At 43.2% G+C, this 116832-nt stretch overlaps 4 protein-coding genes and 1 pseudogene across 9 annotated transcripts; 2 read left to right on the top strand and 3 right to left on the bottom strand.

Moving 5' to 3' along the window:
* Positions 1–2602: 2602 nt before the first annotated feature.
* Positions 2603–21125, top strand: Slc26a2 (solute carrier family 26 member 2). Its single transcript, XM_046460151.2, has 4 exons — positions 2603–2828; positions 8814–8985; positions 10944–11658; positions 13685–21125. Exons 3-4 carry the CDS (start codon positions 10969–10971, stop codon positions 15203–15205), a joined length of 2211 nt encoding a protein of 736 aa, XP_046316107.1. The 5' UTR covers positions 2603–2828; positions 8814–8985; positions 10944–10968; the 3' UTR covers positions 15206–21125.
* A 2902-nt stretch (positions 21126–24027) lies between these two features.
* Positions 24028–33835, bottom strand: Tigd6 (tigger transposable element derived 6). Of its 2 annotated transcripts, none has more exons than XM_046460475.2 (2): positions 33598–33835; positions 24028–29885 (listed from the first exon to the last, which is right to left on the bottom strand). In XM_046460475.2, exon 2 carries the CDS (start codon positions 29800–29802, stop codon positions 28225–28227), a length of 1578 nt encoding a protein of 525 aa, XP_046316431.1. In that variant the 5' UTR covers positions 29803–29885; positions 33598–33835; the 3' UTR covers positions 24028–28224. The 2 variants fall into 2 exon arrangements, with proteins under 2 accessions (XP_046316431.1, XP_058440208.1); XM_058584225.1 differs by lacking the exon at positions 33598–33835 and adding an exon at positions 33266–33536.
* Positions 33836–33878: 43 nt separating this feature from the next.
* Positions 33879–87774, top strand: Hmgxb3 (HMG-box containing 3). Of its 4 annotated transcripts, none has more exons than XM_046460469.2 (21): positions 33881–34312; positions 36046–36120; positions 37814–37952; positions 38865–39039; positions 42039–42536; positions 43547–43645; positions 53950–54081; positions 58709–59127; positions 61099–61274; positions 61408–61505; positions 64501–64599; positions 66337–66486; positions 70771–71072; positions 71484–71611; positions 75767–75898; positions 76794–76978; positions 80623–80842; positions 81861–81994; positions 82913–83029; positions 84551–84760; positions 86353–87774. In XM_046460469.2, exons 2-21 carry the CDS (start codon positions 36090–36092, stop codon positions 86818–86820), a joined length of 3912 nt encoding a protein of 1303 aa, XP_046316425.1. In that variant the 5' UTR covers positions 33881–34312; positions 36046–36089; the 3' UTR covers positions 86821–87774. The 4 variants fall into 4 exon arrangements, with proteins under 4 accessions (XP_046316428.1, XP_046316425.1, XP_046316427.1 ...); XM_046460471.2 differs by lacking the exon at positions 36046–36120 and adding an exon at positions 35260–35310; XM_046460472.2 differs by lacking the exon at positions 66337–66486 and having other exon boundaries at positions 33879–34312.
* Positions 87775–87918: 144 nt separating this feature from the next.
* On the bottom strand, positions 87919–116521 carry Csf1r (colony stimulating factor 1 receptor). Of its 2 annotated transcripts, none has more exons than XM_046460473.1 (21): positions 116294–116521; positions 111959–112219; positions 111258–111542; positions 110036–110172; positions 109210–109369; positions 106249–106435; positions 103729–103844; positions 103466–103586; positions 103169–103359; positions 101186–101301; positions 95643–95769; positions 95417–95521; positions 94898–95008; positions 93828–93990; positions 91739–91830; positions 91535–91632; positions 90473–90595; positions 90280–90391; positions 89548–89647; positions 88905–89013; positions 87919–88810 (listed from the first exon to the last, which is right to left on the bottom strand). In XM_046460473.1, exons 1-21 carry the CDS (start codon positions 116349–116351, stop codon positions 88673–88675), a joined length of 2910 nt encoding a protein of 969 aa, XP_046316429.1. In that variant the 5' UTR covers positions 116352–116521; the 3' UTR covers positions 87919–88672. The 2 variants fall into 2 exon arrangements, with proteins under 2 accessions (XP_046316429.1, XP_046316430.1); XM_046460474.1 differs by having other exon boundaries at positions 111959–112216.
* On the bottom strand, positions 104777–104876 carry LOC124103792 (U6 spliceosomal RNA; annotated as a pseudogene).
* Positions 116522–116832: the final 311 nt, after the last annotated feature.

Raw genomic sequence — 116832 nt, 5'->3', positions numbered from 1 at the left:
TACATCATTAGTTATTCTTTGGTGAAGCTGTTTGGAACAGAGTAATGGCTATAATATGTAGCCCGTAGGTTGCTGGCCACCCTATAAACCCTGAGACCAACAAGAGGGAAAATGCTTAGGCTTAGGTAGGAGGGGTGAAAACATCTAGGTACTGGCTGGCCAGGCTGGTGACCTGCTGTTATCAAAGAAAAGCAGATTATTAGCCAGCTCTCCATCAGGGGGAGTTGGTTGTCCTTTTTTTTTCCCCTTCAATATGCTGTGGAGCCATTGGAGCATCAGTGAAGGTAATACAGGCATGATAGATCAAAATCCACCTTCATGGGGCCCCTGAGGATTTTGAGGGGGGCACCATATTAAGCAGCAGCTGAGGATGTTAAACTGAGAGAGGTTCCAATGGCTGAACTAAAGCTTCTGTAGCACCTTCCCCAGCACTGAGGCAGAGCTGGGTGTTCTTAGATTTGAACATCTGACAGTTCTCAGAAATTGCCCTTGATATTTACTACCTGCCAGTTGTATGATGTTGGTAACAACATCCCGAGTTTCAATTTCTTCATCTGTAGTGCAGAATAATATATATGGAATAAAAAGAAGAAAATGATAGCCTTTATTAGACCAGTCTTTATTGATGTCTATTATATGTAAGGTTGTGGATAGATTCTTAACACTTGAATAGTATAGTGAATGTAGGGATTAAGAAAATGTGCTTTGCAGTCAGATGTGACTGGGTTAAAGTCATCTGTCACTTATTAACCATACACATTTGGGCAACTCACCCAAAATCTCTAGTCTCATTTCTTCTCATATAAAAGGAGACTCAAGGTATAGGGTCTCCTCTAAAAAGATGGGTTGTGAGAATTAACTAAAATATGAATATGAAGGTCTCTATGAGACACGTGATAAACATCCAGAAATGGGCAATTATGGAGGTTCTGCTTGTTGGGCAATCTATAGGGAGCTGCAAATAATTTACATCCCATTGTCTTATTTGATCCTCTCAAAAACTCGGTGCTAACCCATTAACTACCCTTTGAAAGGTGAGAATACTGACGCGAATTTAGACTATCTGTCCCCAGTCTAAAGGGGCAGCATAAGAATCAGAACCCAGGTATTGGTTGTTGATTACTGTAGTGGTTAATTTGAATCCTCAACTTGATTGGATTAAGAGGTTCCAAGGCTTAAAAGGATTATGGGGGTGTGCCTAGGAATGATTGGCCTGTGGATAGTCAACTGAAATGGAGACCTTCCCCAAGCATGGGCAGCACCAATCAATAGGATGGCTTGTATGAAATAAAAATTGGAAGAACAAAGAAGCAGCAGCAGATTCAAGCTAAATTCTTCTTGAACGGGCTGTTGATTGCTGTTGCCCTCAGGGAGCGGATTCTCTCTCCTGGACTCTTCCAAAGCGGACTCTGACAGTGATTCTCCAAAAGGCTTAGGTCTCAGATTAGGGTAGCAACATCCATCTCTCTTGTTCTGGGGGCTTCAGCCTCTTAAGACTATGCAGCTACTGGTTCTCCCAGCTTTCCAGCCTGCAGCGGCCTTCGTGGACTACCCAGTTAACCTAATAAGTCAACTTTTTATCATTATACTTCCTTTGATTGTGTTCTTCTAGAGAACCCTGATTAATACAATTATCGATGTAGTTTGTGACCTTGGAAACTCTTAATTCGGTGGGCAACAAAACTTGGGGATCAATCATCTGTAGATAAGAAAATTTCTTAAATGATTGTGAAGAGGTTCGTGGCAAAGAAGTTAACCATAATTCATTCTCCATGAAAGCTACAAATGAACGAATGAATGCATACGCCATGTTGTCCAGACCTATGATTAAATCAAGAGGGCGTGATAGGGTGGGACGGGGTGGCTCCTTTACATAAGATTGTCAGGGATGTCCTCCGAGGAGAGGGCAAGAATTTAGAGAGACCCGAGACAACAGGTGGTAGCAACCAGTGTTCAGATCCCACAAGAGATGGCCAGTTCAGAGCAGTGAGGAAAGTGCAGAGGACACAGGGAGAGAGAGCTCTATAAAGGCCATGGGAAGCCACGGAAGGTTTTAAACAAGGGCTGGAATTACATTTCATACTTTTACACTTTTTGTTTTACGTTTTTAAAAAGGGCCTTCTAGTTATTGGGATCTTTGGTGGAGAACAAGTTCAAATGGGGCAAGTGCCTTAACTTTCTGGCCGCCTTTTCCCATTCAGGGCTTCAATTTCCCCTTTGCGGGTGGAGCAAAAGGAGCCCCAAGAAGTCTTGGATGAAGATGAGGCAGCTCGCAATCTCAGAGCTCTCTAAAGCTCCGCGCAGAGCGCTTCCGCTTATCGATTCTGACATTTCATCTTCCCTACACTCTGCGGGTCACGGCTGAGAACCGATAGGTTGCCCACTTGGCGGTTGAATCACCCGTCTCTGTGCCGGAGGAACTGCCGAAGGATTTCGGCCGCGTGGCCCCTTCTGCCAGGACAGCCAATCGAGAGGAGGAAAACAGATAGGGGGCGGAACCCTCGCCGACCCGGGCCCAGTCATTGGCTGACAGCAGCTTCGCTAGCCTCAGAACCACGTGACCACCTTAGTCCCGGGCTTCAGCAACCGGAGTACCTTCCGCACCACCTTTGGCCGGTGCGTCTTCGCTGCGCTCCCTGGGTCTCGCTTGGCTGGTCCTCTGCCTCCTCCGGGGGCCGGGCAATGGGCGGGGAAGGGGACGGGCCGTTTAAAAAGAGGCCAGCGCGGGGCCGGACAGCCTCTGCCGGCGCTGAGGTGTCCGCTCATCCCGGCCACGGCGGAGTAGGCGCCGCGGGGCCTCATTGCGTGCTGCTGTCCGGACCCCAGAGGTGAGCAAAGGGGAGGGGTCGGGGCGGCCGCTACGCGATCTGCGGGCACCTTTTAGGTTCAGACTGGCCTTGGTCCCAAGAGTGGTGGGAGGAAGCCATGACCTAGCTTCTCCGTGAGCGTAGTGGTCGGGCGGGGAGAAGTGGGCGTGAGTCCGGGTTATTCCCTTAATCGGCGGTGGCCGGAGCAGAGCCTCAATCTCATGAGGCGGCTAGCTCCTGCGGCCCATGACTGCCCATTTTTCATCCTACACCCCTCGCACCTCGCAGACGCGGAGCTGCTGTTCCTTGCTGAGGCGATTGGCACCCTGAGACCTGGGGAGCTGCACCGAGGTGGTAGGAGCCGCCCCACCTTGGGCAGATGGGGAAACGGGCCTGAAGAGAATACTTGGTTATCTTGGGTATTAAAATCAGACACCTGGTTAGATACAAAGTTAGGACTTACGCTTCCTTCCTTGACTTCCTTTCCTTTTTTTCTCCCTCAAAGCAATAGATTTATTTATTTTTGTTTCTGAGTCATAGAAGGGTATGGACTTGTACTTCTTTAATACTCATACACTGAAGTTGGAATTCTTTCAGTGGTTAGGTGAGGACACTGAGAAGACTTGTGGTCCAGGGCCTTAACTATAATTGCAGAGCTAGGGCTGGTACTCAGCTTGTAAATATCTGGCAGGGCCCTTTTTCTTGCACAGATTGGGGCCCACCATGAGTTAGAAGCATCCAAAACTTGCACTCCTTTCTGGTACGTATTAGTATTTTCACCCCTATATTCCCCCCCTTTTTTTTCCTGCGGAGGCTGGGGAAGAGAGTGGCTGCAGATTGCACCCAGGGCCTCTTGCCATTGCTCCATACCCACCCCTAGCTTCACATCATGGCTTTATGTGAAATCTAGAGCTAATGTGATTTATAGGATTGGGTTAAGCAGAAATTCTTGTTTTTGAAAGTTGGATCAATAGGAAATGGAGGATCAGCGCTGTTGGAAAGAAATGAGTCCGGCCTGGAGCTGTAGCTTAGTGGTAGAGCACCTGCCTTGTACGTGTGAGGCCCTGGGTTCAGTCCTCAGCACCCATAAAAATGAATAAATAAAGATATTGTGTCCACCTACAACTAGATAAATATTTAAAAAAAAGAAATGAGTCCAATTTTTTTTTTCCTGAAGGAATCTCAAAGATTGTGAGAGAGACTTATAGCTGTTGTTTATTAAATAATTGTTATATGCTTAGGTAGTTTACTTGTGTTACCTAATCCTGCAAGTTAGGTAATATTATCTCCATTTTGTAGGTCACAAATTGATGCTAAGTAGAAGGTTTCACCCAGCCCTGAACAACTTTGAACAGTGTAGCTAGGATCTAAATAGAGATTTGGTCTGACTTCTAGAATACAACTAGTGATTCTCCATATGTGGCCCTAAAGCTCATTATTATCCACAGTGCAGAGACTTAGATTCCATACTTGGATTTTTAGGGGCAGGCCTAAGAATCTGCATTTTGATCTCTATTTGAAAATCATTGTACAGTACTTCAGTGTGCTGCCTCCTAGGGGAGGATCTAGAAATGAACAAATTCAGAGTTTGGGGGATCTCCAGAGGTATTTACTAGAGGTAGACTTTGAGAATCAACACAACATGTTTAGTGAGCATAAACCCCAGGCAGATGTTTGCCAAACTATAATTTCTTGATAAAAGTTTGGTTTTGGGGGGGCTGGGGTTGTGGCTCAGTGGTTGAGTACTTGCCTATCATGTGTGGGGCACTTGGTTAGATTGCCAACACTACATAAATAACCTTAATAAACAAAATAAAGGTATTGTGTCCATCTACAACTAAAAAAATATTTTAAAAAGTTTTGTTTTGGTATGTGGGGGTGGAAGGGTCAGAGTTGGTGAGTTAGTAAGAATGGGGAAAATAACTTCCTTTTTCTTCCTGAATAGCTGTTAAACTATCAACCATCAACAAGCACTTATTAGATGCCACATAACAGAGCACTCAGGATACAACTTCAAACAAAATAGAGTAAGTCACTGCCTTCATGGGAAAGAAACACAATTATTTATTTAATGGTGCTGTGGATTTTACCCTGAGCCTTTGGATGCTATGCAAGCCCCCTGCCCCTGAACTACCCCTACCTGCCCCCGCCTGAAAGACAGTTTAAAAACTGACAGGGCCATAGACTTAAAAAAAAAAAAAATTAGGCAAAGGGGATGAGAGTACAAAGCAGAGATAGACCCAGATGGCAGTGGTGCCATTTTCTATTGTGTCTAAGAAGGAACTAATTGATAAGGTATCCTTTGAGAAAACAGGCAGCAAGCCATGAATATAACTGGAGAAGGGCACTTCCATTAGAGAAGAAAAAAGGTATGGAGGAGGCAAGGGCTTATTTGCTTTGTTTGACTTTTGTCTTGGATGACAGTTATTCTGGCCAAAATGTAATACTGGAGTAAATTTATGTTTTCTTCTAATAGGGGAAAAAAAGAAAATGTTACCAAGTATGAATGTAGTATGAAACATAAAAGTAATTTTAGTCTTGGACTTTTTTTTTTTTTTAACCAAACCTGCTTAAGTAGTGTGTTATCTTCACTTATTAAAATTACTAATATACTCAGAAATCCTGAGTTGAGTACTTGTCTACAGACTAATAGTTTGAACTAAAACCTTTTAACAAGGAAACAAATTGGGGGAGACAGTGTTGTTTTATAGAAAAAGCTAAACTTGGAAATTGGAGGATGAGATTTGAGAATCTGATGTTACTAATAGAGCAAGTGACTAAACTTGATTTGTCTCATACTGGAAAATGGGAATTCCTGTTGTGTCCTTAAGTTTATTGAGGAGGCAAGTAGAAGATGTGTATGTAATCTTGAAAGCTGTGAATTACTGCACAAGGAACTATTTATGTGATGGTGGTTTTATATTATTTTCCTCTTGGATATTTTATTATTTTGTCTTCGATTGTGCTTAATATCAGATATAATATGTCATGATGTTTACACTACTGATAAATGCTTCATATTGATTATTTTGTATCATAGACATAAATGAACATTGGTAACTGTGATACCTGGAAAACAAGTTTTATTGTCTTCATTGTATTTACTTAATACTTAGTTGTATTGGCTGCATTCAGCTGTTTCACATAGGTGTAATTCTAGCTATTTGGGGAGACTGAGACAAGAGAATCACAAGTTTGAGGTCACCTTAGGAAACTTAGCAAGACCCTGTCTCAAAATCAAATAAAAAGGGCAGGGGTATGCAGCTCAGTGGTAGAATACTTGCCTAGTATGCAGAAAGCCCTGGGTTCAATCCTCAGTAAACAAAAGTTGTTTCAAGTAAAGAAACATAAATGTTTATTTCCGTTAACGTGAATGCAAGTGTGAGGCGTTAAGTGCTGGGTTCTAAGAGACAAGGATGACTTGATGCCTGCCTATCAATGTGCTGTAATTTGAGAGACATGTTTGCTTAAGTGCTAAATCATTTTATGTAATGTGTCAAGGAAGATTAGCCTAAGAAGTTTAAGTCTCCCTGTGAGGTGGGCCTTCTAGGATTAGAAAAAGAACCAAGATAGAAAGGGGCTGAGAGTGTAGTTCAGCATGAGCATAGCATGTATGAGGGCCTATGTTCATTCCCCAGCACCACCACCACAAAAAAAAAAAAAAAAAAAAGAAAGAAAGAAAGAAAAAAAGAAAAAGGCGTCCCAGACTGAAGGCATAGCATGAGCAAAGGAGCAGACTGCCTAATAGTTTTATGGATTGGTGATTGGAACACTAGTGAATGGAAGAAAGCAAGAGAGGCAGTTGCAGTCTTGTTCTACTTAGGAGACTGTACTAAGGTTTTATTAGACTGTTAAGAGGCAGGGAGCCCTTGCAGATTTTTGAAGAGTATATCCAAGAGGTAGACATCTTATGTTAATGATTTCTTCTTTTGAAGAAGAGGCAGATAGCATAGGGTTACAAAATGTAGGGTCAATGAAGTGTTTAAGGCAAAGTATGTCTGCAGCTTTCAAGTTGTTCAGAAGAACAAGACTCTGTAAGGACAAAGGGTGCAAAAGAACAATTGTCAGTTAAGTAGGTGAATTGTGAGTATACAGGTGTTTCATGTCTTGTTCTTTCAACTTTTCTTAAGATTTTTAAGAAGCTTCAAAATAAGCAGTCAGAAGGCAGAATGTACCTACAGAGTGTGTCCAAATCAGAGAGGCTAGTATTAGGGCTATCATCCTGCTGCTTGTAAGTGCTGGGAGTACTGGAAACTTATTTCCAAATTATACATTACCTATTCCAAGCTATTTTAGATTTTTCCATCTAAGAAGCGATGCTTATTTTGGTAGATGACTTGTTTACCTTAGTATTGAGTTAAGATTTAACAATTTTCAATAAACTTTAGATCTCTAGATTACTTTGGAGTTGACACTAGTTTTCTTGTAATATTTGATGATTTGTACACATATAAGGAGACTGATAATCTATTAGAGGAAAAAGGTTAAGGGGTCAGGATACTTGAGTTGTAGTTCCAGCTCTGCTTTAAATGATTTCACTATTCTGAACCCCTTATTATTATCTACAGAATATGAGGATTGCATTTCATGGTCTTTTATCTTTTCATATATGGCATAAGAGTCTTAGAATTTTGTCCCTTTTGGCTTTTGCGTATGTGTGTATGGTAAAGTATATGTAACATAAAATTGGCCTTTTTAATCATTTTACTATTATATTACTTTACAGATAGACCTTGTAATTCCCCATTCCAAGTCCCATTCTTTTTGCTATTATTGTCACACATTTATTTTTTATATGCATAAATAAGACATTCAAGCGTTTGGCTTAGACAGTTATCTTTTAGAGAAATTGAAGATTTTTTAAACTGAAAAAGTTAAGTATATTTTATCTTCATTTGTGCCATTTCCTGAACCTTTATTTCTTTGATGTGTTGACCTAAATTTGTCTGGTATATTCTTTTGCCTAAAGAATCTCTCTGTAACTTATGAGGGAGGATGGGTGCAGGGGCAACATAGTGCACAAACGCAAACTAACTGACCTGCTGGTAATAAATTCAGTGTTTATCTGAGAGAGTTTTTATTTCTTCTTCATCTTTTAAAAGATTTTTTTTCTGCGTGTAGACTTCACTGGTGAAGATATAACTCCATTGTCTTGTGGCCTCCATAATTTCTAAAAAGAAAGATGCTGTAATTCTTACCTTTGTCCCTGTGTAAAGAGTGTGGCTTTTTCTTTCTTTTGTTTATTTTCTCTTTATATTTTGTTTTTAGCAGCTTGAATGTGATATGTATAGGTACAGGGTTTTGTTTTAATTTTATGTGTATCCTTCCTGGCATTCTCTCAGATTCTTGGATCTGTAGTTGTGTCTCATTAATTTTGGAAAACTCTTGGCCATTATGTCTTCACACATTTCTTCTCCCATTCTCTCCTCCTTTATAGATTTTAATTATGCACATGTTAGTTAGCTTGATGTCTCACATATCTTGGATGTTCTGTTATTTTGGTATTAGGTTTCTGGTTTTGTTACTGTTTGAATACCAAACAGCAAAACAGCATTTAGCTGATTTGCATTAGTTAATTTCTGTTGACCTGAGTTCATTGATTCTTTGCCTCTATTATAGTTTTTACAGCATTTCTATTTGATTCTTTTTTTATTTGATTCTTTCTTAATTTACAATTCTCTCATAATTTTTGTTGTTGTTGCTTTTTTGTGGTACTGGGGATTGAACCCGGGGGCGCTTAACCACTGAGCCACATCTCCAATCCTTTTTATTTTTTATTTTGAGGTGGTCTCACTAAGGTGCTTAGGGCCTTGCTGAGGTGGGCTTTGAACTTGTGATTCCTCTGCCTCAGCTTCCTGAGTCACTGGAATTATAAGCATGTGCCACTGTACCCAGCCTTCTCTTATACTTTTCAAGTATTTTTTCTTTTATTCTTTTCAACAGCTCCATAGAAGGCAAAGACCCAGATTTGTTTAGTTTTGCTTTATGTTTCTTTTTGTTTTTTAGGTTTGTCAAAGACTTTTGACCCAGAAATCAACAAGAGCTGCTCCAAACTAGGAGGTAAGAAGTGCATTCAAGCTGCTCAAGAAAGCTGGAAGTGAGAAGATAATTACAGACTGTTTACACTGAGGAACGAAGAGCTACTGTGTCTATCCATCAACCTGATTATCTGCTTAGGGTCAGTAGCCATTTGCATCTATCCTTTTTTTCCTTTTCTGCTTCACAAGACCATCAAAATAACTGTTATTTTACTCTTCAACCTAAATAAAATAAAATTTTATATATCTTGTATTGGTGAATAGGCCATGGGATCTTGGAATGTGGCACTTAGGTTTATACCTCACAAAGATTTGTTTTTCTGTCAGTTATAAAACAGAAAATTGGCCAATTGTAGTGGTACATACCTATGATCCCAGTGATTTGGGAGGCTTGAGGCAGGAGAATCAACAAGTTCCAGGCCAGCTTCAGCAATTAAGAGAGGCCCTCAGCAACTTAGTGAGAACCTGTCTCAAAATAAAAAAAAAATAAAAAGGGCTGGGGATGTAGCTCAATGGTAAAGTGTCCCTGGGTTTAATCCCCAGGACTGGGGGGAAAAAAGAAAATAGAAAATTTCCTGAGTCGTCCATCTGTCTTGACTCTATATATTCATAGTCACAAATTTGTTTGCTTATTTGTTCTTAAATTTATTCAAATATTCTGTGAACCTGCTATCTCAGAGTTATTATATTGTGTTTAGTGATGACTGTACTGATGAACAAGATGTCTTTTCTCCAGGAGACACTCTTACTTAACTAATACAGAGTGTGGTTACTACTATAATGCAGATGCAAAGTGTCGTGGAACACAGAAGACACAGTGATTCATTTGGGTTAGGGGAAATTGGGTAGTGCTTTGTAGCAAAGGTAGCATTTTAACTGGGTTTTCAAAAATGATTAAGGTCTTGACAAGCAGAGAGATGGATGGATATTCTAAGCTAAGCACATAGCTTATGGAAAGTCACTAATTTGTGAAGTATTTGCTAAAAAGTGTTCACTGGACTCCTTTGAGAGCATGATTCTTGTTCCTCCTCTTTTACTCCTAAGATTTTTGTTGTCCCTTCTCTTTTTTGTTATTTTTATCTCCTTTATTTTCCTGTAGTTCCTAGTAGTAGATTTATGGCACTAGTTCTATAGTTTTGGTAGGACCTAGAGATGTGGAAGTTCAAGGCAACATTTTCCTCTCTAGATATCCTATGTTTTATTGTGTGTACTCATAGTAGTCAAGTGGGTCTCTCTTTGCATGAATATGGGCTCTGCCATAAGGCAGATAACTCCAAACTAGAACTCAGTAGAATGGACCAAAACCTTCTATAGCATATATTAGTCACGTGCCCTATCAACCCTCCCCATGCACTTGATATTTGTTAAGTTTCAACATTCTCTTATCAGCTTCTCTTCCCTATCTAAGTAAAGGAGTGCTATTTGAAGATTCAGATGCATTCTGCTCTAGTTTCTTTTTATTGCCCAAAACACTTATCTATACTCCGTCACATACTTTATCTTCTATTCTCAACAATTAGTGGGTCGTTTAAAAATGAACATATACATACACAAAGAGCCATCTTTTTTATTTTTATTTTTTGTTTAGTTTTAGATGGACACAATACCTTTATTTTATTTATTTATATGTGGTGCTGAGAATTGAACCCACTGCCTCACACATGCTAGGCAAGTGCTCCACCACTTTTTCAAGGATGGGTAGAGAAGAGTGAAGATTTGAGACTAGATCCTATTTTGTGGTATGCCTGGGAAGCAGACCATTATTGTATATAGAAAGAAGACAGAGTGCCCCAGTAACTTGTCTGAAGAAAAAACTGCAGGGGTAGACAGGCAAATATGGAAAATAATCCTTAGTGCTTTATACTCTTGGGGTGTCCTGTATCAACCAATTGTTTGCTTTGACCTAGCTGTTTGTGGTCTGGTGCTTGTCTTTTTTCCTCTAAGATAAACAAGGCTTGATGAAGAAAAGAAGGCATAAGATATGTATCCCCAAACTGAAGTCCTCTTAACTTCCATGTGTGTGACAAGTAGGATTGTTAATATACCTGAATACTGAGAACTACTTTATCGGTTAACACTGATATTTTCTCTGGGGTAGGAAGCGGAACCATTTGTCTCCGGAAATGTCTTTGGAAAGTAAAGAGCAACATGACCTTTCACCCAGGGACTCAGCTGAAGGAAATGACAGTCTTCCATCTGGTGTCCTTCTGAAGCCTCAAAAGGAATCAAGTACTGACTTGAAGCAATTTGAGACCAATGATCGACGCAGTTCTTATCCTAGGATCCATATGGAGCCTCAGGAGAAATCACATACTAACATCAAGCAGTTTGTCATCAAAAAGCTACAGAAGAGTTGCCAGTGTAGCCCAACCAAAGTTAAAAATATGATTTTTGATTTCCTTCCTGTTTTGCGATGGCTCCCAAAATATGATCTAAAGAAGAACATTCTAGGAGATGTGATGTCTGGCTTGATTGTGGGCATCTTATTGGTGCCCCAGTCCATTGCTTATTCCCTTTTGGCTGGCCAAGAACCTATTTATGGACTGTATACATCTTTTTTTGCCAGCATCATTTATTTCATATTTGGTACCTCCCATCACATCTCTGTGGGCATTTTTGGTGTACTGTGCCTTATGATTGGTGAGGTAGTTGACCGAGAAGTACACAAAGCTGGCTCTGATATTGCTCCTTCTTTAGAAATTATTTTAAATAGGAGCACACTAGTAAACCAGACATTAGACAGGGTATGTGATAAAAGTTGCTATGCAATTAAAGTTGGCAGCACTGTAACCTTTATGGCTGGAGTTTATCAGGTAAGAAACAGTGGAAGAATGGGTCATTTCTGGCAAAAGTAATCACTACATGAAATCTCAGATAGTGAGCATAATATAACAAAATGCTGGGCGTGGTGGTGGACATCTGTAATCCCAGTGGCTTGGAAGGCTGAGGCAGGAGGATTTTGAGGTCAAAGTCAGCCTCGGCAAGAGCAAGGTGCTAAGCAACTCAGTGAGACCCTGTCAATACAAAATAGGGCTGGGGATGTGGCTCAGTGGCCAAGTGCCCCTGGGTTCAATTCTTAGAACCAAAAAAAAAAAAAAAAATTGATAAAAAGAATGGGGATAGGGAGAAGTGTGGATTAGGAATATTTCAAATTATAGGTTCTTCTACCTTCCTTTAGAGTTGCTGCTCTGGTGAGTGGACTCTGAATAAAAACAGTTTGCTGGGTATGGTAGTGCATGCTTATAATACCAGCAACTCAGGGAGGTTGGGACAAGAGGATCATAAGTTTAAGACCAGTCTTGGCAATTTAGCAGTACCCTCAACAACTAAGCAAGATCTTGTCTCAAAAAATAAAAAGGGCTGGTGCCGCAGTCTGGCTGGGCACAAATGCCGCAGTCTGGCTGGGCACACAATCACGAGCCACCACACAGCTTGTAGATTCAAACAGCAACTCTTTATTCCCGAACTCACACCAGCCGTCTACAATCACGTTCTGGGGAAATCCACGTTCTCTTCCCAAATCCCCCTCCACTGGGCTTCTATCTCCAAAATATACTGTCTGAATCCCGTGAGAACTCAAGGGGAACTCAGGCAGCAGGATACGCCCTATTCCCAGCAGGAATAATCTTAAACCTTAAACCTGGAACCTAAACTGGGAACGCCCTAAACACGATTATCTTAAAACCGGGAACACCCTAATCTGCCTTGGTCCTTGAGCAAGGTCACCTACATTCAATGTCACTGCAACATGTCAGCAACATGGGGTACGCTGGCAAGGAAATTGTCATACCTACTTGGCTAATGGCTCCCAGCAGGCTGGGAATGTAGCTCAGTGGTAAAGTACCCCTGAGTTCAGTCATCAGTGCCAAAAAAATATAAAATTTTAAAATGCAGTAGTTCTCCATGGTTATTGGGGAAGGAAGGGATAAATTGAGGGCTACTATATAGCAGCCAGGAGAAAGGATTAAAAATTAAATTATTCTTGGGTCTCCCATAGTAGCCACTAATTTGCTGTTATCATTATGCCCTGCCTGTTAGCATCCATAAGTCAGCACTGACATTAAACCTCTTCTCTAATGCAGGTGTTTGGAACCAGTGGGCAAAGGGGAAGATTGGCTCACTTAATTTGGTGTTTGGATGAGATAGGGAAAGGAAGGTGAGGTACAGATGAGTAATACTCTTTAGAGTCTGCTTTTTCTTTGATTTTAGTATGTCTCACCAAGAATTAGAAAGTTGTGATAGAATTCTGAGGAGCTGGGAAGAGGAAGAAATAAAAAGGTGTTAACTGTGAAAATACAAGATTATTATTAATATGGGTGGCAGTGTGGTATAAGTATATACATACTGAATGGAGAACAAGTTTTACAGAAGTTAGATTAAAGAGTTCTACGGTAATTTTTAAAGTGTGATTCTATTTTGATGTGATTTTTTTTAACCAGTTATAGCTCCACTTTTAAAGTAATGATTATGACTTAATGAAAAATAAGTGGTTTCTTAAATTGGAGGAATTTTTCCAATTTGAGTGTGTATGTTTTCTTGTGGACCCTTGAGAATGTCCTTTTGAAAAGAAGTATGAACCTTATTCAAGTTTAAGAAACATTGTATGGGAAGATAGATATCCAAAGTTGCTCCTTCACTTGGACTAATGAGTGACAGTGTGACCTTGGGCAAGTTCCCTCTCCTTGTAATATGAAAAGATTGATGCATGATTGCCTTCATTCAATTTCTGACCTTCTGTGATGCTCTGATGGTTTGTTTCCATTCTAGAAATGTAGTGTAATAGAAAATTGAGAAGCACTTTTCTGTTTCCATTTAACACTTACATATCATCTATTCCAGGTTGCAATGGGCTTCTTTCAAGTGGGCTTCGTTTCTGTCTACCTCTCCGATGCCTTGCTGAGTGGATTTGTCACTGGTGCCTCCTTCACTATTCTTACATCTCAGGCCAAATATCTTCTTGGGCTCAGCCTTCCTCGGAGTAGTGGCGTGGGCTCATTTATCACTACCTGGATTCATATCTTCAGAAACATCCATAAGACCAATCTCTGTGATCTCATCACCAGCCTTTTGTGCCTTTTGGTCCTTCTGCCAACCAAAGAACTCAATGAGCGCTTCAAGTCCAAACTCAAGGCACCAATTCCTACCGAACTAATTGTTGTCGTGGCGGCCACTTTAGCCTCTCATTATGGAAAACTAAATGAGAATTACAATTCTAGTATAGCTGGACATATTCCCACTGGGTTTATGCCACCGCAAGCACCAGATTGGAGCCTAATTCCTAGTGTGGCAGTAGATGCAATAGCTATTTCTATCATTGGTTTTGCTATAACTGTATCACTTTCTGAGATGTTTGCCAAGAAACATGGTTACACGGTCAGAGCAAATCAGGAAATGTATGCCATTGGCTTTTGCAATATTATCCCTTCCTTCTTCCACTGCATTACTACTAGCGCTGCTCTTGCAAAGACATTGGTTAAAGAATCAACAGGTTGCCAAACTCAGCTTTCTGCTGTGGTGACAGCCCTTGTTCTTTTGTTGGTTTTACTGATAATTGCACCTTTATTCTATTCCCTTCAGAAATGTGTCCTTGGTGTGATCACTATTGTAAATCTTCGGGGAGCCCTTTGTAAATTTAGAGATGTTCCCAAGATGTGGAGGGTTAGCAGAATGGATACAGTTATATGGTTTGTTACTATGCTGTCCTCTGCATTGATAAGCACTGAAATAGGCCTGCTTGTTGGAGTTTGTTTTTCTATGTTTTGTGTCATCCTCCGCACCCAGAAGCCAAAGATTTCATTGCTTGGTTTGGTGGAAGAGACTGAAATCTTTGAATCCATATCTGCTTACAAGAACCTTCAGACTAAGCCAGGCATTAAGATTTTCCGCTTTGTAGCTCCGCTGTACTACATAAACAAAGAATGCTTCAGATCTGCTTTATACAAAAAAACTCTAAACCCAGTCTTGGTAAAGGCAGCTCAGAAGAAGGCAGCAAAGATAAAGCTCAAAGAGGAAACGGTGACTCTCGGTGGAATCCAGGATGAAGTTTCAATGCAACTTTCCCATGATCCTTTGGAGCTGCATACTATAGTGATTGACTGCAGTACAATACAATTTTTAGATACAGCAGGGATCCATACACTGAAGGAAGTTCGCAGAGATTATGAAGCCATTGGTATCCAAGTTCTGCTGGCTCAGTGCAATCCTTCTGTGAGGGATTCTTTGGCCAGAGGAGAATATTCCAAAAAGGAAGAAGAAAACCTTCTTTTCTATAGTGTGTACGAAGCAGTGGCTTTTGCAGTAGAATCTCAAAAGCAGAAAGGAATATGTGTTCTCAATGGTCTGAGTCTGTCCGGTGATTGAGAAAGTAGTTGAAAGGAAGAATGTCAAGCCAATAGGTTAAGATTTTAAGTGTGCAACATTTTCCAATAATTTCAAGTTGCACACTTGAAATTATTCTTCCTTTGAAGTTTATGGCCTTTGTATATTCTCAAATGCAGCAGAGCTTATTGTTGGGCAAAGTTAAAAAGAAGAAAATGTTGTAGTTTCAAGCTTTCATACAGATATGAAGTATTTGGGGGATGCAATAAATATCTACTGAATTAAAGAGTACAGTAGTCCCAAGACTATTACCACCTTGTTTTAGGGGCTATACATTTGGACTCTTTCTCCTCCAGGCAGAAAAGGAGTGAAGTTGGGATTTGCATTAGAAATATTTGTGCCTTTGTATGGCTCTGTAGACAGAAAGGAGAAGAAGTCAGGGAGAGTGTTGAACCTGCCCTTGAACGAGCAGCATAAGGGGCTTGTGAAGCATGAGGTCCTAACTAGACAAGCTCGTTCTTGTGCTTCTCTATTCCCAGTCTTTGTTCCCCAGATAGCAGTAGGATCTCTGGATTTCAGTAGGAGAGAACCAGTCCTATCCTTAAGGCAGGGAACTGTAGGCACAGTCTCATTAGGAGTCTGATGGCCAGCAGGTTTGTGACATACTAACATTTTACAGAATAACCTTGGTAATATATTTAATGTTTTAGTCATAGCTTTTTGTTTAAGGTCAGTAGTTCAGCAAAGAGTTTGTCAAAATTAGAAATGTTCTGCATTGGGAATTCTCTTTTCTGTGGTCTTTATCTGACCATTTATCTACCATTAAGCTCTGTTTCAGCATTAAGTTATCCTAGTGTGTTTTCCCATGGAATCTGTCCTAAGCTGGCATTTCTGAATATCAGTTTCAGTCATGTCAGATAAAGCAGGAGCTGATTTTGCCTTTTCTAAAGTATTTTAATTTGCTACTGGCGACTGAATCTAAGAGTTCTTAATGACTGAGCCACATTCCCAGCTCTTTTTTTTTTTTTTTTTCTCTTTTTGGATACAGGGTCTCACTGTGTTGCTAAGGCTGGCCTGGAACTTGTGATCTTTCTGCCTCAGCCTCCTGAGTCACTGGGATTATAGGCATACACCACCATTCCTGGCCTTACAGTATTTTAAATGAGCTTTGGGCAGACCGTCAAGGACAGATGGCAAAAAAGAATGGCTGACAGTTTCCCTTAAGAATTAGTTTATTTGGCAGTAAATTTTATATCCCTCCCCCCTCATATCATTTTAGCAAGGGTCTGCTGGGGACTAGATAGTCTTTCTTAAATATAAGCTGCTGCTCTGGAAAAGAATGCACAAGAGTGGCAAGAGTGCTTCCAAAAGGACATCAATAATTAATTTGTATATGTTTTAGTGAAAACAGTGCTGGTGCTTACTGCCATAGATGTCTGTTGATGTACAGTAAATATTGATGACAGTGACAGCTTTTAACTCAAGTCGCCTAAAACTATTACACAAAATAATTTAGAAGCACATTTGTAAAAACCCAAGTATGGATGTATTGTTTCTGATCATTGGCCACAAGTTGCGAGTTGAGAAATGGTTTCTTTAGAAAATCAAGAATATCTGACATTGAAAGCTTATAATTCTATATCTGGACCTTCAAAGGCAAGAAAAAAGCAGGTTCTCCAAAGTTAGGAATAGGGGATTAATTTATGTGAGATTTAAACATTTAGCCAAGTCTTTTAAAAGAAGTGCAAAATAATTTTTTTAGCCTGCTTCTATGTTCTAAATAATTTTAGATATTATAATCAAGCCTTATATACAGGGCTCCTATTGAGGTGGGATGCTTTTAAACATACTATATTTGTACTTACTTGACACATACATATATATATTTTCTTTCTTTTTTTTTTTTTTTTTTTGGTATTTCTGTTTGCTCCATAAACTGCCAGTGTTGCTTGTCTATTATAGGACTCTCCCATTTGTTTACATGGAAAAATACCTTTCCATTATCTTGACAGAGCAGTTTCTGAGTACAAAGTCTAGATTTCTATCTTCTAGGTGATTAATGTTATGATTAGATGTAATGTTCTGAATTTTGACATCCTTTTAGAACTTTTGCTCCCTGATGTTTGCCCTTTCTATCCAGCCTTATGAATAATAATTGTCAAAACCCGTGTCTTGGTCAATTGCTTTTTGTCCCTTCTTGTCCCTTCCCCAAGCCAGGTTTGAATTGAGAATATTATAGATGTCAAACACTCTGACAGAGTAATGAGTACATGTTTACAACAACTCTATAATCCAGTACCAGCATAGCCAAAGAATTTCATTTTGGTCAGAATCTGGAAAATTTCTTAGGATGAATGACATTGTTTGTGCATTGCCTAAACTTTTACCAATGTGGATATGAACAGTTTGGGATCTTTAAATAAGCAGTGAGCATTATTCTTGAATAATGTTCTGATTTGCACCTGTCCTACCAAGATAAATAAGAGTAAACAAGAGATTCTGCTTTTAGTAGGCAATTATAAGGATATTTTAAGATTTCACTGGAGTTGTTTCATTCTTTACTTGGACTTGAGGTCTATGTAAACTTAAAAATTTTTAACATCTCTTTGGAACCAAAGGCTAATTTGCCATCGTCACTACAACCAAAAACTAGTGTGTGTGTGTGTGTGTATTTTTTGTTTTGTTTTGTACTGGGGATTGAACCCGGGGGTTCTATCGCTGACCTACATCCCCAGCCCTTTTTATTTTAAAGACAGTTTTTACTACCATCCTGGCTGCTTTTTGATATTTTTAAAATTGCTTTGATACAAAATTATTTTGCTTATTCTAAATGTGAGAGTCTAAGTGAAGCATTTTCTTGTTACTTATTGATAAATATATAAACTCTATCTAAATGGTTATCATTTCATTGAACTATAGACTGTGCATACAATTTGGATAGTTAAAACTCTTATAACCTGATTTTTAAAATTTGTTACAACAGAAGGGTAGAGTCTGTCAATGCAGGAATAGACATATGTGCAAGGAAAACAATGCAGGGAATAATCACTGAAGAGACTGACCTATAAAGGGAGACAAGGAAGGGACCCAATTGAACAGAATCCAATTCCTGGTAAACTCCACACAATAGTGGATTAGGATTAGGTAGCACACCTCTGAGAGCAAGGTCAGAACTGGTTTCTGTTTTCAGAAGGGAATAGTCAGATTCACCAAAGCTGAAAGAGCTGGTTTGAACTATTCTAGAGCACTGTCTTCCCTCTAAACTATGTGACTCCAGTATTCTATGTGATTCTGATATGGTAATAAGATTGACATGTCTAATTGATCTTTTTAAAGTAGAACAAAAAGAAAAGGAGGGTTTTGTTTGTTTGTTTGTTTGTACTGGGAATTGAACCTATGGATGCTTAACTACTGAGCCACATCCCCAGCCCTTTTTTTGAGAGGGTTTCTCAAAAAAGAAAAGAAAAAAAAAAAAAGTTGCTTAGGGCCTCACTAAGTTGCTGAGGCTGGCTTTAAACTTGCAGTCTTCCTGCTTCAGGCTGCTGACTTGCTGGGATTACAGATGTGTCCCATTATGCCTGGCAAGGTGTTTTTGATTGACAGTTGGCTTAGCTTTTAAATGATAGAGACATTGATTATAAAAATTTATTGTTAGATTTATAATATGGTAAACAGTGAACTTTAAAAATGTATGGAATTGTTGTGCATTATTAGACTTATAATATTAATGGCTACATTTTAATAAGAAAAATAATTCTGTGCAGGGGTATTCTCTTAGTAATTTGTTATTGAAGAACACACTGTCAACTGGGTGGGTGGCACATCTAGTAATCCCAGGTTAGGAGGCTTTGGCAGGAGGATCTCAAATTTAAGGCGAGCCTTGAAAACTTAGACCCTGTCTCAAAAATACAAAGGACTAGGGATATGGCTCAGTGGTAAAATACTCCAAGATTCAATCCTCCATACCAAATAAGAAAACTACCATATTGTCAGGCTTAGCCCTGATCTTAAAAGTAAGAAAAGGGATGAAGTGCATTTCTTGGGAACTTAAATTCAGTCTCCAAGTTACAGTGATAAACTCACGTTCTGTGACCCTTCTTAATGAATTGTTTTCCTCTATGTGTTGTTAGAGTTGGACTGTGGGTTCTCTTTACCTTAATGTAGACATTACCTTGTATATTTGAGGACCTACCCAGGAGTCAGGGACCCTGGGCCAGGTACTGGTACTATGGTACTCAATAAATAACACACTGGGGGGCTGGGAATGTGGCTCAAGCGGTAGCGCGCTCCTGGCATATGTGCGGCCTGGGTTCGATCCTCAGCACCACATACAAACAAAGATGTTGTGTCCGCCGAAAACTAAAAAAATAAATAAATAATAAAATTCTCTCTCAATCAATCAATCACTAACTGGGACCCTTAGGGGATGTGCTTTGTAGAAGAGTGTTGAGTTGAAGCTTGACTGAGAGTTGAGCAGGAGCCAGTGATACCCCTGGTTTATTCAAAGGAAGATTCCACAGGGAAATGGTAAAAATCCAGTTGATAGGAATTAGATTTTGCTCAATTTTTCTGTTCTTTAGTGGGCCCCCCCCCCTTGTTTTTTATTCTAGTGATGCCTTATTTAAAACTGGGCTTAAAAACTGAAAAAAAGGATGAAATGGGAACTAGAACACTTAAGCTTTGAACTAATTTGCCCCCCACCCCTTTTTGGTGGTGGTGGGGAGAGAAGGTAACCAGGGATTGAACCTAGTGGCACTTAAACACTAAGCCACACATCCCTATCCCTTTTTATTTGTTTTGAGACAGGGTCTTGCTGAGTTGCTTAGGGCCTCACTAAATTGCTGAGGCTGGCTTTGAACTTGGGATCTTCCTGCTTTAGCCTCCCTAGCTGTTAAGATTACAGGTTTGTGCCACCACACCCCTCCCCCACTTTTGCAGAAAGATTTTAGATTGCCATGAATTACAATAATAAAAGGTAGATGGAATAGGACAAAATAACAAACCAGCTGGTTTGTTGTTATAGCCTATATATCTGTAGATGGACACAATACCTTTTTATTTTACTTATATGGTGCTAAGGATCGAACCCAGGGCCTCAGACATGAGAGAGGAGTGCCGTAACGCTCAGCCCCAGCCACCCAGCCCAATTTTCAAGGTTAAAAAAAGAAAATAAGTAACTTAGAAATGGAGAATTTAGATGTAGGAGTGAGGAAGATTTATTTTTATAAATATTTTTATCCTAATAAACAATTTTTAATTTGCAACTCAGTTTTAAAGGAAACATGTTAAGTATTGTTAAGAAAGTAAACATTACACTAAACATTCTTCAGTGTGTATGTCTTTATTTTTTTTTAAACTTTGTGTAAAATAGAAGAATATTGAATTATGAAGACTGAATCACGAAGAACACCACCAAATGTCTTTTTAAAATTAGAGATGCTGTTTGTAAGTCTGTGCTAGAATGGGTTTTTACCTTAAGTTTTAATGAACTTATTTGGGGAATTCTCTCTTCCTTATCCAATACCCCATCCCTCAAATGAGATACCTGGAATCAAATAGCTCTTGCCTTTTCAATGCAAATCAATTGGAAAATTATGATTTGAGTCCTGATGTTGCCATGGCTTCTGTTTCTCAGAAATGTGTATGTGAAAATACCAAAATGGGCTACCTTTGCAACTTTTGTATGCAAATCAAGACAATATCAATTTAACAGGTGAATGAACTCCATCTTGTCTATTCTCCAAAAAAAGTATACTGTCTTTTCCCCCTTTAATTATATTAAGACTGATGACTTTTAGGAATATGTTTATACTACATATTTTTAATTGAAGTGAGTGCCTTGATGTTATTCCTCATAAGTCATTGTTTAATCCCCTTATGGGACAAGGATGAGTCAATAATGTATTATAGCCTATTGGAAAGGAGGGGAGTTGGTTAATAGAAAGGTCTTTTTCTGCTGGAAGGATGTTTGCCTTTTTTTTTTTTTAATGTAAGATTATGTGTATTGAGGTCCAGAGGTGTTATTTCTTTTGTATACTAATAAATTGTTACTATAATAAATATTACTCTAGTTACTTTTGTGTGGGGTTGGGAATCTGCCAAGAAATATTTAGGCACCAGTGGATTTTATAATACAGTCTGTTTATATTTGGAAAATGATTTACTCAGTAATTTTTCCCGACTATAACGATAGTATCTGTCATTATAGAAGGACATAAAACATAAAGAAACCAAATTCTTTTCCTTTGGGGACTCTGTTTTCCATAAGTGAAGAGGAAGGAGGACTAGATTTGCTTGAGGACACTTGGAGTTCTCATATTTCTTGACTCCTATTCCGTATCATGCTAGAATCAGAAAACCCAAATCTGACTAATATTTTACTATTGTTCTTTCTGAACTTGAAAAGGTGATCTTTGGTCCACATTTTCCCTATCAGCAAACTGAGGCTAACACATGATGATTAAGTGAGAGAACTGAGAGTGGCACTCCTAACTGGAACGTGCATTGTGAAGGAGACTGTACCACCACCCTCCCCGGTACCTGCCATGAGGCCTCTTCTGGGTGATACTCACCATTGTTTTTTTTTTTTCTTTTTCATCTCTCTGAAGTGGGGTTGTGGGGACAGGGCTAAGGATGGTTTTTAGTCCTCCTTTTGCAGGAGGCATTCTGATCTTGACCTTATTCCCATCTCACAGAGTGAAGGAATTGGACTCTACATTTTGTGTACTCTCCGTGTCTGCAGACAGCACTGGCATTCTGAGACCTGTCAAATGCACTCACAGTCATTCTCTAGCATCTTCTTTGGCTACCCTGGAGAGCTCTGCTTCCCCCATCTGCCCTTTCAACGTTTGTATCCATGGCCTCTTCATTTAGAACCATTGCTTAAATTTGTTCTTTTCAGATCCAGTTGAGACTGATGAAAGTGTGACTCTTGGAGAAATATTCACATGTGCAGGTATGCACACATAACTATAAAAAGGATGGCTTATAAACTTCCACATCTATGGCTCCACTCATCTTACTTTCTGAGCTAGTAGCAGCTGAAAAAAGATTTCTAGCCTGATCTTTCTAGAATGCCAACCAGCTTATCTATATATAAATCTTGTTATCGGACAGCTCAGCTGGGATGCCTAGAGCTATCTCACATGCAACATGTCTTCCAAACAAACTTGTCTTCCCTTCTGTTAACCTACCTTTTTTTTTTCTCCTTGGTGCTGGGACCCAAACCTAGGACTTTACACATGCTAAGTAAGTGCTATACCACTGAGCTATACCTCTAACCCTGTTAACCTATTGTAATCATGGCATGACCCAGCTACTTAAGCTAGAAACCTGGGAATTTCTCTATTTAACTCCCACACCAAATCCACCTACCTTGTAAGTGTCTATCAAATCTAACATCTTGTTCTTGCTCTCAATTTTCATTATTTCTCAAGACAGTGCCACAGCCTAAATAACTATCTGCTTCTCTGCAATCCAGCCTCTAATTACTATATTAAAAACAAACACCTGACCCTTGCTATTTGTGTTTTCAGGATAAATAAAAGATTAATATTCTAGCTGACAAGACCTTTAAAACTGCCCTTACTTACACCTCTAGCCTCTTGTCCTATCACACATTCTTTGGTTGACATACCAACTACTGACCTTAGGTTTCCCCAACAGGCCATTTACTAAATAATACCTGTCTTTTACGCTGTTCTGCCAGGAGATGCCTCCTGGCTTCATCAACCTAACTCCCTAGTCCTCCTCCTAGATATTTTTTAACAAGTATCCTTTGCTCTTGGCAACATTTCTACAGAACTCCTCTCCTTTAGGGGCTCCTTTGGACTCCATCTCTGTACTTCTCTATTTAGTCTATGCTTATTCACTAAGAATGACATTTACTACTCATTTTTTCCCTCTTCTATCTTTTGTTGTTGTTTGTTTTGTAAACAGGGCTTAAAATGAAAGCCTCACACATGCAGTGCAAATGCTCCAATGCTGAGCTACATCCTCAGACCTTTCCTTTTATTTTGAGACAGGGTTCTCCTAAGTTGCCCAGACCATCCTTGAAATCCTGAAGCCTCCCAAGTAGCTGGGACTATAGGCAAGTGCCACTGTGCCCCGCTGAAATTCTTGAGGGTAGAATTCTTAGAGCTCCTATGGCCAGTGATGGCTACATTATAAGGTCCAATAAATTATTATTTCAAACATGGATATGCTTGGTGGATAATTATTCCTATAACACTGGCTCATTTCTAGAGTATATCTAGCTGTCCAGAGTCAACATGGTCTGTGGTATCAATAGGTTGGAAAAAGTCTCTAGTGAAAAGATGTGTGATGAGGTAGATTTTGTGGTCCTAGGCAGTTCGTTCCTGGTTGGTTGCTTGAACAAGTCTCACATCCTATGTCTCTTCCCCTTTTCCTTGTCTTCCCTCTCAATCTCTATCACATCACAGAATTTACAAGTGGCTGCTCTTAGGGTTTCTTCAGTTGACTGTTTCCTTTATGTCACCCACCTGTGCCCTCTGGTGGTTGAAATTCCAAGAAATAAGGCCTCAGCATGAACAGTTAACATGAACAGGTCTGTAACCTTGGAACTAAATTATCTGAGCCTATTTGTGCTTTTGTACTCTCTCTCTCTCTCTCTCTCTCTCTCTCTCTCTCTCTCTATATATATATATATATATATATTTTTTTTTTTTTAGAAAAATTAAATGATAAGTGAAAAAATGCATGATCGGAAAGCAATCTTAAATTTTCTTCCTTTTGAATGAAAGTGCCCTTCTTGAGTTACAAAGAAAACTCTTGGGAGTTATCATCTGGAACACTGAACCCAAGAACTGCTAATGGAAGAAAGGATTGATTAAACCAATCTCTGATTCTATATGATGGTTAAGTTCCAAATAGGAATAGATAGTAATGACTATAGGTAGCATTTAAAGAACACTTAGTCTTTAACACTTTTTTTGTTGTTATTTATTTTTTAGTTCTAGGTGGACACAATATCTTTATTTTGTTTTTATGTGGTGCTGAGAAACTAACACAGTGCCTCACGCATGCTAGGCCAGCACGCTACCATTTGAGCCACATCCTCAGCCCCCTGACACATCTTTTAATCCTCATGACAACACAATTGAGGTAGGTACTGAGTTCTTGCATACTGGCTTATGGAGAGGGTTAATCAACCGGGGCAGAAATGTAATTGTTACTCAAATGGAGCTAGCTTGACCAGAGATTCAGGGAGAAGCCACAGAGGGTCTAATGAGAACAGGCCAAGAAGGGATACTATCAACCACTTTTAATCTAAAAAACAAAGTACCAAGCCAAAAACCCTAATATCCACTAGAATCAAAACCTTAGCCAATGTAAATTAGACTGCAAAGGACTCTGGGATATGATTTTCATCTCCTAGATCTATATCATGATGTTAAGTAAATCAAGAATGCTAGATTTCCTTTTTGTGAAAAAAGTTTAAGCACATATGTCCTGAACATCTATTCTATCTAAGGCCTTTTTAAATAAGTTCTAATCAGTTAAACATGACTGTAGAAAGCTCTTTGATTCATTGTACACAAATCGAGCACAATTTTTCGCTTCTCTGTTTGTACATGAAGTAGAGCCACACCATTCATACAATCATATGTGTACTTAGGATAATGATGTCCATCTCATTCCACCATCTTTTCTACTCCCTTGTCCCCTCCTTTGCCACACCCAAAGTTCCTCCACTCATCCCATGCCCCCCATCATTATGGATTAGCATCCACTTAGATAAGGCCTTTCTAAAGAAAGTTCTCTGTGTACAAATAGAGGGGAGAGAAAATAAAATAAAATCCTGCAGTGGTTTTTTTTTTTTTTTTTTGGTGGAAAGACACAGGTTTAACTCCATATAAGAGACTTCTTCATTATCAAAAACCAGATTATGACTTGGATTGGAATTGTATTTGAGGTGATGATACAGAAAAATTTTGTAAATCCTTTCATATAGAATACATCACTCCCTTTTCCCAAGCCATTTTCTTATATAATCAATGCTGCTTTAAAAAACAAGGTAGCTTTGACATATTACATGTGTATTGATTTCTACTTCAAGGTTTATTGATATGCCTAAGATGTACCTAGCACCGTGTTAGGCACCATTATAAAGGCTAACTGGTCTCTGCTCTCATGGGACTTACAGTCTAATCAAAGAGTCACAGAACATTGAGAAAACATTTAAGTGCTTAACTGAGTGGTAGAGACAATGAATCTCTACCACTATGGGATGAGGGAAAAGCATAGAATATGTGCTGGTGTCTTCAAGAAAAAGGATTCTACTTTTTTTCCTTTTCCCCTGTGGCACAGCAGATTGAACCCAAGGTACTTTGAGACAGTCTTTTTTTGGGGGAGGGGTAGTTCTGGAAATTGAACCGAGGGGTACTTTACTACTGAGTTACATCCCCAGCTTTTTTAGTTGCAGATGGACAAAATACCTTTATTTCATTTTATGTGGTGCTGAGGATCAAACCCAGTGCTTCATATGTGCAAGGCAAGCACTCTACTGCTGAGCCACAAACCCAGCCCCCTTCTCAGCTTTTTATTTTTTGAGATAGGGTCTCACTAAACTGCTGAGGCTACCCTCAAACTTATGATCCCACCTCAGCCTCCTGAGTCACTGGGATTACAGGCGTGCACCATGCGTGGCTAGACACAGGGTCTTGCTAAATTGCTTAGGTTGGTCTTGAATTTGGAATCCTCTTGGCTTAGCCTTCTGGGTAGCTGGCATTATAGGCCTACACCACCACGCTAGGCTCAAGTTAGTTCTTGGAGAATGTGTATGGCCTAGCTTGATAGAGAGCAGGGCAAGGCATTCTAGTAAAGGCATAGAAGCAGCAATGTGTATGAAATGAATGATGACAAGGCCTGTTTAGGCAGCAAGGTGCACATTGTGCTGCACAACCAAGTTGGAAATTGCAGTCAACTACCTAGGGAAATAACACTCAGCTGAAAAATCTGGTCTTTCATTTTTGTAGACATTTTAGAGCCAACACAAACACTTAGGCAAAGTAAATGGCTTGATGCCAACAGACCTAACAATATGTGCAGAAAGGGACTGCAGGAGGTGAGGGAAAGGATTAGGAAACGTGTCTGTAATCCTGATACAAGAAGATGATGAGGGCAATTAAGGAGCTAAGGATGAGATATAACCACAGGATTTGGCTAGAAGACATTGTTTCCCTTTTCTAAGTGTTAATTTAAAACATGTACAATACTTTTAAATTCTCATACTAATTTGTTGAAAGGAAAAATATCCAAAATAAGCTTTAAAAATCTATATAAACAAATATTTTTTCATGATTGTTGTTTTGTTCACTGTAGAAGCAATACTTTCTATGATTAATCTGCTTTATGTGTTTCAATTAACTGCAGAAAGAAAAATGAATTCCTGTGGGTTTCTGAAATATCTACAAAATCATTCAGGGTGGGGGCAGGTTTAAAAAAAACCCACCACCACAACATTAACAGGTTCTGTGTGTACCCTCTAGAAATGAAATTTTATTTGTCTGGTTTACCAGGAGTATATTCTAGAATTATAAAGAATATTAAGAATGCCTTCTCTAGGGCTGGGGATGTGGCTCAGTGGTAGAGCACTTGCCTGACAAGCCCTAGGTTTGATCCCTAGTCCTGCAAAGAAGAAAAAAGAATGCCTTCTCTATAGGGAAGAAACTTTAATATAAATCTGATTATAAATTCATGTAATTTTAAATAACTCAGAATAAACTTTGATTTCTCTGAAGAACAAGCACAAATGGAAAAAGGCAATTTATGGAACAATTTTAGTAGAGGGAAAACGTAATGTGCCTTCATTTTGATTATACGGTACAGACTGGATTGAGAAGAGTGAGGGACTGGGGCTGTAGCTCAGTGGTAGAGGGCTTGCCTAGCATGCATGAGGCACTAGGTTTGATCCTCAGTACCACATAAAAATAAACAAACAAAATAAAGGCATTCTGCCCATCTACAACTACAAAAAAAAAAAAAAAAGAACAGTGAAAAAAATCCAAATCAGGGTGTGATCCAAACACCCCCATAGGAGTTATCTAACAAACTCCCCTTTCATCCTGTCTAGAAAGTGAGAGGCACATGATCCTGATTAACAGGATTCTCTTTATTATACCTTCTGTCTCAGAGCATATCCATGTCCCTTTTATGCTCTTTATTTCCCTATACTCCAGCTTCCTAATAATTATATGTTTAAAGCACTATGGATATTTTAATGAGCTAGATGGCTCCTGTTAATTCCTTGGGCACAAACATATGTACCTCTACTGAAAACCTGGATAACTTTTGGGGCATCAAGAGGATAGCTAAGAAAGTTCTAGAGTTAACAAATCAGCAGAAAAGAAGGAGCTAAACAGCCTTGGAGTAAGAACAGCTGACACTTTTCTTTTTATACAGCAATGGAGAGTATTGAGAAGGCCATCTGAAGAGGAGGTACTAGAATCCAGCTATGTCAGTGGTTCTTTAAGTATGGACCTTGGATCATCAGGTGAGGACTTACTAGAAATGCAAGTTCTTGGGTTCCCTCTGAGACCTACTGAATCCAAAATTTTGAGAGTAGAAGTGATTCTGATGTGAGCTAAACTCTAGAAACCACTGATCTAGACTTGTTGGGAAGTAGTTGACTCTGTGTCCATAATGCACTTGATTTTCCTGTGGTTATTTCAGTAGTTCCAAACTTGTCTGTACATTGGAATCATCTGGGGAAATTCAAAACTACTAAATGCCTGTGACCCATCAACAGAGACTGTGATTTAACTCCTCTGGGATATGGCTTGGGCTTTGGAATTATTAGAAGATCCTCAAGTGCTCCTAAGGTGCAGCAAAATTTGAAAACCAATGTATTAACCAAAAGGGAACACACATATTAGTCAAATTTCATTCCCAAATTCTGTTCAAGTTTCCTTATTATCTCTGAGTACTGAAAAATTATCATAATAATATTGCTTTACTTAAATTAGTTCAATATTCTATCTAAAGAAATCTTTATTCTTGAAAAATATTTTCCAAAGTAAAAGAGGCAGTTAATTCCTACATTATTTTGCTTGGAGAAAATCTGTAATTTGGGAATCAGTAAGACTTTGTGTCACTTTTTTCATTAAATATTCATCTATTCCATTTAGTTGCCCAAAAATAGCATCAGGAACCCCTGCACAAGTGGAAAGGAACTGTCTAAGTTTCTGTACACTTGAGATGGCTTCTGTGATAGTGATTTTTGGCTGCTCTGGTAAAGAAACATCCTCTTCCTCATCTTCACTTCCAGCTTCAGCAGTATTTTTGCCAGTCACCATACCCTGGATGATCTCTGTGTCCACTAGCTCTTGAGAGATGATGAGATTATCATCAGCAGTGACAAAGTCCTGGAAATTTACTTCATTTGGGACACATGTGGCAACAGCCACTGAGTGCCACAACTTTTCAATAGCAATGTCTGGTTCTTTGGCTACCATTTCTGCATCAGAATCTGTAAATTCCATAGGGATGATGCCCGCTTTCTGCCAACATTTCACCACTGTGGGCTGCTTGACTGACCACCATGCTGCAGCAATCATGTCAATGGCCTGCTTGATGTCCACTTTTTCTTGATCTTTATTGCCACTGAGCTTGAAGAGGATCTGTTTTAGAAGATGACTCCTATATAGCATTTTCATGGTGTGAATTATGCCAAGATTCAGTGGCTGCAGGACAGCAGTACAATTTGAGGGCAGATATCCCACCTGAATCCTTTCTAAGCGTGGAAGCATGTTGTGAGCAGAACAGTTGTCAATAAGCAGGAGGATCCGGCGTTCTGCCCTCTTCATCCTGGCATCCACTTGCATCAGCCACTCATTAAACAGGTCCTGCGTCATCAATGCCCACTGGTTGGCTCGGTAATCACAAGGCAGGGAATGGACATTCTTGAAGCAGTGTGGGCTGGGTGACCTACCAACAATCAATGGTCTCATTTTTTCAGTCCCTGAGGCATTGCAACAAAAGAGTGCTGTCAACCGCTGCTTTGCTTTCTTGCCCCCTCTACAATGGTCCCCTTTAGCAGCAAGTGTGTGCTGGGGAAGCAACTGGAAAAACACTCCTGCCTCATCAGCATTGAATATATCATCTGGGCTGTAGTCAGCAATTAGCTTTATAATTTCCCCTGCATGCCACTCGTTAACTTTATCTATTCCTAGACCATTCATTAACCTGTCACCATCCTCTCTACAGACAGCGTTCAAAGCAATTCCATGGCGATCTCTAAATCTGTTCAGCCAACCCACACTTGCTTGAAAATTGTCATAGCCAAGCATGTTGGCCAAGTTTAGTGCTTTTTTCCGAATCACAGAACCAGTCACGAGAATGTTTTTGGCATGGATTTCTTGAAACCAAGCAAAAACAGCCTTATCGATGTCATCATAGAGAGCATTTCTCATCCTTTTCCTTTGGGGCCCCACAGATGCTTTTCGCACTTTTTCTTCAAATTTGGCTCTATCCTTTAAGAATGTAGATAATGTAGAAGGAGTGATACCAAATTCTTTTGCCACATCACCTTTTCTTTTGCCTGAGTCAACAGCTTGTACAACTTTCATTTTCTCCTCCAGGGAGAACTGCCGACGCTTCTTGTTCCCCTTGTTTGCCATTTCCAGGTGATGAGGACTGGGCCACAACTAACAGGAATGCCAATGTTCTTTCTTGAAGCTTGTTTTGCCACAAGTGTGGAAAACTGAGAAGACAAAAATGGAGTATCTATCAGGACCTAAAGATAATGAACTTCCCCTTTAAAGATGGGTTCAGATTTTTAAAAATCCTATGAGGAAATTACGATGTTAAAGTGAAAAGAAGATAGGATTCATGCTACTGACTTTTTGTCAGTAGTAGACTACTTCCACAGACTCATAGAATGTTTGAAGCAGAAGGGATTTTACAGATAATCTGGTTTACTTAAACTTTCCAGCCTCAGTAAAAATGGGAATAACAAGATCTATTTTACCTGCTATGATAATAGATTAAGATAGGTGATGAAAGAGCTTTGCAAGTAACAATGAAGTATAAAAATTCAAGGAATTATTTATCCAGATTGTTTTATGGATAGAGAAAATGAGCCCTGCGGAAGGGGATGACTCAGATTAGTGCTGTATCCACCACTCCACAGTCCTGCTTAAAATTCCACCAAAATGAGCTCTTCAAAGCTTTTGTGCCATCTGGCTTAGTTAAGATTCATTTAATAAATGTTTACAGGTGCCAAGCAGCAAGATGAACAGAGTGAAGGTCTCTACCCTTAGGAAATATAAAACATGATGGGAGACAAACAATAAGTAAACAGATAAATAAGAAAATTATAGTGTGGTTAAGTGCTATGAAGGAAACAAACTATGACAGGGAATAAAAGGGGAAGATAATATTTACAAAGGGTGGTTAGGCATGGCCTCACTGAGAAGATGGCATTTAAACTGAGATTTCCATGAAAAACAGGGGGAAAGGAGAGTCTAGCAAAGGACATAGCATCATTAAAATCTCAAAATCAGGAAAGAGCTTGAGGTATTCAGGAACTGAAGATTTGTATGATTCCTAGTCTATGACAAAGGTGGAGAACCAGACCATTCAAATATGCTGTAGTAAGGAGTTGATATTTTATTCTGAATGCAATAGAAATCCACTGAATAGGCAAGGGAAGGTCATTATCTCTTTTGCATTTAAAAAGACTCACTCTAGCTCCTTTTGTAGAAAATGTACCGAAGGGGCAAAGAGACCAACTAGGATACTGAGATGCTATTGCTGACAACTAGGGCAAGAGACGATGGCAGAAATGATGGGCAGGTTATAATTTAGACCCTTTCTGGGCCTCTTTTCCCATTTTAAAATGAGGAGATTAGACTCAACCAGGTAGGGCATATCAGAATCTGATGTCCAGGCCTGACCTAGGATCTACTGAATGAGAATTTCTATGAGGAAGTACAAAATTTTGAAATGCTCTAAGTGTAATTCTTATATGTCCCATGTTTGTAAACCATGGGACCAGATGACCTCTAAAGTTCCTTCCAAATTGAAGTACTGGACTCTAGTTAGGTGATCCAAAGAAAAATGCCTTTAGAAACCAGAATGGTGGGTGGCAAAGTGAGTAGAATTATTGAGATATATTAAGTGAGATATTTGGAGAATGTTGTCGACTGTGTGCCCTGTCCAGAGCTCTTAAGAATTTAAAACAAACACTTTCTCTGCCAAGTCTGGTCAAATAAAATATCATCCAGGAATAGCAGTTTTGATAATTGCCTGCTTAATTTTATCATGAGTCCTCACAGACAGAAGATGCTGTGCCTCTATGTAGTGACTGTCCCTTCCCAAAGAGAGATTTTACACCATCTCCACAAATCTATCCTTCCATTCATGGCATCCTGTATGTTTTCAATGCCAGCCATATAGAGAGGGAGCACAGCGAAGATATGCCCTGAGTGTGTGAAATACTGTAACAGAGGTTATAGAGTGCCATGTGAACACAGAAGTGGGGATAATCAACTGGAATGGGGCACGGACGGGGGCACTTCAAAGAGAAAGCAATGTGCTGGGCCTTAAGAAATAAACAAACTAGAATTACGAGATGTAAGGAAATATGAGTTAAGGCAATGAATTACTATAGAAAATAAAATGTCATGGTCAGGCATGGTTGGGTTGGGGGGAAGCAGAACCAAATCACAAAGGCCTAGTTAGGACTCTAGCTTGATCCTGGGTGCAGTAAGAAGACTTTGGTTAGCTGGGCACGGTGGCACACACGTATATTCCCAGCAACTCAAGAGGTTAAGGCTGGAGCCTAAGTTTGAGGGCAGCCTCAGCAATTTAGTGAGACCCTGTAAAAAATAAAGAGGTCTGGGGATGTAGCTCAGTCATAGAGTTCCACTGGGTTCAATCCCCAGTACCACAGACACACACACTCACACGGACAAAAAATAAATATAAAGCAGCCTTTGGAGGGTTTTTATAGAATGGCAAATCAGATTTGTACTTTAGAAAAGTCCTGTTGCAGGGTGGAGAACCTAATAGGTAAAATCCATTTTCCTAAGAGGTGCTCCTAAATCTGAAGATAAAAGCAAGCTAGCTTAGTGGACTGTATGCAGCTTGAATGTTAATTTGAATGCAACAGGAAACTACTGTAGGACTTAAAAAAAAAAAAAGAAAAAGCTTATTGCTGTGTGAAGAATGGAATTAAAAGGTGTTGGGGGAAAAGCAGGCATGTAGCTCAATGATAGAGTGCATAAACAAGGCCCTGGGCTAGACCCCAGCACAAAATTTAAAAAAAACAAAACAGTCCAGACAACAGATGAGGTGGCTTGGATTAGAGTAGTAATATAGGAAATAGTGAGAAGTAATCAGCTGAGGGTTGTTTTTGCAGGCCTTGTGGTGGTGAGGATATGAGGTCAAAGAGGAGTCAATGACAACTCTCAGATTTCTGGTTTGAGCCTGAACAATCCAGTGGATTGTGATGCTATTTACTGAGATGGGAACCAAATATTGAGCATCTACTGCTTAAACAATTTGTGAAGCACTTTACATACTTAATACTGCTTACTTGTGGCAGGGCTAGGATTCAAATACAGAAAGGCTCATGACAAAATTAATGCTCTGAACACTAAAAAAAAATGTTATATCGTTTGTTCTGAATATTATTGATACTGAAAAGAGACATGTAAAGAGAATGAGGTGGAAGCCAAACCAAAGTTTTGATCAACCTAAGAAGTTTGGTTAATTTTTCTTTTGTGGGGAGATCTCTCCCATGCTAGGCAATGGTCTACCACTAAGTCAAACGCCCAGATCCAGAAGTTTGAATTTTATTCTAAGTGAAAGACAAGATATTGAAGAATGTTAAGCATTTAACATGACAAGACTTACAATGCAAAATGATCAATCTGATTGCTGTGTGAATAGACTGTAGAGAGACAGCAGAAGTGGGATAGACTGTAAAGAGACAAGGGTGGAAGTTCAGGCAGGAAATGATGTTGGCTGGGAGGTTGGTGATAGACGTAGACAAAAAGAAGAAAGCAGATTGTAATTACATGTGCAAAATAGTGAGGGTCGTGCATGAACTTGTTCAAATATAGCACAATATGTGACCCGGGAGACAATCCAGTCCAATCCCTGATTCCCGGAGCCTCTCCACACTCCAGGAACTTGGCTTGAGTCATTCCAGGAACTCACTGTCGTTACTGTCCGTAGGACAGTGGAGACGGATTGTGGACACATCACCGAAGTGAGAGAGGGGATTAATGTGGCCTCAAGTATCAACCTATCCTGAATGAGGACGGGCCGACTGAGGAGGGCTGGGGCACCTCGGATGCTGCTCTGCAGAGGGTGGTGCGGTAGGCTCCCCAGTGCCCGACGTGGCTCTGAGACGTGAGGCGGGGCTCTATCCCTCACGCGTAGCACAGCCCCGCCCCTGTAGTTACCTGAACGCCCCACTGCAGTGCCCCGGGGCTAAACGGCCGGGCACTTCCACAGCCGGCAGCCACACCTTCCTCCTTTGCCCGGGACCTTTGGCCGGAAGCAGTCCTTCAGTCTTAACAGCCCCACTCAAAACCTCTAAACGATTCCTTTGGATCCACTTCCCAGCTAGGGCTAGACTGTTGCGCTTGCGCGAGCGATTTCACGCAGTCACGCGCCGCCGGCCACTTCCGGTGCGCCGCGAGGGCCGCCGGGACGGGTCTCCCTGGCGATCCATGGTGTGCTGCTGCTGCCGCCGCTGCTGCTGCTGCCACCTCTAGACTAGTGCCGCGGCGATACTTGCGTCCTTGCGCTCTTCCTCGGGCTCCCCGGGGCTCGACCCCCGGGGTCCTCGGCAGGCGTCGGTGAGAAGCCTGCAAAGTGAACTTGAACTCCTGCACTTGCCCTTCCCGACCCCGTATCGCGACTCCGAGGAGGGGAGCAGGAGGGGTGGTCGCGACTCTGCGCCGTGTGTCTCCGGGGGGCCCCGGGGCCGGGGCTCCTCCAGTACCCGGGATGCGCGCGCGAGCCCTCGCCTCCACTTCCTTGTTGCCGCTGTCACGACTGGAGCCGCCTCTCTCCGACAGCGGGGAGCGCGAGTGCGCGGGCAAGCCTCCTAGTCTAGCCCTTGGGCCAGGCGCCTCCGGGAATGTGAGCCGCGCGGCTAGCACGCTCCTCCTGGTAAGTCTGGTTCACGAGGGTCACGCCGCCCTGTCTACCTGCTGGGCGACCTCGAACTAAGTGCCGTCGCTCTCTTAGCTTCGGTTGCCTCTTCGACAAAGTAGGACCAGTGAGCTTTAGTTTCCTCTTCCCTCAGCCCATGCCTTTGAGACATCTGAGACCCAGGGAGGGAACTAAGGTATCCCAGAGTCAAACCTGGCCGATAGTCGAGCCATCAGAAGGTCATCTTACGAGATTCCCAGGATCTGATGGGACAGTGAAAGTGTCTCTAGTTAAAGTGTTTTGCAAATGAGAAAACTAAGGTTTGGAGAGGGTAAAAAGGTTTCTTAAGGCCGTAGGGGTCTGTGCTTCTGCTATTAAACAGTGGAAACAACATTAGTACCCAGGTCTTCTGTAGAGCCCTTGGCTTTAACCTCATTTTATCCTGCCTCTTTTTGCCCTGATGCACTAGGCCTAGCCGCGGAAAACATTCTTCCCAGACAGAACAGGAGAGTAAAACAAAAGCTTAGGGTAGTCTCTTCCTGCTCCAAATGTGGTTGTATTGATGTTGGTTCTTAACTTGTTTTGCCCTGGTTGCTAAAATCTTACATGTCATCCTTTACAGATGTTCTCTTGGAGATACTGATCCTCTCTACAAGGATTTTAAGGGCCAGGAAATCAATTATAAAGGACAAAAAACACAGTCCCCACATAACCTTGCTTTGAACTCCAGCTTCCCTTACCCTTTTGCCTTTTGTTTATCCAACCAAGTTGTGAACTATATTTTTTTCCTGGGTTGCAAGTTTTTGTTTTTGTTTTCTTTGTTTAGAGGTTTTTGGGGGAGAGGGGCAGAAGAGGAATCATTTAGAGATAACATAACTATAAAAGACCTTAGGAATAATATGCTTATAACCTGGGATATATATCTTTAAAATATAGGTGAAATATTATTTGTCTTCATTTTCTAGGGGAGGTTTTTAGCTTTCACATTTGTCAAAAGGATTCTTGACTCCTCAAAGGTAGGAGCTACTAATTTCATCCTCTTTGTCCATAGAAAAAACAACGGAAATTTAGGTTGTGGATTGCCTTTGTTTGAGATAATTAAGTAAGAATTTAGAGTTGGATTCAGGTCCCCTGACTCCATGTATAGACTTCTTTTGCTCATTATAGTTGTAAGATGCCTTATCATTTGTGGAGTGAGGTCTAAATGAGATGCAGATGGGCTTTGTAGTACATACAGTCATGTGTTTCCTACCTCTTTCCAGAATCCCGCAAATTCCTTTTTTCCAGAATTCCAAATTTTCTTCTGATAGATTTTCATTAACAACTATTATTCCTCTCAGGATATTCAAGTGTTTTCTGAGAATCTTGCTTCTTCAAGGATTTAATTGATAAAATTCCAACCTAGAACTTGATCACAAATAAACAATCTCTTCTTGACCTAAGCATTCAGTGTTTTTTAAAACCCAGAGGGGCTTTATCCCTAAGTCACATCCCACTTTTTTTTTTTTTTAACCACTGAACTGAGCTAAGTCACCAGCCCTTTTTATGTTTTATTTTGAGGCAGAGTCTCACTAATTTCTTAGGGCCTCACTAAGTTGCTAAGGCTGGTCTTGAGCTTAGGATTCTCCTGTCTCAGCCTTCTGATTTGCTGGGATTACAGGTGTACGCCACCATGCCTGGCTAGGCATTAAGTTTTTTTGTTTTTTTTTTTTAAACAATCTTGCCATATTACAAGCAATTTTTTTTTTAAGAGGGGGAGAGAGAGAGAGAGAGAACATCTTTTTTGTATGTGGTGATGAGGATCGAACCGGCCGCATGCATGCCAGGTGAGTGCGCTACCACTTGAGCCACATCCCCAGCCCCAGGCATTCAGTTTTTTATCCCTCCTTTTTCCTAGACATAAAAGCTCTCAGTAGATTTTCTGTGTTTTTAAGCCAGCTTCAGAGAGCTAATGTTGATCTATCAGGTTACCATTTAGATCTGTGCTGAATAGTATTTTGCCACTGTACTCGTATCGGCCATATACAGCTATTTTAAATTAATTACAGTTCAATAAAGCAAAATTAGTCTGGTTCTACATCTAAATAACCTTATGTGACTAGTGGATACTATACTAGACAGCATAGAGTAGATCATTTCCATTGGGGTTTATTGGACAGTTCTGGTAGGGAGAGTTGCCAGTAGCAGTGTAGCATTATGTAAAAAGGACTAGGGAGTTGAATTTTTTAATAAAAAATTAAAAAGGAGCCTGGCACACTGGCACATACCTGTAATCCCAGCGACTAGGGAGGCTGAGGCAGGAGGATTTGCTAGTTCAAAGCCAGCTTCAGCACCTTGGCAAGGCACTTAGCAACTCAACCTGTCTCTAAATAAAATACAAAAAGGGCTGAGTGCTAAGAGCCATAGCCAGTAGGAATGATGCATGGCATTTTTGGTTGAAAGGTGATGCCAGCAAGCCATTGAGATGATAATGATTATGTTAAGATGTGCATTCAATTGGATATTAGACCCCTGCTGTCCTCCTCGGCCTGCTACTTTGGAGCTCTTGCCGGGACTCCCGGAGAGTTCCCATTGGTTGGGGAAGTGCGGTAGGAGGGATTTCCAGAGGAGGAATTTCCTGTTGGTGTGTGTCCTGGGAGAAGGCCGCGTGCGTGGCGTTAGTGGGAATTTTGGAAATAGTTTGTTCCTGCTTGAGTGGCTTGTGATTTTGTGCCCAGCCAGACTGCGGCACTGAGGATGTGACCCAGTGGTTAAGCACCTCTGGGTTCAATATCCAGTACCAAAAAAATAAGATAAAATAAAAAGGTCTGGTGGCCTTAGGCAAGTTGTTAAGCATCTTAGTTACAAATAATAGTCTTTAATAATGAGTGCTTTCATTTGTATAATACTTATCTGTTCTCAAATAATAGTTATGTCTGTTAGTTCTTTTGAGACTTATCACTGTAAATCTGTGGGGAGGTGAGACATCTCTTTTTATACATGAGAGAACTGAACCTAAATCAGTTAAAAATCACACAAACAGTTGAAATCACACAAGCTGACAGAGTGTAAAGAAATCTTTTGTACATAGGTCCTTATTGCTGTTTGAATTACTTCAATGAATTGAAGCTGTTTAAGTTGATGAATAACCCCTTAAGGGAGAGGGTGAGAACTTCTGACTCCTGGCCAGGTTGTCTTTTTACCTGTTTCCATGTGGAATTCTTATAACGTGGGGCTAAAAAGTCTTTGAGTTGAAGAATTGCAGTGTTCCATGAGTGAATATGAGTATGTCAAAGGAATCACCTAAGATATTTGTGAAGTATACAAGTTTATATACCTTCTAGAGATTCTGATTCAGAAGAAGTAGAGCCTTGATATTTGTATATTTAACAAGTACCCATGTTTCTTAGTATCTGCTGAGTTTGGGAAATGACTAAGCCTTTAGACCATGATAGAAGTAAGGTATTATTGCATCTGGAGGCAGTTGCTCCTTTTAGGATAGACTTTTAAAATTTTGTGTTTGATTTTCCTTGCCTATAGCCATGGATGCATCATATGATGGTACTGAGGTAACTGTCGTGATGGAGGAAATTGAGGAAGCCTACTGTTATACCTCCTCTGGGCCACCTAAGAAGAAGAAAAAGTATAAAATACATGGAGAAAAGGCCAAGAAACCCAGGTTAGCCAACATGTTTTGGTTGCTGCTGAAATTTATAAACCTACTGCTTTGAGAGCCATGTTGAAGAATACTTTAAAATTCTTTTAAGAGTACAGTTGTTGAAGTCTTTGAATGGGCTTTGGGATGTGGGGAGAGGAAGATGGAAAGTGGAAAGTGGCTGGATACATGCCAACATTTGCTGTTCCTGGCCAGACTTTGCTTATGTTTTCAGGCTGTCATTAAAAAAAAAAAAAAAAAAAAATTTGCACCAGACAGATGGTAGAAGCTATGTACAAAAAGAGCTACATTATTTTTTATTATACCATTGTTTAAATATTAAAACAAGTCATTAATAAAATTATAGAATTATAAATAGTACCAGTGACATCTATAGAGAATATCCAGATTGTAGCTCTAATATCCCTCTTAAATGTGAACACTGCATACATCTTGCTGAGGCTTTCTTAGCCTTCAGGAGGTATTTTTGTTCAGTTAAATGACCAGAGGCCGTGTAAAGGAGTAAAAAGTTTGTGTGATAACCAGCCTGGGCAATCAGCCCCCTGATAGCCTTTCCCTGAGTGGTGCAACAGGACACCTGTGTCTTTCTTTGGCTACATTTGATTTTAAGCCAGTTGGTCCTGCAGGAAAAAGTGGTCCATGGAAAAGTACATCGCCTTTCTTCCAGGTTTCTGAAGGGAGAATAACCACTGACTTGTCTTTACTATTCATTTTGTCCCACCTCTCAAATACCATCTGGGTGTGTTATAAGTGTTTTTTTTTTTTTTTTTTTTTTTTGCTTGATTTTCAGTCTTATTAAGTGCTTTGAATGGAGATGCTGGGTTTTTATATTAATCTCTTAATTATGCAGCCTCTAATGTTGTGGTACACATGGGTTTAATAAGGGAAGGTCTGAAGAAGTGGTTGCTTCCTCAGGTCTGCTTACCTTCTGTACTACTATGACATCTACCTGAAAGTGCAACAAGAGCTCCCCCACCTCCCACAGTCTGAAATCAATAAGAAGATTAGTGAGAGTTGGAGACTTCTCAGCGTGGCCGAGAGGAGTTACTACTTGGAGAAAGCCAAACTAGAGAAAGAAGGTTTGGATCCTGTAAGTAATTTTTTTCCAGCTAATTTCTCCATTGGTTCAAATGAGAAAGCCTTGGGGAGACTAACCACCTTGTTTTCTTGTTTCCTTTTCTTTGCTTGGGAAAATTTTTATCATTTTATCTTTCTTGAATCTCATATTGTTTCCATTTTGATGATTCTCTGTACTGTCTTTTCCTCTTTGGTTATGACAGTACTAAAGCTGACATTTTCTGGAGTGAGCCTTAGGCTCCTTTTCTGAATTTTAGTAGAACTTGGAGCCCTTATCTCTTGGGTAGTTAGTGGTATTTTTCCTTTAATAAAATAGCTTACAAAGGCATTTCTCTTATATGTTTTCATATTGCAAATTGATTATGGTATAATTAATTTTACTGACTATTATCAACTATAATCAAGAATTAAGCATGGTTAGAGGTAAGATGCCATTGCTTGTGTAGCATGGGGTTCTTTTGTTACTACTGGTGATTATGAAATATACTAGAAGCAAAACTGCAAGATTAAAGCCAAAGATGATGGAGGAAACTGAAGCTTTGAATGCCTGGATTAAAGAACTATCATGAAAGCATTTTGGTTTATATTTGTCAACCATTTTGTTATTTCTCCTTCACAGTGTGACCAAATACATTGGCAGCGATTTAAACAGCAGTTTGGTTTTTTTTTTTTAATTGAAGTTCCTGCAGGAAAAATAACCTTTCTCTTACAAGCTGAAATCTTTATACTTGAGCTCCAATTAAACAATTGTCTCTATCTTCTTTTTTGATGATATAAAGCAGAGGTTTCTTTTGAAGTCAACAAGTATGTAACAGAACAGGTTATATTAAGTTCATCTGCCACTGCCATTTAGATTTTGTTCTTATTTACTTGACAACTTATAGTCTTAAAGATACTACTTTCTACCTCTTTTAGATTTGTTTATAAGGTGTGAGTCTGGGAAATAATCCCTGGGGGTGGGGGTGGGGGTGGGAGGTAGAATCTAAGAAAAGAAAACCTATTCCTTTGGCTTCCCTATTATATAATTCGCAATCTAAGAGCTGGGAGTGTAGCTCAGTGGCAGACAATGTGCTTAGCATATGTGAGACCATGGGTTCAGCCACCAGCATCCCCCCAACCAATGCAATATTTTTGTCCATGATGAAGAAAATTTCATGTAATCCTGGAATGATTTGGTTTTACTAGACACTGAGGATGTAGATCCTTATAAAGACTGAAAATTGTGAGTCATCGGTCATGATTCTTCCTTATCCATATGCATATTTAAATTTATCCTATCTTCACCACTACCACCAAGATCATGAATGGCTTAGCTCTGATACTGAGTGACCCTAGAAGAATTATTTAACTTTTGAGTCTTGGTTTACTCATCTGCAAATAGATCTAGTACCTACTCATATAATGTTTAAAAAGAGAATAAAATCACCTACCTAAATCCTTGCACATTCTGACTTTGTCAATAATTGTCACCCTTGAGTAGATTAAATGTCCAATAAACATATAAGTAAAGGTGTTGTTTATTGAGCAACTAAAATGTGCCAAGGCTGGGTGAAACTTTAGGTGCTGTTCATCTTCTCATATTGCCTGGTGTGAGGCTGAGAATCTCCCTGCCTGAATGTAGTAGCTTGTCAGAGTCTTTGTGGCAGGATGCCTCCTCAGCATCCCTTTTGGTCTCCTGCCAAGGGCAGGTCCAGTGTTCCAGTGTTATTCCTTCCAGCCTGTAAAATTAATGTCATCCAGACCATTTTGTTTTCTCTATGCTTGAATTTAAGTGTATTTGCCACCATTTAATCTTGTTCTTTTAATCAGCCAGCTTCAGAGGCTGACTAGAGAATGTTTCCTCATCACCTTCTCCTAAAGGCTCCATAAAGGATTGAGTCTGTCTTCTTTCATGTTTCATCTGAATGTTTCTTTTATTTCTTAGTGTTTCCTCTGTGCTTTAAGTAGTCTTATTAACTTTTTGTTTTTGATTCAAGGATTCATTTGTAATTGGTTTTAGTGTTTCTTCTAAAATATGCTTCTGAAATTATTTTTTTGTTGTTGTTGTTGCATTTAGTTTTAGTTCTCCCTATTTACTTTGAACTCCTACTTCCTTATTAGATGACTTTCAGTTTAAGTTGAAAAAAATGAAACAAAATGCCCCTTTTTTGGTGCCAGTTAACCATACAGGGTTATGTTTTTAGTCCCAGGTCTTCTTGATCTTGAGGAGACTTTGCCTTGAGTCAGGTCTTTACTACTTAATAAATTTGTGTTTTGGAAGTTTAATCTTCTTCAGCCTGAATTTCCTCCTGTGTTAAATGCAATTAGTAATACTATCACCTAACTTGATAGTATTGTTTTTAAGGAGAAATTAGAGAATAGGTTTGAAAACATTTTCTAACTTTAATGTATTAGATCACTTTTTTTTTTCTCTTTAATATATTCAGGACACTTCATGGAGCCCCTGCTATGTATATTTTTTCTCACAGTGCTTTCTCAACTTTTGACCTCTTAATCCTTTTTTTGTAAATCTGGGAGAACCAGTGAGGTCAGAAAACCTGACTTGCTGTGTTGAGTTCCATCTTGACCTATTGGGTTGTTTTTTTATGCTTTTAGGGTTTTTATTAAGCATGATACATTCTGGTAAAGCTTATAGACTACTTTATATACTTAGGAATCCTGAAGTATCAAAGCTCAAAAGGAACTCATATTGCCAGATTGCACTCCCTCATTGTATAGATGGGGAAACTGAGACCTCAAAAGAAGAAAGTATTTTCTCAAGACCATGCTAGGCCAGTAGTACAAGCTCATAGTTTTAGATGCCTACATTTTCTATGTGAGTCACCAAGAAGTAAGATTGATTCAAGTGAAGATGACATTACTGTTGACAGAGGCTGACCCTAACTAATTTAAATCAAGAGAGTAGAGTCTTTTTTGGTCCTTTTGCAGAAAAAAATGAGCTAATAAATATGTATCTATTTACTTTATCATTGTCTTTGCTTATCCCTCTTTCCCTGGCTTTCTCATCTTCAGAACTCTAAACTGTCTGCACTGACTGCTGTGGTTCCGGACATTCCAGGTTTCCGCAAGATCCTCCCCCGCTCAGATTACATCATTATCCCCAAGAGCAGCCTACAGGAGGACCGGAGCTGCCCTCAGTTAGAGCTGTGTGTAGCTCAGAACCAGATCTCCCCTAAAGGACCTCCTCTTGTGTCCAGCACTACCCCAGAGACAGTGTCCAGCCATGCTGGCATGGCAGAGCAATGCCTGGCTGTGGAGGCCTTGGCTGAGGAGGTGGGAACCCTTGCTCATCCAGGTGCTGTACAAGAGATTGCCACCTCAGAGATGCTCGGCCAGGATGTGCTTTTGGAGGAGGCTTCCTTGGAGGTAGGAGAGAGCCACCAGCCTTATCAGACAAGCCTGGTAATTGAAGAGACCTTAGTGAATGGTTCATCAGACCTCCCCACTGGAAGCCTGGCTGTGTCCCACCCCCAGGTTGGGGAGAGTGTATCAGTGGTGACAGTCATGAGGGTAAGTGGCTTTGGTACTCATGTTTTTCTTTATCTAGGAGTTAATAAAAAGGCAGCCAGCGCCATGCAGTGTGATTTTGGAGCAGTGATATGGTAAGAGTTCTTATATGGAACTTCTGGTGGGACTAGTTCTCTTGAGTATTTCTGACCTCTGTGCTTGCTCCAAAGTTCTCAGTTTCTCAGGCACTCCTATTAATAATTCTGGCCCAGCTTAATGAGAATTTTCTTCACATAATATGGCACATGAGATTCATTAGCAGGAAAGCTGGAAATTGTCAAAACCAGGACAAAACTGTTAGGCTATTAATACCAGTCAGGATTTTGTATTCTTAATGACTATTTCAACAAACAGTGGCACCTTGATCTGTATATGAGAATTATTAAAATTTATTCCTGGGTACAGATGGGGTAGGAAGAAAGACACTTTCTTCAAGGCCAGGTTGATGGGATTAAGTAACTTAGCCTAAGACCTATGTTCATTTGAAGGAAAAGTAGCAGTTTCATTGATTGTTTAGCTGGTTCCCAAAAGTGGGGGGATTGGCTACCATGCCCCAGTGTATGGCTTCTGCTCTTTTCCCTGGATAGGATAGCATTCTCAGACAGGTGGGAATCCTAGTAAGTCTAAGAAGGCTTAGTGGTAGAACACTTACCTAGCACGTACAGGACCCTCAGTTCAATCCCCAGTACTGGAAAGATAATATTGACAGGGTTAGAAGAATTGGATTCTCTCACTGCTTATGTGATCTTAGGAGTCCCAAGACTCTTGGAACCTCCGTTTTTCTCATACGTAAAACTAGGATAGCAAATATTTTGTGGTAGTAGTTTTCTCTTTCTTTCCTCCTAATTAAACTTGTCTTCATTTTGAGGTGACTATATATTTGTTTCTACATGTGTACATTGATAAGCACACTGTTTATGAGTATTGGATTTATAGTCTTCAAGTGTTATGAGTGGTCCTGGGTGTTCTGCACTGTACTTCAATGAAACTGTCCTTCTCTCCATTACCTGCAGGACTCCTGTGAGAGTAGCTCCTCTGCACCAGCCACACAGTACATCATGTTGCCTCTGCCTGCCTACTCAGTTGTGGAGAACCCCACCTCCATCAAACTGGTCAGTATGTGGAGAGGTGATAGCATTTAGGGTTCTTCTTTTCTAAAGCAGTTTTTCTCTTTTGAGGGGGACGATGGGTACCAGGGATTGAACTCAGGGGCACTTGACCACTGAGCCACATTCCCAGCCCTATTTTGTATTATTTAGAGATAGGGTCTTACTGAGTTGCTTTACACCTCACTTTTGCTGAGGCTGATTTTGAACTCCCGATCCTCCTGCCTCAGCCTCCTGGGATTATAGGCATGCACCACCATGCCCGGCCTAAATTAGTTTTTCCTAAAAAGGCTCTGACCCTTTGACTGGGGAATGAAATTGACCAAATGATGTTGTATGCATATACGAATATATAACAGTGCTATATGTTATATATAATTATAACACACTTAAAAAAAAAAAGGGAGAGAGAGAGAGACACTTAGACTGCTAGACAGTTGGGACTGGCAGAGGTCTCAGGGATTATCCAGGCCATGTGTTCTTAAATGGGAGTTTTATAGAACTCCACTGGATCCATGAATTCCCTCAAGTTATATACAAACTGCTGGAGAGCATTTTCCTGGGATAGGTTCCATGGCTATCAAATTTTCAGAATCATGCATGCTCTCAAAAAAGGAGCCACTGATATAATTAAATATTGTTATTGTATAGATTAGGGAACAGACCCAGAGAAGAGAAAGGCCCCTAGACTACAAGAGAGCCAGAACCAGGATTCTAGTTTTTCTGATTCTCAGTTGATATTTATTTCATCACACACTATAGCATCTGGGCTGAGATTTATCCCTAAATATTTTCATGTTTTCGATGCTATCATATTAATATTTAAAAAAAAATTATCAATATCTGGTTGTTCCCTGCTAGTATTTAGTAATACAATTGATTTTTTTTTCTTACCTTATTACATTGTCTAGGTCCTCTAGTACAATGTTAAATAAAAGTCCTAAGGGCAGATAAGATCTTAGGGGAAATATTCAGTCTTTCACTATTAAGTATGATATTAGCTATAGGTTTTTCATAGATCCTGTTTATCAAGTTTAGGATGTTTCCTTCTATTTCTGATTTGCTAGGAGGGTTTTGTTGTTCTTATTTTTTGTTTGTTTTCTGCATTACTGGGATTGAACCTAGGGGGCCTCTACCCTTGAACTACATCACCAGCCTTTTTTATTTTGCAGTGTGGTCTCGTAAAGTTGCTGAAACCACAAATTTACTGGCCTCAAACTTGTAGTTATTTATTCTGCCTTATCCTCCCAAATTGCTGGGATTATAGATGTGTACCACCTCACCCAGCTTTCTAGGAGTTTTTATTAGGAACTAATATTGGATTTTTGTCAAATGCTTTTTCTGTGTCTATTGAGATGATTGTGTGGATTTTCTTTTTCTAGTTGGTTAATGTGATAAACTTCATTGTTTTTCCATATGTTAAACCAACACAGCATTCCTGGGATAAACCCTACTTGGCAGTAATCTATTATTATTTTTATATATTGTCAGATTTGATCTACTAAAATTTTGTTCAGAATTTTTCTATCTGTATTCTTGAGGGATGTTGATCTCTAATGTGTGTAGTGTGGTTTTTGTATAATGGTTTTGTGTGCTTGCTTCATAAAATGAGTTGAAAACTATTTTCTCCTCTTCTGTTTTCTGGGTAGTTATAAGTGGAATTGCTGGGTCACATGGTAATTCTGTGATGTTGTGTTCATATTATTTCTTACAGTGTTTGGTAGAATTACCAGTGAAGTTGTAAAGTCATCTAGGCCTGGAGTTTTCTTGCTGAGAGGTTTTTAACTGCAAGTCCAACTTTTTAAAATATACATGGGGCTATTTTTTTTAAGAGACAATCTTGCTTTATTCCCCTGGCTGGCCTTGAATTTATGATCCTCCTGCCTCAGCCTCTAGAGTAGCTGGGACTACTGTTGCATATCTCGTGCCCAGCTATATAGGGCTGTTTGGAGTACCTATTTTTGAGTGAGCTCTTTGTATATTGTCTTGTCAGGGAATTTGTTATTTCATTTAGGTTGTCAATTGTATTGACATAAAGTTCCTAATAAACATTCCCTTATTACCCTTTAAAGAAATTGTGGTAAGATATGTATAATAATATAAAATTGACTATTTTAAACTTTTTTTTTTTCTTTTGATACTGGGGATTGAACCCAGGGGTTCTACTACCAAGGAACATCCTCATCCTTTTCTATTTTTTTAAATTTTGAGACAGGGTCTTGCTAAATTTCCCAGGCTGGGCTTGAACTTGTGGTCCTTTTTCCTTAGCATCCTAAGTAACTAGGATTATGTGCATGTGCCACGATACCCAGTCATTTTAACCATTTTTGAGTATACAGTTCAGTGTCATTTAGTACATTCATAGTATTATAGAGTCATTACCAATATCCACTTCTAGCACCTTTTCTTTGTTCCCAGTTGAAACTCTATATCCATTAAATAGTAACTTTCCATTCCCACCTCTCTTCTACTTTTTATCTATGAATTTACACGTTCTAAGTGCCTGTTATAGGTGAAATTATACAAATATTGTATAATACTTTTTCACTTAATGTAATGTTTTCAGGGTTCATTTATCTCAGACCTTGTATTAGAATGTTATGTCTAAATATTCCATTGTGTGTATATACCATATTTTGTTTATCCATTCATCTTTTTTGTTGTTATTTTTTAAAATATTTTTTATTTTTTTCATTTATTATCCATTCATCTTTTCATGGACATTTGGATTGTTTCTGTATTTTGTCTAGTTGTAAAAATTGCTGCTATGAACTTTGGTGTGCAAGTATTATTTTGAGTCTCTGTATCCTATTCTTTTGGGTACATAGTTATGAGTGGAGTTGCTAGGTCACATGGTAATTCTGTGCTTAAATTTTTGAGGAATTTTTATCCTTTCCAATCTGTAGAATCTGTAGTGATTTCATGTCTCTCATTCCTGTTTCTGACAATTTGGGTCTTCCATATTTTTTTTTTTTCCTGATAAGCATAGCTATAAGTTTATAAATTTTATTGATCTCCAAGAAACAGCTTTTGGTATTGTTTTCTCTGTTTTTGTTTCTATTTCACTTATTGTTCACTCTTTTTTTTTCTAGTGTCTTAAGGTGGAAGCTGATGTCATTGATTTGAGACCTTTCTTTTTTAATATAGGTGCTTAGTGTTATAAATTTCCCTTTAAGCACTACTTTACTGGCATCCCACAAATTCTGATAGTATATTTTTATTTTCACTTGGTTTAAAATCCTTTTTTGGATTTATTTATTTGACTCATAAGTTACATAGAAGTGTGTTACCTTTTTTGGAATATTTAGTGATTTTCCATATATTTTTCTGTTACTGATTTATAATTTAATTTCATTGTAGTCAGAACTTTATGGTTTATAAAATCTGAGTCCTTTTAAATTTAGTTAGTTTTATTTTATCGCTCAGAATATGGTCTATCTTGATAAATATCCTGTGTGCATTTTAAGAGAATGTATATTCTGCTGTTGAATGGAGTGTTGTATACATGTCAGATTAGGTCAGGTTGATTGATAATGTACTTTAACTCTTTTATATCCTTACTGTCTATTTTTTCTATCAGTTATTTATGAAAAAAATTGCAGATTTGTCTCTTCTTACAATTCTATTTTTCTGTCTATATTTGGACTCTTCCTAAGTACATAAACATATAAGATTGTTATGTCCTCTTGATAAATTGACCCCTTCATTATTATGAAAAGATCTTTATCTCTAGTAATTTTAGCTTTGTAATTGACTTTGTCTGTGTCGGACCTGGTTTTTAAATTATAATTATTACATTAAGATCTATCTTTTTCTGTCGTTTTAACCTTTCACAAATTATATCTTGGTATTTAAAGTGTTTTCTTTTTCTTTTTTTTTTTTTTTTTGCAGTGTTTAGGATTAAACCCAATGCCTCCTGCATGGTAAGCAAGTGCTATACCATGGGCTACAACCCCATCTCACAATCTATCTTAATTGGAGAGTTTAAGGCATTTTTATTTAATATAATTATTAAAATGGTTAAGTTTAGATCTCTTATCTTACTATTTGTTCCATCCATTTTTTTCTGCTTTCTTTTGATTTAATTGTATTTTTATGAATTCATTTTTTCCATTTTAATGGCTTATACACTATTAAGTTTATTTTGGTTCTGTTTGTGAGTTTCTTTAGTGTTAATATATTATCTTTAACTCCTGTTGCAGATAAATGATACATACTTTAATTTTTTTTTTTTTTTTTGGTTGTTGTTTTGAGACTCCTGGGCTCTTGGGCTGAAGCATTCTTCCTTCCTGAACCTCCTAAGTGTCATGGGCTATAGGCATGTGCCACCATACCCAAATAAATAGTATGTTCTTAGATGAAAAAGTTTCAGGATATTAAAACAGGAATAGCTGCTGCAACTTGAAGAAACTGCTTATTTTTTCTTAGTCCCGTGCTCCTGGAAATGACTATCATGTTCTAAAAAGTGTCTGCCAAACTCTTCTAGAACAGTATTTTTTTTGACAGTACTTGGGCCTGAAAATCAGCCTTGAACACTAGCATCTTTTCTTTTTTGCAGTACTGGGGATTGCATCCATGCCCACTATACCACTGAACTATATCCCTAGTCCCCCACCCGCTTTTCTTTTTTTAAAAAAAAATTTGGAATAGTCTTGATAAGATGTTGAGGCTGACCTAGAACTTGGATCCTCTTGCCTCAGCCTCCCAAGTGTCTGAGATTACAGGTGTGATCTATATTCACACCGCTCTGAAGTCAGTTCTGTTTAAGAGTATTTCCAAGTTCATGGTAATTTTTTTTCCCCTCTTCTTTTTCCTTTTCTCTTTTTATTTTTAATATTTTAATTTTTTTCATAGCTTTATTAAGGTAAAATTGAAGTAAAATAAAATGTACATATTTGAAGTATGCAGTTTGATCAGTTTTGACATGTATGTAACCAATACAATCAATAGAAAAAGGATTTCCATTACTTTTTTCAAATTTGAAATCATACAGACATTGTTTTCTGCATGATTTATTACATTAGAAATCAATCACCTTAAAATAAATAGAACCCCATCCCCACATCTCAACTACTTCAAAATTAAAAAGCACACTTTTAAACCAGCAAAGGGAGGAACTACACTCGAAGAATAGTCAATCAAAGGAGAAACCAATTCAAAGTAAAAACCAGAAACAAATCAAAATGATATCTCACATGTCAAAGAAGAAAGCACAAAAAAGAAGTAAATAAAAAGTACTTTGAACTAAGAAATAATTTATTAAAATATTCCAAATCTCTGGGATGAAACAGTACTCAGATGAACACTTATAAACTTGAAGTACTACTATCAGAAAGAAGCTAGATTAACAGTCAAATTATTTTCATATTAGGTAGTAGGAAGGAAAAAATAACGAGTGGGAACAGAAATATATGAAATAGAAAAATAATACAGCTAAAAGTTGATAAAAAAAATCTAACAAGTGTAATAAAAAAAAAGTAAGAACACAAAAATTAATGAAAGGGGAGCTATCAAAACAACTCTATAGATGCTAAAAATATATTAAAGTAATATTACAGTTATATGCCAACATATGTGATAAGCTTACATTACATGGGGGAGGAGAGCTGGGTGGGTTTCCATGATCAGTTGTCCCCTGTGTAAGCCTTCTATGTTAGAGAAGGATCTGTGTGTTGCTGAGAAGAAAGTGTATTCTGTCATTGATGGATGAAATATCCCATATATGTCTGTTAAGTATAAGTTACCAATTGTGTTTTTTAGTTTTATAGCTTTGTTTAGTTTTTGTGTGGAAGATCTATCCAGTGGTGAGAGAGGTACATTAAAGTCACCTGGTATTGAAATTGAGAAGGATTTGTTTGATGTATGTATATGCTCCATTGTTTGGGGCATGAATATAATTGTTATGTCTTATTGATGTATAGTTCCCTAAAGCAGTTTGAAATGGCTTCCTTTGTCCTTTCTGATTAACTTTGGCTTGAAGTCTACTTTAATATCAGGATAGAAACAAACCCCTGATTGTTTACAAGATCCATGTGATTGATATATGTTGTTTCCCATCCTTTTACCTTCAGTTTGAGGATGTCTTTGCCTATGAAGTGAGTCTCTTAAAGGCACCATATTGTTGGGTTTTGTTTTTTAGTCCAGTCTGCTAGTCTGTTTTTTGATTGATTGTAGGCCATTGGCATTCAGTGTTATTTTTTTTTAATTTTTAATTATAGATGGACACAATACCTTTATTTTACTTATTTATTTTTATGTGGTGCTGAGGATCGAACCCAGTGCCCTCACCCATGTGAGGCAAGCACTCTACCACTGAGCTACAACCCCAGCCCCTTGATGCTGTTATTGAGAAATGGTTTTTATTCCCTGTCATTTTAATTTGTTTCTGGTTTTTACTTTGAATTGGTTTCTCCTTTGATTGACTATTCTTCGAATGTAGTTCCTCCGTTTGCTGGTTTTCACTTTTATTTTTCATTTTTTCTTTATGAAATTTTTATTGAGAATGTTTTGTAGTACAAGTTTTCTAGTTGTGGAAGTTTTTTTTTTTTTTTTAATTTCATTGTCACTTCTGTTTAATTTTGCTGGGTATAGCATTCTTGTCTGGCATCCAGTTTCTTTCAGAGCTTAGTATATATTATTCCAAGACCTCCTAGCTTTGAGGATCTAAGTTGAAAAATCAGCCGAGATCTGTATTGATTTCCCTCTAAATGTAATTTGTTGTTTTTTCTCTCAGCCTTTAAAATTCTATTCTTATTCTGGATGCCTAATATACTTATTCTGTATGTTAGGCATTTTCACAATAATGTGCCTAAGTGGGTCTATTCTAATTTTGTATATTTGGGGTCCTATTGTTACCTCTGTTGACCTTGCTTCCCCAGTGTTGAAGAATAACACCAGAGAAGCATGCAGAGGCAAGGTCAGAGTAGAAATTAGAAGTTTATTAAAGGACAACAGGAAAGACTTCTCCTGGAGGAAGAAGGGGACTAAAGAGGTGGAATCCATGGAAGTGCGGTTGTTTCCCCTTTTTATAGTTCTTTCAGTGATGAAATGTAGGTTGGAAGGCCCAAGGGGTGGGACACAGGTGGGCCAAAGAAGTAATCTGGGCAGGAAGGACTTCATTAACACTTCTTTGGGATGGGCTATCTTCAAATCTGCTGGGGCTGTTCATTAACATTTCTTTGGGATGGACTTTGGGCCTAGAGCTTTTCTTGGGACTTCATTAACATTTCAAGAGTTGCTCAACTTTTCCGCAAATTCATTCTCAACATGGCCTCCATTTTAGATTTCATTCGATATTAGACCGGATTTACCTAACTACACTGACTGCCTAATTTTAAATCTGGCTTCACTATAAGCCTCCTGTATCTGATTTTTCATTTCATTCTTTAGGTCTGGGAAATTTTCTTACATTGTTTCATTGAAAAGATTGTGCATTCTGTTGGTTTGTATCTGCGTGCCTTCATCTATCCTAATAAATCTTAAATTTGGTCTTTGGAGGTTATCCCATATTTCTTGCAAATTCTGTTCATGGTCTCCTAACATCTTTTCTTCATGGTCAAGTTTATTTTCAAGATTATATAATTTGTCTTCATTGCCTGAAACTCTTATCTTCTGAGTGCTCTGGTCTGTTGGTGATGTTTTCAGTTGAATTTTTAATTTAGTTTATTGATTTCTTCATTTTGAGAATTTCTGCTTGATTTTTTTTCAGAATCTCTTACCTCTTTATTGAAGTTATCTTTCACTTCCTGTATTTTCTATCTGATTTTACTCCTTATGTCATCCTTTACATCGCAGATCAATTTGACTATGTACATTCTAAATGCCTTCTGACAATTCTTCTACTGTGGTATTGTGGGATTCTGTCATTGAAGTATCTTGGTTTGTTTGGGGTGATTTGTTCCTTTGCTTTTTCATGTTATTTGTGTGTCTACCCATCTAGCAGTCCAAACTAGCAGTCTGAGGGAGTAGAGTTTCTACCCTGTGGACTTGTAGTGTTCCTGAAGGTTTCCAGTACCTCATTCTTTTATGGGGAGACAAAAATAACAAAAAATGCGAAACCAAATAGTTCTTGCTGTGACATCTACAATGTTAATTGTAATAATAAACAGAAATGATATGATCAGTTATTGCCCACAGTAAAAACAGTTAATTTGGAAAAGCATGTACAATTTTGAATGGTGGAATGGGAGAGAACAGAAGTGATAAGGATGTGATGATTATGAGGGAGGATGAGAGAAGATATTAAAAAATGAAGAGTGAAAGAACAATAGAGATTGGCTGTTGGTAGAAAAAAAGAAAAAGAGAATTAAGGGAAACAGATAAAGGAAAGGAAAAACATACATATATGGTAAACTTTTTAAAAAATGAATAAAATAATACAAAACAAAATGAAATATACTGATCAGATATCCTAGTCCTCAGAATATTGATCAATGAAAAATAACTGGCTTCAAAAATGGTAGAAATGAGGAAAAAAACAAATATGAATATGGAAAAATGTCCGTGAACCATTAAAGTCACAAACAGAGAAAAGGAAAAAAACAAACAAACAAAAAAAACCAAAGATCTAGATGAAAAGTTAAAGAATTGTGTTCATTGGAGTTCAGGCCAAACTTGGGTTTGCCAGAAATCTGCTCTCTTAGCTACCAGCTCCCAACACCATGGCTGCAGAATGGTTCCTTCCTCTCTCCTCTGCATGCAGCCTTGAGGGATGGTGGCTTCTTTCCTGAACAAGGATATTATTCAGCACGCCTTTCAGTTTAGTTGGTGTGTTTTTGATCCATAGACTCTCCATACCCAGACACACTCAGACCTCCTAAAAATACAGTTTCCTTTAATTCCCTTGTCCCTCCACTTTGCTTGTGGAGGGATTGCTCTAGCTGGTGACTCCAGCTGTGGCAGCAGCTGTGGTGTTAGAGATTTCTTATTTTATTATATCCAACCTCAGTCCCCAGTCTGCTTTGAATGTCCAGTATTAAATTCCAGTAAAGTTCCCTCCACCCTTTTTTTTTTTACCCACTTTCTGAGAAGCTGCCTGTCTGCTTTCTTGTTTCACACCACAGAGCAGCCAGAAAAGTAACCTCCTCTATTCTGCCATCTTGAAATTCCCATGGTAATTCACTTATAGAACTAACTTAAATTTTTATTCTGCTTCCTGGGAGTGTTCACTATGAAGATTATGTATGGGGTCACAGTCTAAAAAAAGATGAGAGATGTTTTACAGCTCAGTAATTTAGCTCTCACAAACCTATAGAATCTTACAATTTACTAAGTGAATGTTTCTTCATTCTCTGCTTCATTTCTTCCTCAAGAAACCAGTAAAATAGGAAGAGCATATGATTTTTACAGACATTAAACCCAAGGCCCAAGAGTTATGATGACTTACTTCCAGGTCATCCAGTGTGTTAATGGCAAAGTTGGAACCCAGAGCTTGGTCTCTTTTCCTTGGTGCCTGGCCACTTTGTACTCATGCTTTATTTGGTATTGCTTTGATAATCAGCTTTTCTTAAGGCTCCTTGGCAGAGGTAAAAGCTAGTGGCAATTTATTGTTTCCCAAGGAAGGTTTTTGCTTTTTGGCCAGACTAGGGAAGCTGGAATTAATAGTTGAGTAAACATTATAAGTGACAAAACAAATCTGATAAGGAAATTATTTTTTCAGCTTTAATCTAGAAATGGAACATGGCTAATGAGTGAATAATTCCCATTTGTAGCTGAAATGTAATAACCCATTGTAATACATTTTGCTCAAAGGTTGGTTAGTAGAGATGCTGAGAGCCAATGGCTGACTATATTCATACGCAAACAACTAAATTCGGGTGAATATCAAAGGACTTGATTTCTACTCCTGCATTACCTTATCATTATTTTTTTCTGGTAATCATGGTTCTATTTTTATATCTCTGAATTCTAGGTCTTAGGTTCTCTGATTCTTAACTAGTAAGAAGGAAGAAGAAGCAAATTTTTTGAAGTATTGAATCAGAGGGTATACCTAGGTGCACAGAAGGAATCTTGGACCAAGAATCAGAGACATTTGAGTTCTAGTCCAGCTTTGCCTTTGAGTCACTATGTGATTTGAGATAGCATTTAACTACTATGAACCTAAGTAGTGATAATACTTATCTACTCAGTAGCATTGCTGAGAGTATTAAATGAGATATTACTAAAACGTTTAGCGCTGTGTGTTACCTTGCTCAATTAATAGCAGTTACCACTGTCTAATAATTGTTGTGGTTATAATGGTCAGCAGGGTCTGAGAGGGGTTGGATTGTGATCTTGATTCTGATACTTTATTATTATTATTTTTTTAACAGACCACTACATACACTCGCCGGGGCCATGGGACGTGCACCAGCCCAGGTTGCTCCTTCACATATGTCACTAGGCACAAACCACCTAAGTGCCCTACCTGTGGTAACTTCCTAGGAGGGAAGTGGATCCCAAAGGTAAGGTTCGTTGACCATTGTTGCTTTGGAAACACAACAGAGTAAGCTTCCTGTTGCCATTAAGAGCAGATAACTTTTTAAAAATTGATACTTTTAATTTTGACCATCATTTTCATTATAAACAGTTTATAAAATTAAAAAATAATAACAGAAAACAAAATTTTGTGTGTAATTTTTTGTGTATGATGATGGAGATTGGGTCCAGGGCCTCATGCTTGTGAAGCAAATGTTCTACCACTGAGCTACACCTTCAGCCTTTATCCACAATCATATCATCCAAAGAAAAGCCTTATTACTTAACATTTTGGTATGTTTTCTTTTAGTCCATTTTTCTGCGAACATGTTATGTATATTTTTTCATTTAACTTAATATCTATTAAATATTCTTTAACAATATTATCTTTAATTCTTAATTTCCCATGAATGACTACAGTATGCTAATTTACTCACTTCCTGTTAAGGCTAACTTTTTTTTTTTTTTTTTTTAAAGAGAGAGTGAGAGAGAGGTAGAGAGAGAGAGAGAGAATTTTTAATATTTATTTTTAAGTATTTGGCGGACACAGCATCTTTGTTTGTATGTGGTGCTGAGGATCGAACCCAGGCCGCACGCATGCCAGGCTAGCGCGCTACCGCTTGAGCCACATCCCCAGCCCCTGTTAAGGCTAACTTAACAATCCATCCCCCACACTGCTTAATTATTATTATTATTTTTGGTAATGGGGATTGAACTCAGGAGCACTCAAGCACTGAGCCACATTCCCAGCCCTATTTTCTGTTTTATTTAGAGATAGGGTGTCATGAATTGCTTAGCGCCTCACCCTTGCTGAGGTTGGCTTTGAACTTGCAATCCTCCTGCCTCAGCCTCCCAAGTCACTGGGTTTACAGGCATGCGCCACCGCACCTGGCTTTCACTGCATAGCTCTCATCTTTTCACTGCTTAGCTCAAAACCTTTACTTCTCCTGTAGAAGTGGAAGTCCTTAACTTGGTATTCAAGTCTTCCATCATCTAACTCTAATGCATCCCCTTCCTCCTTCCCACCCTTCCTTCTTTTCTGTTTCTCCATTTCTCTCCTGTAGACAAACAAGTTGGTTATTTTTTCTGAAATGAATGTATAATGATAGATCATGACTCAGTGTAAATGTTATTTTGTTTTCTGTGAAACATACCTAGGTTTCCTTAGGGAAGAATGAATGACTTTCTCTGTATGTATGCCTTTGACACTTTTAAGTAGCAGTTATCACCATTTAACAGTGTTTCTGTTTGTGTCATGTCATAAGCTTCTCCATGATTTTTGTGTCCCCTATAGCTTTTATCCCTAGAAGATGCTCTTATGGTGTTTTAGTTCAGCATGTTTGTTAACTTGTTGTACAGTTGGCATTGACTGGATAAAACATACATGCTTGTCATGTTTTTTTATATGATACTAAATTTTTAGGGTCAAAATGAATGGAATAGCCAGGCATGGTGGCACATTCCTGTAATCCCACCAACTGGGGAGGCTGAGGCAGGAGCATGGCAAGTTCAAGGCCCTAAGTAACATAGTGAAACCCTGTCCCCCAAAAAAAGGGGTTGAGGGTGTGGCTTAGTGATAAAATGTCCCCAGGTTCAATCCCCAGAACCAAAAAGAAAAAAGAATGGTATACTTAATTCTCAATTAATTCTAAGAGAGATGCTTACCAGGACTGGAATGGATGGGGAAAGTTTTATAAGAGAAGATCTTGAAGGATCAATAGCACGTGACATAAGTAGAAAAGGAAAGAGAGGGGTACTGTTTTTATGAACCTTACTTAGGCTAGAATTTTAATAGTCATGTGTTTAACTTGGCATGGTCCACTGAGTTATAAGTTATAATCAACTTATAAACAAAAAAGCTTCATTTGTCCCACAGTTTTGGAGGTTTCAGCCCATAGTCCATTAGCCCCATTGTTTGGGGGCCTGTGGCAAGGTGGTGGCACATCCTGGTAGGAGTGTTTGGTGACAGAAAACTTCTTACCTCATGGCCAGTAAGTACAAGGTAGAGAAAAGAGACCATGATCCCACAATCTCCTTCAAGGATGCTCTCCCAGTATCTATAAAACCTCTACTAGGTCACACCTTCTAAAGATTGTATGTCCCCTAACAGTACCATCCTGGGGAACAAGCCTTTAACACCTGGATATTTGGGGGATACCTTAAGATTCAAACAACAGCAATTATAATACAATTTTGGAGTTACCATCCTTAGATCAAACCTAAGCTTCTCAAGTTTTTAGCTGTGCAACCTTAGACAAGTTGTCATATCTGTATTCCTTAGTTAAGGTTTTTTCTCATCTACCAAATAGAGGTTAATAATAAGGGTCACTGGAAGGGTCCATGAGTGGATGGCACATTTTTCATATATAGTGAACCTTAGTAAATGTTCCTTGTTGGGGCAGCGGTTGGGGCTCAGCGGTAGAGCGCTTGCCTAACATGTGTGAGGCCCCTGGGTTCGATCCTCAGCACCACATAAAAATAAATAAATAAAGTTATTTTGTTTAAAAAAGAAAGTTCCTTGTTGTCATGATTGACATTTATGTAACTATTATTGCTATGCATGCTGTCACTTCTGAAGTTTTGTTGAGTTTCTTGTTTTTGCTTTTTTTTTAATATTTATTTATTTATTTTAGTTTTCGGCGGACACAACATCTTTGTTTGTATGCGGTGCTGAGGATTGAGCCCGGGCCGCACGCATGCCAGGCGAGCGCGCTACCGCTTGAGCCACGTCCCCAGCCCCTGTTGAGTTTCTTGTATGGCACGAAAACAAGTTTTTTCTTAGCTACTTGCCCTGCCCCCACCCCCCCAATCTTGATTTGCTAAGTCAGAATTTTTTTCTCCAGCGTTAGAATGAATTTGAAAAGAAAAAATAAAAAGGTAACACTTCAGCATCAATAAACTTTAGAATTTTAGAGAAATAGTGACTGGTTTATCAAGTAATTCAACTCTTTTTAGCTGAGAGAAAAATTGAAGTGACTTGCTAAGTTCATATAGTTAATTATGCCAGCACCTTTTCCACTAAACATTTCTTGGACACTACTATGTCATTTAGCTGCAACATCTAAGATTTCTTGAGTTCTCATGTTTGAGGCAGCAAATATAAATTGTTTCTGTAGGCTCCATATGTTTTTATACCAGTCAGGAAATGACTTATCTTTTCTTGTATTGTTCTAGAGTTTATACTGGCTAAAGTTCACCCAAGGAATGTGTGTTATAGTTCCCAATTAATTGGGTGAGACAAAAGATAGCATATGAGGCTGTTTAACTCAAGGCTTCATTCATATAGAGTCTGATAGTGGTAATTGAGTTCTCTCTTAATGGACCGCTGGTTGCATTTACCTTCCATCTTGAAAGAAAAGCAACATCTAAAAGGGTAGATTAAGTTAAGGAAATGTGGGATCACTGTAGAGTTGTTGCTCAGATTGCTTATAATATCATTCCTGCAAACGATTTTTGTCTGAAATAGCCTACTTATTAAGCAGTGATTTTGCTCAAAAATCACATCTCTAAAGATGGATATAGTCTGCTGTTTTTCTGCTCTTCCATCCTGTGCTAAAAAACTCTGCAGTTTACTTGGAACTTTCACCCATGCTTATTCATCCTTGGGCTAGTGTGTGTTTGAATTTGAGAATGCTTTACTGGAGAGCTCTTAAATGTCATTGGTTATTGGTGTATACCCAGAAACAGTACACTACCCAGGTAGCTTTGTGAATACGAGGGGTTTTTGGTAGTCAGTAGGTGAGTTTTAATAACATTAGCTTCGGATGCTAAACTTCCTGGAACATGCAGGAGGTTCCTGCACAATAAACTGAGCTATCCAAAATGCTGGCTTGCTCCTGCTGACAAACACTGAGAGTCCAACCCTCTGTTATTTCATAGTGGGAACATGAGGATTCAGAAGAAGCTTGTCTTAGATCATGTAACTCATTAGGAGTGAAGCTGAGCACAGATGGAACCCAGCTTTCATGTTTTGTGTGTGTGTGTGTGTGTGTGTGTGTGTGTAAATGCTATTGTCTGTAGAGGTGCTTCTTGGATAAAAGATAAGGGACCAAGGACTTTACTATAAAAAAGTAGATTTGAGATAGCAGATGAAGTTTTTAATGAATTGGAATATTTTCTAGCACATAATTAATATGGATGAATTAATTTGTCCCAGTATGAAACATGTGACATATATGCAAGTCATTCTAAAGACTCATCTGAAGGAATCTGGTGAAGGCAAGGTTTTCCACTAGGGAGTAGAAACATGATGTGACCATATTGGTACCACCAAGGTAAATAGCTTTGGACTTAGAAGCCCAATATGACATATGTCATTCTCTTCTCTAGGAGCTTTGAAAATTAAGACTAAAAAATTGCCAACGTTTATTTGATGAAAAAGCTGTATGCCAAAAAGAAATTTGTTAGAAGGAGAATAGATTTATCCTGAGTATTTAACTATAGTGAAGGTACCTTGGGATCAGAAGACTTAGATTCATTTTGTACTTGTAAGTTAGCCCCTTCTTTGTGGACTTCAGTTTTCTATGTTATTATTAAGAGAATCATCTGAGAGAATATTTGTGTGTGGTGTTGTCACTTGTAAAATGCATACAATATAGTCTTTCTTTTTTCTAGGAAAAGCCAGCCAAAGTCAAAGTAGAATTGGCTTCAGGTGTCTCTTCCAGAAGTTCTATGGTTAAAAGAAACCAGCAGCCTGTCACCACTGAGCAAAACTCTTCTAAAGAAAATGCCTCCAAACTGACTCTGGAAAACTCAGAAGCTGTAAGCCAGCTCTTAAATGTAGCTCCTCCAAGAGAAGTGGGTGAGGAGAATGAGTGGGAGGAAGTGATCATCTCCGATGCCCATGTTTGGGTTAAGGAAGCTCCTGAGAGTCGTGGTACAGCAGTCCCTAAGACGCCAGTTGTCAAGAGTGGTGTGCAGTCCGAAGTCATTTTGGGGACAACTGAGAATGACATTCCTGGACCAGACATACCACCACCAGCTGAGGGGACCAGCACCTCTAGTCTGCTCTCTGCTCCTAAGAAATCTGCAGGGTAAGTCAATATGGTTATAGATTATTGAGAATGTGTCTGTAGCAGCTTTGGAAATGCCCCACATTTGCTTTGTCCCGTGTCCTTAACAGCATTCTTGTAAGAGGTAGCAGAGCCATGATAAAGGTTCCTCTTTTAGAGATACAGAAACCAAGGCCTAGAGACATGTAATGATTTGCCTTTCCCCCTATGCTTTGCTGTCCATGCTCTGCTTTCAGATTCCTGTGTACTTTTTCTTGTCAATTCCTAAAGCATTTGTGAGAATCTCTCTGGTACAAGCTCTGGGCAGTATTAAAAACTATGAGTTACCAATCCTGGGTATCATATCTGGAAAGTGAAGCCTTATAAAAATCTTGAGTTGGATATTTAAAAATATCCTCTTTAGGCTAAGGTTGTAGCTCAGTGGTAGAGCGCATGCCTTGCATGTGTGAGGCACTGGGTTTGATCCTTACCATCACATAAAAATAAAGAAGTACAGTAAAAGTATTGCTGGGCGCAGTGGCACATGCCTGTAATCCCAGTGGCTTGGGAGGCTGAGACAGGAGGATATCCAGTTCAAAGCCAGTCTCAGCAACTTAGGCACCTAACAATTCAGCAAGACCCTGACTCTAAATAAAATGTTTAAAAAGAACTTAGGATGTGGCTTAGTGGTTAAACCCCTGCATTCAATCCCTGATAGCCAAAACAAATAAACAAAAAAGGTATTGTGTTCATCTACAACTGTGTGACTGTGTAAAACATGCAACTCAGCACCTTACAAAAGAGGCAGATGTCAGTAAGTTTGGGCCTTTTTTTCACTTGTTTCTTCTTTATTAAAGGCTTAACTGGATTCTCCGTGTTGCCCTTGTAGCAGGCTATTGTGTTCTTACAACTGAAGGTTTTTGTTTGTTTATATCAGTGGCTCTAAAGTGGGATCAGCTTTGCCCCCAGGGACATTTTGGCAGTGTTTAAAGATATTTTTAGTTGCCACAACTGGGAAGGGGTTTTTCTGCTAGAATCTAGAGGGATGCTAAACATCCTTCAATGTGTAGAATAGCCTTCCACAACAAAGAATATATCTGTCTCAAAATGTTAATAATACCAAGTTTGAAATTCTGGTTTATATTAATGATTTTTAATATTTATTTTTGAATAGAAAATATTCATGCGATCAAAACTCAAAAAGTACAAGGAATAAACATTAAAAAAAACTCACTCCTATCCCATTATTTAGTCATTCATTTTTTAGAGACAGTTTTTCCAACAAAAAAGGTATTGTGTCCATCTACATCTGATGCTTCTAGAGATAGTTTTAAGCATATACAAATATGTATATATATGTGTGTTTGTTTTCCTATGTGTGTTCTTTAACACAAATGGTAGCATAGCATACTTCTATGTCTTGCTTTTTTTTTTTTTTTTTTTTTAATCTGTATACTTTGGAGATAGTTTAATATCCTTTAAGAATGAAGTTGTGATCTTTAAGTCAACTTTTGTTTGTGGCATGTTAATCACGTTAGCAACTGAGGAGGCCTTCTGTGATACAAGCCTTGTGCTTAGTATTGGTGCTTCTAAGATGAAGAAAACATGTAGTTGGTTCTCCAGCCTCTGAGCTGCCTTTATGTGGGAGGCTTGTACCCTTTAAGCACTTGCTTTAATTAGAGGCAGTGAAATATCATAACTATAATACCTATTGGTAGTATACACTGTTGACATTGTTGTATACTTTTGAATCTTTGTAATAATCCCATAAATATATAAGTAATTACTACCCCATTCTACATATTAGAAATTTGAGATTAACAGAAGAGTGAAATCACTTGCCCAGAGCCGAGATACATAATGATTGAATCTGAACTCAGTCTGTCTGATCTGATAGTTTAACTTCTGAACTATCTTCTAATAAAATGCTGTTTGGAAATACCATTTTGGTTTTCTTCCCCTTGGTCCAGAATTTCTAGGAGATTCCCTTCTTGTTTCTTTTTTTTCCCCTAGATTTGACCTGCTCACCACTGGACCCAGAGCCCCAGAGCTTAAAGGCAGAGCACGGGGAAAGCCCTCATTACTGGCTGCAGCCAGACCCATGAGAGCAATTCTGCCAGCCCCAGCTAATATAGGGCGAGGCAGCAGCATAGGACTGCCCAGGGCCAGGCAGGCCTTTCCCCTGAGTGGTAAGAGCTGAGACAGACCTTGGAGGAGGGGCTGTCTGATGGGAGGGGAGCAGAAGTAGGGTGGAGAGTGGAGAAAAGAGACTTGGGAAACTGAATGCATATAAGTCACCAGTTTGACTCCTGGGTTTCTCAGATAAGACTCCTTCTGTGAGGACTTGTGGCCTGAAGCCAAGCACACTGAAGCAGCTGGGCCAGCCCATCCAGCAGCCATCTAGCACCTGTGAAGTGAAGGTAAGACCTATCCCCCAAAAAGGGAGTTTGGAGCTATGGCTGCTTCTATATAATTTATCAAATCCCCTAGGCAAAAGGCAGTTCTTAAACTGGTAGGTCTCTGGGAGGAGGTTAATGTGAATGATTTAAGTCATGTCTTTTTATAAAAGAATATATGTTTTTAAATCTTCTATTTAGAAATAATGTACAATTTAGGGGAAAATTGCCCCCCCAAAAAAGTACAGAGACCACCCATATACTTTTTATTACATCACTTATTAGTGTATTAGCCCATTTTACTTTATCATTAATGTTTCTGCACAACCCTCCCCTGTATGTGTACACATACATGTGTATATATAAGATATTCATAATTTAAGAGTAAGTTATATGGCTTTTTACTCCTTAATACTTTGTGTATTTCCAGAGAATAGGGATAGTCTTTTACTGATACATTGATGCACTGTTTAAATAAATTAACTCATGTATTTTGATAGTGGGGATTGAACCCTATCCCCAATCCTTTTTATTTTGAGAGGTCTCACTAAATTGCTTGTTAAGTGCTAAGGCTCTCCTCAAATTTGCAGTCCTCCTCCTTTAGCTTCCTCAGTTGCTAGGATTGCAGGCATGCACCATCAAGCCTAGCTTGATGCATATTAATTTCATATTCATGTTCTAGTTTTGTCAGTTTTACAAATTACATAAACATTTCCCCCTTCAGTATAGGATCCAGTCTAGGATTAGACATTGCATTTAGTTTTAATAATCTGTTTAGTCTCCCCACCCCCTTTAAAAAGCCACAAGCTGTTTTGCTAGTCTTAAGTCATTTAACAGGTACATGAAATTGTATATTCTAAAATTCAACTTAAATTCACCTTATAGAATAATTAATTTAGAATGCCTTTGTTTTTATTTATATGAATGCATGGTTATTATAGAAGATACAGAAAATTCAGGTAAAGAAAGAAGAAAATAAATCCTTTATGATCTGCCATGTAGAATTAACCTGCTGTTTCAGTTTTCAGGTCTTTTCCTGAATTTGTGTTTATTTTTTTAATATAATTTAAAACCTAAAACATGACTCTTATTCCATGTACTAGTTTGTATCATATCTTTCATTCTATTTAGTAATAATTGCTATTAAAGATTTTCCTAGGTATCAAAATTCCATGTATCCAAGCATATTCTTAGATTTTTAAAATTTATTTTTTAATTTTTTTATGTAAATATGGTTAGCATAGTTATTCTCAAAAATTCTCTAGGTCAGCATTGTTTAGACTATACTGTGACTTCAGTGACACATCTTTTTGTGTTTTTCTCTTTTGTTTTTTGCTTAGAATTGAAGCAGGGCCTCCTACATGCTAGCCAAGAAATCTACTACTGAGGCACAGTGATAAACCCAGCAGCCCAGTAATAAACAAATTTTTACAGTATAGCCCAGTAAATAGACATATTAAGTATTTTAATGAAACAGTTCCCTTGTTATGTGTTTCCTATTCCTGTTGGTAAAATGGGTTTACCCTTTAAATTTATTTCATGACCTCTTGGGGTGGATTGTAGCCTGTGGTTTTTGAGTGGTCATGGACCAGGTTAGAATAGGAGAATCAATCTGCCATCTCCCTTGCTATGTGCTTCCTTTTTTTTTTTCCCTGATACTTGGGTGCTTTACCACTGAGCTTTTTTTTTTTTTTTTTTTTTTTTTTAAATCCCCACCCTTTTTATTTTTTATTTTGAGACAGGATCTTGCAAAGTTGATGAATGCTTCACTAAGTTGGCTAAGGCTGGCCTCAAGTGTGTAATTCTCCCGCCTCAGCCTCCTGAGTTGCTGGGATTACAGGTGTGCACCACTGTGCCCAGCTGCTATATGGTCTTTGTAGGTTGACTTTCTTTGTTTTCTTTTTTTTTAATATTGATTTTTTTAGTTCTCGGCGGACACAACATCTTTGTTTGTATGTGGTGCTGAGGATCGAACCCGGGCCGCACGCATGCCAGGAGAGCGCGCTACCGCTTGAGCCACATCTCCAGCCCTGACTTTCTTTGTTTAACATTCTAAATTTGCCTTGACAAATAGCAACTAGCTTTTACTTGGAGGGTTGTTCTGTTTCTCACCCAGATGTGGTGGCAGCTCTGAGTGAATGTATATATTAGTTTGCTTTTCATTGCTGAGATACCTGAGAAAATCAAAAGAGGAAAGATTTTAGAGGTTTCAGTCCATAGTCACTTGGGGTTTTTGTTTTGGGGCTGTGGTAAGGCAGAACATTTTGCATTGGTGTACAAGCCATCAGCAAATGAAGCTTTGGGGAACATTCCAGATCCAGATTATAACAGTGTATGATTTGGTGGTGCAGATGGAACGTATTAGTCAACTTCCAGCCCCTAGAATCCCTTCATGTATACTCTGTCACTTGAATAAACACTCAGTCTTCTCTGTAGTTTCCTTTTGACCAGCAACTCAGGGTGTTTGTTAAAAAGCCACAAGCTGTTTTGCTAGTCTTAAGTCATTTAACAGGTACATGAAATTATATATTCTAAAATTCAACTTAAATTCACCTGATAGAATAATTAATTTAGAATGCCTTAGTTTTTATTTATATAAATACTTAAAGAGCCTTTGAAGATTTTATAGGTAGTAGTAAAGGAGGAAAACAACCATGATCTTCCTCTTACCTTGTGACATTTAGTGACAAGTCTTCCACACTCCTTCTATACTAACATTTGTCAATTATATATTTGTGTATAGAGTTATTATATGTTTTTATCATGTGATAATTATCAGTCTGATTCATGGTGTTCTTGGTACACAGTGTTAGTAGCTATATGGAGAAGTCTGGCAACCCCTGGACATGCCACTTAGCCTTTGGTGGGCTGGTGACTGCTGGTTGGCAGTCCAGAGGACTTATTTGGAGGAGAGCTCAACAAATTCCCCAGGAAGCCATTTCCTTAAGTTGTTTGAGGACACAGACCTCAGGAGTTTGAGGTTTAAAAGTAGCACTAAATAACTTATTCTGATCCACAGATACCAGGTGGCCCGAACAACAGGACTTCTCAGGTGAAAGTTGTAGAGGTCAAGCCTGACATGTTTCCTCCGTATAAGTACAGCTGCACTGTCACACTGGTAAGCCACATGGTGGTATTGCTTTGGTACTTTAGGAAGCATACGAAGCTGGGGAAGAAGGTGGTGGTAGCTTAGAGTGAGAGCAGGGTCAGATAAAAGTTGTTAATGTCAAAGATCCTGCCACCCGTACAGATGATCATTTCTGGGTGAGTATGCTAGGCTGTCTAGGGTTTTTTCCTGATGTCTATAATGCATAAACCAGCTGAGATCAGGATATTTATGTTGAGAGTAGTCAGAGATGAGAATGTAGTCCAGATTTAGCATTCAGCAGTCTTTGAACTTTTTGGCCTAGAAAGTGTGATTCACAAATAAGTTTTAAGCATTTTTCTCCCTAAAACAGATATTCAACACTAGTATCTTAAAGGGTTTGAGAAGGAATTTAGTAAAACAACTTGTTTTGTTTAGCCTAGCATTTCCAATGAGTTTCCTTCCCCTTTTTCCTTTTATTTTTACCCTAACACATATTAACATCTTGATAAATGAATGTATGACTTTTGCAAGGTAAGCAGCATGGAACAGCGGAACAAACACTGTAGACAGTTGGAAGACTGTTCAAAAGTAGTTCTGGCTGTGTTCCTGGCCTACCATACGGTCCTAGATGAGACTCTGTATCTTGTCCTCAGTTTTGCCACCTATAAAATGCTGCATTAGTTTAGGTATCTTTGAGGCTCCTATCACTCAACATTCTGTAGTTCTGTTGGTCCTTAAGGTTACAACCAGTCAGATTGTTTATGGCAGTCTCTCTGGCTGATTTAAGTAAGTTAAACAGATTTTGAAAGCAAAAAAAAAAAAAATCCCACTTTATAATGACAGGTTTTGAAAGTGTCTTTTTTTTTCATTCGAAAAGTATTTTTTAAAAAATATTTCTTTAGTTATAGATGGACACAATACCTTTATTTTATTTGTTTTATTATTTTGATGTGGTGCCAGGTCCCAGTGCCTCATGCATGCTAGGCAAGCGCTCTACTATTGAGCTTACCCAGGTGTGATGGGGCATGCTTGTAGTCCCAGCTACTTGGGAGGCTGAAGCAGAAGGATTACTTGAGTCCAGGAGTTCCAGGCCAGCTCTGTATATATATATAATTTAGCATTTTTGTGCCTAGCTCTATATTGAGTATTTAGTAGAGAACAAGATATCACAGTGTAGAGGATTAATGCCTGCTCTGGTCTTATCTCTAAGAAGATTATCACTTATCATGGAGATCTGCTTATGATTTCTTTTTCTAATGACCTAATTACTGCCTTTCCTATACCTTCCATATCCTCATTTGTTTTGGCAACAGGAAGCTAGTAGTTTTACCATCTACCCAGCTCTCTTCTTGGGTTGATTAGACAGTATGGTCATAGGAGCCCAGATGCTAAAGTTGTCAAGTTTTTCATAGCTTTGAGTCCAGAAGTCACAGTTTATTCGTAGGAGGGCTTGAAATCTTAGATTTGCCATAGAGTAGCACTCCTCATTCAAGTAGATTGCTTACTCTGCCACTGCATGGACCCTGAGGTATTTAGGTTTCTTACCCTTGAAATTCGACTCACTAATTTCATAGATAGTGAAGGATTAAATTATATAGACTGTTAAAATTGAAAAGCATCTTGCTTCAGGACTTTTTGGAAACTAAGCTAAATCTGGTTTGTAATTGCCATTTTCTTCTCTGACTTACAGCTAGTCATCCTGGTTTGAGGCTCTGCCCAGGTTCAACCTAACATTAGTAGAATTAAATGTTGATCTTACTTTTTTAGGATTTGGGCCTGGCTACATCAAGAGGCCGGGGAAAGTGCAAGAATCCCTCTTGTAGCTATGTCTACACCAACCGGCACAAACCTAGGATTTGTCCCAGCTGTGGTTTTAACCTTACCAAAGACCGGACTGAGAAAACTACCAAGGCCATTGTGAGTTCTATTCTCAGATAAGTCCCTTAGCCTTGTGATGGGCTCTGTTAGTAAACCTGCTTTAATAGAAATAAAAGTACATTGAATAGTAGCTAGAGCATCAGAACTAGACCTAGGTTGTATGTTCTATACCTCAGCAAATGCTTTCCTCCTGGACCTTGTCTTTGTTGCTGAGGTGAGGGAATTGCCCAGTGTTATAATCTGTTTTTCTGTTGTCCAACAGACTACTTGAGACCAAATAATTTGTAAAGAACAGAGTTTTATTTAGTTCACAGTTCTGGAGGCTGGGAAGTATAAGAACATGGTATCAGCATCTGGGTCATAGAGCAAAGAGCCAGAGAGCTCACTTTATAACAAAGCCACTTCTGTAGTAACTCTTTAATCCATTAGTCTGCTCCTGGATTAATTATTCATGAGGGCTCCCAGTCACCTCCCAAAGGTCTCGTCTCAAATTCCTTAATAAATGGAAAAAAAAAAGTCTTGAGGATTTAAGTTTCAACCACCAAAGTTTGGGAGATGCATTCAAACCATACATTGATATCTGAGAACCAAGTGTTCATCCACTGAAAAGAATGGAAGCACAGACCTTAAATAGGAAAGGGCTGCGTCCTCTTAGCTCTGAGGCCTGGTACATGACCTGTCAGTTGATTTATTCTTTCAGTAAACAATAAATTCCAACCTTAAGACTTTTGTTGGTTAAATTGTCATTTCTCACCAGGTTCCTTGGAAAGCATTTTGCTAGTCACAAAGCTCTTGTTATAGCAGTCTTAACAAACCTGTTCGCTGAAGCTGGACCAAAGTACTTGAATAGTAACATGCATTCCACTTGGCTCCTTAGGGCTATTTTTTAAAATTGTTAGAACCAGGAAAAATAGGCATTTTCAAAGGTCCTTAGAATTTCCACAAGTGCCTTTAAGAAAATTCTGGTTGTGGGTGGACAGAATGCCTTTATTTAGTTTATTTATTTTTATGTGGTGCTGAGGATCAAACCCAGTGCCTCACAGATGCTAGGCAAGTGCTTTGCCACTGAGCTACAGCCCCAGCCCCAGCCCCTCCTTAGAGACATTTTTTTTTTTTTTTTTTTACAAAGCTTTTTTGTTGTACAGAAAGTAAAAATGCTTTTACAATCTCAGTGTAACTGGTAGTCACGGACAGTTGACTCACCAATCACAGCTCTCCATGTTACAGCAAGAGTCTTACACAAAAAAACCTAACAATGCTTACAATTTTCTGGGGTAAAATCCCCAAGCTTGGTGGTGGATTACCAAGAGGGACTAAAAGGAGGAAGGCGGAATATCACAGGAGCTATTCTTTGGCTTATTGGGTGGGTGGGCGTCCTTGGGTTTGTATCACAGCTCCCTTTTTTTAAAAAAAAAAAACAGCTATCAAATCTATGAGCAGTCCAACCAATACTGAACAGTTCTGTTTTTGCAGTTTGTCTGGGGTCTTAATCATCTTCTCCTTCATCATCTGTTTCTCTCTTCCTCTTTTCACCTTTCCCTTACGGGCATTTTTTAAAGTGGAAAAAAAGAGAGAGAGAGAATATGAATCTGAGAGGCATAAGATGAGGGTAAGCAGATCTGCCCTGCGGGGAGTTGGGAAGGGAGGGTACAAGGTCTAGGGTGGAGTCTGGCCATTCAGCGTATAAACTGAACCTCAAAAGATAAAAGCAGGATTTGGATAGAAGGGGAAGGCATATTCAAGGATGGGCATGAGCAAAAGTAAAGAGTGTGTGGGAAGTTTGGCGTGGGAAGTAAGGAAAACAAGACCTAAAAACATTGGGACCGCATCATGGAAGGTTTTGAATGCCAGGTTAGAGAGTCTGTTCTTTAGGCAGTGGGTCCCACTGAAGGTCCATGAGCCAGGGAGAGGCTTAGAGGAAGGTTGTTTCAGGAGAGAGGCTTATGGGAGTTTGGGAATAGACAGGACTAGAGATGGGGAGAACTACTTCAAGCTGAAAGTTTCTGCATGTGGCCTTTCTGGTGATGAACACACCACCACCACCTTTCCAGTCTGTTTCTGGCCTTGAGGAAGTATTCTGAGGTCACTGACCTTGTGATGAGGGGAAGTGAAACTAAAGTATATAGGTAGTAGTGGCTCCATGGGAAAAGTACTGGGACTAGGAATGGAGAGACCTGGCTGGGAGTGACTCCGAGTTGGAAGCTTCCCTCTCCTGAGCTTTTGTTTTCCATTTGGTAAAACAAAGCAAGTGAGCTGGGCATTTTACTCCAAGCCAGGAGCCCTAGGAAAGACCCAAAATAGAGCTTCAAGGGGTCTGTAAACCCCTGCACTTGTGTGCAAAATTGGTCTATAGCCTTTACCAGTTTTTCTTGGTCCACTGAAGTGCCCTCTGCTGGAGGTGAGCTTTCTTCCTGGATTTTCCGTGAATTCTGTATGTTCTTCCCATAGCGTTAATCACATCCTGTATCAACTTTTCTTAACTGGAGACCATAATCCCTTCTAGGTAGTGTATCTGTTTTCCCCACCTCTGACTCTAGAGCTCATATACACATGTGTGGCTCTGTAAATTTGGGGATGGAATTGAGTCTGTGTAGGTAGGTGTTTTGAGCATTCCTTTCTCTTTCCATTTATTTCCTTTTGGCTCTTTATGTGATTTGCAGTATAGAAATGGATGTTGCTCTGTAGGTCTAGGATGGTGAAATAATTTAACTTTTCAGGCCAAGCAGGAACTGTTTAAGGACCTCTATTAAGTGGTAGCTGCCCATGCTCAGGACCCTCATCTTCAGGCTTTCCCTCAACATATTTTCCTTCATTCTTCAATCTCCTGAAGATTGGAGAAATGAAATGTAATTATTGTTTCCTAAAAAGTAAAACTGAGGTCAGAAACCAGGGCCTTTGTGTCTGTTGCCCTTAGGAGCCACCTGGTGGCCATATATATCCAGGCAGTTTGCCTTCAGCTACTGTAATTAAGATGTCTCTGGGCTGGAATAGCCTTCAGTTCTTTTTCTTTTTCTTTTTTATAATGTTTTTGTTGTTGTTGTTGTAAGACATTTACTTATTTATTTTTATGTGGTGCTAAGGATTAAACCCATTGCCTTGCATGTGCTAGCTCTACTCAACCTCAACCCCAGCTCCTAGCCTTCAATTCTTTATCCTTCATTACTAGGTTGGAGTCAAAGGATAGTATTCCTTTCATGTAGTCTTCCAGTTCATAGTTCAACAGGTCATGTTTGGGAACATACACGATCTCCCAGCTTGTCATTCAGCTCTTCTGAAGCCATTACTTCTTTCTTCCTTTCAACTATCTTGCCTGCCATGGGCCAGGCCTTCAGAGGTGAATTGGATGGCTTCTTCTCCTGAGGAACTTAGAATCTAGCATAAAGAAAGATCTGTAATCAAATTGTTACAGATAAAAGTTGTTGTAGGTATACAGAGTTAATTAAACTCCTTATTAAGCAATTAACATTATAAAGCCATGTAAGATGTGTCTGGCAGTTTGTATGCCTTGGGCTTTGTAGATTATCTGGGAACTTAATTTATGAAAGGGTGGGGTATGGGGGAGTGTTGATTTAGCAACTATGAGAGGCTGAATCCTCTAGTAGAAGGATGCTCTTGGGGAGCACAAAGGAGTCAGTGATTCAGGTTGTATTGGCAAAAAGGATCAGGAAGGAGCCTCTATTCAAAAGCGATCCACCTGAGAAGGATCTGTTTCTCATGGGTAATTCAGAACCTTGTTCCTAGAAGCCTCTGTATAGTGTGTAAAATTCCCTTATACCCAGAAGCCATAAAGAATTAAAGACAAATACTTCAAGCAATACAAACTCTTGAGTATTAGAACTACCATAGTCTTCATTGTATCATAGGCACTATGCTAAATTGTTTACTTGTTTTATCTCACTTAATCCATGCAATAACTCTAGATTTCTAGTATTTTTCATCCATCATTTCACAGATGAGGAAATTGAGGCTCATAAATTGCCTTCTACAGGTACAGCCCTTAACTGGTATCACCGGAACTAAAACCCAGGTCTACTGCTATCCTCCTGATGAATGGGAGCTTACAGTTAAATCCATTACCAAAAGATGTGTATAATCTCATTTTCCTGAAAGAAAAATAGTCCCAGAGAGAGAGAAAGAGAGAGAGAGACAGACATACAGACAGCCTTTAGCTACACAATGAGTTATTTGCTGAGCTTTTCAGGAATGTAGCTAGGTTTAACACCTCTTAGTCATGGGCCCAGCCCTCTGTTGCCTGCCAGCTTTCATGGTTTTAGCTGGAACCTAGCTCATTTTTCCCTGATAATTATTTCATTCTGTTCCCAGGAGGCAAGCTCATCACTTTCAGATGGGCTGAGTGCCACAGAGCCCCTGAGTGCAGCCCAGAGGGAGATCCAGCGCCAGTCCACACTGCAGCTACTGCGAAAAGTCCTGCAGATTCCTGAGAATGAGTCAGAGCTGGCTGAGGTCTTTGCCTTGATTCATGAACTCAATAGCTCTCGACTTATCTTGTCCAACGTGAGTGAGGAGACAGTCACCATTGAGCAGACCTCTTGGTCGAATTATTATGAGTCTCCATCCACGCAGTGCCTTCTCTGTAGCAGCCCATTATTCAAAGGGGAACAGAAGTAAGTACCCTTTTACTCTGCCCCTAGCTCCCAGTGCACTTGACATATTTCCCCTTTCTTCAGACAGCTTTAAAGCTGTAATCTTTAAAGATGTTATTCTTTGCTTTCCTTAGACTTCCAAATCTTTCCAGTTGCTAAATGTAATTAGTAATTGTTATTTCTATTATTATGATCACTTTAGGATTTAGATTACATCTGGACTACCCAGCATAATATGTGGGTTTGGAAGTTCAACAGATAGAAACATCCACCTAGAAAAAATTAGATCCCAAACTCCAGCACCTTCCTTTGCCCATTGAATTAAAGTGTTGAGAATTTTGCCACTGGTCACTGACAAGTCAGTCTTATGCCCAAGACCTGCATGAAGAGATTAATTTCCCTGTTTTTTGTTGATGATGTTTTTTGTACCAGTTCCCTGGCCGGGCCCCAAGAGTGCTGGCTGCTGACAGCTAGCCGACTGCAGGTGGTGACCGCCCAGGTGAAGATGTGTCTGAACCCTCATTGTCTGGCTCTGCACAGCTTCATGGACATCTACACAGGTGAGTACCAACCTTTTATTCTCCTCAGGCATTTCTAAAGCAGGCTTAAGAACTGCTGTCTGGGTCAAAGCTCTGGTCCTGTGTGCCCTGAATCTACTCAATGGGGCTTCTGAGGAAAAGGGGTCTTCCTTCTTTCTGACTGGCTCATCTCCAGAAGATGACCTTTACCTCTCAAATGTTAGGGCTCTGTTGTGAAGAGTTTACAACAAAGTTAGCTTAAAAATTATGGATTTTGAGGGTGGATACATCAAAGTACATTACATGCATGTATGTGAATGTCACACAGAAACCTATTATTGTGTACAATGAATACATGATAATAATAATAAATCAGAAAAAAAATAGATCTTAGCCAGGCATGATGGTAGTGCCTATAATTCCATCTACTTGGGAGACTGAGGTAGGAAGATGGCAAGTTTGAGGACAGCCTAGGCAACTTAGTGAGACCCTGTTTCAAGATAAAAATTTTAAAGGGCCAGAATGTAGCTCAGTGGTAGAGGATTTGCCTAGCATGTATGAAGTGCTGGGTTCAATTCCTGCTATTACCAAAAAAAAAGAAAAGAGATTTTTCACTGTGAAAAAGCTGGAGAATGTACACAAATAATAAGAAGAACCTGAAAATTAATAGTGATCCTATTGCCATGAGATGAACACTTGTATTCTCTAGCCGACCAGTTATGTCCCTTCATCTATGCAAAATATAAGAAATTATGGAAAGGTTTTTAAGTTTTTCTTTGAACAAAAGGGTATTATGGAACAAAAGGGTACTATGGTAGCCTATTTTTGGAAACATACTTTTAAAATTTATCCATATATCATGTGCCAGCAAATAGAGAAATGACCTTTTTTTTTTTTTGGTGTTTGAGGTGCTAGGGATCAAACCTAGGGCCTTGAACATGCTAGTCAAGACTCTATCACTGAGCTATATCCCCAGACCTACATGAAAGTTTTTTCAAGAGGTGTGTGGAGCTCCATTTTACAGTCTTGCTTATAATTAGATATTTGTGTAGATCCTTAATTATTTCTCTGGACAAATTCTCACAAGTAGTATTGCTGCATGTTTATGCCCTTGCTTCCCATTATTCATCAGTGTCATGGATTATTGAACACCTGTCATCTACTAACCATTGTAGAGAGTTTGGTTGAATCCTGAGTTTTATATGTGAAATTGAGTACTACTAACCATTCAAAATACTTATTTCTTCTCTTGGTCTTAAGAACCTTATGTTCCCTTATTTTGAATTCATGTTTTTAATTAGTCTTGTGTTGAGTTTGTATTATTTTATTCTCTTGCCAGCAGTCAATGAGAGTACTCATTTCCTTGTACTCGATTATAATAGAGTACCTATTTCTGTATAGACCAATACTTAGGATTATATAGTTTTTAAATTAAAATTCTTTTTCAAATTTACATGTAGTAAAATTTGCTTTGTTGTTGTACAGTTCTGAGAGTTCTGATATATGCAGAGTTGTGTACCTGCCACCTGTCAACATATAGAACAGGTCTGTCACTCCTAAACATATTTTGTTCTTTTATTGCCAAACCCACCCACAGCCTGCTAACCTTTGGCAGCTGATTGATCTTTCTCATCCCTGTAGTGTTGGCCAGAATGTCATATAAACGTAGCAATAGTATGTAGCCTTTTGAATGTGGCATCTTTGAATAAGCATAATCCTGTGAGATTTGTCCATATTGTGTGCATCACTGGTTTGATCTGTTTAACTGTTGAGTAATTTGAATATGCCATAGTACCTAGGATGTTTGGGTTAGTAGAGCTGCTACAAACATTCATCTGCAGGCTTATTAAGTTCTCATTTCTCTTGAGTAAATACCTAGGAGTCAGATTGCTGTTTCATGGTAAGTTTATGTTCAGTTTTACAAGAAACTACCAAACCATTTATGAAAAGTACCATTTTGTATTCTCTCCGACACCATGTGAGAGTTGCATTTATCTTTGCATGCTAGCATTTGGTAATGTCTTTGTTGTTGTTTTATAGCCACACTACTATTGGTGTGTATAGTGATACCTCATTGCTATTTTAATATTTATTTCCCCAGTTACTAATAATGTATGTATGAATATATGTAGTCTTTGGTAAAAGATCTGTGTTAACATCTTTGGTCTGCTGTATTAATGTTGAGTTTTTGAGAATTCTTTGTATATTCTGGACACAGGTTTTTGTAAAAGTTTTATAATTCTATTCACATTTAGATCTATGATCCATTTCTAATTTTTATATAAAATATGAGGTCCAGATTGAATTCAATGTTTGTATGTGTATGTCCAGTTATATCACCATGCGTTGAAAAGACAGTCTTTTCTCCATTGACTTGTTTTTGCTCTTTTATTAAAAATTAGCTGACCACATATGTGACTCTATATGTCTCTCCTTTGGCTAGTACCACAGTGTTGACTATTATAACTGTATGGTGAATCTTACGATCAAGTAGAATGAGCCCTCCAATCTTTTTTTACAGAATTGTTTTTGGTTAGTTTACTTCTTTGGTGTTTCCGTATAAATTTAAGAGTTGTGAATAGCTGCAAAATCCCACTAGAATTTTAATTGAGATTGTGTTGAATTTATAGATGGAAAATATAATATGCTTAAAAATATTAGATCTTCCAGCTCACAAACATGGTTTTTTCTTCATTTTATTAAGTTTTTGTTTTTAACTGTTAACAGTTTTTTTTTTTTTTTTTTTTTTAAAGAAAGAGTGAGAGACAGAGAGAGAGAGAGAGAATTTTTTAATATTTATTTATTTAGTTTTTTTTAGTTTTCGGCAGGCACAACATCTTTGTTTGTATGTGGTGCTGAGGATCGAACCCGGGCCGCACGCATGCCAGGCAAGTGTGCTACCGCTTGAGCCACATCCCCAGCCCTAACAGTTTTCATCTTTAAAAATTCCATCAGTTTTTGTAGTTTTCAGCACATAGGTCCTACGTGTATTTTGTAAAATTTATGCCTGTGTCTGTCTTTTTCTTAAAGTAAAGGACATGGTTCTGTTTTTAACTATTCATTGCTAGTATAGAGATAGGGTTGAATTTTGTTGACTTTGTATCCAGTGACCTGGATAAACTCATTTATTAGGAGCTTTTTATAGATTAGCATTGGAATGTTTTAAAGTTTGTCAGTTTGATAGTTAAGAACTGGTATATCATTTATTAATGTGTTTCTTTGGTTACTAGGAAGAGAATATGTGTTTTTTATGCCCTTTGTGGGTTTCTTCCTATGTTGTAAATTTCTTTTGTGAATGTTTCCATTCTTCTTTTGGGCTTTGTTTTTCTTTTCTTACTTTTTTTTTATACTTGGCATTGAGCCACATCCCCAGTCATTTGTTTTCTTTTGAGACAGGGTCTCCACTAAGTTGATTAAGGCCTTGCTAAGTTGCTGAGGCTGGCCTTGAACTTGCAATCCTCCTGCCTCAGCCTCTCGAGTCACTGGGATTATAGGTGTGCACCACCATGCCCAGCTTTGTTTTGTTTATTTTGTGTATTGTGATTTTGGGGGCACCAAGGGTTTCTTTTAGTTTTGATTTTTGGGTAACTAGAACTTTGACCTTATTGTTTCAGCCTTTGCTATCATACTTAGAAAGTCCTTTCCCTCTCCTCTATACCCCTTTTCACTGGGAACATATATGTCAGAATTTGCTTTTGTGCAAATTTGTGTGTTATATTTCATACAAATGTAAAATCACCTTCCTTTATTTGTCTTAAATTGACTGCGTTTAAATTCCTCTGGTTGTTTTATTCCAGGATTTGGTTTAGGGGTGATTTTATAGCCTTGGATATATCCCCTACACACCCCTGGGCTAAAGGATGCCCCTGATTCTTCCCCATGGTGCACTTGTGTGAGGTATAGAGGAAGAGTGATTCCTTCGGTCCTGAGGACTGAGCTGGGGGGTAGGGAAATGTTTCTTTCTTTTTTAATTGGAAAAAATACAAATATACTATACATATTATTTCATTACTTTTTTTATTTAATAGTACATTGTAGGCAACTTCTTGTCAGAGCAGTTAGGTTTCCTTTGTTTTAAAGATGCATAGTTTCCTATTTTTTGAATGTACCATAAGTATTCTTCTATTGATGGGCATTTGGCTAGTTTCCATTATGTATGATGTTACAGTCAACTCCTTGTTGCCTTTTTACCTGCAGGTCTCTTTAATGTGGGAAACAAGCTGCTAGTAAGCTTGGATTTACTTTTTGCAATCCGAAACCAGATCAAGCTGGGAGAGGACCCCAGAGTGTCTGTCAGTGTTGTGCTGAAGTCAGTGCAGGAACAGACAGGTAAGGTCATCTTCTTCCCTTTTCCAAGGTTATTCTAAGCATCCTGAAAATTTTCAGTGATAGGCCTTTGTTATGTCCCAGAAGAGTCTGGTATTTTGAAAAGAAGATATTCTTGACTTCCTAATATACTCTTCCTTTTGAGTTTTATAAATGCCAGACTAACTTTGGAGAGCATGAGTCTCTCAATGCACCCAGGAATCTTCAGCAAGGGATCACAGTTGACTTTTAGAATCATATCCTTTGGTCATAAGTAGTGTGGCCTCACAGCATGTCATACTCATTGTGGACACACAGCTCCTGGATGTCTGCTAATAGTCCCAACCTTGTGCTGAGACCTGAGAGTGAGGATCATCCTCTTACTATCTAGAGGCTTGGCCCCTTTGCTATTCTGCTTCTGTTTGTGCTTTCCTCATCCCATTCCCACAGGCTCCAGTCCTTACTTTTTCCTGCTGTGAGTGGAGTGGAGCAAGATGCTAGCACCACACAGACCTGTGTTTGAGACTTAGCTCTGCTACTTAGTGGCAGTATGAGTTTTGCACAAGTTATTCTGTGCTTCTGTTTCTTCTGTGATTAAATGAGGATAATAATAGCTCCTGGTTTATAGAGAATTAAACTCATGTGAGAATTAAATTAGGTATCATTTTCAAGGCCTTCAGAACAGCATCTCGTACCTAGGAGATGCCTCATACAAGGCAACTGCCATTTCAATTGGAATAGTCCCTTAGGTTGCCTCTGAGCACTGGAAGGCCAAGTGTCTACCTTCCAAATCATTAGTATGCTTGGGTGTTTCTAGGGGAGAATCAGTGTTATAGGTTTCTGTTCTTGCTGGGCACTGCTAATCTCTAGTGCCTTCAGGTCTTCTTTGAACTTCTGAGTGTTCTTGCTGTCCTTCCAGAGAAGACTCTGACCTCAGAGGAAATGAGCCAGCTGCAGGAGTTGCTGTGCAATGGTTATTGGGCTTTCGAGTGCCTCACTGTGCGAGACTACAACGATATGATCTGTGGTATCTGTGGCGTGGCCCCCAAAGTGGAAATGGCTCAGAGGAGTGAAGAGAATGTGCTGGCCCTGAAGAGTGTGGAGGTAAGTGTCTCTCAGTCACCATGGGTGACCCTAAGAACTGTCCTCCCACTTTGGCAGCCACCTTCCAGCATGATGTCCCCAGGGATAGATGGCTCCAGTCCTGTCTAGGGGAAGCCAGTGTCTTTTTTCCTTGCACAGCCCAGGGTTTCATCTGAGGAAAGCCAGAAGGAAATAGGCATTTGTTAACTCATGTATACATGTAACTAGAGGCCCTTTTTAAACCTTTTAGTTATTTATTTTTTGGTGCTGGGGATTGGACCCAGGGCCTCATGCATGCTAAGTACACGTTCTACCATTGAGCTACAACCCCAACCCTTAGATATACTGTTTAGACCCTTGAAAAATAGTAGTAAAAGATGCAAAGTTTCTTTTCTCATGGATCTCACATTCTGATTTTGGGGAGATGGATAGGAAATTAATATTTGTCAGATAGTGATGGGTGCTGTGGAACACAGTAAAGCAGAGCAAGGGGAAGGAAAGGGTGGAAAAGGGCATTTTTTTGTTGTGTTTTAAATAGTTGGGAATATCTCTGAGACGATGGCTTTTGAGTAGAGATCTGAAACCATGTACCTTTGGGAAAAAACATTCCAGACAGAGGAGCAGCAAGAACAGGCTCTGAATCGTGCTCTGCTGGGCACAGTTGAGGAGCAACAAGGCTGTTGTGGCCAGAGTGAGTGGTAGAGGGAGTGTAAGAATGAATGAGGTTCAGAGGCTTCAGGAAGCAGGGCCCTACCTAGGGTCTCGTTAAGTAAGGATTTCCACAGTGAAATGGTCAAAGATATTGGAGAAAAAGAACAACCTAAGCTGATGTGGGTTCTAAACTGAAAATTTCCCCAAAAAATTAACGCCAAATTCGGATGTTATTATGGACTCATTGTAACAAATATCCAAGAAATGTATTACTCCAATCATAGGAGAAGAATACAGCAAAAGCAGATAATGTTTCCCCAATTTATTGTGTAAGACAATATTACTATTTAATTTAATAAAAAGAAGAAACTGGGACTGATTGTAGTCATGAATACGGATGTCAAAGTCCTGAATAAAATATAGCAATCATATCTAATAATGTATCAAGTAATGCATCATGACCAAGTTTATCACCAGAAGGCAAGATTGTTTTATCATTAGAAAATATATCAATGCAATTCACTATTTAGCATATTAAAGGAGAAAACTCATGCATAAGTAGTTGGGTATTTTAAAAGCTTTCAGTATGATTCAACACCCTTTTATGACAAAGTCTTAGCAAATTAAAAAGAATAAGAAAAGCTTGTACAGAATTTTTAAAAATCCCATAGATGATGCTTTCCTGTAATAAATCACATGGAGAAGTTAGGCATGGAGTGCCTCTTGGATATGCTAATAGTTGAGCTGAGGTTCGAGGTTTCTACCTCTGACTTCTGTCATAGTGAACTAGAGGACTGGGAGGAGATTAGGCACCAGACCTGCAACTCATGTGTTTACTTCCAGGGAAGATTCAGGAGCTCTGCAGAACAGTTTGGTATCTTTTGTCAAGGCCAGCTAAGCATATTAGGAACTTTCATGCATTTTCCTATCTCTTTCCTCCTAATTAGAAAAACAAAGCACATATACTGATCAAATGCTAATTTCTAATTGAAGGATGGTATGCATAACATGATATGTGTGTCAAAACAAGCATAATACCTCCTGAAGCCTATCTATCTATCTGTCTGTCTGTCTGTTTATGCCGAGGATGGAACCTAGGGCGGAAACTAGGGCCTTTGGCATGCCAGGCAGTGCTCTACCACTGAGTTGTATCCCCAGCCTTCCTGTAGCTTTTTAGGTGTTCCTTGTAGATAAAATGAACTAGATAAAAAACTTTATGTGAACCATTGCTTTTGTGCATTTTCTCACCAAATGGCTGTTTCCCCTCTCATTCAAATTGGCTTTCTAATGGTAATAGTAATAATAATGCCACTAAGAATTATTAAGCATTTTATTAAATATGCCTAAGTCTAATATTTGCTAAGTGCTTTACTGAATGACTTAATTCTTACAACTCTATGAGAATTTTATAGATACAGGCACTGAAGCCCATGGGGATTGGCCTAAGCCCACTCAGCCTGGTAGTATGGGTCTGAGATGTGCACTTGGATCTGGCCTGCTGACTCGAGCCTGTGCTGTTTAAGCACTGCTGGGATCACCAAGTAGGGTTTTGGAGCTCTGGTGTTTCTCATTTCATCTGACCATCACGGGACTTTTGTTTCCAAAATAGATAGAGGCCTTCCTCTTTGCAAAGCCTGCACATCTCCTAGTCATACCTGGCACCTCCCCTGTCCCAATCAGGGCTCCTCCATCTCGGCATGGAGTAGTATTCCTTCCCTCTCAGTTTGTAGCGTCTCTTCCCTTCTCTGGTATCAGTTACTTCTTTCTCGAAAACCAGGACTTTATTCTGCTTCTTTTGCATGTGAACAGTGGTGTGACTTGGAGGGGGGAGATGTTATGAAGTCTATGAGATAAAACAGGAAGTTATTGAAGGAAAATTAACAATGCAGTTAGTCACTGAGGAGACTGCTTCAGGGACTAATGATAATAGCCATTCCAGTTGGTATACTCAGTTGGTATTTCATGTCCCTAGCTGCTTGTGGAGAGGGTGGGCTCATTTGGCTCCCTTCCTAGGCAGGTGTGAAATGGTGGTGGTACACAAGTTTGCCCTTTACTCACAGCTTGCACTAAGCATCCTGTGAAGTGGTGAACAAAGAGGAATAAAATGGGGGAGATGCCTTTGTTGTAGAGCAGTCTCCCAGATTTTAGCACAGTGATTCTTAAACTTTTCAGTGTGGAGGGCTTGCTGGACCCCTCCCACAGGGTTTATGATTCAGTAGGTCTGGAGTAAGGGCAAAGACTTCTAACGAGTTTGCAGGTGATGCTCATGCTGCTAGTCCAGACCACTCACCTAGGGGAATTTTTTCAAATGCAAAACAAGGGGTAGAGTTCATACAGATTAAGACCCAGGTATTTATTTGCTTTTCATGGTCAGTGCTGGGGATTGAACCCACGGCCTCACACATGCAGATGCTAGATGCCTATAATAGATGAGTAATGCTGCCTAGAAGAGGAAATAGCTGTGTACTACACAAGGAGCCTGGGAGAGCCTTCTGAAGGAGGGGAGGAATCCACAGGGCTTTGACCAGTAGAATTTAATTAAATAGTGTTCTAATTATTCTTGCATCCAGGTATTGGGATTGAGGGTTGTGTTTTAGAATAAAACATACATTCACATTCTTGTTTCATCCCTAGCTCTAGTATCTCACCTCATAGATTCCCCCAGACTCATTTATTAGGACTTAACTAAAAAAATGTCTGGTATTATAGGCACTTAAACAGTAGCTCCCCTTCCCTTGCAGACTGTAAATGACATGAATAAAAGAATAGAAACAAAGGGACTTGGGGACTGTTTCAGTCTGGAAGAGTACTATGGCATGGAAGAAAGAAAACGCAATTGGGTACTGAATTGTCAAGTTCAAATTCAGAAGTAGGCCCACAGTGCATGGCTGTCAGACCCCATCCTTCACTGAGCCTTGGTTTCCCGTGTACATAACAAAAGGGAGAAGACTGTTGTGTTACTAAAATTCTGTGGCTCCTACAGCTTGCTTTTTTATTTTATCTTGGCCCTTTAGTTCACCTGGCCTGAATTCTTGGCCTCCAGTGAGGTGAATGTGGAGGACTTCTGGGCCACAATGGAGACAGAGGTGATTGAGCAGGTGGCGTTCCCTGCCAGCATCCCTATCACCAAGTTCGATGCCTCTGTTATTGCCCCTTTCTTCCCACCACTCATGAGAGGAGCTGTGGTCGTCAACACTGAGAAAGACAAAAGCCTGGATGTGCAGCCAGTACCTGGTAAGGCTACCTGGTGGCTGACAGGGGTCAGGGAATGAATGACTCACTCAGAGTCCAAGACATTGTCTGTGGCAAGACAGCATAGTGGTAGAGAGAAAGCCAGGCCCACCTAGAGGACTCCTTCTAGAAAGGTGATAGCCCATGACAAAAAGCCCCTAGAGTTTAAAGTCATGTTTGAGAGTTTTGAAGAGTTATCAGACTATGCCATAGAACACACACAGCTCCCTGTCAGCCCTCTAGGGTGTACTGCACTAAGTAGTGGAAATCTTACCAAAAAAAAGAAAAAAACTGATGATAAATCTCCAGTCCCAAAGATTTTCATTGAGAAAGTGTAGGGGAGGCCATGGAATCTGCCTTCAAAACTCATTTTTCAGGTGTTTTTGCAGATGGTTTGAAGAGCCCTCGACTAACTATACAGAGCATAATTTTCTGACAACGTGAGTTTGATTCCTTATTATCCCATTTAGCAGCTCTGTGACCTCTGGCAAGTTCATGGTCTTGAGCTTTTAACTGCAGCTCATAGTCAGAAGTGTTTTGCATCATGACATGAAATGATATCCACATATATGCATATGTGTATATATATATAACTGAAACAAAACTTTCACAAAACAGTACCTTTCTTTACCAAGTGCAATATGCTTTGTTTTTTATTTTATGTTTAAAATTCTGGATATGGCCTATTGGGTTGATTTCCTTAAGATACTGTGATCTACTGGTTCTCAAACATTGTTTCCAAACATTAGTTATTGAAGTTCTGTCTAATAGTTGCTGCTTCAAGACCCAGGAATTTTTTGTAAGACTACTGCACAGTTTCCTTGATAAGGCAGTTGGAGCATAGTATATAGAGAGCATTTTTAAAGAGACAGCTACTACTTCTCATTGCTGTAGGTGTAGTAAGTATCTGTCCTCTTGGTTCTAAAAAACAGAAGGATCTCATCCTTAAGCATGGGGGTAGGGACTGCCCATGACCTCTGCTGGTGGCACTGTCTCCCATTAGCACTGTTGTCTCTTGCAGGCAATGGCAGTGCCTTGGTGAGGTTGCTCCAGGAGGGCACCTGCAAGATTGAGGAGATTGGCTCCTACAGTGAGGAGGAGCTGCGGTACCTGCTGGGTCAATGTGGAATCCCCTTCGGAGCAGAAGACACCAGAGTGAGTGTCTGGGGCAGTGGTGGACTCAAGGCTTTGGGAATAGACTGGTTGGTTTGTGTTTCTAAGAAGCATATGAACATTTGTTAGTAGGCACCTGTGTTGGGCAGAGGGTGCTTGCTGGTAGTCAGGGAACCTGGGAGATAGCAGCAGCCAGATCGTGACTTCATGTAAGGTGTTGACCTCCAGTAGGTTTCCATCTGTTGAAAGTTGTGGGCCCAGGAGTTTTTTGTAAGGCTGCTGTGCAGTATCCTTCATTAGCCAATTTCATCAGCATAGTGTAGAGATACCATTTTTAAAATGACAGTTGCTACTTTTCTTGTTGCTGCAGGTGTAGTAAGCATCAGTAAGTAAGTAGTAAGACTCTGGGATCAAGAATCCTGACTCTAATTACTGTGTGTGACCTTGGATAAGTTGTCTTATATTTTAAACGTCATTTTTATCACTCATAAAATTGAAATAACTAAAATACCGGCCTCATGAAGTTGTTATAAGAAATGCACATTACATAGTGTCTGGTTTTCAAACTCTTAGAAAGTGGATGCTATTACATACACATGTATGTATGGGTTATATCAACCCATTTACTTTCCTTCATATTTCTGTAGTGTTAAAAATGTTATTTTTCCTTCAAATTCAGATTCATGTGTTAGCTCCTCATTGAAGGTTTCTCTGACCTTTAAAAAGCAGAAAAACCTAGGCCCCAGAGTCTGTCAGTCTTGCTGGCTTTGTTTGTGACCCATTCTTTTGAGCCTCCTGTTGCCTGACTGGAAGAGGTTGGGCTGGGTGGGGCTCCAAGGCCCTCTCTGGCCAGGCAGTTGATCCTTTTGCTTTTGGTATGGAGTAGGCATTTGGTGCTGAGCACCAGGACTGGTCCTTTAGCATTCACTCCTGCATTTTTATTTTGTCTTCCTTCTCCAGGACCAACTCTGCTTCTCCTTATTGGCCCTCTATGAATCTGTACAGAATGGAGCCAGAGCTAGACAGCCCCCACCTCATCTCACTGGGGGTAAGATCTATAAAGTGTGCCCCCATCAGGTAAGAAGATAACAAAGAGCAACTTGGGGTGAACTAACTAATTGTGAACTGCCCACACAGAATTGGAGCCAACTCATTCTTTGGGGGTGGGACTTTAGTCACCCTGCAGCCTGTGGAGTAGCTGGTGCCATCCTGTGGGCTGGTAATGGAGCTTGGGTCACCTCAGTGTGTGTTTATTAAGCACCCTACGATGTGCTGGACCCTGAGTCACCTATTAAGGGTAGAGGGGTAATAACAAGATGTTATTCCTTTCTAGTTGACCTCATTTGGGGGGGGGGGGAGTAAAGTCACCACAGCTTATGATGATAGCTCTAAAGAAACAAAATATGGGCCAGAGATACAACGGAACAGACCTTCTACCTACAAGACAGCCAGAGAAGGCTGAGACCTTAAAGGATAGGGAAGAATCCCAGTGTCAAGCAAGAGGAAGAAGTGTTTCCCAGCAAAGGGACCATTAGAGGCCAGATATCACAGAGCTTTAGAGGCCAGAGTAACTATTGGGATTTTTATTCTGAGTCATGGGGGACCTTTTGACTGGTGTTGAGTGGAAAATGGCAGTGGTGACATGGTCTGATTTTGGTTTGGGGAAGATATAACTCCATATCTATGTTTTAAAAGGGTGGACAAGGTAGGCACCAGGGTATCTCTGGGACAAGTTGTATACCTGAATATAGCCCCAGAGGATACCAAAACCAAGAGCCAAGTACTGAATATGGTGGTTGAGGCATGTTTCAGCAGAGCCTCAGTTCACTGAGATGTTGGGGTCAGCAGGATGATCTGGCTCTAAAAAGAGAATAAGGTTCTCAGCTACTTGAATAGAAGCTGTATCTTGAGGGAGATGCTTGATACGCTCCCGACCCCTCCTTAGCAGATCAGAGCCTGGGGTCATCTCATGAAAAGCACCTGTCAGCAGAAGGACTGTGGCGGATTGTCAGGGGAAGCATATCACTTGGAAGCAACAATTGGTTGGATGTGAAGGCAGAACTCTCCAGTATACCCAGAACTGTCCCACAGTGGAATGGTGGTGTGGAGGTGTTCACTAGACTCCACTAGACGTCCTACCTGCACAGCACATTGGGTTTTAGGGGTGGGAGGTCTTGCTCAAAATACAAATACTTTAGACTCAAGAGATTCTAATTTCTTAGGTTTGGGCTAGGGCCCAAGAATCTCCATCTTTACCAGCTCTCAGCTATGGGTGCTGTGTAGCTAGTATTGGGAACCACTAGATGACGCTTGATGGGGTGATGTGGAGGAAATGGGGTTTGGAGGAAATGTCCTGAAGCACCTTTCCGCCTAAATGGAGGGTAGAATGTCCTAATTCTTCTCTCAAGAGAGGATGAGCTGGTGAATTCATTCAGGAATGGAAATAGGAGGAGAGCAGAATGTCATGGATCCCACTGAATGACTCTGACTTTAGTCTTTAGTCATGAAATCTTCCTGGGAAGAGGTGAGTGAGGATCCTTTTCAGATTGCCTGCAAATTGGTTCCTTAATCCTGGCTGGGCCCTCCATCTCCCTACAGGTGGTCTGCGGCTCCAAGTATCTTGTTCGAGGTGAGAGTGCTCGTGACCACGTGGATCTGCTTGCCTCTTCCCGCCACTGGCCACCTATCTATGTGGTAGATATGGCCACACCAGTGGCCCTGTGTGCTGACCTCTGCTACCCAGAGCTGACCAGCCAGATGTGGGGGAAGAACCAGGGCTGTTTCTCTAGCCCCACAGAGCCACCTGTGGTGAGTCACTTTGCGCGGAACTAGAAAAATCCTTCAGGCTGACCTTGTCTCAGCCCCCAGTTCTTCAGGGGTCCCATCTGGGAGCCATCGCTTTTATCATTTTTCTTCACAAATGTTTTGTCTTCATACGTGGGAACCAGCATTGATTGCACAAAATTTTATTAACCTGTGTGTGTGAGGCCATGGAATGTCATGTATTGCATCTGAGGTATCTCATACATGGGTATCTTGTGTTAAAAGAAGTTGCCTTCCAGATAAGATAGAGAATTGGCATCTTTGAGTCATTGTGCATACTGACCAGCCCTGGGGCACGTTGTTTCATTCTGTATCTTAGATTTGTCCATGAGTACACTACATGGTATGCCTTTTCATCATGGGTTCTATTATTATAGTGTCCTGGTTTGTTTGGGGCACTTTCCTCCCTTGTTTTTTCATGTTGTCTAAGTGTCTTCCTTTCTTACAGTGTGGATCTGAGATATTACAGTTTCTTCCCTATATTCTAGTAGTACCTGTGCAGATTGTCTGTACCTCACCTTGATGTTGGGCTTCCAGACGCTGCTGGTGTCCCTCAATGAATGCTACTGCATCCTGGGTCTGGGTCCTGCGCAAGTTGGCATGGGTAGATCTGGGTGGCTGGCTTGACTTCCCGTGGTAGTCTGCTGGTGGGAAGGGGTGGTCCTGCGCCAGAGGCTAGGCTCTAGCGGGTGTCTGCCCTGCCAGGGGAGGGGTGGACCAGGCCTACTGTGAGCCTGGGTCCCGTGCAGGCTGGTATGGGCCCATGGTACACCTTTTGTGACATAAAGACACAGCGATTTTAGAAAACAGTGATTTTGCCTACAGAATGATGAGCTAAATAAACCACTATTCTTTGTAATTTAAAAAAAGAGGAGGATTGGGGTGTAGCCACAGTGAGGCCTTGGGTTCAGTCCCCCAGTACCAATCTGACCTGACCCTCTCCTTTTAAAGGGGGAAATTAAGACCTGGAGGAGACAATGGACTTAACCAGGACCACATAATAGATCAGTGGCAGAGTGCTTATCTCTGTGTCTTGGTATATCATACCAGGCAGTAGTTCTTACCAGAGGCACACACCTTCCAAGGCCCTCCTTTGGCCTTTGCTGGAAGAGATATTAGGAGGTACCAGGAAGAAGAAAAAATAGTGAGAGATGATTGTCCCTGCCAGAGTGCATTATGAGAGGCGAAAGCCTCTGGCTTTGCATTGGAGTTGACATTGTCATCACTCCCTGGGGCTCCTAAGCTCTAAAAATTTGTATAGGGGACTCCAGAAAGGTATCTTAGTCTCCCTCAGAGCCAGTGTCTCCAACTCCCTGCAGCCTGAATTAAGTAGGCACAGTGAAAAGAGCAGCTCAAGCATTCCAGTATCTATTGTGGAGGGTCCTATCCCCAATCTCACCTGAGGAAATGGGGACACAGAGGGAGAAGGGAGCAAGCTGGCCCAGGAGAAGGAGTGAGCAGTGATGCTGGGATTTAACCAGGACTAGCCAGCCTCACAGTCTGCTCTCACCTCCCACACAGGTTCTCCCTTAGTCATTGCATTCCCTCATGACTAAGTGACTTCTCATCTCTTCCAGAGTGTGTCCTGCCCTGAGCTCTTGGACCAGCATTATTCTGTGGATATGACAGAGGCTGAGCACTCCGTCCAGCACCCAGTGACTAAGACTGCCACGCGGCGCATCGTCCATGCAGGCACACAGCCCAGTCCTGGTGACCCCAGCTCTGGGCACCACTCCTTGTCCCTGTGCCCTGAGTTGGCACCCTACGCAAACGTCCTGGCCTCCATCGTGAACAGCAAACCGAACAATATCCGCCAGCGGCCCATTGCCTTTGACAATGCCACCCACTATTACCTCTACAACCGCCTCATGGACTTCCTCACCAGCCGTGACATTGTCAACCGGCAGATCCATGACATTGTGCAGAGCTGTCAGCCTGGCGAGGTGGTCATTCGAGACACCCTCTACCGCCTTGGGGTTGCTCAGATCAAGACAGAGACAGAGGAGGAGGGTGAGGAAGAAGAGGTGGCCGCAGTGGCAGAATAAGCCAGGCTGCTGTACAGGGATTGCACCATCTCTCTCAAGCCATAGTACGGCCCTTGCCCAATGCAGATCTCTCCAGGGGACCTGTAGAAGCAGTCACTTGTGGGAAGGGCCTCTGACTGCTGGGACTGACCAAAGAGCTTCCATCTCCTGAGCATGGTGGGGCCCAGGGTTCTTGCTTCTTAATCCTTTTGGGCTGAAGAGAGTTGCCAAGAAACCTCTCATTGGCCCTGAGAGAGCTTGGGGGACATGGTGTGTTTAAGCTGAAGGAGTGGGGCTGAGGGATAGGCTCGCAGTGGCTTCCTGGGGCTTGCTGCTGGTTGGGGTAGAAGCCTGGGTGGGCTGAGGCAGGAGCCCTTGCACTAGGTGGGGCAGCTGCTGAGGTATCTTCCCCCACCCCCATCTCCCCTGGGATGAGCCCTGGTTCTAGTCCTCTGGCCACATGAGCTCCTTAGCCTATTGCCTTGACTAGGGGCCTTGGTGCCCTCATTCACACTAGGGTTCTTGATTCTCCCCAAAGGAGGGATGCATTTTTCTCTGACTCTTCCTGTACCCACCTCTGGGGGAAGCTGGGGAGGGAGGGACAGTCAGCCACAGCTCTCTTCCAGGACTGTTCTCTGCCCTGAGTTTTGGGGAACAGAGTCCCCTTCCTGCTTTCCCTGGCCACTGCTGCTGCACCCTACATCCTCTCTGGGCCCTGGAACCCACACCACATAGGGGATGTGGCCCATGGTTGTGACATAACCTGGCAGCAGTAGGAAAACTCCCTTCTGTGAAGGGGAAGCAGACTGGGCCATATGGAAACAGCGGGACTGGCTCAAGTGCCCACAGTTTGCTTAGGGCCCGAGAATTGGCCAAGTACTTAATTTATTGAGAGGAGTGGAGTAGGTGGCTTTTCCCCCCTCTCTTCCCCAACAAGAATAAAGTTTATTAAATTATCTGGTTTTGATGACGCAAGAGCCAGTTCTATGGTCATTGTGTGTGGTACATTGTGGTGGAGTTCATGAGGTGTTAAGCTTATCACTTCATGTGAACAAGGGATAGAAGGAGGGCCCAGGGAATTTGCAGGCACTTGGGTGGCGCAAAGAACCAGAGACCAGCTGTGTTAATGCTGTTAGTTTAATGTTGACAGGGATGTCCACAGTATGATTGTTAGTTATGGTGAGTCAGCTTGGGGAGTGCATGCTTCTTGCTTGGTGCGGCCTGCCACACGCAAAGGTCCCCTGCCTTCCAGCCCGCGATGGGCAAAACACCCCTCATATAGCTGCCACTTGGCTCATTGTAGCAGTACCAGATCCAGGGTGGGGCGCACTGTGGAGTGAGAAGGCTGCGCGGGATAGAAGGCCTGGTCACACTGTTGCAAAGGAGCCGCTCTGCGGTCTGCAAGCACCTTCCACTCCTGCTCCACATGGTCAGAGCTGTCCTGCCACTTGCAGGGCTGCCTAACCCCGGGGAGCCTTATTTCTTCAATATCAGGGTAATTCCTAAGGACTTCATAGACACAAAATCAGTTCATTTCCATAGAGATTAGGAGGTCAGGCAAGTAGAGCGGTTCTTAGAGATGGGAACAGATTAAGAGAAGGAGCTGGGATTCCACTAGTTGGCATAGCAAATGTGAGGCCAACAATGTGAGAACGGTAGCTGGTGGGTGAGGGGCAGGGTTCAGCCCCAGCCCCTTCCTGGCAGTGGTAGCCCAGGCTCTAGAGTGGGGTCCTCAGTCCTCAGGATCCCTCACATCCCCAAGTTTCAGAGCTGGGCCGAGCTGTTGAGTGAAGTGATCGTGGGTAGAGTGTGTACATTCTCCCCACATCACCCTGTCCTGGAGAAGAGGAGAGGCAGGGCTCAGTCGGCTGCCTCAGCAGAACTGGTAGTTATTGGGCTGCAGCAGAGGCTGGGTGCTCTCTCCTGACTCACAGCAGGCCAAGTGCTCGCTAGAGCTCTCCTCCTCTGGCTCACTGCTGCTGCTGCTGCTGCTTGGCAGGTTGGCATAATCCTGAGAGTGGAGACGCCGGAGACAATCAGATTGGCTTCATCAGGCCCAGTCTTTGCTAGCCAACCACCAACACCCTGAGCACTTCCCCACTCACCTGCTCTCTCCTGTCCACTTGGGCCTGTTCTTGGAGGAGGGAGCAAATCTGCTGGAAGGTGGGTCTGCGAGTGGGCTCCAGGTCCCAGCAGGCCTGCATTATGCTGTATCTGGAGACAGGTTGCCCACATGAAGCTCCCAGTCACCCTGGGAACCATTATATACCCAGAAGTCCCGAGAACTAGTCAAAAGTGTGTTAGGAGCTGAGGTGTAGCTTTTTTCTGTAGTGCTGGAGAAGCCCTGGGTCCAGTCTCCAGCACTGCAAAACAAAGTTCAGTGTAAAACCTGTGCTAAATCCTTTGCATGCCTTCTCAGTCCTCATGGTGACCCTTGAAGATGGGTACTTTCATCACATCCATTTTGACAGATGAGGCCATCGGGATCCTTAGGATCAAGGTAACTAACCGTCTGAGTTAAAAGCCCACCATCTGAGGTTAGGACCAGCCCCAGTTCAGAGTCCTCTCGGTAACAGCCCCATGCTAATAGGAAACCCTGAACTCCCTCAGAGGGGCTTGTTTCAGAGTCCACTGTGGAGGAGGAAAAGCCTAGAGCATTCTGGACAGAAACCAGGGCTACATGCCCTCTCATCCCCTTCCAACCAAAACCTAGGTGTCGTCCTCCCTCCCTGGGACCCCTTCACGTACATGTTCTTCGGGGCAAATGCAGGCTGGGCCATCTGGTATCCATCCTTCACCAGCTTGTAGAACTTGCTGTTCACCAAGATGCCTGGGTAGGGGTTCAGCCCTGCAAGGGCCAGTATCATGCCATGGCCATATTGTCGCTTGCCTTTCTCTTCACCACTCACATCTCAGGCAGAATGTGAGAGGTCCCACCTGGACTGTGGCTCTAAAGCAGCAGCTGCTCCTACCCAGGACTGGCTGCCATGCCCTGAGCAGCTGGCTTATACTTGGGAGGTGAAAGAAAGCCTCTGCCAGGCCTTTCTATACCACGTGGATAATTTTAGCACAGGCTTTGGAATTGGGTGGACAGGTTGGATTTCAGTAAAGTAGGGGCAATCCCAGGTAGTTATCAAGTTGGTAGAGCACTGTATTTGAGGACAGCATGAGTCCCTGTGGCTAGTCCCAAGGAGCTAGCAGGTAATGCTGCTGCTTCAAGGTTTTGCACAAAGGGATGCAGCACCTGGGCATCCCCAACTGCAAGAGCAGAGATGAAGGAAGAGGCCAGAGGGTGTGGGTGTCTGAGGGGGAGGGTCTGCCAAGCCCACACAAAAGCTGCCATCCTGGGTTTCAGAGTCCTTGCCCAGCCCTTGCTCTGCTCTGGGCACCAGGCATCCTTGGCTAGATTCCTTGAGGTACAAGTGGGGGTAACAGAGGAGTGGGCCCCAGCCTAGGCCCACAGTGGGCTCAGTGGCTCACCGAGTGAGAAGATCTCCCAGAGGAGGATACCGTAGGACCAGACGTCACTCTGAACTGTATAGACACAGTCGAAAATGCTCTCTGGGGCCATCCACTTCACAGGCAGGCGGGCCTGGCACAACAGTCCCCATTACTCAGGGTTCTGGCACTCTGTCCCCCTCCTCAGCCTGGCACACCTTCCCCCAGCACTCACGTTGCCCTTGACAATGTAGTTGGAGTCATTCATGATGTCCCTGGCCAGCCCAAAGTCCCCAATCTTGGCCACGTGCCCATTGGTCAATAGCACGTTTCGAGCTGCCACGTCTCGGTGGATGCACTGAGGGAAAGCACTGCAGGATTAGTACGGCTCTCCACCCGGCCCAAGGTGAGGGGTTACAGAGGCCTGGGTGGAGAGCAAGGCCTGTCCCTGGGAGGAAGTGGACGTGTTCTGGTCCTCTACCCTGAATGCCTGTCCAAACATACCAGGACCCAGGACTGGAGAAAATGTAATACGGTCAATTTGATGTTTAGAAGCCACTGTCACCTGCTTCCTTGCCCTTCTACACCTTTGTCTGTGAGCCATAGAAGCTGTCTTCAAGCTAGGCTCTCGGCCATGGGCCCAGATGTAGTGAGCCTGCCCATTACAAGCAAGGGCAGTTGCTATCTTCTGGGCCCGACTGTTCCAAGTCCTCCGCGAGCATTTGCACATATTCCTAGTTTACCCTTGAATACCTAGTTTACCCTGGGACTGTGCCTATTTTTATAGGTATAGACACTGAAGATCAGAGAATTTAATTAGTTGCTCAAAATCACAGCAAGTGGCAGGGCCGGCCACTAGACCATTGACTCCCAATCCTGTCCCAAGGATGATGGCATGAGCTCTGTTCCTAGGCACTGTTCCTGGTCTAAGTGTCTTCTATATGTCATCTCATCCTCATAACTGAGAAAAGTTCTGTTTTCTTCCCTGAAATGATGTGCTTTGTAAGGGGACATAAATGCTATCTCCTTCACACTATTAAGTAAAAATGAGTGAGTGAAACAGCCTGTCCAGGCTGGGTACCCCATATTCTGCTAAAGTATGAGCATCCCTGGGCACAGCTCCTCCCACTCACTCCTGAGGCCTTTGGGGCCACTGCCCTCCTGCTCTCCTGGACTCCCACTCCTCCCTTGCCCCTCACAATCTCTCCTTTCCTCCCCTACATCCCGCCCTCAGGAGTTCTGCCCCCTTCCCCAAAAGGGACCTGGGCCACCACAGGCCCAACTGGTTCTGACTCACATTCTTAGAAGCAAGGAAGGCCATGCCCTGTGCCACTTGGCTGGAGAAGTGGAGCAGGTCCCGGAGCTCCAGAGGCCGGCAGTCCTCCTTGTTCAAGTCTGAGAGGGGAAGAGACATCAGGGCAGCCTCACCACAACCCTACCCCATCCCCCGTTCCTTCCCCAGTAGCCCTTCCTTTCTCCCCTGGCCATGTTACCTCCTCACCTTGCTCAGAGAAGGAGTCATTGGAAGAAGAAGTGGAAACAGGCCTCATCTCCACATAGGTGTCCACACCCTGACTGGAGAAGCCACTGTCCCTACATAAGAGAGAGGGTTGAAGGCTGGTCAGTCCCCATCACTGCACTTCTAGCTCAGGCTTGGCCTCCAGCCATCCTTTGAACATTCCTGGCTACTCAAGGGAAGGAACCTCAAGGACGACTTGAGCACCCCTTTCTGATAAGAAGCCCTCCTGCTACATTCTGTCTGTGCGGATCATTGAGCTGGGCCTGGCAATCCCCAGTGCCAGCTACAACCCATTCTATATTTAGATAGATAGATGTGGGCTTTGCCTTAGAAAGTTCTTCACTGCACCTAATGCCAACATGCTCCTTGGATTTTCCTCTTTCTGATCCTTGCTCTATCCTCAAGGGACACCAAGAAGTTGGAGCATAGTTCCCCATAACAATCCTGCTGGAATTTGAGCACATTCTATGGCCACTTCTTTGAATCCTTTCTTCTCTAGATGATACCCTCATCCTTGGCTTCACATTAAAATCACCTGGGGAGCTTTTAACTCTCCCCAGGCCCAGACCACCCTCAGAAACTCTAGGGGCAAGACATTCACAGTTTTCAGTCTTTCCAGGTACAGGAGAGCTCCTTAAACTAACTCATGCAGATGAACCATCTGAGGAAGCTTCTTAAAATGAGAATTCTGACTCAGCAGATATGGGCAGGTGGCCTGAGATATACATTCTAACAATCCCATAGCAGAGGAGCCTGAGTTTGAGAAGTGCTATTCCAGACTGGCCAGCCACTTCTGTTGCTAAAAGTCCAACAAGACACGATCTCTGAACTCCTTACATCCTGTCCTTCTGCACTGAAGATAGGCAGCCTGACCCTACCCACACTCCAGTGTTCCTAGAAAGGGAACTTAGTGTTTTATTTATGACCTGATTATGGCAAAAACTACACTCTCCTTTGTTTTAGAACTATGCTTCTTATTAACATAGCCTGGATCCCATTGGCAGGACTGGTTCATGTGCCATTTGCCCTTGAAATTTCTCCACTCTGGAAATACTTTCCCTCTGCAGATTTGAAGGTTAAAGTCAATACTTTTCTTTTGACACTCATTTGGATTTGGTTTGGCTTTTGAAGAGGCCTAGCGTGTGCCACCTGTGAAGGGGTGTCGGGGAATCAGAAGAGGAAGCAGACCATGCTAGCTCTCATTTCTGAGAAGACTAGGCAAAAACAGATGATCTCCTTCTCCTTTTGCCTCCCTGTGCTTGGCAGTAGCTAGTACCTAAATAAGGGCACAACACACACCCTTCTTGTTTTGCTCTTCTCCTAGCCCCAGCAGCCTGGCTCTGGAGCCCCACTGAGCTCCCAAGACAGAGCTTCAGGGTAACAGCATGGCTCCGGTGAAACCTGGACCCAGAGTCAGAAGAGCAGAATTCTAGCCCAGGTTCCACCTCGGCCCACTCATGTGGATGAAACTCGCCACTTCCTCTCTCCAGTTCCCCATGTGGCTCTGTCCATCTGTCTCTGAGTGGCCTCCAGGAATCACAGCACCACAAAACAACAGCAAGAAAGACCCTGAAAGACTCTGATGGCTAACCTGTGGACACGGAGGCCCAGGTGAGCCGGGGACCTGGCTGTGGTCCTGCTGCTTTGGCCTCCTCTCTCCCTACAACTAACAGACCCTTGTCAGTGGTGATATGGGGACTGAGGCTGACTCCTCCTGAGTGGAATGACACAGGGGTGATGGGCAAAATGGACAATGATCCCCCAAGTCTTCCCATCTCTGCTCAGGGCTCAGACATGGACCTCAGTGGTCCTTTCCACACACTGGCAGTGACTTAACATTTTTCTCTGCCATCTTTGGTGACCTCCCATCTTTGCCGTCCACATTTCCAGAAGGTGGTAGGTGCTCAAATATTTGCTCAATGATGGGAATATGTGGTGGAAGAGCAGAGTTGCCCTAAAATTTGGGGTGGCACAGATGGGAATGTGCAGGAATCCCAAGGCAGAGCTGACCCTTCACATAGACCCCGGCCCCCACTCCCTGTCCACTTCCCATCCTTTGCCAGGGTACTACCTGCGGACATATTTCTTCTCCAGGTGAATGTTTTTGTAGCCAGTGTCTCCCTCAGGGTCCTGACCTGAATCCAGGATGGGTCCCAGCATAGCCTCAGCCTTCCTTCGCAGGAAGTTGAGCAGGTCGCCATAGCAGCAGTACTCGGTGATGACCAGAACGGGCCCTGCAGCGGCCAAGGGTGCAGGGTGAGGGGGTCGCCCTGTATCTCTGCTCCCCAGAGTAAATAGCAGCATGGGGGCTGAGGGCTACAGGGCCCCTGGCTTGGGACCCCACACCCCTGAGTTCTAATCCTGGCTCTGTGGTCAGGTTTTTCTGTGCCTAGGGTAACCCTGGCTGTCTAATGTGGAGGAATTCAAAAAGAACTTCAGCTCAAGGACTTTTTCTTCAAAGGAACTCTATGGTCATTCAGTAGAGGGCAAAGCTGTCTTTGTGAAGACAATGGAAGTGGTTTTGGAGTCCTGGGGCACCTCTGTGGTACCTGGGGTGAGTGTACAAGCATCCTTGGGTGGGGCTCTAATCTTTTGTGTGTGTGTATGTTGTGGTACTGGGGATGGAACCCAGGAGTGCTCTACCACTGAGCTACATCCCCAGCCCTTTTTATTTTATTTTGAGACGGGGTCTTGCTAAGTTGATAAGCCCGGGTTGATCTCCAACTTGGGATCCTCCTGCCTCACCCTCTCAAGTCTCTGGGATTATAGATGTGTGTCACCATGTCTGACTGGGTAGCAACTCTTAAAAGGTAGATTTGGGGCCTTCACTCCAGACCTACAAAATCAGATGCCCTTGAAACAGAGTCCAAAAGTTTGTACTTCCACCCTCTCCCCTAGGGCTGTGGTGCTCAAGGAAGTCCAGGAGCCACAGAGCAGCTCCACAGAGCTGGTGTGTCACCCTAAGTAGTTTCTCCCTAACCTAGGACTGTGGCCTAGTGGTTTCAGGAAGGCTGAGGCAGGGATCCTACTGGCACTTGGAGAAGATGAGAAGGGGAGCATGGAGCTAGGTGGCCCTGGGACCCTCAGATGCCCCGAAAGTTCCCAAGACCATGGGCCCCCATTCTTGCAAAGGCCCCTCACCTCCATGGGTGCAGGCCCCCAGAAGGTTCACTATGTTCTCGTGCTGGCCCAGGTGACTCATGATCTTCAGTTCCGACATCAGAGCCTCCTTTTCATCTGCATGAGCCGTGGCTGGGAGATGGGCCACAGGTCAGAGCAAGCAGGAGTTTCCCGAGGCCCAGACACATCAGAGGTCAAAGTGGGAGAAAGAAAGCAGACATGCAGATGGAAGAAAGAGGGGGATGGGCATGTCACTGAGCTGCTCTTGGGGGGGTTGGAATACAAGCTGTGACCAGGCCACGGTCCTGGCCTCTATGCATCCCAACCTCCCTTGGGCTTACTCAGAAGTCCCCGCCCACCCAAAGGTTGACCAAGAGCTCCTCGGAGACAGGAGTCACTGTCTGGAGCGTCCATAAAAAGCCAAGTTCTCAGTCCCCAATTTTGGGCTCTATCCTGCAGACTCCAATAGGCTGAAAATGTAGGTGTTGCAGGTGTGACCACAGGGCCAGCCCAGTCCCCAATTCCCCTCTCCTCACTCACACTTCAGCATCTTCACAGCCACCTTCAGGACAGCATCTTCCTTGCCCAGACCAAAGGCTGTGGCCTCTACCACCTTCCCAAAGGCTCCGGCTCCGAGGGTCTTACCTGTCGTACACATAGTCTCCTTAGGTCCCTGGGTCCAGCCTCCCTCTCAGGGCCCACAGGCTTCTGCAGCGCCCCTGGGTTTCCACAATGGAAGGTATGGGGTGCTGAGACCCCCTCTCACCAAACTGCAGGTTGTTTCTTGGGAACTCCCACTTCTCATTGTAGGGCAGCTGGGTGGGGTCGATGAAGGTGTAGCTGTTGCCCTCGTAGCTCTCGATGATCTTCCAGCGCACCTGGTATTTGGGCTTCTGCAGGTGCGAGAGGAGGCATGAGGTAACTGGGGCTGGCGGGACAGACCTTGATCTCACCTCCCAAGAGCAGGGGGTACAGGGGGTCCTAAAGCACTATGCTGGAGAAGTCAGGGTGGGGCCCGCCATGGGAGGGGGTCATGGCAGCTCGTGGACAGTCAACGCTCAACTCTGCCTTCCCTTGCCTTCAAGCCCCAGTTTCCCTTTCTGCATATTAAAGGACTTGGACAAGATAACCTCTAAGGGCCTTGATATCTCTGATAATTTGGTGATTCCTGGGCCAGGAGGGAGGGTAGAACTCAAGATCTATCCATGGTCATTCACCCACTTGCCCAGCCTCTCACCCAGATTTCTTGTTTTTTCTCTGCTGAGGATTGACCCCACGGCCACATGCATGCTAAATGGGCACTCCTCCACTGAGTACTCACCAGCCTTTTTTTTTTTTTTAATTATGGTAAAATATACATAACATCATATTCACCATTGCAACCATTTTTAAGTGTGTGGTTCAGTGGTATTAAGTACATTCACACTGTTGTGCAACCAATTTCCAGAACTCTTTTCATCCTGCAAAACGGAAACTCTTGTACCTATTGAAGAACCACTCCCCTGTCCTCCTGCCTCCCACCACTGACAACCATGATCCTACTTTGTCTGTATGAATTTTATTGTCCTAGGTTCTTCGTTTAAGTGGGATTAGACATTATTTTCCTTCTGTGGCTGGCTTATTTCACCAAGTATAATATCCTCAAGGTTCATCCATGTCCTAGCATGTGTCAGAACTTCCCTCCTTTTTAAGGCTGAATTATAGTCCCATCTAAATATCTTACTGAGCATCTACTTCTATCAGGCACTGCTGATTCAGCATCGTACAACACAAACTCTAGACTCCGGTGTTATTTGCACTTTAGTGGCTCAGAGAGGCATTTAATGCAAGCAATGTATATGCAGGAAATTCTGCAAATAGTGTTAGTGTTGTGAAGGAAGTGAACAGGGTCACGGTATAGAGAGCAATGTCAGGGAGAACACCTGAGGGGCAGCCATAAGGGTTTTCCAGGCAAAGTACACACAAATGCTATGGCTTGAGATGGGAAAGACCCTGGCAAGTTGGAGGGACAAGGAAGTGGCTGGTGTGGAGGGAAGGTGAGGAGGAGGTCCAAGAGGCAGGAAGGTCTCGAGGGCTATGACAGATGCAGTAAGAAGCCCGCAGGGTCTGGCACAGGTCTGCTGATACAGCCTGGGGGGGGGGGGGGTTCCCTGGTGAGCTTCTGGCTCACGGAGCTGGGTGTGGGATCTGGAGAGGAAAAGCAGCTGCCTCTCCCTTCCCTGCCCCAGGCAGCTGCAAGGGGCAATGTGCCAAGGACTGCCCGGGAGAAGTGCTGAGGAGGACTGGGGCAGTGGAGGACACTGAGGACACAACTCTCTTTCCCAGCAGGCCTTGGGATTGGGGATCGACTTGGCCGTGTTTAGTAGATTCTTCCCCAGATACCCCAGCTGGGTGTGTGAACAGATGGTGGCTGCCAGTCTTGCCAGGTTAAAAGACTCTAGATAGCCATAGGGAGCAACTTCTAGTGGGTAAGTTGGGAAAAAAAAAGACTGCAGTTAGTCATAAGGAAGAACTTCCAGGCTCTATTCAAGAGGGTAGGCTACGGGCAAACTTGGGAACATCCATGTTATAGCTTGGAAGGAGAGTCTGAAATGAGGCAGAGAGAGAAGCTTCCTGAGTCTCTGGGGATGCAGGCCCTGCCTGTAGGGGCCTAACCCAAGAGACAAGATACCAAGAGTGGGGAGGGCACTCTGACCTCTCCGGCCACTTCCATCGCCAGGAGCCCCTGTGGCCACGGCTGTTTTTTCTCCTTGCCACTTCTCCTTCCTGTGTCCCCCTGCAGCTGGGCTGAGTCAGCCCATCCCTGCCCCCCACTGGGCAGGGGTGAGATGAGGAGGGTCAAAGGGAGAAGAGGTGGAATTTCACATCTGGATCCTAACTCCAGTGCTGAGTTCTGCATCCACCTCGGGAATCCCTACCGTCCTCCAGCTCAGCACAGACCCTTCCCAAGGCACTCGCGGCGCCATCCCTAGGAGGACCTGTCCTGTCCTGCAGCCCTGGATGGGCTCCCACGTGGCTCCAGAGCTTCTGCCCAGAAGAGCCTCTCACCACCAGTGAGACTTGAGGTCAGGGCGTTGTCCTGGCCAGATCTCCAGGAAGGGGACTAATGGGGCAGTGGGTGCTTCCCGAGCCCCTCCTGTGAGCTGGCCCTGGGTAGATACTCGCTGTACATAGCTCATCTGCTCCTGGGCCTGCGCCCCATGACCACCCCTGGCTTCCCTTCTGGGGTCCAAGTGGGCATGGAGACTTCAGGAACCATCTAGGCCCGGGGGGTGCCGTGGGCAGATGTCCTGCCTCAGGAAGGTGGAGGCCAGAGCAACTCCCATGGGAAGCTCAGGGGGACCTCCTGGCCCCACGCCCAGTCCCGGCCCCAGGATCCTAGTCTCTCCAGCGGCCTTCCATGCTGTCCCTCTTTGGCTCCCTCCCTGTGTCCTCTTCTTGCTGCTGGCTGACTCCTGCCCTTTCCTCTTCCCCTGCAACCACACCCAGGTTTCTTTGGGGACAGAAGGCAATGACTCAGCCCTGAGGCAGAAACAGCCCTTCTTCAGGCCGGGCTACTCCTCATGCCAGGCCTGGCCATGAGGGACAGGTCAGGCTGAATACCTAGCAAAGGGTAAGGTACAGGAAGACTGGATGGCAGACCCTGAGGCAGAGGGATGACTGACTTGACTCTTCTAAGTCTTGTCCCATGGGCACCTCAGCTTGGGGGAGCTTAAGGGTGTGTGAGGGGGTGTGGGGAGGAGGACCTCCTGAGGCTGCAGGTCTACTCTTGACCTTGGTGGTCCTCGTTCAAGTTCTAGATGGGAGCAAGGAGGTGACGGTGAGTACATGTTCCAAAAACAGCCCCTTGGGTGAGAGGATATGCTGTCCCTAAACCACAGCCAACGGAGGCAGCTCAGCCCAGGCAGGCAGAAGGGCTGCCGCGGGGGTAGAGTGGGGAGGTACTAGTCCCTTCTCAGGGAGGTGGCGGCTCTTTGGGACACTGGGAGGGAGTTTTCAATTCCACATAAGGAGGAACTTTGCACCAGTCGGAGCTGCTCTGAGAGGGAACCGGCAGCCACGAGAGTGAGTAAGGTCCAGTGTGGAGGTGGCAACAGGGCCCAACCACCACTCTGGGTGCCTAGCCAAGGAGCCCAGCCTTAGGCCTCGTCCAGTCCCAGATGCATGAGCTCACTTGGGTTCCCCAGCTGACTTCCTCCTGGGCCAGGGTGTGAGCTTCTGCCCTGGAGCACTGTCTGCACCTCATACTCTGCCCAGTCCCTCCCATGTGGCAGGTACAGACCAGAGAACCCCTGAGACATCTCGCCACTGTAACCCCACTTCACAAATGGAGAAACAGAAACTTTGAGACACAGACTCCCCATGATCTGACCAGCAGAGCCAGACCAGGATCACTAACTCCCTGTCCCTGACTACTAAAGCAGACATGCAGATTTTTTTTTTTTTTTTTGTACCAGGGATTGAACCCAGAGGTGTTTAGCCACTGAGTCACATCCCTAGCCCTTTTTTACGTTTTATTAGAGACGGTCTTGATGAGTTGCATAGGACCTTGCCAAGTTGCTGAGGCTGGCTTTGAACTTGTGATCCTCCTGCCTCAGCCTCCTGAGCCGCTGGGATTACAGGGGTGCACCAGAGCACCCAGCCCAGAAACATCTTAATATTGGAGGAGGAGGAGCTGGTAAAGGTCACCAGTCTCTTCATACAGGAGGGGAAACTGAGGCCAAAGAAGATAGTGAGTCAGCCAAGGTCACCTGGCAAAACAGTCAGAGGTGGGCCCAGACCCCTGAGTGTTCATCTTGGGCCCTGTTTCCTTGGGGCTGCATTCAGAGCACCTTCTCCTGTTGTATGCTGGCATGAGCCCAGGGAGCCTGACCCTGTGATCCCCGACACCTCCCATCCTGCCCACTCCAGGTCCCCTTCTCACAAGATCCAAGCACAGATGGCCATGAAAAGGCAGCCAAGGGACCATCCGCCCCCTCATCACTCCCTTGTTCAAACCCACCCACAGCCCTAGATCTACAGGCTGGAGTCCAACCAACCCTGCAAGCCCCCAGCCCCAGCCCTGCTGCCTCCTCTTCCAGGTCTCGTTTCCAGAAATTACCTTGGCCTTCTCTTCATGTGCCTCTCACACACGGCCCTCTTGCCCAGAGCAACTTTTCTCCCAAGCCTCATCTCTCCTTTCTCATCCCCACCCCAAACCTGTTCCATCAAAGCCAAGCCACCTCCCCCAAGCAGCCTCCAGGACCCCCTTGCAGAGGGGACCTCTGCCTCTGACCTCCACAGCCCTCTGGCCTGGGCCCTTCAATGGCTGGTCATGCTGGGCATCATCTTTTGTGTGAGGAGGAGGCCAGCCAGGTGGCAGAGGCTGTGGGCTCTGATGTGGAGGCACCTGGTCTCCCAGAGGACCCAGCCCTCCATACCACGAGCACATTCTGCACTTGCTGAGCTCAGTGTCCTAACGTGCAGAATGCTGACTTGTACCCGACTCTGCACTCCAGGTTGTCGTGAGGATAAAAGGAGATGATCTGATATTTCACATAATGGCTAAAGATGGCTTTGGGGGTCAGTCGTTTCTGGACTAAAAGCTAAACTCTGCCATCCACTGGTCACTGAGCAGGGAAACCATCTCCAAATCTTAAGACTCAGCTTCCAACTCTGTACAATGGGATCAGTGCCAGTGCCTATGTCCCACAGCTGCGGAGGGTGCTCACTGAGGTGACATCAGTAGCGCACTTCACAAAATGCCCCTAACTAAACTTGCCATCGCATTGGTTAAGCAGCCAGCCAGGTGGCACACTGAATGTGCAGCAGCAACAGGTGGCAGCTCTGGTCCATGTGGATACGAAACACGGAGGAGGAGGACAAAGCCCAGAGGTCTCTGTCCTCTGTGAATCCGCATGCTACCTGGGGCGACACTCAGGCCCAGCCCAGGGATGCCCTCTGTGTGTCCATCTTGTCCGCTGGAGTGTGGTCTGGAAGCCCTAGCCTGGGACAGGATCCCATGCCATCCTCTCCCGGGATCCCATTGCTGGCCTGATGGCACCTTTGGCTCCACAGACATACCGTCACTTCTGTGGCTATTGGACTAGTGGCCATTCCCTGTCCTGGAGAGTGAAGCCTGTAGGGCTGAGCACCAGGCGCCTCCAGGACCTAACCCATGTTGGGACCCATCAGACGCATGCTGAGAAGCTGCCATCTGCATGACTGACTGACAGTGGGTGAGAGGGCGCTGCAGGGTGGACTGTGCAGCTGTGGCACGTCCTGTCTGGCTCCTCAGGACAGGGCGCCCCTCCCGCTGCCCCAGCTCACCTGCTTGTACTTGTACAAGAGCAGCAGCAGCAGCAGCAGCAGCAAGGCCATGGTGGACATGCAGGCGACCACCACCGGTGTGAAGAGGAACTCATCCGGGTCCTGCCTATAGGCCTCTGAGGGGACAGGGCAGAGGAGTGAGCAGCTGCAGGACCTCTGTGCCCCCTCTCCCCCCCCAGGACCAGGCAGCACACTGCCAGGAACACAGTGGGTCTCACTAAGTGCTTGTTGACTGAATGAAGTGACCCTGTGCTGAGAAGCCCTCAGAGTCTCAGTGGCCTCTCCTGCAGAACCCCCTGCAGGTACGCCCTCCTCTCCACTCTGTCATGCCCATCCCCAAATCCTGTCCAGAATCATAGCCTCCTATAGCTAGGGCACAGAGGGAGGGGGAGGGTGCTCTGGGGTCATTCAGTCTCACCCCTCTGCACAGCCTAGCTCAGGGCCCAGCAACAGCTTGCCAACACCACCTGTGCCCCCAGTGATACAGGAGTCACCAGCTCCACCTCTGGGCAGCTGAGCAGGGCTGGGGTATCTCTCAGTGGCACAGTGCTTGTCTAGCATGCCTGGGGCCCTGGGTTCAGGCCCCAGTGCTCAAAAAAAAAAAAAAAAAAACAAGCCAAAGAAGGCCTGGTGGTTGCTGAGTGTGGTGGTGCATGCCTGTAATCCCAGAAGATCTGGAGGCTGAGACAGGAAGATTGCAAGTTCAAAGCCAGCCTCCGCAAAAGTGAGGCACTAGGCAATTCAGTGAGACCCTGTCTCTAAATAAAATACAAAATATGGCTGGGGATGTGGCTCAGTGAGTGCCCCTGAGTTCCAACCTCCAGTATCCCCCTCACTCCCCGCCTCAAAATGCTGGAGGTCACACTGAATTTGCCTCCCCTGCATTTCCCTTGAAGCCTCTCCATGTGTCCTAAACAGCCCCTGGAGGGTATGCGAGCCAGGCTCATGGGTCTGGTGTCTTTTCTTCCCTGGATCTAGAACCCTCATTCTCTTGATGTGTTTTGAATGACATAATTTCTTTCCCTTTTGGAGCAGGTAGGGGGTCCATTTGAGTATGAGGTCAAATCCCACCTCTGCCACCCAAGATGGGCGACACTGAACCTATGACCTCAAACTCAGGTTTACCATGCCCCAAACAGGAAGGAAGACAGGCCTTCCCTCCTTAAGGTTATGAGAACTAATTGAGGTAACACCTGCAAAGAGTTCAGCACAATGTCTGTCAACAATGCCAACAACCCAATGTCAGGCTCATTACTTAAAATGCACAGCCACAGTGAGCAGAGAGCAGAGAGGCCCTGAGAGCCATGCTGTAGGCCAGCAGCCTGGGGCACATGAATGATGGATCCCTAAGCCAGGCAGAGGCCAGGGGCCCGCTCTGTTCCCTCTGGGCCCAGAACCTCACCAGGATTTGGCCACAGGAGGGGATGAAGCCTGGTTCTTATGGGCCTGAGGGTGCTGAGGGTGCAGAGAGCCAGAGACCTAGCCCAGGGACCCTTTGTGAAAAACAGAAAGGCCACCTACGCCAGTGCACAGCCCAACAGCAGCCCTGGGTGGCTCACGTACAGTGGCCCTGAATGGCCATGTCTCAGGGTAGGAGAGGAGTCATGAGGAGATGGAGAAGGCTGTCTTGGCTGTCCCTGTATAGGCTGTGTTTCCAGACTCTGATGTCCATGGGGGCACCGGTCCCCTGCACCAAGCGAGTGTATATGCCACTACTTGCTTGTATGAATGAGTGAGTTACAGTGCAGGGACTGAAAGGCCAGCTTCTGCTCCTCCTGCTCTTCCCCCTCAGCTTCTGTCTCACAGGGGTCAAGACGTCCCCATCTCCCTGCCTTGGCAGTCCTGTAGGTCAGGAGGAGCCCAAGGTTGACCCAGAGCGGTGGAACTCAGTACTGCTGGGATCTGCTCCAAATAGCCCTGGTTTCCTGGGGATGGCATTTCTAGGAGCAGCTCGGCCAGGATGGGGTGGGGAGGAAGGCTCACCTAATGAGATGGCCCTGAAGGACTGAGAGCTGTTCCCCACGCTGTTGTGGGCCCTGCACTCATAGGTGGTGTTGTGTTCCAAGGTCCCAATGGTCAGTCGGCTCTGGATGGTCACTTTGTGGAAGGGCTCCTGGCTCAGGACTTTGGGCTGGGAGTCTACCCAGACCTTCAGCACCTGGGCTTCATCACATCTGGGAAGAGCAGAATGGACCTCAGGGTGGGAAGGTCCCCAGTATGGGCATGTCACCCTGCCCAGCTCCTTGGCCCAGGTGAGGGAGATGGGAGGAACCAACTTACTTATCAGTGTGGCCCCTGCACTGCAACCATGTCACATTGGGCTGGGGGTATCCAGAGATATCACAGAACAGGGTGTCAGAGCCATTGATGGGGATCCACATGACACTGACTTCGGGGGCATCTGAGGAGGAAAGAAGAAGTGGAAGAGGGAAAGATGAGCCCTGACCAGCCATCCCGACAGAAGGCCACCTTCCTCACCCCTTCCTGTACACCTTCACCCCCAGCAGCCCAGGAAACCACACCCAAACCTGCCCATCACTCACAGCACAAGGTGAGTTCAAAGGTCAGCGAACTGGAACCCCCTGCATTCATAGCCAGGAAGGAGTAGCGGCCGGCTTCAGAGGGCTTCAGGCGGGGCAGGGAGAGGCTGGAGGTGTACCTGCAGGACAGGGGCAGGCATCCATGAGCCCAGGACAGTGGGGCTCATAGTTTTTGTTTTCTTTTTGTCACAGTGTCTAGAGCACAAAGTCTGGCTGAACCAGGTACTTGAGCAGGGGTGCCATTAGGAAAACCAGATAGAGGAAAATCAGTCATGCCATTTCCTTTACTGGTCTTCTCATTAAAAAAAAAAAAAATTTGAGGTTTAGAAGAGGTGATTCTATAGGTACTGGAAGTCACAGCCCAGGCCCCCTGATCTTATCACCTTCTCTGGACTAGACAGCCCTGCCAAAAAGGACTGTGGTTAGGACAAAGGACAGGATGTAGGGCCTTTGTTCTGAACTGGGTTGCTATAGACTGGGGGTCAAGTCCTGGTGCTGGCATTTCTTGGCTGTGTGACCATAGGCAGGTACTTCACCTCTGTAATCCTCCACTTCTTTTGGTGCAAAGGTGATACTGATGGCATGAAGATTAAAGTGACCTGTACTTGGGGTGCTTGATCAGACTCATTGTAGACACACCATTGAGTGGTACCCTTTATTATAGAAAAATCCTGCAATCAAATACTAGTGACAAAAGTCATTCTAAACTGGTTCCAGGTAAAATTTTGTTGTTGTTGTTGTTATTTTCTTAATCACATTTTATAATGTGCCCGAAATAAAGGCATTGTTTAGGTAATAAATACGTTTGTTCAAAATAAATGACAGCAGGGCTGGGGGTGTAGCTCAGTGGTAGAGTGCTTGCCTAGCAAGTGCAAGGTCCTGGGTTCGATCCCCAGGACCAAAAGAAAAAAAATAACAATACAAAAAATTTAAAAACTATATCACATTATCAATTCTTGCTCAGAAAATGTCTTCAGCCACTACTAGACTAAAATCCATGATATTCAAAAGACAGTCTCATTTTGCCAGACCTTCTACACAAGTCAATCTTTTTTGAATGGAACATTCCATGAATTTTCATGTCATCCTTGGGCACGGGCCCTGCTGATCTCTGTATCATTCCACTTTTCATATATACGCTATTGAAGTGAGCCCACGAGATAACTTGAGATAACTAACATCTACCTCTCCAGCTGGAAATAACTGAACTTTCTAGGGTGACTCATAAGCATCACGAGCTAAAATTCAGTGGCTGTTTTGTGTCCAGCCTTGTCTGCCCTGTGCCAAATGGTCCCAGACCACTGCATCTTAGGAGATCTCATGGTTTCTTTCCACAATGTCTCTGTTTCTTTATAAGAAAACCCCAAACCTGTCCATGGAGCAGCCTCAGACCAGAGATCTACAGACACCAGTTCCAACACTTCTGCTTTAGGCCAGAGACAGATAGAAGCCCAGGTTAGAAGGACCAGAGGGGAACTGAGAGGAGGAAGATGAAGACAAGGGGAATCTTGTGCTTCTGCCAGTTGACAAGCAAGGTTCTAGGAGTCAGTGAGGTTGGGGCTTCAGGAAATAGAATGAGCTCCCCAGAGCGTTTTGAAGACTGAGGATGGCTAAGAGATTATCTGGCCTAGGCATGGCAGATGGTTTCCACCAACTGTGCTGGAAATTGTGTCTGGGGACTGTGTCAAGAAGAGCTCTGAGGCTGCATCTAGACTCTGCAGGAACGGGTTGTAGAAAAAAGCTCAGGGGCATCTGTCATGAGTGTGAGACGTATTAGCTGTCCTTGGCCAAGCTGCACTGTCTCATCCTGATAGAACAGGCTAAGAAATTTATTTTAATACCCAGCACTGGTGTCCACTTGGGGAGGAAACTTTCTTGTTTAGACTCAACTTGGTTAGGCCATTTTGGATGGCAAGGGAAAATCCTGACACAGGCCATAGGAGATAGGAAAAAAGATGTCTAAGATGCTGGATGTGTGGAAAAAACAGAATTCTTGGAGTGGAAAAATAGCAGAAAAGAAGACATGGAGTGAGACTGTGCTCAGAGGTGAGTTCTGAGCCTGTGGAGAAGGTCAGCCAGGGAGAATTTCTCGTGTGTGTGTGTGTGTGTGTGTGTGTGTGTGTGTGGAGAGAGAGAGAGAGAGAGAGAGAGAGAGAGAGAGAGAGAGAGAGAGACACCACAGGACCTTCAAGAACTTCTGATGCATCTGTGATTGTTTGACACTGAGTCCTTCTCACGGTAAACCTATATGTGTGGCAGAGACTTTGTGCACTCAACATTGGAGTGTGTTTCTGGGTGACAGTCTTGGGGGCACAGGTTGTTTTCCACATCTGCACTGGTCATGGAAGAGGAGAAGGAATGCTGACACTGAAGTTCCATAGTCATGGAAATTGAGACCCAGAAAGAGGAGGAGACTCAAGGTCACACAGCAAGGTTGGGATGTGACCCAAGCATACTGATTCCTGGCTAAAACATCATCCATCTGGCTGACAGACTGTGCAGACAGGAACTGACAGATAGTACCTGTAGGTTTCCTTGTTGGTGACAAAATCAAGCTTGTGCTGGTAGTCAGAGAAGGGTCCCAAATATGTCCAGTTGAAACCCTGTAGGCCAGGGTAGGCCTCCACCTTGACATTGAGGTTGAGGTTCTCACCCACAGTCACCTCCTGGAGGAGGTTCTGCTCAGAGGTCAAATTCAAGTAGGCACTCTCTGGAAAGCAGGACACATGGAGATGTGGTGTCAGTGGGAAGATAGATGCCCTGGCATATGGTTCATTCAATCATTCAACCCTTCATCCAGACCTTGAACACCTCACAGTGTCCACCCCACCTAAGACTTGCCTCTGACACCTCTCTTCTCACCATCCATCCATCCAAATCCCACCGCTGCCCACTACCTCCATCACCACTCCAGTCAAGCCGCCATCACCTCCGACCTGGACCACCACAGCAGCCTCCGAACTTGTTCCCTTCATTCTAACCTTGTCTCCCTACAGACCATCCTCAACAAAGCACCAGAAAGCCCTGTTAAAGCTTGTCACTGAGAGACTAATGTGACTCCATTTTTAAAAATAAATAACAGCAGCTTCTACCTCAAGGCCTATCCTAAGGAAGGGGGTGTGACCCTTGTCCTTGGAAAAACCCACAGAGCACTCCTAAGCACATACCCACCCTGTTGAGTTGTTTGTCTGTAAATAACAGGAGAGGCCTGTGGCGCCAGGTGTCCCTGACTCAGTTAGGCTAGTTGAGGACCCATAGCAACCCCCCTAGCAACCTCCAATCAGCATGAGACAGGGAAAATACCTGGAATGCCAGATGACCCCCAAGTAGTTTATAGTGGTGGATAACATGTTGGGAAACCATGTAGTTTAGCACATACACCCCTCGTGGCCTAAACCAATCAGTTCAAAGGAATCCTCCTCTTGTATTAACCAATCACCCATGACCCAGGTCATAGGTCAAGGGACCAGGCTCGAGCTTGCAATAAAGACTCTTGTGTGCTTGCCTCGGATTCAGTTCCTGAATTTCCCACGAATCTGGCATAACAGTCACATCCAAATCTGATCATGTCATTCTGCTACTCAAACCTTCTAACCACTCACCATCTCTTTCAAAAAAAAGCCCAAGTCCCTACATTGGCCCACAGGGCCCTAGGAATCTGCCACCTTATCTCTCTGACCTCATCTCTCACTCTCTTCCTCCTGCTCACTCCACCCTGGTCAATTTATTCCTCCAACGTGGCAAGTACAGTTCTGCCTGAAGAACGTCGTTGTCCCCCTGCCTGGACTTCTTCCTCCTTTGCCAACTTTGAGTCTTTGCTCAAACATCAGCTCGCCATGGAGACATTCTGTTTGGAACTGCGAATGCTGCTCACTTTATGTGTTTTTAAGATTCTGCTCATTGCGTTTCTTCTCCCAGCTGGAACACAAACTTTTGCCCGTGGACAAACGTTTCCATCCTTCACTCACAGCTGTATCCTTGGCACCCAGAGCAATGTGTGGTTGAAAGCGTAAAGGAACCCAAGCATTTATTGAATGATGACTGTATGCCTGTGCTAGAAAGCGGATGGCATTAGATGCCATAACTGGGTGGGGGGGACAATTCTAAATGCTTTTGCCCTTCTTCCCCTGCAGAGCTCCCAGCACAGTATGGGGTACAGCAAGGCCCATATTCCACGCAAGTCTAGCGCATTGCCTAGGCTCCTGGGTGGTGATTCATGCTTCCTTCCCTACCTCCTACCCCTGCCACCAACCACCGACACAAAAGCCATGGCCACGGTTAGATCAAGATGACTCACCCTGTTCCCACCCCAAAGAACTCCTTCTTCACTCTGGGGTTCCCAGTCCAGTGACTTCCACTGTCCCCCCAACCCCGTCACTGAGGCATACTGAGGGAGGCTGTCCTCTCCTGCACCCATTCACCTCAGCAGCCAGCAGGTCTTCTACATCATTCTGGGCAAGGTGGTCTAGGACCCTTGGCTGGCATCCCCAGCACCAAGCCCTGCAGCCACTTCCCTGACCGGCCTGTCTCCACCCTCCATTCCATCCACCCAGCACCAGACTGCACCTGCTCAGACAACGTCCCCTCCAGCACGCTTAGCACACACTGTGTGCCAGCATATTTTTTAGATATGCACTCATTTAGTTCTCCCAACAAATCTGTGAAGTAGTTACCATCACTATCCCCAACTAGGGAAACTGAGGCACAGAGATGTCAAGCAACCTGCTACTTATTGGCAGAGTCAGGTCAGAATGCTGTCCGGAAGTGTATGTTCCTGACCATCACAGAGTGTTCCCTTTGCAATCTGAGCCCACCCTCCTCCTTTAACCCTGCAGGGACTGCTCACACACAGGGTGAGACGCAACTTCTTCACCTATTAATTCTCCATTATCACCTGGCTTCTGCCTCTGTCTCCTCTCCCCCGTGGCCACTGTCCCAGCACCCCTCAGCCCTGCTGTGGCCACCTTGTCTCCCTCGGTGTGTCGTGTACACCACGCTCTCTTTGCTCTTTGAATATGCTGTTCTCTCTGCCAGAAGGGCTGTTCTCTGCCTTGGTTATCCCCTGGCCCATCCACTTACTTTCATTCCTCTGGTCCCAGCTTGGAGGCCATTTTCTCCTACTTGAGTCAGAGGAACCCTAGGACACCCCAAGCTTCCCCCATGATCACGCCAGGGGATCATTGTTCATGTGTCCCTGTGACATGAATGTCCCGGGCTTAGAGGAATAAAGGAATGGGTGGGTGAACAGATGCTGTTCAGTAGGGAGGTACCGGCCTCCAATCCCCAAACAGAGAGCACGGTGCTGACCCCAAGACCACAGGAGCTCCAGGGAGGGAGAGCGGGTCCCAGGGAGGATCTGGGACGGCAGGTGCCGCTGCCCAGCGGGGCTCAGGATGAAGCAGCGCCCTCTCTGCCATTAGCCTTTTCCTTCTCAGACCTTGCTGCCCCTCCCCCAGGATTTCCACCCCCCTCCCTGATGCTCACCTACCACCTGGAAAATCATGGAAGTGGAGTGGGTGCCCTGGGCATTGGTGGCCACACAGGAGTAGTTGCCAGCGTCTTGGAAGCCTACGTCATCCAGGTTGAGGGTGAGGACTTTGTGGTAATGGTTATCATTGAAGTCCGATTGTTGAGCGATTTTGAGCTGAAGCCAGAAGGAATGGAGATGATATACTGAGGTTGATAAGGGATTGGAAAGCTCTGAGTTCAAATCCTCAGCCTTTAAGAGTGCTACTTGCCTGTTCTCAGCAAGGGACCAAACCCTAAGCCTAAGTTTCTTCATCTATAAAATGGGATAACTGGCCTCAGCTCCTAGGACTGTAGTAAGGAGTAAATGAGATTCGCATGCAGAGGGCATAGGGCTGTGCCTGGCCCACTGAATGCAGTAATGTAGGGGGGTGGGGTTTCTTAAAGCAGCCTCCTGTCATTTCCTCCTGTAATACTGCCCCCTTCTCCCTCTCTGAAAGCATCTGAAGTAGCCTTTCTATCCCTGGGCTTTGAAGGTAGCCTAGGAATGCCTTGCTAGGTCAGCCGTGAGCTCACATCTGGCTCTGCAGCAAAGGTCAAGGGTCAAGGGACCAGCAAGTGACCAGAGTAACTCCTCCCCCCACAGCAGCAGAAGCCTGAGTCCTGGTTCTGGATTACCTACTGGCTGGTGGTGAGATCTTGGTGAGTCCCCTCCCTTCTCTGGGCCTGGGCTGTGTCCTCAGCCCGGAGAGCCAGTTTGGGTTGAGGCTGGAGGCTCTGCCTACAGGGGTTAGTGTGCTGAAAGGATGGGCAGACTTCCCCTTGCCTACTTCCCGGGGCTGACCTTAGTGTTTCCATGTTTGAGGAAGACGTCAAAGTCCACGTCCAGGTTGCTGGATGAGCACACAATCTGGGCAGCCTCCCCTCGGATCCGCACTAGCTCTGCAGGCTCCAGTGTCAAGGTTGGGGGCCCTGGGAGGACTGAGGCAGAGACAAGGTCCCTGAACACCTAGGGCTGAGCTGTCACCCTGCTATGGGCCAGGCTACTGGCCAAGGTCCCTACCATTCTCCTATCCAGAACCCTGGAAGGCAAGCTCTATGCCTTGGTTTCCCCCAAAGCAAATCCTGTCTCCTAAAGAGACCTTGGGATGTCCCCTCTCTCCCTCAGTACCACCCACCACCCATCCCAGTCCACTACCACTCCATGCTCCAGACTTTTGCAATAACCCTCTTAAAGGCCTCCCTGCCTCCCCTCTGCCCCTTATAGCTGAGGGTCCTCTCAGCATCCAAAGTGACCTCTGAAAAACAGAAACTGGATCATGCTTCTCTGCCGGGTAAACATTCAGTGGTTTCCTGTCACCCTCAGAATAATAGCCCAAAGTCCATTGTACCCCTTGACCTGTGTCCCTGCACCATGGCCACCGGGGCCACCTTCTTTCCTGAGGACCTGGCACTCAGCACTCCCTCCTGGAATCCTTTCCCTCCCGGGTGGTGAAGGGTGGCTGTTCTCAGCCTCCAGATCTTGGTTAGGTTAGGACCTTTCTCCGAGAGGCCTCCTGTGACCAGCGTGGAGAGATCAGCTCTCGCCCATGGCCTGCCTCGGCTTCCCCAGGTGTTCCTCTTGGTTCATCTCAATCCCTATCTACTGTCTCTCTAGTCTGACTCTCCAGGGCAATGTCCAGTCCATTCAGGGGACATCCCATAGCCAGCACAGTGCCTGGCACACAGCAGGCATCGAATCAATCCCTGTGCCTGTGGCTGTGTTGAAAGATGCTCTGGGCCAGTTTCCCAAGGTCCAGAGACACTCAGGAGGCAAGGAGAGTGCTTTCTCTGCAAGGCTTCTCCACCCACCATGCTGTCTCCTAGCTGCCGGGTTTGGTGTCTGTCAGCATCTCATGGTGGGAGATGATCTGCCCATGGTCAGTTACTTCAGTGGTCTGCATCCCACCTGACACACCTCGCCCCATGGATGACTGTGGGCCGATCGGAAGGAAGACGGGCCAAAGGGAGACATCTGTTACCCACCCGCCCTCCACGCCTGGCCGGTCCCCTCCTGTCCCACTCACCTTTCTGCACATTGAGCCGGATGCCAAGACTCTTCACCATCCTGCCGTCCACCAAGACACAGCACTGGTAGTCCCTGCCCTCTATGAACTTGGCCTTGTGGATGGTGAAGCCATACCAGGGTGAGAAGGAGTAGTTGGTTTGGGGCAAGACCGACCGGCCACGCACACGCATCAGCGAGACGCCTGCCTTTAGCGAGGGGTCGGTGAGCAGGCAGGGCAGTAGGGCATCCTGACCCTCAAACACTGTCACATACTCCGCCAACAGGTTCCAGGGCCGGACAGGGTCTGGGATAGAGGGGGATACAGGTTATAATGATTCTCCCTCCCTGCACAATTGGTGACGGGGAGGCTCAAAAGGCTGAGTATTTGTCTAAGGTTACACCATACCAGGGCCATTCAACCAACACTTTAGAGTGGGCTTCTGGAATCAGATGCAGCTGGGTACTGATGCTGTGTGACCTTGGGCAAATGACTTAACCCTTTGAGTCTCTGAAAAATGTGCATAAACATAGACCCTACCTCACCGGGTTATTGTGAGGACCATGATAAATCAGAGAAACTGCCAGAGGTCCTTGTTCATAGTCAGCACTCAGTAACATGCGGAGTTGGTTTATTCTGAATGTTAATAGGGGCAGAGCTCCTGGGCATTACAATGGGGCCTGCGGGGCCAGGCTTCTTGGAAGAGGGCTCAGAGTGCTCACCTTTGACGAAGAGGTGGATGGTGGCGCTGCCTGCCAGGGGGTCTCCGGGTTCCGTGCAGCGATAGGTCCCCGTGTTTTTGAAGGTGGCATTGTTTGTGGTCAGGACACTGCTGGGAGCATTAGGGTCCAGGGTCCAGTAGGGGGAGATGGGGCCATCCCATTCCACACTGCCATTGCCCCTGCATCGCAGGGTGACTGTTGTTCCCGGCTCCACCACCAGCTCAGGGCCGCTGGGCTCAATTACTGGGACCCCCTGACCTGCTGAGGGGTGGCAGACAGAAGTGAGGCCTGGAGAGCACCCCTGGGCCATCCCTGACCCTAAGATTGGTGGTGCTTTGGCAGGTTAGGTGCTGAGCTGGGGGTCACCTTGAACAAGTCTGTGCCCCTCTGGTCATTTGCTCAGCTCCCAACCCAATCCTGCTCAGGGATGGCCTGTCCTCTGAGACAGGAGGCCAGCAGCTTCCTTGGCTGCTGTCCCACCTGTCCCCAGCCTCTCGCCTCCGTCATCCCTGTGTGATGGCAACACTTGTCTCTCCAAAAGTGGACGCACAAGCAGCCATGTCATCTGTGCTGAGCAGAGGGCCCCCGCTCCAGCCAGGGCTCAAAGAAACAAAGGAAGACCCAAAGGAGTGGAACGTGCGTGGTCAAGTCCTCTGACTTAATTCACACAGGGAAGAAGAAAAGGGATGCAGGCTCTCAGCCCAGCGGTGAGGGAGGTTCTGGGTCTCCTGCTGCACCCACCCCCACCACTGCACACTTGGTCTGTAGCACAGTAGGAGAGCTCAGAAGTGCCATGCCTCAGTTTCCCCACCTGTAGAATGGGGGACAATAGTCATACCCATTCAGCGGCATGTTAGGTGGTTTAAATGCATGGAGGTCTTGAAATATCCCCTGTGTCCACAAGTACTCCGTAAGGCTTGGTCACTCTGTCTGTGACGTAGGCCACGCCCAGCACCCCTGTCCCCACTGCTGTGTTTACTAGGGAGCCAATCTCTTTTAAGGAAAATTTTCTTGAAGGAGAAAAGAGAACTTGAAACTCCTATCTGGCCTTCGGGGAAGAAGGCCCGTTGCCTCTGCTGTGTCAGCATTTTTTCCAGGGCCTAAAATAGGGGTGAAGGAGGGAAGTGAGAGCTGATTCACGGCCTGCAAGGGGCTGCCAGGCGCCCCCGGTCTGCGTGGGCGGAAACACATTGCTGGTGTCCCACTCGGGCCCCGTTTCCGCTCAGCCCTTCCACCAGGGATGTTCTCACTTCTGCTTCCTGGCCCTCCTGGCCACTGCCCCCGCTCCAGGCAGTGAGACCCCCGGAGAGACAGGGCCATCTGCTGGGCTTCAGGACGCCCTAGGGCTGGCTCTGCCACTGTCCCCTGGCTAGTCCAACCTTCCTGCTGTAGCCCTTTCTGTTTCTAGTGATGGGCATAGTGACAAGCCAGCTGAGGGCCTCAGGGCTTCCAAGGAATTCAGGGATCTCCACTGTCCTCTATTAATACTCCTTAACTGAGTGTCCCCCTTTGAAGAGCCCCAGATTGGAAAGGTATCCTCTCCCTAATGATTTCAGGATGGCTTAATTTATGTTCTGATTTCAAGTCTGTCAGAAATGTGCAGCCTCCCTGCCTGAGCTGCTCCTGCTGCTTTTATTTTGGAAGGGGGGGGGGGGTTACCAAGAATTGAACTCAGGGGCACTCGACCACTAAGCCACATCTCAGCCCTATTTTGTATTTTATTTAGAGATAGGGTCTCACTGAGTTGCTTAGCACCTCGCTTTTCCTGAGGCTGCCTTTGAATTTGCAATCTTCCTGCCTCAGCCTCCGGATCTGCTGTGATTACAGGCTTGCGCCTGTGGCTTGGCCCCCTGCCTGGGCTTCTAATCAGCAAAAGGGATTAAGTAAACTGTGTGTACTGCCAAGGCCCAGGGACACCTGGGGTTATGGCTGCCAGCAAGAGGGACAAGTGTCATTTCTTACAGTTTTGTGGCAAATCTCAGCAGAGCCAGCACTGCCCAGTCACCTACTCCCTGACACTCCAGGGCCCCAGCCTGGGCTTTCTTGTGGGAAACGGCTTGCAGAGTGGGCGTTCACCAGCGCAGGTTCGGAACTGCTCCTCCCCTTGCCTTCCCTGTTGGGGAGGTTGCTGTCCCTCAGAGCCTCAACTGCTCTGCTGGGAACAGTCCCAGGTCCCACCCCCCAGCTCTGCTGAGGAGGAGATGACAGGCGGCGGCCAGTTCCCAGCGCTGCTCCTGCCTGGGCCACTGTCGCTCCATTTCCAAGGTCCCTTCTGGGTCGGGTCCTCTGCTATCTAATTGTCAGCCTGCTCAGGCTGTGGTGGGGACCTGAGTTCCGGCCTCGGCCTGTGTTCTTTTCTGGCCCTGCCTCTTCTCACAGGGCCTCTTCTCCCTTCCCCTTCCCCTTCCCCGCCTATTCCTCTGGCCCCACGTTGGCCTTCTGGAAATGTGGTCAGGGAGAGGCTCTGTCTTGTTTCGTCCTGCCCTGTCGTCCCAGATATTCACGCAGGACAGGGCTGACGCTCTCCACTTCCGCCCCCAACTTCCCCTTGCTGGCTTGGCTGGCGGGAAGGCCAGCCTGCTCAGGTCCCCCGCTCCCTAGGCCCAGGGGCTTGGTGAACAAGACCAAGGTCTTCCCTGAGCTGTCCGTTCTCCCCCTCTCTAGTCTCAGCTCCCAAATTTCTCCCATGTCCCAAACCTTCCCACCCATTTCCATTTGCCTGACAGATGTTGCCATGGTCCGCTCCCAGAAGACACCCCGATCTCTTTCCTGCACCCTGAACATAGCCTTCCTCAGGCCAGGAGCTCATCACCTGATGGGGAGCAGGGAGCCTCTCCCTGTCTCTAGGTGCTCCGGCACCACCCTGACCCTACGGCAGCCCCCTCTCCCCACTTACCACTAGTCTGCTGGGATGAAAACAGGTTTCTAACACTGTGTCCCCCATTTTTTCTTTCCTTTACAGCTGGACATTAGCCGCAGCACACCAGCCCTAAACACCCCCCTCTCCCTCCCCCTACACACACTCACTCTGCCCCACAGCTGCATCCCTGGGATAAGGATAAGACTAAGGCTTTGAAATCAAACTCATAGAACTCTCTGGAGTGAGAGGAATAGCCTCTATGCTCACTGAGACAGTGGGTACGTAAGCATGTGTACTTGACACGCTGCACTGAATCATACATCTAAAAATCTGTGCTTTCTAATGCATATAAGTTGCATCCCAATAAGAAAAAGAACAAGCAGGCTAGCCACTGGTGTTGGCTGTGCCAGCAAAAGGCCCTGAGTGTGCCATCTCCTCAAGAGGGGAGAGACACACCAACTCCTCAGAGACCTCTGTGGGAGGCCAGAATGAGGCTGCCCTTCCTCCCCACCAAGCCCCACCCACCCGAGACCCCTCTAAATAAGCAGGCAATACAATAGGAAACAGGCTTGTTGGGCCACCTGTGGCCCACTGTGTTTTCTGGGCCAACAAGTCCCATCCTGCAGCCCCTTCCCGCTAGTTAGGCAGGGTCCTCTATGGAAGTTCTTAACAGTTGCTGCTGCCGGGAGTTTGGAGGTGGGGTGGGAACCCCATGTAGCTTCCCCTCCTGAGACCTGGCAGCCTATGTCTGGAGGGGGCTCTGCCTGGGGAGACCCTCGCTGGTCTTCCTCAGGGCCCCCTCCAGCCCCGTACCTCTCTCTCACCAAATCCCCCATTCCTGAGCCCTGGGCCAGAGAGGCCGGCCTCTTGTCTCCCCGCTTAGCTCTCACCCCAGCTTCCCAAGGAAGGCCCCCTGCCCCTCAGGCCTTTCTGAGTAGGGCCCTGCCTGGAGCCTGGACTCCTAGGGTGGCAGAGCAGGCAGAGCTGACGGGGCTTTTTAGACTTCTCTGCTCAGTGCAGAGCTGGACCTGCAGCCCACACATCTCCTAGGAACTTGTCAGAAATGCAAAATATTAGCCAAAGACCTACAGAGCCACAGTCTGCCGGGTGACAAGATCCTCAGTCAATGTCCTGTACACACAGGACAGTTCCAAAAGCACTGCATTAATCTAGCCCAGCACCACATCGCCACCTGCCACGGAGTCAACAAAGCCCTGAGAGTATCAGGGATTTGCTCAGGACACTTGGTGTGTTGACAGCTAAGCCGGGACAGATCCACAGCCCTAAGCCAGGCTGGTTCCACCCAACCCATGCTCTTCTTCTCCACTGCTTTTCCAAAGCCGATAACCACAAGCCTGCAGTCCAGTGCTAGGGAGATGGACGCAGAGCATGGGGACACCCCAGAACGGGCTCTCAGAGCCCTTTCACAGGCGGTCTCTGTCATACCCCCATCAAGCCCCCAGTTCTGTTCTTACCATGCCAAACTGTGGTCGCCAGCAGGACCAGCAGAGTCCCTGGGCCCATGGCCTCCATGGGGCAGCAGCAGGCTGAGGCAGGACTGGACGACGGCAAACCGGCTCCCAGCTCCCAGCTCTGCGGGGATGGGGACCTCTGGGCACACGCTCCTCTCCACTGTGCTGGCTGTTTGTCTCGTTTTCCTCTTCCTCCTCCTGGGGCTGATCCTCTCCTTCCCCTTTTAGCTAGGCAAGTAACCACAGAGTTTGGAAATCTTGGGTCTCTAAAAGAAAACAAGCCGTGACCCCCAGGGGGAGGGAGTGGAGTCTAGAGCAGGGCCAGACTGACCACGGGGGAGCTGGCTACACTGGGAGACCTCTAGAGCCACTTCCAAAGGGCTCCTGGAGAAGATGATCCCTAAGAGCAAGGCAGTCAGTCAGAAGCACAAACGGGGGGCTCCTTAGCAAATGGGGGGCACTGTTTGAACCAAGAGAAGTTAGGTTGGTCTAGGAGAGCCTCATCATGATGGCATGAGACTTCCATGAACACTTACCAACCT

This window comes from Marmota monax, unplaced genomic scaffold (assembly GCF_021218885.2).
Source record: "Marmota monax isolate L192 unplaced genomic scaffold, Marmota_monax_Labrador192_F-V1.1 WCK01_AAM20220418_F8-fsc00006, whole genome shotgun sequence".
Taxonomy (NCBI): Eukaryota; Metazoa; Chordata; class Mammalia; order Rodentia; family Sciuridae; genus Marmota; species Marmota monax.
The sequence above is the reverse complement of the archived record's forward strand: the minus strand, read 5'-3'. Positions and strand labels throughout refer to the sequence as shown.

Bases quoted from the DNA above. Each gene is read 5' to 3' on its own strand.
- Slc26a2 (XM_046460151.2), top strand. From the start codon at position 10,969: ATGTCTTTGGAAAGTAAAGAGCAACATGACCTTTCACCCAGGGACTCA. The intron at 11,659-13,684 runs GTAAGAAACAGT...CATCTATTCCAG, and splicing joins TTATGGCTGGAGTTTATCAG to GTTGCAATGGGCTTCTTTCA.
- Tigd6 (XM_046460475.2), bottom strand. From the start codon at position 29,802: ATGGCAAACAAGGGGAACAAGAAGCGTCGGCAGTTCTCCCTGGAGGAG.
- Hmgxb3 (XM_046460469.2), top strand. From the start codon at position 36,090: ATGAGGATCGAACCGGCCGCATGCATGCCAG. The intron at 83,030-84,550 runs GTAAGAAGATAA...ATCTCCCTACAG, and splicing joins ATAAAGTGTGCCCCCATCAG to GTGGTCTGCGGCTCCAAGTA. The intron at 84,761-86,352 runs GTGAGTCACTTT...CATCTCTTCCAG, and splicing joins GCCCCACAGAGCCACCTGTG to AGTGTGTCCTGCCCTGAGCT.
- Csf1r (XM_046460473.1), bottom strand. From the start codon at position 116,351: ATGGAGGCCATGGGCCCAGGGACTCTGCTGGTCCTGCTGGCGACCACA. The intron at 106,436-109,209 runs GTGAGCATCAGG...CCTGCTTTCCAG, and splicing joins CATGATTTTCCAGGTGGTAG to AGAGTGCCTACTTGAATTTG. The intron at 95,770-101,185 runs GTGAGCTGGGGC...TCGCACCTGCAG, and splicing joins TCTTGTACAAGTACAAGCAG to AAGCCCAAATACCAGGTGCG.